The sequence below is a fragment of the Euleptes europaea genome, chromosome 9 (assembly GCF_029931775.1).
Source record: "Euleptes europaea isolate rEulEur1 chromosome 9, rEulEur1.hap1, whole genome shotgun sequence".
In the NCBI taxonomy this organism is placed as follows: Eukaryota; Metazoa; Chordata; class Lepidosauria; order Squamata; family Sphaerodactylidae; genus Euleptes; species Euleptes europaea.
Window position 1 is genome coordinate 31,985,681 of NC_079320.1, and position 121,896 is coordinate 32,107,576.

At 42.0% G+C, this 121,896-nt stretch overlaps 3 protein-coding genes across 3 annotated transcripts in view; all 3 read right to left on the reverse strand.

The window, feature by feature from the left end:
• CCNA2 (cyclin A2) overlaps positions 1–9,113 on the reverse strand; it is an 11,072-nt gene extending 1,959 nt beyond the window's left edge. Inside the window, exons 1-7 of the mRNA XM_056855419.1 lie at positions 8,955–9,113; positions 7,532–7,784; positions 5,766–5,878; positions 4,075–4,298; positions 3,382–3,586; positions 2,370–2,483; positions 1,121–1,254 (exon numbers count right to left, since the gene is read on the reverse strand). Coding sequence (XP_056711397.1) covers positions 1,121–1,254; positions 2,370–2,483; positions 3,382–3,586; positions 4,075–4,298; positions 5,766–5,878; positions 7,532–7,784; positions 8,955–9,113 — 1,202 coding nt within the window. The remainder of the gene's footprint in view (positions 1–1,120; positions 1,255–2,369; positions 2,484–3,381; positions 3,587–4,074; positions 4,299–5,765; positions 5,879–7,531; positions 7,785–8,954) is intronic.
• A 4,706-nt stretch (positions 9,114–13,819) lies between these two features.
• BBS7 (Bardet-Biedl syndrome 7) lies at positions 13,820–41,456 on the reverse strand. The gene is made up of 19 exons (XM_056855283.1): positions 41,416–41,456; positions 40,290–40,355; positions 38,882–38,944; positions 35,985–36,160; positions 35,211–35,397; positions 33,675–33,747; positions 32,436–32,552; positions 29,980–30,110; positions 28,257–28,341; positions 26,168–26,270; positions 24,439–24,631; positions 22,430–22,504; positions 20,299–20,364; positions 19,142–19,281; positions 17,181–17,345; positions 16,304–16,413; positions 16,106–16,209; positions 15,340–15,463; positions 13,820–13,974 (listed from the first exon to the last, which is right to left on the reverse strand). The coding sequence occupies exons 1-19, from the start codon at positions 41,449–41,451 to the stop codon at positions 13,838–13,840; spliced, it is 2,151 nt and encodes a 716-aa protein (XP_056711261.1). The 5' UTR covers positions 41,452–41,456; the 3' UTR covers positions 13,820–13,837.
• Positions 41,457–47,191: 5,735 nt separating this feature from the next.
• Positions 47,192–116,353, reverse strand: TRPC3 (transient receptor potential cation channel subfamily C member 3). The gene is made up of 12 exons (XM_056855199.1): positions 116,124–116,353; positions 105,489–106,260; positions 90,570–90,755; positions 81,835–81,999; positions 77,174–77,390; positions 73,910–74,143; positions 73,147–73,411; positions 69,104–69,299; positions 63,198–63,407; positions 62,076–62,159; positions 50,497–50,572; positions 47,192–47,628 (listed from the first exon to the last, which is right to left on the reverse strand). The coding sequence occupies exons 1-12, from the start codon at positions 116,351–116,353 to the stop codon at positions 47,486–47,488; spliced, it is 2,778 nt and encodes a 925-aa protein (XP_056711177.1). The 3' UTR covers positions 47,192–47,485.
• Between the last annotated feature and the right edge of the window lie 5,543 nt (positions 116,354–121,896).

Below are 121,896 nucleotides of genomic sequence, written 5' to 3' on the forward strand. Positions count from 1 at the left end.
AATACATTAGAAAGACAATTTATAATGAATAGGTGTTGGGAGACATGGAGGGTTTACAGAGAAACTTTTATAAAGTAGTGGATAATTGTTACTTATTGATCTAATCCATTTACTATTAATTAGATTTATTAACTTTTTTTGTGTTAGTATTAATTATTTTCTAGTGATTATATTCAATGCTATATCTTTAAAACTGTATGAGATTTAGTTTAATGAATGTAATTAAAAATATTAGGATTAGAACTGTTGATACCAAAGAGTATACAGGTTTATTAATGGATGAAGGAAGATGCAGGGGAAGTCCTGTTTATTTTTTGTTTTTACCTATATATTAGATATACTTTCAATAACAATTTTTGATGGTTTTTAATAAATGTTGAAATGTATATGTAAACTTGTTTCAGAAAAATAATAAAAATTATTTTTTAAAAAAATAATTTATAACTTGCTTTTCTTCCCAATGGTGACTCAAAGGAGCTTACAACATTGTTTTCCCCTCTTCTGTTCGCTCCCCGCAACCACCCTGTGAGACCTGCTAGGATGAGTCATAGAATCAGAGTTGGAAGGGACCACCAGGGTCCTCTAGTCCAACCCCCTGTCCAATTCAGGAATTTCACAACTACCTCCCCCACACACACCCAGTGACCCCTACTCCATGCCCAGAAGATGGCCAAGATGCCCTCCCTCTCATAAACTGCCTAAGGTCATAGAATCCGCATTGCTGACAGATGGCCATCTAACCTCTTCTTAAAAACCTCCAGGGAAGGAGTGTTCACCACCTCCCAAGGAAGCCTGTGTCACTGAGGAACCGCTGTGTTAGAAATTTCTTCCTAATGTCGAGATGGAAACTCTTGATTTAATTTCAACCCGTTGGTTCTGGTCCAACCTTCTGGGGCAACAGAAAACAATTCGGCACCCTCCTCTATATGACAGTCCTTCAAGTACTTGAAGATTGTTATCATGTCTCCTCTTCAGGCTAAACATACCCAACTGTCCCACGGTTACCCAGCACACACTACAGACATAGGAGTAATCAAGTTCACTACACTTGTGCAGAAGATATCCCGTGATATTCTAGTTTACCCAGACTGTAATTCCTCATTTATTGCAGGCAACTTACTTTAAGGCCTTGTATTTTTCTCTTACGGACTGTTGCGTATGCTGTGCTGCTCTGTGGTAGGTCTTGTGGAGGTCCATGAGACAAGGCTGAAGACTTTCTATTGTGTATCCTGTCACTTTAACAAGAGATTCCGGCTGCCAGGGAAAAACAATGTTAGTTATTCAATGACTGCCTTTGCGATAGGCTAGATCAAGTACTGGACTGTTCTTGTAACAGCATAAATAAAGCAGATGTTTGGTGGCATTCTACACCAACAGTAGCTTACCCTTTCCTGGGTAGGAAAGACTGATTACTATAAGGTTCTACTTTTCCTGCATGTGTAAACAGAGGAAGAGAAGAGAGAATCTAGACAGTGATTCAATGGTTGCTAGGAGTTTAGGCATGCTATGCTCTTCCACAGCGCCATTTTGCTTGTATGTTACAGAAAATTTAAAGTGTCACCCTAAACAACATTGCATCCTTCTAATCCCACTGACTTCAATGCAAGTGGAAGAGTGCAACGCTGTTTAAGATTATACACTATTGGTCTTGCAGCTGCCTTAGGAGTTTGTAACAGACTGTTATGACGAGATAAAAGGCTTGTAGAATTGCAGAGGCTGAGTTATATTTTAAAGGGAGATTGGAAAGAGAAACTGCTGAATTACAGTTGATATTCAAACTGAAGTCAATGCATTTACCTGGGCTGAATAAAGACCTTGCATTCATGGCCCATTACCAATGCTGATTTCTCCACATCCATCTCTCCCCTGGACATCACAGACTCTTCTGCATATCACACCTAATCCCATCAAGCCTGCTATTCACATTTACATACTGTTCCTCTACTTAAAGACCGATGGATTCACATTCTAGCTGTATCTGAAGAAGTGAGCTGTGGCTCACGAAAGCTCATACCCTACCAGAAAATATTTTTGTTAGTCTTTAAGGTGCTACTGGACTCTTGCCCTTTTTGACTGAGTTATAAAATTAGCCAATTCTTTAGCACCAAAAGAATTAAGCTCAGAGCACTTGAACTTTAGCACAAGAACACTTAGACTGTGGATCTATGCACTTTAATGGACCTTTCATCAAAGTAAATATGTACAGCATTTGCTTATGACTTGCCTTGTCAAGCATGAACCTATATATAACTAAGAATTTATCTACATGAAATAAGCATAAAGTTTCTCATATGAGAAAAACTGCTGTTTTTCTTAACAGTTTCAGGTATTATTGCATACATTTAAGGGCCATGGGCTTGTGTACGTACCCAAGTTCTTCCAGTAATTGTGTAGTTTGCTATGTGAAATGCTGCAGCAGCAATGACTGATGGCAAGTATTTCAGGAATGGGTCAGCATCGATTAGGCTTAGCTCTCCCAAATACTGTAGAGGGGAAAAAATAGGTTTGCTTTCCTTGTAATACCAAAACATCCCTGTAGGTTTGTAAAAGCTGCATAGTTCTATGCCTTTTTATCATGACTATTTTAGCCTTATGTATTTACGGCAGAACTACCCAGGCCTTCAAGAGATCACCTAGGAGTCTCCTTTGAACTATGCATTTGCATTTATTTATATCCCTGCTTTTCTTCCCAGTTGGGACTCAAGGTGGCTGAGAATTATCATTCTTCCCTCCTCCACTCTCACAAAAACATCCCTGTGAGATGGGTCAGGTTGAGAGTTTGTGACAGGCCCAAGGTCAGCCAGTGAGCTTCCATGGTAGAAGTGAGGATTCACACCCAGGTTTACCATGCTCTTAATCCAATACTCCATCCACTATGTTATGCCTTGTGCAAGTCCCTATTATAAAGGAAACCACATCCAGTATGGGTTTGCTAAAGAAGGGGCAATAGCTGTGCTCCCCTGCCCCTTTCCCTGTTTGCTCACTACGTGAAACAAGCATAGCCGGTTGTACCGCAGGCACTTCTGTTTATGCGCCTTGACACTCATGTAGCAATTTTTAACAGTGTGAAGGTCCCGCAATTCTTCTCATCAGCTGGCTTTCTGCTAGCAAATGTTTGGTTAGAGCTGTTAAATGATATATGCTACACAAAGCCCTTCCTGAAGACTTCTGGATCCTGCAGAAAGGGCATGCTGTATGCAGTTTGTTTGTTTTTAAAGCTCAGTATCAGAAACCATCTGCATTCAGCCTTCATGCGGAATTTAACGTAACTGAGTTACAAACCAGAAAGAAAAACGTTGTGCCTTTCAAGCCTTGTCTTTTTAGCATCCCCTGAACTCTTCCTCAAATTTAAGATCTTTCCCAAAGAATGAAGACACTCACCGTTGCCAGGTTTTCCACTTGGGAATTAGCTGGTTGGTGTAAGAAGTACTGAGAAAGGAATTGGTTTATAGTTGGCGCTGCCAAGTCAAATGACAGAACTTTTAGAACTAAGTGCTCCATCCTTAGGACTTGTTTCTTTGTGTAAGTGTCATCTGTGATGTAAACAAATTCTGTCACTTCAGGAGGGTAGATTTCTTCAAACTTCCTACAATAGAAAGAATGCAGTATTGTCTATACCTCATTTTACAGACACCTCCCCGCCCCATTCTTGTACTTTATATTAATGCATTACTATCATGAAGCAGAATGGCCAATTATTATGTTTGCTTGGAACTGACAAGAATTTGCAAAGTCGAATAAAAGCTTTCAGCTGCCAAGTACTGCTTGGGGAAATCTTGAAAGTGGCAAGGACACAATCCCTAGTACTAGATGCTCCCATTTATGTAGTAATGCATCAGAAAAGCACTATTTCATAGATGTAGCTATCTTGAGCTCAGTTTGGTATTTCATGTACCCTGGATTGGCATCAACGTAGAGTATACTTTGATTGTAATACTGGTAGAGTAGATGAGAGAATACCAGGTACTCGCAGTCTTTGAGTTAAAGATGCTCAGAATGCAAAAGCTTTGTTCTGTAGGACAGAAAACAGCATCCACTATGTTCAGCTTTCTGAAATGAGCTTGTTTTACTTACGATGCTAACAGCATGGCTGCAGTTCCTACAAGCTGAAGCTTCCCTCTTAGTACCGACATTGAAGAAAGAAACCTGTCAATGTAGTTTACAGCCAGGTGTAGAGTCTCATTTTGCAATCTGTATTCTTCACCAACTTCCACTAGCCAGTCCACAAGAATAGCTCGCATGTTATTTGTAATATCTGGCTGCTTCTTCATGTAACCCACTTTAGGCTTGCATTTCATCTGATGATATAAAAAAGAAACTATGAAGTGCTTTCTCTTCATCTGTCTGCCCCCTGCACAGTAAGTCAATTGGCAGCTAACTGTATTTTACATTGGAAGATTGCTATCAGATAGTAACAGCTGTCATCAGGGGTCATCAAGTCTTCACTATTTTGGCCTCAACTCTAGATTTTTTACAGAAAAGACTATCCGGAATACCGCAAGTAATGGGCAGCCATTTGTGTGGATATTAAACATAACTTGACTTTAGATAGTAGCTCTGAACCATTTGTAATATAGAGACAGCACTGAAGTTGTCCACTTGCTCCCTAATGGCTACTTATGACACAGGTTGTTAGACCACCAAAATGTAACATCCATTAACGCAAACCTAGATTTTCCTGATGTAGTCCAGTGGCAGCTTAAGCACTCTCACTTGTACTTACTGGACCAATTTTTTTCCTGTTTGCCTGCCCTTACCTTCTTCAACCCATCTTCTCCCACACTAGGAGAAGCAGCCAGAAGAGGCTTAATGTTAACCATCAAGTCACTTGCATGGCTGCTGTTCACCAGCCTGTCTCACTGGCTCTATTTAACCCAACCACCAATTCTATACAGAGGTTGTGTGAGCAGGCAAGTAATGCTTTAACAGCCAATACCAAAGCAGCTACTAATGACATTACTTATAAATTTGGTAATTATTCCCCACCCCAGCAACTTATGTTTCCTACCTAATAGGGTAGAAGGAATCCCCCTTTCCCAAATGTCATACAGATTGGATAATGCTCTCTTTCCATAAAGGAAGTAAAAATTAAAAGCAGCTAGAGGATACAGTACCCAGCTTGCTGTGGCTAAAGGGAAGATGACTGGGGAAGGCACTGGCAAACCACCCCGTAAACAAAGTCTGCCTAGTAAACGTCGGGATGTGACATCACCCCATGGGTCAGGAATGACCCGGTGCTTGCACAGGGGACCTTTACCTTTTCAGAGGATACAGGCCCCTCATTTCTCATGCTGAGACACCACCAGCATGTTTATTACATGCGGGCCTCGTCTATGTTTGCAACAAAATAAAGTGGCAAAATGCCAAGGAGGATAAAAAAGATTGTACTATTCCAAACTGCAAGTGAAGGATCACATTTTGGTAATCGTCCCTTTTAAAATTCCCTGCAATACAGAAAAACAGTAAAGCAGGCGAAGAAGGGGTCTAGAATCTTTCTCCATGCTATGTTTGTTTTTTCTCTACAGGGAATTTTTGTGAAGCAACAGTCAAAGCAATGTAGTCTATTCTAGCACCTTATTCTTGACTACCAGCCTTTGTTTTATACAAAACTCCCAATAGTGTTCCTTGGACAAGGCCAAAAGGTGATAAGAAAAAGGAATGGGCCTAATATTCTAGCAACAACAAAACAATATTTACAAGATTTGAGAAGCCTAAATAGGTAACAGCTCTCCCCCATGCCCACCCAAGGTTGTTGATTTTTTTACCTCCATTTCCCTGAGGTACTTAAAGATGTCTTCAATGTAGTCAGGTACATGGTTAACATTTATTATTTCTTCTACTTCTTGGACTATTGACATGTCCATAATACTTGGGGAACCTAAAGTACAAGAAACAGAAAGATAGTACAAGTTCTTAGTCTCATGAAGCCATATAAGTGGAAGACAAAGAACAAACGTAATGAGAGAGGTCATTGTGCTGGCTCCAATCTGAGCATCAATGTGTCTCAGCCAGCTCCATTAATCTACATTCCCCCTGTATGGGAAAGTGCCCCTCCCCACATACTATAAAAGCTACAGGTAGTCATGCTGGTCCAAAGCAAAATCTCATCACACACACAGAATACCAAGGAGAAGGGAAAAGAGCTGTTTCGAGGCCTGACCTTAAGATTTTTTTCTCATGTGTAATATCAAGAAAAGTGGAGTCAGTGAAGTCTTATTCCAGTCATGGAACTAATTAGATTGCAACCTTGGCCTTTGGGGAAAACATTTATATGCAGTCCTCTGTCGGAAGTCACCCACCAGATGGATGAAAAGTCACTCACACTTCCAGAAGTCCTAGGGATACTAAAGCCCTTTCCTCCCTCATGAAAATTGTATAATGGATAATTCTAATTTGTTTTCTGCCTAAAAGTGAATTCCTATGACACAAACTGGTAGGTTGCCAATTTAAGCAATCCAGAGGAGGATATGATAAGCAAGGAAGTGGGATTAGAGCAAGACAAGAGAGAGTTAAGGAGCAGCACTTCTAATCTTGAATGCATACTACAAGTTTGCACACTTTGCAGCCAGGTATACATACAAGATATACAGCATAGATAGGCACCCCAAAACACATATGCTAAACTGGCATGCCAGATTTTGCTTGGAATACAGGGCTAATTTTTCACTCCAGGTGCCTCCAAGGCACTAGCAGCAGTGCTTGGTCTCAGTATGTTTCTGCTGCATTTAGCCAAGTACAATTCTCATTCATACCCAAGTCAACACCTTCACAGGAAGATGTTGCACTTTTTTAATACTCAGGTCAAGGTTACCCACTCCTGATCTACATATATTACAAACTTATTACATATTACAATTAATTGTTGTTATGGTGAAAGTAGTATGAAGCAGAATAATTTTGAAGGTGCCCACTGACTATTCAGAGTATTTGAGGAATACAGCTATTGTTCCAGAAAGTTTGTTATGTCAATATAACCAACAATGTCTCCAAAAGCAATTAAAATCTTCTCAGCTGGAAAAGGGTACAAAGAAAACAGTTGCTCACAAGTCAAGCAGTTTGCACAGGGAAACACAACATCCTTGCTGTCTCCTCCTCACAAGGATGCCTCTTTAAAGGTTGCTCCTATAAGAGGGGGGACTCCCAAAAGTACCATGAAGGGGGAGAATTGGCAAAAATAACAGACCTTCTCCACGGGATGCAACTTATTTAATAGAACATGAACTAGGGATGCTCTTGTTTCTCAAATACTGAAGAGCATTTTCTTTTGGAACAAATTGACCATATTACACTACCTTCAAAATTCATCATCTATATTTTTCTGCCCAAACAGAAATCCTAGGAAGTAGATGATTACACAGGGCAATATTAAACTTTTGTTGATAACCCCCCCCACACACACACACACGTTAAACTCGTTGCCAGAAAGATAAGTGAAGGCCAGCAAAGCCGCAACAATTCAGGGCCACTGCTTGAAAAGGAGGTGGTGTTACTGTGCAAAGCCTGTTCCTACCAGACACAAAGTGATCCTCACCAGAGCCAAGATCCATTGGATTCTCTATAGGCGTCAGAGGTTTCCTGGTCCCCACTGAAACCACGGCCGCTTCCAAGCTCAGGTATTCCTCACTAGAGAAAGTCTTTTTGGATGCCCCATTTTTCTTCGGTCTCGTGCTCTCAGGCTCATCCATATGGATAGTAAAGGCAGGCTGCTTGTTTCCCATTTTGCCCACGGGGATGCTGACGTAGTTCTCATCATTGGTACTCCAGGGTACTTGGCAGAGAGAAACCTGCAACAGGAGTTCACCATTAGCAACTGCAAACCTGACATTTGCATACCGCCCCTTCACCCCAGTGCTGTTCTCCATATCTCATCTCACAGTCTGGTGACTGAGAACCTTCCTCCATATCACCAGCTCTTTAAGCAACAAGAAAACATATCAGCACCGACGGCAACAACAGGGTGGGTTGGTGCACTACTTGGCACAAGCCACAGGCGTCAAGATGCTGTTTGCCACCTAGCCCCCCCAATGGGGGGAAGGTTCCAAAATACGGTTGCCAACCTCCAGGTACTAGCTGGAGATCTCCTGCTATTACAGCTGATCTCCAGCCAATACAGTTGTTTCCCTGGAGAAAATGGCCGCTTTGGCAATTGGACTCTATGGCACTGAAGTCCCTCCCCAAACCCCACCCTCCTCAGGCTCCGCCGCCCCAAACCTCCCTACGGTGGCGAAGAGGGACCTGGTAACCAATGTGACAGTACCCCAGAGATCTCCCGGTAACAATTGGCTTCCAGACTGCCAGGGAAGGAATTTCTGCCTAGCTACAAGCCTACTCTGTGCACTGGGCTAAGAGGCATGGAGTGTCAGAGTGAACGAGAAACAATGATAGGAGAAACTGGATGAAACTGCAACTGTCCTGAGTCGCCTTTCTGTCTGTAATACAATCAGATATGCATAACTTGTGGATGTATCGTCATAACTTGAATTTGGATCAATATCTCTTCCCCAGTATAATCGGGACTCAGGGATGTCTGCCCATTAGGGCCTCCGGGTCAGCAGCTGCAAATAAACTTGTTTTCTTGATCACGATCTTGGGCCTCCCTCTCCCCCGCGGACCCCTGTTTTACCGCAGCACCCTATATTCCAAAAAGGCGAAAGGAGGGGAGGCCTCCCAGCACCCCACCCAACCCCCAGCGCCTCTTCCTCCTCGAACCAGCGCTCTTTTCCCTCCAGAATCTCAAAAGGCACGACGCGGACGTAAAGCAAGGAGTCCGCTCGGCAGCCCCAGGCCCTACTCCGAGGCAGAGGCTGGCGAGAGGGCCCCGCAGGAACACGCCCGGTTAAGATGGCGGGCGTGGGGGCAGGCCGAGGCCTCCCTCGTAGGAAAAGGACGGCAGGCCGCCAGCATTCCCCCACCCCCCAACCACCACCGCCGCCCCCCTTTCTCGCTCCCTATACCTGCGGCTGGGCCAAGCGATGCTGGTTGTCCCGCAGAAGCCCCAGGACCGTGCGGGTGCCCGGCGCGGCGGCCAGGTGGGGAGCGCCCTTCGTCCCCGGGGGCACATTCTCCTGGTTCTCTTGATCCGAAGCGGCGGCGGCAGCGGCGCTCGTCAACATGACGCGGGCGGCGTGCTCGGCGACGGGCTGGGACGGGAAGCGCCGGACCGCGTAACTGCCGGGACGCGCAGCAGCTGTTCGCTCTCCCAGGCCCGCTCCGCTTCTCGCCGTTCAAGTAGCCCGCGACTATTGAATCAGCCAATGGGAGCGCGGGCCGCTTGCGTCACCACCCCCGCCACGGCTACCGGGGAGGGTCTGAAAAGCTCGGGGGCGCGCGATTTTTAAAACGCGGCCGGAGGAGGGGGAGTCACGTGGGTGTGCGGGATGCGCCGCGATGGGCGGGCGCCGCCGTCCGGCTGCTGATGGAACCAGGCGGGAAGTGGCTTTGTTTTGCAGATGTCGCTCAAGGGCAGGTAAGGTCGGGTGGCAGATAAGGCGCTTGCAGGGTTTTGTTTTTGTCTTGACGCCTATTGATCAACGCACGTTTCAGATGAGCCAACTTTCTTCCTGTCAGCTCTCTTCTTTGTCCAACTTTCGCACCCGCTAATGGGGAACATTATGGCATGACTTAATTTGATCTGGACGCCAGCGACACCTCCTTACACTTAAGGCTCTTTTCTAGCTCCGTCATGGCTGCCCTTCCCAGTCTCCATCTCCTTTTGATTGCTTGGTTGCACTCTCCCTTTTGGTGGATGATGGAGCCAAGGAATAGAAAGCCTTTTAACAAATTCCCCAGTTGTCATTAATAAGACTAAGGGTGTTTTATTCCAGGATAAGCTTTTGTGGGCTACAGCCCCTTTCATAGTTGACGGGAAACTGAAAGGCTGGGCAGCAGTTTTTCAGGGTGATGACAATGCATTCTGTTAAGTACTCAGGAACACCCTTTATCTTAATCCCTTATAAACATAGGTTAAAATGATGAAATTAAGGCATTGATAGAAAATTGTAAGATTAGATAAGATATGTTAATTAAAATGTAATGGGGATTAGTATCAGCAATGGTATACACTATTTTAAGATAGAAGAGAGTGGGGGGAAGTCAATTTATTTTTTCTTTTTTGCTATAATTAATAATGTTACATGTTGTAATTGTTTTATATCAACTTAAATACTATCCGCTCATTTACATGTTACTATATTAAACGAAAACAATAAAAATTATTATTTAAAAAAAAGGAACACCCTTTATCATTCATTCACGTACTGTCTGAGTGAAGTGAAGGTCAGTCTACCCTGGCTCATATGTGCGGTCTTCGGCTTGTTTATTCTGAAGTAAGTCCCACTTTATTCAGTGGGACTTACTCCTAGGAAAGTGCAAATATTACAGCCCTCTGAGCACATTCAGACTTCCCTTCAACTCTCTTGTTCCGCTGCATTTGACAAAGGCTCCAGAGCTTCACCGAGATCACTTTCTTTAGGGCAATCCATTTGAGCTGAAGGTTAAGGCCAGAAAACAAAATTGGGAAGGTTCCCAATATAATAGGGTTGCCAGCTCTGGTTTGGGAAATAACTGGAGATTTTGGGTGGTGGAGCCTGAGGAGGGCGGGGTTTGGAGAGGGGAGGGACTTCAATGCCATAAAGTCCACCTTCCAAAGCAGCCATTTTCTCAAGGTGAACTGATCTTTATGGCCTGGAAATCAGTTGTAATAAAATTGTTGAGGACAGCAAGTTTCCATCAAAACTGGCCTCCTTGTTCCGCTTTCTGTGTAGTTAAGCCCAGTTCATCTTGCCCACCCACCCTGTCTCTCCTGACTGAGAGTTCATGCATGATTTTTATTTGTCGCTTCTGGATTTGACAATGTGCAATCTGGGGGTTTTATTTAGATTTTAATGGTAATTTATATATATTATTGTAATATTTAAATTGGCTTATATGTGGTTGTTATTCATATTGGAAGTAAGCCCCTCGAGCCCAACCTTGGGTGGGGAGGGGCAGGATACAAATTTAATTAATAATAATATAGGGAGATCGCCAGCCACCAGGAAGTTGGCAACCCTACCATTATAGGATTCATTTTCAACTCATCTGCATTATAAACAGTACAGTCCTAAGTAGAGTTACAATCTTTTAAGTACATTGATATCATCATGTAACTCTTTCAGAATGCGCTATTAAAGACTAACAAGATTTATTGTAACATAAGCTTTCATAAGCTAGAGTCCATTTAAGATGCCTGTAATGGATCCTTTGTAGAGATTGAGGGAGGAAATTATAAACTAACAAAATGCGATGAAATACAAGAAATATGGAGTGGGGGGAAATTATGTAAAATAAAAATTAATCAAGAAGATGTTATTTGCAATAGTAGTAATTGGTGAAAACAATTTCCCTAGTTTTGCTACACTGATTAAACACCAGCCGTGGAATGCCAGGCCCTTGTTACATGGTTTGGGAGATTGTATACAGCACCTTGATGGATTCCGATTTAGCATGTTTATACCAGAGCTTCTTTGAAATTCTTTTGTTTCATTTACACCCCCACCTTTCTCTGTAATGGAGACCCAAAGCAGCATACATTTAATCCTCAGAACAACCCTAGGGGGTAGGTGTGGCTGAGTAGGTGATAAGCCCAAGGTCACCCAGCAAGCATTCCTGGCGGAGTGGTGATTTGAACCTAGGTACCTCAACTCCTAGTCCAACACACTAACTGCTATGGCCACAATGGCTAGTATTTACTCTCTAGCCTATTTCCATATTTCCAAGTAGTGTTGTGTGTGTATTACAGGCCGTCAAGTTGCTTCCGACTCATGGCGACCCTATGGGGTCACCATGAGTCCAAGAAGTTAGCTATGACTAATTTAAAATTCTCATGGAAAAGATTAAGAACCCCTGCCGCTTAGTAGACACTACTAGGCTAGCTACAACAGGAGTCTGATTAAATTAGAAACATCATATTATCCTTCTGTTAGAACAAGAAAAGAGACTGAATCCTCCCAAAGGATTCCTGTCCTCAGATAGATTAAAAGCCAATCATGGTGGACTGCTGCTTTTAATTACTGGCAATTGCTTTAGGCTTTTTCCCTACTAGACTTTTAATCTCAAAAGTAAAATATGCTTTCTGTAATTAGGTTACGAAACCTAGCAATGAAGAGAAATAAGAATTGAGTACGAGACCTATAAGTCAAAAGCTACTTAACAGCATTTAACACACACACACACAAGGCCTAATTCCATAGCAAATGGGTACACAACCAGCTGTGCTGAACAGAACTTTTTCCTCAAGTACCAGGACTATCACAACTCTATTTGGGTTAGATCACACAACCATAACAGCATTTTAACTGTCTCAGGGTACTAGTTTTTTTTTCCTCAGAGTACTAGTTATAGTTGTATTTTGTGAGCCAGGGTGGTGTAGTGGTTAAGAGCGGTGGTTTGGAGCAGTGGAGTCACTCTTCCACATGAGTGGTGGAGGCTAATCTGGTGAACTGGATTTGTTTCCCCACTCCTACATATGAAGCCAGCTGGGTGACCTTGGGCAAGTTACAGCTCTGTTAGAGCTCTCTCAGCCCCCCCTACCTCACAGGGTGTCTATTGTGGGGAGGGGAAGGGAAGGTGATTGTAAGCCGGTTTGAGTCTTCCTTAAGTGGTAGAGAAAGTTGGCATATAAAAACCAACTCTTCTTCTAGTTCTTTTTGTATTAAAACAAAGCACAGATCACAGTGAAAGCTCAATGGTGAAAGCCTGCTTTTGCCATATTTATAGTGGCATAGTGAATAGAGCCTTGGTCAGCAACTAATTTGAAATAGGAGCCATATTGCCAAATGAGAAAGGACTGAAAGCAGGGAACTGCCCACTGAATTATTCCTACATCAACTGCAACAGAGACAAAGGGATTTTTAGCCCCTTTCCTTCTGTATGAACAGTAACACAGGCATTCCTTTAGATTAATTAGTACCCTTTTACTATGTTTTGGTTTATGTATGAGAGTGAAAAGCCAAGTTACATAATAAGGGATAAAATTTGAGTCCAGTAGCACCTTAAAGACCTTTTCAGGTTCTGTGCAATATGAATCCATTTTCACCCTTAATACAAACATATCTTTTTCTAGCAACATACTGTCCCACCTAAAATTCTTTCCAATTATTTCACTTGAAAGTGAATCAGCCACAGTTTCTACTAGGTTGGGCATTCCCCACCCATGGACAGCAGAAGCAATCCCCATCTCCTGCATGTTTTTGGCCACGTTATTTTACTTAATCATTTTGTTTAAATGCTCATAACAATATGTTTCACAGACCAACAAACATTTAAAATTTTATTTAACAGAGTCAAACATAACAATTAATAATAACTATTAATTTTTTTATTTCCTTTCTATATACATTATTGTCTATGATACATGGAAAATACAGTACTGTAACATTCAATATACAGAAAATATTGTACAAAATTTCATATGGCTATAGATTTGTCATCTGCAGACATGCTAATTTTCCCATTACATGGCTGAAAGGAACTATATTCGAAGAGTAGTTTCTTTAAATGGCCTAACAATAGGGAATATTTTCTAACATTTTCTTTAAATAAGTTTGAATAAAACTTTGGAGTAAGTGTACCTGATCCATCTGCAAATTTTGCTAATTTTTTCAACCATCATTCAAGTTAAAAAAAACTTATATCATTTCATATATGGTCCATTCTTGCCTATTTCATCAGCCAGTTTGCTAAACAAAGTCTAATATAGGAACATGAGACCCTCTTCTGCTAAGTTTAATTTATCAAAGTAACAGCATATTTAAATGAAGATCCAGTTGTCATGGTTTGCTGTTTAAATTCTTGTAGCTTAGGCAGCACTATCAAAAAAGGCAAGCAGATTGTTTTGATCATAGCTTCCCAAAATTTCCAAGAGGAGAGGAACTTTGGTTTTCACGTTCGTACCTTTGAATTTAAATTTATCTATAAATAGATCTGTAATCATACCTGAAAATTAAAAGATACACATTTATTACCAGGAAAACACATTTGGTAGGTACTTAGTTACAGCTGTTTAACAGATCTTTTGATCAATGACAAGAAGAATTAACTTTAGAATGGAAAATATGGAGGTGCATTAGTCAGAAATCTTAGCATACCCAAAAGTATGGAACTACTGAGATAAAAGAAAACTTGTTATTAACATTTGGGTAATATGCATTCCTGAAGGGGGATAGTTAGTCAATAGATGGAAGCGGCGCAGCTGCACCTCCTCCTCAGAGGCTTCCCAACTGGAAAATACACAAATGTATTAAAAAACCAGAAACCCTTGAAACTCTTTTCATGGGGCTGAAGCATAGAGGGGGGTCCCCAGGCTGAAAGGGGTTTGGGAGCTGATGAATGTTCCTGGGAATGTCCCAGGAACGCCTCCCTCCCCACAGGGCACTTGCTTCCGGGACTTCCCTGCCCATGCTGCAGTGCCAGCAGTTGAGGCCTGAGCTGCTGCATCGCTCCCCGGTGCCAGCCTAAGTGCCCCCTGGGCTGGTGTCTGTGCCACTTATCACAATCCAAAGTGGCACATATGCTGGTGGTGCGTGGTCACTCTAGCTCGTATGGTGCTTCCCCACCCCCAAGGATTGCACGGAATGCCTCATACCTTCAGGACCACATACTACAATACAAATCTACCTGCTGCCTTCTGCTTTCTGTAGGTATTTTAGCTCCCTTTTAATTGATTTTATGATGTATTTTATTATGCTGTTTTAATTCTTAACAGCTTTGGTGGCCCTGATAGGGAAGAAAGTCAGGATATAAATATACTCCCATATTGGTAAGTCTGCATTGGCATCACTTGTTGTGTTTCTTTTCATTATGCCCCTAATGTGCCAGTACTAATTCATTTACACTTCCCTTATATTTGAGCTTTCTTCTTGTGGCATAGCATATTTACATACTTATTATATGCTTCTGCACCTCTCTGGCACAGAGGTACTGGTAATGAGTCCACAGAAACTTAAGATTGTTCCTAAGCACTGAAGTTAATCTTCACACCTATTCAGAATGGGTGAGCATTTTAATATCTCCCTGGGCTTCTATATTCATTTCAACAGAAGGTAAAAGTTATGCATCAGTGGAATGTACCACACAGATCTGCTTCCTCTATTTAAGCGGAGGACAAAACTACTGGCTTTGAGAGAGACTGTGTACACATCAGAACTCCTGCCTCCATGATGCAGAGTGTTCATGAATGCTGCCCTGGGACTTGACATCTTACCCCTTAAGTGTAAACAGCAGGTAAAGGCAACAGGTGTTTCACATTTGTCTGTGGAGAAGCCACTACTACCCAAAAGAAAGAAAAGTTAATGAACCAACCGTAAAGTCGTTCAAGAGATGCAGGTTGTTTCTCATGTTCTTTGAGCAGCTGCTCGGCCTCTTCCACAATACTGCGGTATTCTGGAATCAGGAAGTCCATATTCCCTTCATGAGTCTGTAATTCCTTAAATGAATAAAACATTTAGAAGATTAACTCTCTAACCCTATGACAAACAACCTGTTTTTTGTTTGTTTGTTTGTTTTTTGAGATTGAAGTATGGCTTTAGTAGGAGGCGAGGAGTAGACAGAGAAGATCTCGATCTTTTAAACAAGTGACGTTCATAATACTTTGTCTCCATCTTTGACAATAGTCTGGATAAGATGCATTCCTGAGATTAACACACTTTCTTACATCCATAAAGGCAAAAGAACTTCTCACAATAAGTATATTGAAGATACTATCTGGGCAATGAAATATCATTGATATCTGTAGATTATGTAGTACAATTTGCAGTAATCATGTCTACAAAAATATTTTTATATTTTTAAAGCTACATACAGACAACATTTTAGTGCACATACTTACATATATTTACACCACACTTCCCTTCTAAATATTGAGGCAGTGTAATTATTATAACAACAACAATAAAAAGATAAAAGGATAAGAACAAACTGAAGCAATGTCACAGTCTGTTCCATACCAGTCTTAAAGTATTTCCAACAGCACAGATACAGTTTTGAAGCAATAAAAATCCATAACAAGCAAAATTATCCCACAGTCCCTCCACTGCACCTATAATTTTGAAGTACAACAGAGACTTACTTTTAAAGCATCTATCAATTCAACTTTCTTAGCCAACATCAGCTGATATTCTAATTTTGGGTGGATTAGCTTTAAAGTGTGACTCACAGATGCTTCATTTATATCTAGAGGAAAACCCAAAGAAAGCAATTTAACAATATGAATATGCATTTTATATAATAAAAAGATTACACAAAAATGGTCAAACCAAATCCTTACCACATGATATACTCAGGTTAATCTTCCTTTTGGTGGCTTCTTTAGAGAGCACATCTTTTAGAATGGATATCGTAGATATATTATCAGATTTGAAATGTCCCTCCCCTTTCCTATATAATGAATGTTAGAAATAACAATTTGAAAGAGCACTGTGCATACATTTTACTTGTATAAGGTTCAACCTCCAAGTCACATAAGATGTGCATCTACATCTCCCTCACTTACAACTCAGACAGAAACATTATGCCAGAGACATATTTGGAGGACTAACAAAGCAGCGTGAATAGCCCAGGCTAGCCTGAGCGCATTAGAGCTTGGAAGCTAAGCAGGGTTGGCCTTGATTAGTACTTGAATGGGAACCACTGAAAAAGATGAGAGCTGCTATGCAGAGGAAGGCAATGACAAACCATCTCTGCTCATCTCTTGCCTTGAAAACCCCATGAGGCGTCCGCATATGTTGGTTGAGCCTTGTCGGCACCGTATTGATCGATGTGTAACAAAAATGGAGCAATTATGAAACCATTTCTATAATACATGTTTTCAGAGTTATCAGGTAGTTTGCCTTTTACACAGGACTTTAATTCTCACCCTATTTGCAGGCCTGGCGTATTGGAGAAGTCTCCAAACATTCTAATCTCAACACACTTCAACTAAAGTTCTGTTAAAATCAATAGGACTTTCCCCAAGTAAATATGTTTAAGGTATACGTAAGCAGCAAGGCTTCAGAGGAACCATACCAATTTAAGTAAAAGGAAGAAACAAAGGTTTCTACAGTAAACCCCTTCCTGTCTTTAACTGGGATCTACATTTCAGCATTTTATTTACTACCTTGTAAAAAAAAAAATCAGCACGCTTCAGCAACTGTGGTTCATTTTACCGGTAAGTACATTCAAGCTGTGTATCCAAGAAGGTGTTTTGAAAGTAGAGGCTGATGCTCTCTCCCACTGGTGTCTTTTCAGGAACTTCAGGCAAACAAAACACAACCCAGGAATGAACTTCAGCAAAGCTAAACTGTCCTTTGAGAGTTAAGGTATTCATGGGTCTGAAAAGAAACATAGTAATGGTCACTAGGAAGTAAATGTCCTACTTGGCTAGGTAAAGTGGAATATAAAAACTGCTGTTCTGCTGGTGAAAATACATCTTTCCTGCTTCCCCCTGGAGGCTTGTGTGATCCCTAAAAAGGCACTGCTGGGAGAAGGTATAAGCAGTTGAACTCTGTTCCCCACAAAATGGATGCCCCCTCAGAGAGTTTTGGGATCTATCTTGTGTCAAGCCTGGGCAGGAAGGTGGTTGGCAGCTGTACTTTCCCCCTGGCTGCTTTCCCTGGACGTCTCTTAAAGACTGGTAACTCTCGATCATCCCTAACTTCCACCCAACTTCCACCTTTTTTCTCTTAGCCAGCTCTTGTATGAATCGTGTGTGTGTGTCCATTGCTTGAAAGTAGATTTCTTGGTTTTTTATTCTGTAATAAAACCCATTTAATTATACCATCACCTGCTCATTTGCGAGTTTCCCCCAGGACTATCCTGGTATACATATGTTATCAATCCCAGTTACCCCCTCTCGCTCTGTCTCCCCAGTTCAATTCCCCAACTTTCTGTTTATGGAACAAAGGGGGATCCGCATATATTAAAAGAGGGGGTTCAGTGCCGAGGGGAATCAGGCAATATCACCCTCTCTTCCATACATAAGAAGCAGTTCAATGGTACAGCTCATCAATACAAATTATGTCAATTTTTAAAAAACTCATTTACTTAAAAACTGCCAATCTTTAGGAGGCAAATACTAGTTAGCCTGTGTACAGTATGTTGAACACAAAAACCAGCAGTAATGTCAAGCATACAATAAATATAGTGGCCCGAGGAAGACTTTGGTTGAAACAGGGTGGTATCCGGACCCCTGTAGTCTGTGGCTTCGCCCTGTTCCACGGGCAGCTATCAGGGTTGGTAAAGGTTACTTAACCTGAGGAGAACCTTTTGGAAGGATCACTATACGGCTGTAGCTCAAACGTGTTGGATGCAGAAGAACGTTGGTCGCATCACATCGCTGCAATGACCTTCCCTGACTTGGAAACTGTGACGTATTATTTTTGATCACTCACAACATCTGTTCTCCGGAAAAACAGAACTTTTCAATTCAATTGTCACATTGGGATGACTGTATATTGTTTGGTGACTTAGTACTGTTTTGTGTATGATTTGATAATATAACACGTATTTATTGTATGCTTGGCATTACTGCTAATCTTTAGGAGGCAGCTTGAAAACACACTTGCAGTCAGGCACTATTAATATCCTCTCATATTAATCGCACCCTCTGATAAGCAGGACACAACAACAATTTTGGATTATGACTGAAAGGGGGTGTTTCAGGAAATTAATCTGACAGGATCTTCAGACAGGGTTAAAGATTAAAGTAGTGCCTTCCTTTTTGCCCCCCATACCAATGATAAGCGTACTTATGTGCCGTGAGTTCTACTGGAATCAATAATAGTTTTTTTGAGCCCAGTGAATCAAAGAAAGAAATAGGAAAGACGCCAAAGCCACAAAGAAAGACCAGTTCCACATACACATAGCAACCATCCTATTGAAGTACTACTCAGCTCAGAATTTCCATTGTTGAACTTTATTGAAGAGATATAATCCATCTTTAAAGGATGGTCGCACAAGCCAAACAAACACAATATCCAGCAACACTGATACAAATTGGCTTGCATTTTCATTACAGATACAGCTGCTGGTGAAATTGCCATCAATTCAGCACTGACGTGCAGGTACACTAGTTGTGTAAATAAATCCTAAACTTAAACTAAAATGTGCCCGTCGCTTGTGAAAATACCTGTCATGGTCAATACAATGGGTCCGCTGGTGAAGTGAGAGCGGCTTAATCTGATACTGCTGAACTTGACAGGTTTTTGGTTGAACTCTTGGAATTATGTACGCCTGCAACGTCCCATAACGACCTTCAATTGACAGAATCTGCATCAAGATCAGGACAGAGGAGAAAGAAGGTGAATACTGCAGATTGGCATCAAAGCCACAAATCAGGTCTAAATTGGACAGAAAAGTTTTCAAAGCAGGCAATGTTACATCACCACTGTAAGTCTGTAATTAAGAAGAAACTGAAGAGCTGTGATAACATCCTCAAGTAGTCACAGATTTTTACATAACAAATTGTTATTTAGTGCCATTGTAAAAAATGTTACAGAAGTTGGAAGGAGAGGATGAAAAACTCCTTTGAAAAGCTGGATTTAACACCTCCTTGTAAAGGTTAGCATGTACCTCAGGCTGTTGACTTAAACTAAAAGTTGGAAAATGGGTACAAAGAATGCCATGATAGCTACACTTTAGCAAGCACGCCTAGTGTATCTCTGTTATCTCATCAATAAATCCACAATTGCTATTCTCCTCCTCCAACATGTGATCAGTGAAAACGGCATGAAGTTTTGGGACTGTGCACCTCTGTGCAGAAAAGCTAGGTAAACTGAGACAGCCTATTTTGTAGCCACAGAACAGCCTTTAGCATAGGTAGTATGATGGCTCCCTGTGTGAATGTCTCCGTTTTCTTTCAGTGCACAGGCTGGCTTTTTATTATCATTTTCAGATATGAATCCAAATGTTTTGTAAATTCATATGTACAATGCTACAATTGCTCTTGGTAACTGGTTAAATTATGGACATCATATAGCACATAGCTTACAGCATTAACGGCATGGTAAACAACTATCTGTGCTGTAGCAATCTTTTGTTATTCCAGAATTAATACGTACAGAACCTTTAATGACAAAAATCTCTACCTATTACTATCTCCTGTTCTAGATATAAAAATAGTAATGTCAATCTACCCATGTGGGCTTTGCTTCCAAGGAACTTTACAGCCATTGCTGCTCTCCTCTGAATTAGTTGGAAGTTCAGAAGACAACAACAGATGCAAGGAGCATGTGAAAATTTTAAGCAATACACCTCAAAAGCCTACAAGCATCTCAGTAGTCTTACCTTAAGTTCCAGCCTTGTTGTGTTTGCTTGACACCGGTATGTAGCAAGAAGGAAATTGCCATTTGACTGTGGAATGGTGAGAATTAGAAACAATTTATTTAGAAACAGGAATGTAGGCCCCAAATTGATTTTGTTAACACACAAAGCAGTCTATAGCACAGGCAGGGCCGGTGCTACCATTAAGCGAACTAGGCGGTCGCCTAGGGCGCAGACCTCAGAGGGGGCGCAGAACTGGCCTCAGAGGTACAGTTTTAAAACAGATTAATTTCTTGGAAAAAATGCAACTGACCATTTATATATATTTTTTATTAAGATAAGTACCACAACAGTGATATGGAATATAATTAATTATAATGTCTTATGAAAAGTTTTGTTCTTTTATTTTTTCTACATGTTTTTGAAAATTGGTTAGCAGTGGGGGGCACAAGTAGTTAGACTGGCCTAGGGCACAAAACTGACTGGCACCGGCCCTGGGCACAGGTCAGAAGTAATGGCAAACCATGGTTTGCTACTACATGAATAAGCCACCAAGGAGCTTCGGGCTTGCTCGTGCAAACTCCCCCCCCCCTTTTTGCATAATGAGATATTATTTCCACTGTCACAGCAAACCACAGTATGCTTTTACACCTGAATCACCAGCAACGGCCTGATCCCAAGGAAAATTTCCATCAACAGAAGGGCAGGGGGGCAACTTTTACCAATTCCTCCCTCATACTGTTCCTGAGGGTCTCCTGTGTCCCAGGATCAGCATTTCAGGGCTGTGGCAGAAGGGGTGGGTGGTTAAGGAAGTCCTGTTCCACTGGGAAATCCTTTCTGTCAGCAGAGATTCATGTGGGATGGTTTGTGTTTTCCCTGCAAACCAGGATTCCAAGCAGGGGTGTGATCCTACTCTGAGATCCTTGTTCTTCAACAAAAATGCAAACCACAGTTTTCTAGTTTGGATGTAACAGCAAATTATGGCTTCACAGGAAAGAAGAAGTAACTATCTTGTAATGTGTGGAGGGGCAGGGTTTTGCATGAGACGGTCTGAAGCTCCCACAAGGCTCAGTCACATAGTAGCAAATCAAAGTTTGCCATTATTTCTGAACCCTGCCTATAGTGTTTTATTAGTATTGATTTTCTATAAAATTAAAAGGATGTCTCTGGAGCTCTTAATTAAAATCTTAAAGAAAACATGGAAATTTGTTCTGGAAATTTTACATGAAGAATTTACTGACTCCCTCCCTACTACAGGATTTCAGTGCAAAGAGGAAAGCCTCTAGTTCTATTAACTATGTGAAAAAGTTTAACAGCACATTTAAACAACACTGATACTAGCCAATCACTGATAATTAACTAAAAGGGCCAAGACCATGGTTCAGTGGCAGAGCATATGTTTGAAACAGAAGGTCCAAGGATCAATCCTCAGAATCTCCAGTTAAAAGCACCAGATAGTAGATTATGTGAAATACCTCTACCCCGAGACCCAGGAGATCTGTTTCCAGTCAGAGTAGACAACCATGACCTTGACAGAGCAATGGTCTGACTCAGTATAATGCAGCTCCATGTGTTACGCGTTCGTAACGAGGTAAGAAGTAAAATAACAAAGCTAAAATCTAAAATATGTAACATCCAAAATCTTATGATGCTGGCTATAGTGGGTGAGAGAGGTAAAGAGGTAAAGTACAACTTGGGAGACCCAGGCTCTGATGCCCAGTCAACCCCTGAATCACTGGGTAGACCATCTCAGCCTGGTCTGTCTTTTCAGCTTGGTACATATGGCTGATTTCATTACTAGAACCAATGGATGACCCCAGGTGTCCCATGATATGTCCTTTTTTGTGTGACCCATTGAAAGACTGCTCTGCAGTCCAAAAAGAGTCATTTCTAATCCATTTATTTTGCTGTTGATATGACTCTTTCTGGCAAAAAGGTGAACTCTGCCTTATTCCCATGTTTTCCCCAGTGAGACTCAAGCTCCTATCTGCTGTTTCCCGTCTGAGTTTTTCCCCGGGAGCTTGTAACTCTTCATAGAGTTTCCCTTTTCCTCCCTGAAAATGGTTCACTGGGATATAATCCATAGAATCCAAGTGTATTAAACTCATCTATAAACTGGGGTATGGGAGTGATGTGGGTCTGGGGTTTTACATACCTCAGATTCACAGTCAACAACACTCACAACGGCTGAATTTTTATCCACATCCTTGAGGTCTATTGGAACATCACACTAAGGAGACAAATAGTCCCAGATTAGAGGGGAAAATGGCCACAGATGTTTTTGAATATATGTAAATTATATTGCCTGAGACACCTTAAGGTAAAGTAGATATGATATCTGTACCTGTGCATCACCAGAAACACTTCACTTATTTACATAAAAAGAAAATAATTTACACAAATGTACACAAAACATATGAGAAGGAGCAGAAGGAATCAGTGTGGTACAGTGGTTAGAATGCTGGTCTAGGATCTGAGAGACCCAGGCTTTGAAAAAACCCCACACTCTGCCATGGAAGCTTGCTGGGTGACCTTGGGCCAGTCACAGACTCAAAGCCTAACCTTACTCACAGGTTATGACAGAAACCACTTTAGGTCCCCATTGGGGAGAAAGGCAAGGTATAAAATAAGTAAATAAGTGTCAAGAAAGAGATGAATGGTAATCAATACAAGCCCAAACCATATATATCCCTTTGATGGCAAACTGGCATCAAAACAGGGCCACCAGTGAGGGAAATTCTGTGTAGCTCGAGAAACCCCAGGTATGCAGAAAAATATAGAATTCCAGATTAAGCTACAACCAAGGGGAGAAATCTCCAAAAAAAGGACAGGAATAGGCTCGCCTCACACATTGCCCAGGCACAGAAAGGGCAGGATGTAGGCCTGTCTGCCTAGTAGTTCTTAAGATGAAGAATGCATACTAAAAAAGCATTAGGATGCCACTATTTTTTTAAAAAGTTTTTTTGCCATCAAGCCACATCTGACTTACAGCAACCCCTGGTGGGGTTTTCAAGACAAGAGACGTTCAGAGGTGGTTTGCTATTGCCTGCCTCCATGTCATGACCCTCATATTCCTTGGAGGTCTCCCAACCAAATACTTGCCAGGGTTGACCCTACTTAGCTTCTGAGATCTGACGAGATCAGGATGCCACTGACATCCCTTCTTTTACTTGGAGATGGATAGGGCGGAAATTGGGGTGGATCGGTGCAGTCAAATATATATCCCCTGATCCTTTCTACCACATACTACTACTAAGATCTTTTAAGGTGTTAAAGGAGTGGGGGCTGCTCCCTTTGCAATTCCTTCTGAACAATTGTTTAAGCTGTAAAGGGGAAGGCTCCCTTAACACTGAAGATCTAGGATGGTTTCATTCCCCACTCCCAATTTAGAACTCTTATACTGTTAAGTAAACTTTCCACTTTGCAGCTGAAGCACCATTTTGATTGGGAATGGAAGGATTTTCTGCAATCCAAAATGGTGTAATTTTGTCAAATATCAAAGCTGCAAAAGGGGTAGCCATACACCCCTTTATAGCTCAACAGATACAGGTAGAAATGGGAGTTGGGGATGTATGCATGAAGCTACCCCTCCCCTCGCCCCAATTTTCATATACTATAGTTGAAAAGCAAGAAGAAGAACAGAAAGAGAAGTGAGGATTTTCTCTCCTCCATGATTCCTCCCAACTCAACCGGTGGTTACTGACAAATCTTTAATACAAACTTAGATGCTCAAGTTCCAAAGTCAGAAATGGGACACAAGAATGTATTAGTGGACTAGAGCCCTATGGCACAACCCAAAGTAAGTTAGGTGCATTGAAGTCTCATTAAAATAGATTTCAAACATTTAACTGCATCCTCACTCATTTAAATGAGATCCAGTACTACTAAACTTTCTCTGGGTTGTGTCCATAGCCTCAGATCACTCCTTGAAGCCTTAACACCATTCTTGGTTTCCAGAAAATCAAAGGGAAAGTCACTCATCTCCCTCGGGAACTCTTTGCAATTTTATGGAAATTTAGATAAAAGTTTAAGTAATTTTTACTTGGAGAATTTGTACAATTTTAGGACAAATGAATTCTACAAGGCAAAACAAGTCAACCATATCATTGGATTGAAAAAAAGATTCCAAATGCAGAAAACTACCAAGCTACTGTAACTACTCACTTGTAGCAAAACTGTGTCAATAGCTGTCTGGACTTCCAAGACAAGGCTGTAGCTGGCATCATCTCTATTTAGGGTAAACTTGTCATTTATACTAAATGTTAGGACTGTTGAAATGGCAGTGCTGGACTGAGAGTTCTGCTGGTACTTCTCACGCTCCTGAAGAACTTTGACCTGCAGGTGTTCCAACTCATTCCTACAGCAAATGGCATGTAAACAATTAGAAGTTGTTCTAGCTTGTGTTTTTCTGCTTTTGCTCTATTCAAAAACAATTTGTATTTTTATTCCATCTATACTCAATAAAGGTGGAATACATAGGAGAAATAATTCTGTTGATACAGAACACATAAAGCTGCCTTATACTGAATCAGACCCTTGGTCCATCAAAGTCAGTATTGTCTACTCAGACCAGCGGCAGCTCTCCAGGGTCTCAGGCAGGGGTATTTTACATCACCTACTTGCCTAGTCCCTTTAACTGGAGGTGCCAGGGATTGAACCTGGGACCTTCTGTATACTAAGGAGATGTTCTACCATTGAGCCACAGCCCCTCCCCTATAAGATATATATTTCCTTTTGAAAAATTCGAGTTCTAAAGGACACACATTTAAATGAAAAGTGATTATAGATTTAAAATAGTAGGATTACATTTTCTATGCTATTTTTGGTATGGCCCATTCAAGCTTTCCTAATAACATACTAAGCTTTCGTTTATGAGCTATTCATTTGTAAAACTTGTACACTGCTTTCCCAAAGAGTATTCCAAGTGGGAACATGTTTGGGCAATATCAGCTTTAATGCAACAGCTTCTTGAAACTGTCTACCAAAGTTTTCAGTTTCGGGCTCCCCCCCACCCCCTATGTTCCTAGTTCAGTTCCATTAGTTGAAACGTTATATTGGGATTAAGAAGCCCAGCAACAGATGCTGTATCACAGGCCTGGCCCACTGGCTACCCAAATGTATGTTATGAAACAAACATGTACGTGATACATTAGAGTTATTTTGATTAAGAGAGCAATCCTAAGGGGGGGTTGTTGGGGTGGGCCCAGGGACAGTGCAGCTGCATCATCTCCTGAGTGGCAGGCTGCCTCAGCGCAGCAATCCAAACCCTGTGAAAGGGGAGGGGGAACCAAACCCTGTGAAACGGCTCCATTGAGTTTCACGGGGCTATGCCTCCCTTTTGCAGGCACAAGTTCACACCTGCAAACAAAGGCGTTCCCGGGGCAAAAGGGCTCAGGGAGCTGACTAAAGTCAGCCCGGCTGGGGACAGCGGGGTAGAAAGTTGAAATAACAACAACAACAATGTCCTTTTGGTGCTGGCAGGAGCCCTTGTGCAGGCGTTAGTGCCAGCTAAAGTGGCACTAATGCCAGCGCAGGGGCCACACCGGCTTCAAACCCCTTTTGCCCCCCCCTTCAGGATTGCTCTGCCCATCTTAAAGAGGGAGAAAATAATTGTCCTTCAATACAGTAGTACAGTGACAATTTAACATCTGAAAGACAAGAATTCCAGGGGAGTTTACACAACACCAAATGCTGCAATCAAATGCATACATTGAGCTCTGGCACAATTAGTGTACCAGGGAAACTCAATGTCAAAGATTTTCATGCCCCCCCCCCAATTATCGAACAACAAGATGTGACCTGGCTGATGAACTTAGATCCAGTCTACCAAAAGGTGAAATTAACAAGTGAGTTACAGTTTTCTTCCTTTGCACTAAGACAACAATTACGTTACCTTAAGGATAAAATCTTGTTCTGCATTTCATGACTCATCTTTATTTCATCTCCTAATCCACCTTCTCTATGGATAAGCTCTGTAGTCAGTCCTGACACCCACCCTAAAAAGCACATATGCCAAATTATGAAAATGTTTGATACAAGTTATTAATAAGAGTACCATTGTCAGGGACTCCTATATATATTGATCAGGTAACTTATTGGGCTGGATCCAACTAGCTTTTCTGCTGGTGAAAAAGGACGGATCTCCCATATATGTAGATCAGGGATCTTATAATGGGGCCTCCAGTAGAGAGCGACCCTGCAGTACATGTGCTCAGAGTCGTCTCAGATGTAGAAGGCGGACAGCATGTCCAAAATTAGCCCCTGTAACTGACAGGCATATGAAACCTTTGGACTGGCCAGGCCTCTGGATTGAGATTCTCGCCCAGGCTTAACAGTTCTGCAAGGCACTGAAATGAAGGAAAATTTGGAAGTTTGGCTGCATTTGGTCAGCACAAGCCACACCATATTCAACTCACTGTGATTGTGTTGTAAATGGGGCAAAACCACTAGCCAAGTAGAAGCAGTACAGTCAGCAACTCCTTTCTTTGGATGCTGCTTCCCATACTTCTAGCAAAAGGTGAGCACTGACGTGCAAACGCTCTTACATTTTTGCCAGACGGTGCTTTGGGAAGTCCAGCATTGCTAAGAAGCTGGCACAGGAAAAGGATCCAGGGGCCTTTTAAACATGCCAGCTACCCAGAGAATTAGCATTCATGATTGACCTAAATTGATTCTAGGTCAGCAATGAATGTGGAATTTAGGGTTGTTATCCAATTACTTTTTTTCAAAGAACAATTAACTAGCTTTTAAACTTTCAGACTGAAATTATGCCATTAATTATGCACTGGTGAGTCCTATAAAATTCAATGAAATTTGTTTGTAATATTGCAGCCTTAGGCTCAAGACAGAACAGTTCAAGCGAAAAGTTTAGATGTTTGATTTTAATGCTCAAGTTGAACAAAAGATCTTAAATATATTCAACAAAATAGGAAAGTAGAATAAATTACGAATGACTGCAAGTGAAAATATTTTCTTATAAATATTCTTTGTCTCTAGGTCTTTCCTTGGCCTCTATGCTGGTTATTGAGTTAGCACTGAATAGGGCAATTGGTTCATGCATAAGAAAACCAAGCTCTTATTCAGCCACCAAGCTCATAGGACGGCCTTGAGTAACTTATTGGGTTGGATCCAACCAGCTTTTCTGCTGATGAAAAAGGACGGATCGTGTTCTCTTTGACCACCCAAAAGGCTCTGCTGGGGATCGCAGGACCTGACCGAAATGTACAAAAGCCACATGGCAGCTGTAGCAATGAAGTAATTGAACCAAGGAAAGGTGGGATATACCGGTAAATGTTTTAATAAATAAAAGAGAACTGGGTGAGTATAATAGACCTGCTCGAGCCTAGTGAATCCTTGCCAGCAGGAAGTGCCATATACCTTCCCACAGGTCTCAGATTTAGATGGGAGAATGTTTCGGTCACCCTTGTCCTCCGCCTCCCTCTAGTTTCAGATGTGAGAGCTGGCATGTCCCCCTCAACAGATTTCCCTTTGTATTATGAAGGGCTTGGCCAGCCCCTCTGCTGGCTCCACTCCTCTGGAAATGAGATACAAGCAGTTCCTGTGGGAAGCTGCTGTTGCCATCACCGAAACTCAGCTGTGACATCCCATTCCCCCACCCCATCCTGATCTGCCTTCCAGCTGATTGTCAGGCAGTGGGCCAGCAGGTATTGCCTTAAAGGCACAGCTTTTGTTGCTAACTTGATGAGTGGACACCAAGGCTAACTCCTTGGTTCTCCTTGCAAGGGGGAGCCCTGGGGTGTGAAAACTGGCTAGATCCAACCCATCATCTTTCAGCCTAACAACCTAACCTCAAAAAGTTGTTAGGATTTAATAAAAGCTGTCCCACATAATCTCACAGAATGAAAATGTTTCATTCAACTTCCTCCTCATAAGTATCATAATTATTTTTTATCTTTATATACACTTAACACACATATACATATATGATAAGTCCATTTGTTCTGAAGCATTTATAAAGTAACCTGAATATGTTGATGTTATGATCTCATCATAGCCTTCCTTCCCAACACAGCCGCCTTGGACAGATGTGACACTCTCTGAAAAGGCCTGAAAAGAACACAAAACCCACTAGAGGCACAAACTTATTTTCCCATTTAAGGGATAAAACCCCTATAATTTCCCAGTTCGTCTGGGCTAGGACATTCCAGAACGTCACAGTGGCATTTTACATGATCTAAAACAGTACAGGAGGCCCATGAAACAATTCTGTAACAAACTATGTGTCAAATGGTGTACCAAAACTCCTCTCATCTTAATGACTTCTTTGACAGTTGCAGGGTTTGGGGTTCAAGAGGTTAGTTCATAAGTTTGAAACTTATGAAACTAGTTGGCAGTAGATTCAAGACAGACAAAAGGAAGTAGTACATCATACAATGCTCAGTTGACTAGAATTCACTGCTATGGCTTGTGGTGATGGCCACTCGCTTAGATGTTTTTAAACAAAAGGGAATGTGTGTGACAGATTTATGGAGGATAGGTTTATTGTGGCTGTTAGCATGATAGCTGAATAGGACCTCCAGGATGATTGTCAGATGCTGGGCATTAGTCAGTAAGTGAGGGCTGTGGCCTTCCCTACAGCAGCTCACTAGCCACTGTTGGAAACTGGTTGCTGGACTATGTAATCTGTTCTAACATGGCTACTCTGATGTTCTTAGCTGTCCAATACCAACTAGATACCCCTGGGGTATTTAAGCTTTGCTAGATCATAGGCTGAACCTTTGTCATTTAAGTGACATGGCATTTAGTTTCAAAAACTAACAGTGGTCAAAACGTGGAAATAAAATACACACATGTAGTTGTGCTCCAGCTTCTATGCCAACATTGGCATAGGGCCTTCTTAAGTGGTTATGGACTTGCTAGGCCATATCCCAGGGCCTGAGGAGAAAAAGCAAGCAGGGACTGTGTTTTAGCATCCAATGGCCAACTTGTGATTGCGCAGTTACTGGATGAGGCCTGCATCCTATCCACTATGTTATTTCCTAGTGAATCACCAGTGAGGAAATGCTTCTGGTTTCTGAGTGTTCCTCTTGTGCAGAGACAGTGTGGTTTGGCCAACAGAGGGTATGCTGGCACAGTATATTCCACTAGTAGGATATATGCCATCAAGTGCCTGCAATGCCCTTATGTTACTTACAATTGTCAGATTCTCTATTCACAAGAGACTAAGCGGACACAAATCAGACATAAACAATGGAAACACAAAACAGCAGGACAGAATTTTCAATCACCTTGGATATTCAATTACAAATCAGAAAACTGCATGCTTCTACTCAAAATACTTGAAAGGGACACGTCATTAGAGGTTTACTCAGCTTACTTTTCCTTTTCATCATCAGCTAAGAGAGCTCCACAGTCATGATAATGGAATGTACACAGTAATACGGCAAACTTACTTCTTGGATTGCTTGACCTTCTAATCTAAGTTTGTAGTAACATCTCCCCCCACCCTTCTTTTCGTTCATCTTATTTGTGTGAGTGGCAGTTTATGCATGCCCTCTCTCTCACACACACGACTCTTGAGGTCAACACAAGACTGTATGCCTATGATAAAGTGGGTGCTGGCTCACAAATATTTATTGTACAAAACATTTATTAATGTTGACGCAGTGCAACAAGCTTCTTTAGTATTAGGTGTGCAACAAACTAACATGGCTACTCCTCTGGAGATTGCCACAATAAACTTACGTATTCGTGTCTGAGAACAGGGCTGTTTGGATTTTCAAAGTTATAGATTTCTAAAATTCCATCATCTCTGCCAATAAGCAATTCCTTCACTCCATCTCCTAAAATGTCAAAGCTATCCATACATAAGATACCTGGAAAATAGAAAATGAACATCAAACCGAGTAATCGTTTCAGTTTTTAAACCCCAAAGGCAATTTGTAAAGTATTTTATCAAAAATAAATTGACTATCATCTGATCTAGAATGAAACCAATAAAATAAAATTTTGAAGTCTTTACTGCTATGAAAAGGAAGTATGCACAGGGTGGAACTGATGTCCCAAGGTTATAGCTTCATTCCAATAACAATAATGATGCACAGAAAAATCCACAAATAATTTCAAATTCAATATTATCACAAGGCATGGCTGGTTAGCATATGAGCCAATATACACCATTTGCCACGGTGATTTAGTTCCTTCTTCATAACAAACAACATATGAATCGCATGCTTTATATCTGCCATACAAAATGTCAGAACTCCACTTTTATAGAAATGCTTACATGTTATCTTAATGAATCTGACAGGTTAAATTTGCAATTGATGACTAGCTAGTTTTAACTGAAGGATTTTTAGAGTGTACAAAAAAAAATTATTTGCAGGGCACAATATTAAGGATGGGGGGGGGAGAAAGAAGGCACTAATCCCACATAAATGTCACCTAGTTCTCAAGTCAAATCTTTAGAGCAAGGATAAACAATCTTTTTTACCGACTGAAAACTGGCTTCTGTTTTCTTGCACTCTCACATGCAATTGCATACAGGAAATGTTTGCGTCACAAAAGAACATTTTTCTTTAGTGTAATTTCCATGTTGAAGGAATGTAAACCTGGGACATTGAGTCCTTTCATCAGAACTAATATACATGCAGTTAAACTGCTCTGCAGGAACCCCGTGGTGCAGAGTGTTAAGCTGCAGTACTGCAGTCAAAAGCTCTGCTCACAACCTGAGTTCGATCCCAATGGAAGTCAGTTCCAGGTAGCCGGCTCAAGGTTGACTCAGCCTTCCATCCTTCCGAGGTCGGTGAAATGAGTACCCAGCTTGCTGGGGGTAAAGGGAAGATGACTGGGGAAGGCACTGGCAAACCACCCCGCAAACAAAGTCTGCCTTGGAAACGTTGGGATGTGACGTCACCCCATGGGTCAGGAATGACCCAGTGCTTGCACAGGGGACCTTTACCTTTTTAAGCTGCTCTGCAACTGTTGTGCCATTCACTGGAATGACTGGATATTGTGTCTGGCTTTGATTGGCCTTTTGGATTTCCATCCTTTTTATTTATTTCTTGTTTACCCTCTCATGAGAGCTGCAATATGCACAATCAAGGAAAAGTCTGATTGCATGGTAAGAACTGCAATCAGACTTGCTTCATTTGTATTTTCTCATCAAATCTGAATCAAGGCAGAAAAAAAAAAACAGACAAAAATAGACTTGCTCCAAATCTATGCTTTTGAACTAGGGAAAATGGAGAAGGGCAAAGGGTAGGATGAGTCACAGAGGTTTTTTCCCAGCTCAGAAAATCAAATCAGCTAATTTGTTACTTCTATGTCAGAACTCTACTTATACACAGATTTTTCTATGTTGTCTGCATGGGTCTAACAGGTTACATTTACAACTGATGCCTTAAAACCAGTTTTTGTTACTAATTAAATGGGTTCTTTTGGAGCATCTGTATGACATTGTCTCCCAAATGTACATTTTAGGAGTTTTCCCCTGCTTTGCTACAATTTTTACCAAACCTGGGTCAGCCCAATCTTTTTGGAAAGATCACAATAAGGAAGCAGCTTTCCACACTGCATAGAAGATGAGCATTTTTTAAAACCCCACACACACTGGCACCATTTTCCTTATCTTGGTCCCTTGCTGCTGCTATCAATACTCAAAAATAACTGCATTTACAACCAATTCAGACATGCCATTTGGTTAAGATGGGTATAATCCTCAATTCTATGCACAGGTTTTTTCTGTACTATGGCTACTCTACATAGCAACGATGCTCCATTTAGCTCATTGCTGCTCGGAACCTAAAGGCATTTCCAGCAATGGAACAGCCACACAGTAGTTCTTCCTGCACTTTCCTTGCCTCAGCCCCAAGTGGCCATCATTTCCTCTCCCCACTGGGTGGGAGGAGGCTCTACAATAATTGGTAATCACTATAAGACAATAATGTTATAATGTTCTGTTGCCACAATCTACTAGCTCCTCTGATTTTCCTGCCTTCATTTTTTTTAAAAAGTCGTCTCCAGCCCTTTTTGTTGTGTAGATATAAGGGTTGCCACTTTCGCTTTATATCTCTGCAACAGAAAGGGTTAGAGACTTACAGCACTCTGGGGATGGCAATTATAAAGAAAACAATGAATTTTTCCTGCCTCCCCCATAATGGCGTGACAATGATTCTAGGGAGAAACACTGAGACATTTACCTCCTCTTTTTTTCTCATTTTCAATTTTCCACTTTTCAACTGGAGAACCTATGGAAATTTGTATCAGACCAATTTTACCATCAGATGTCCCAAAAAGAATTTCTTCACCAGAGTCACCTACGAACACAAAATAAAATGACATTGTGTATAGCATACGTAGCAGGATTCCGCATCCTGTGTTTCAGAACTTCTTAAGAATTTTTGTAATGATTTCTTATGGGAAAGTATCATAGCACAAGGAGCTGCTTGTTTGCTTCATTGCAGAGAATTTGGCTCTAGAATGGGTAGTCCTGCTAGTCCCAGGAAACCACCTGCCAACATGTCTCACTGACAGCCATTGTTACTGTCCTCAATATCCTTCAAATAAGAAAGGAGACAAGAGCGTTGGAAATTTCCAGAGGGATCCATGACAAAACAGCTATCTGATCCCATCCTACCAGCTGCAGAGACTATTTTCCTGTAGGTTCCTGAGAGGGTCAAAATGGGGCTTCTAGCAAGAAATTTACACTGAAAAAAGGGTCTTGGGGGGGGGGGGTTGAATCTTCCCTTGTTCAGTGCTAGAATCCCAATAAATCTCCCCCTTCCCAGTGACTGGTATTCTGTGAAGTTCGAAGAGACAAGAAATCCAGTCAAGGATCTCCAATGTCTAATTGGACCCAGGTCATTCCAGAATGTCAACTCATGACTCGTGGTCCATTAATTTAAAAATGCTTGGAAGAATAAGTCAGAGGGGGTATTTGTACCCTTTTACAGAAAACAAGCAGAGTCTCCTGGTGTTTTCTCCTGCACATAGGAACAGGCATTTGGACAACACCCTTCTGGCCAGAAATACCCGGAGTGATGTCAGGTCCCTTTGTTTCTAGAAACACAGATGTGTGAGAAATCTCTTGCCACCACACTGGAGTTATTCCATTTACAGATTACCTCAGGATAAGTTCTACCCCCTCTTCATGTTAGTTATAGTAAGATAAAGGTAGCAGGACAACAGAGTTTATACTGTAACTTCAAACTGCCATGGCCCAATCAATGCAGGTCTGGTTTTTAATACCACAATATTGCTTATAATTAAATTATTGTAATATATACAGAGTTAATTACCAGGAGCACTCTTAATACAGAGCTCTAACCCCATTTATATAGTTCAAGAACCTGGACAGTAGTACTAAAAATTTCAATTGCAACAAAGTTTATTTATATATTTAAAAATACCTTCATATTGCATCAGTAAGTTGTACTTACCACCATTTCCATCATTCAAAGCCAGAACAGATGGTGGACCAGGGACTTCCATTTCATACAGCAAATCTGATCCCTCAAGAAAAGGAAGTAGGGAACACTGTTAACAGAAATATACTTCTATTCTTGACTTCTTTCAGGTGGGAAAGAAATGAAGGACATTTATTGTGTTCCTCTCTTGATCCCAGGATGATACTTAGGCCAAATCCATCCAATTCAAACTAGAGTCATGATCTTATTCAAGCCTGTTTACAACAATGAAAAGGAGAGGGGTAAGGACAAAGGAAAGCTGAGCACAAGAAGAATGGAACATGGTTAAGGTATTGATCCCAATCTGGAGCAGAAAAAAATGGAGACATCTCAGCAAAAAAATGGAGACGCCTCAGCAAAACACATTTGTGCTCAGCACAGGGTGAAACAAACCGGCCAAGGGAACTAATTACAGGGATTGTGGAAGTGGGGAAGCTACAGACATAAAGATCTAGGCCATTAATCATGGTCAATCTGGAAGAAATAGGTGACTGGTCCAATTTCCAGGACTGTCAGAAAGAGGCTGTTTTCTCCCAGATTATCAAAAGTAATGGTCTGAAACTCAATCGAGCAACTTTGAACATACTAGTATTCAGGTGTTCCCACCATTAAGATCTTCAAATAAAAGGGAGAACCTTTGAGCCACACTTGCTCCTTTCATTTTACCTAATTAAAACCTTTGTGTATTAATAGATGCACTCTATTCAATTTATCATATTACTTCCCTTTCTTTTTGTAGTTTGTGAATCTCAAGACCTCCATAAGTATTAGCCCTATAGTTCTGAAAGAATTGAAAGTCTGAACTAATATTAACTAACACAGCATCAAGTGTTAAAGAGGACATCACTTAAAGATTACGGGTGAACACCATACATTTTGCTGTAATCTCAACTACAGCTAGTGTGATGCTTATTCTCTCTTTATATGTGTGGGTATGTGCAAATATACTAAAACAGATTATAACTTTCTCGATTTGAAATCTAATGATCCTTGTAATTAAACAGCTTCAACTTACTTTACAAAGATTTACTTGTTGAAAGCAACAAATCTCTACAGCTATGTGGCATATTAATTTATATTATATGAATGACAGCATAAGCACGGTTATTATTACAAAATAAAGTATTTGAGTGACATACATACATGTGAGATCTACATATAAATGGCTTACACTTTAAGATACATAACCATGGAATACTGTAATTTTGGATATGTACAATATTTGTTTTGTTAAAGCTTCAGACATAAAATTCTTACAGGTAAACAAAAAACTTTGTGTTACAACTGACTTGTTACATGTTTAGATGCACCATGAACCAAGGATCAGCTGCCGTTCCTGTCAAAGGTATGTGTGTTGATTGTAGCTTCCCTGAGGGCATTTTGGAGCAAAGAATAGGATGCAAAATCCCAAAATAAAACACATTTTCCATCTCATAACAATTTATTTGTTGGCTGTTTCCCTCTACTGCTATCAATATATGATAACGGCAACAAACAAATAAGGTTTACCTGCAAAACCCTAAGGACTCTGTCTTGACAGGCCAATACTGGTGTAATGCAAGATAGTTTCTCTACTGGAAGACAGAGAACATCATTGATTTTATCTCCTGATAGGTAGTAGTGCTGGTCCTTACAGTCACAGTAGTGGTTATAGATATAACTTGCACAAAGAAAGAGATCTGATCCAGATATATACCTAAAAATAACAATCATTATATTAAATACTGTCACAACATAATTGCCACCAAACATGATAATTCTTTGAAAATTATGAACAGAAGTTTCAGGATTATAACTTGTGAAGTCTCTCCAGGACACTTCAGGAATAATCCTAAACAGGTCTACTCAGAAGTTAGCTCTATGTTATTCAATGAGACTTACTCCCAGACAAGCATCCTTCAGATAACAGCTTTAGGTACAAACGACGCATGATACGTAAATTATGTATAGCAGTGGCCCCATTAAAAAGCCTTTGGGCCAATTCCAGAGGAAAAGAGACACACACATTTAACCCTGAGTTGACTAACAATAATAGTTTTGTTACTGGTTGCATTACCACATATATATAGTAACAGGAAAGTTCCATTCTGCCAATGGAAAATTTAGTCTGGATCCAACCCAATACTAAACACAGATACATAAAGCTAAAACTCAAGGCAAGAAACTGGAATACACTTTATTCATTTTTAAAGGACATTAAATTCTCTAATTTACTCATTAGAGGAATACCTAATGACAGCGACACTTCTAACTGCTATTCATGTGTTTTGTCAGCATACTTACATGGCTTTGATGTTCTCAGTGAGATTGGTATCAAATGAAAGAAACTGTTTCCCTCTCTTTGTAAAACCTCGAACTTCAGATCCTGAAGCCACAAAAATTTTCTCCTGGAGTGTATTCAGGGCACCTCCCAATTCTAGCCTCGCAATCTTTTCTCCTGGCAAAGTCTTGAACACTGGCTGAAAGAAGAAAAAAATAACACTCTATGCCATTACAAAACAAAGCGTAATAGCATTCTAAATTCAGAAAAAAGAGATGCAATCCTTTTGGTGTGTTTTTAATTATTTTACACAGTGTATATTTCAGAAAGTGGACCACACTTAAATACTCAGTGGCTTACAATTAAAATTTGTTAATGACCACAACATTAATTTACCATCAAATATACACAACTGCAATATTTAATGGTAAATTAATGTTGTAGTCATTAACAAATTGCATGTTTTCCTGAGTGGATACTTCATCAGATATTCCATAATCCCAAGAATCACAACTAAGAATGTTTAGTACCTCAAAAATCTAACGAAAGGGACAATTTAAATACACAGTTTTGCATGTGACAATGACAACTGTGTCTTCATTCTCATGCACTTTTGTTCCCTGTTACCTCATTTAAGTGCACACGTTTTCCTACAGTTTCTCACTTTGAACCTTCCCTTGCCTTATCATTCACGGCTAATCAGTACTTGGTGGTGGGGAAAGGATGTGACTGTTATGCACTCTGGTGATATTGCCCTTCTGGGGGGAGAAAATTCACAAATCAATGATTTATTTGTTTAGAAAAAAATTATGCCTCCTCTCCAGGAACTTGCCCAAGGTGGCTTACACCTCAACACAAAGCTGAAGGAATGGGCTTGGTAGTTACCAACTGGCAACAGAATTTGGTGATGGTCATGAAGCCTCCTCATACATTTGACAGAGGAGAGCTCCCACAGAAATCTTGAACAGAATCTATTCCAATATGTCCCTAAGGAGCCACTGGATTCCTGCTTTACAGGAGTTTGGGTTTATTTTGAACTGTTAACTGGGTTAAGAGTTCCTCTGCCAGAGGAATAAAGAGAGTGGTAAAGTTTTAAACTATTTCATCTAAGAATCTGTAAAAATTGCTGCCAAATCCAACAGGGAAACAATAATGAAAATGGTAATAAAGAGGGAATCATAGTCTCAATAAGACCTACAGTATATACCGTGTATAAGCCGACCCACGTATAAGCCGAGGTGCCTAATTTCCCCCCAAAAATGGGGGAAAATTAGGCACCCGCGTATAAGCCGAGGGTCGGCTTATAACCCCTCCCCCCCCGCAGGCTTACCTGGGCTCCCGGCGCAGGAGCAAGCGGCGCGGTCCTGGGGGCGGCGGCGGCACGACCGGGCGAGGGCCGGGGTAGCCTCCCTGGAGCTGCAGAAGGCCGCCCCAGGCCGCCCTCGGCCGGCAGAAGCGGCGGCGCGGCCGGGCGAGGGCCGGGGCCGCCGCCCCAGGCCGCCCTCGGCCGGCAGAAGCGGCAGCGCGGCCGGGCGAGGGCCGGGGCAGCCTCCCTGCAGCTGCAGGAGGCTGCCCCAGGCCGCTCTTGGCACCAGGAAGCGGCGTGGGCCCGGCGGCGGCGGCAGTAAGTTCCCCCTCCCTCCTCCCTCCTCCCCCCTCCCCTACCCTACCGTATTGACTCGCGTATAAGCCAAGTTCGGCTTTTTCAGCCCTTTTTGGGGGCTGAAAAACTCGGCTTATACGCGAGTATATACAGTATGTTCTACAAAGACTTCAAAGACACAAGATCCGATCACCACTTGCATGTCTTTTAATATGCAAGTACAACAAGTGATTGTCAGGGAAGTATAGCACTCCAGCAAGCTCTGATTTTGACTGAAACAAGTACCTGGAAGTGCTTTTATGCCCAACCTTTTCCCATGAGCTCACTTTCCATGTGAGGAATGCATGTTACTAAGTGAAGGCTCCGATTAAGTTTAGCCTGATCTCCACAACTGATCTTAAGAGAAGAAGGCAAACACATCAGGAGAGGCATTCAGGTACACATGACTCAAATGCACTGAGCTTGGTGTGCTTATACCAGCCCTGGAAGCTCATGGGGAATACTGTAGCTGCTGAAGTACAAGTTGAAGACTTTGCACCTCCTCATTTCTGTAATGTATAGGGGCATTTTGCACAACTGAAGCTTCTGAATGATCTTCAGAGGAAGCTCCACAGGCCACATGGTGGTACTCCACACTGCAAAATCCTTGTGTTGCAGGATAACAGTAACCAGCATGTTAGATGTAACTGGTGGGTGCCTCTATCTATTAAAATCTGACTCCTATGCTACCATGGTGGAAATTAGTGGAGGCTAGACTCCAACTGCTGGGTTTCAGGAGTAATGAGTTGGAGATATTGGGAAGATCAGCAGCATGCTCTGCAGTATAACTTGGAATTTATCAGCACTATGAAGAGAGCCCATAGTGTATGCTGCCCTTTACACTTAGTACTGTCTTACCCAAAGGCACCCTTACCATATTTAGATTTAGTAATTGTTCTTTGATACAAGAGAGTCTTTATGCTTGCAAGATTAAACTCTGTTCCTTCTCAAGTAATGCAAGGTAGAATGCAAAGGACTGCATACTCTGATAGACTTTGTGACTGTGCTTCTGGACCCATAGAAACTTTGGAGCATTGCTCACCAAATTACAAAGGCGTTTGAGTGAATGTTATATACATGCCTCTGGACCGCTCCCATTCCCTCTATTCTAGATGTCTCGAATAAAACCACAAACTTCTAAATTTCTCTTTTTTTATTTCTCCCAAGTCAGTATGTGGCCTAAATAACTTCATTAATGTATAGGCTTATTAAGGTTATCATTGAGGAATGTGAAGAATTACACAAGAACAATGAAAACAATTACAAGAAACTACTTACCACAGGTTCTCCTTTTTTGATCCCAAAACAGGTAACAACACCGTCCTGATCTCCAATGACAACCTAAAAGTAAAATAATATGAAGTCATGTTGACACTACTCTTTAAAGAATCTAAAGAAAAGTAATTTCTAAGCACTTCAGGAAGACAATAACTTCCCTGCTCCCTCCCAATCCTTCCAGTGAAGATCTACCAGCTCCCAAAATATCCAGAAGATTATCAGTGCTCTCAGCTTTGAATGACAGCACCTACTAACTCTAGGGCTGGTGCCTAAGTCTACAGCCCTTTCAATGAGTATAAAGGGACTAGGAATTTAGTATAACAATAGTTCAAGAAGGCACTTCTATAAAGGGAACAGGACTGTAGTCTGTGCCACTGTTTAAACTGCTTGTACTACATTGCTTTCTCCTTCTGTAAGTCCATTTTCTGCATTTTTGACATATCAATCATATTTGATTTTCTGCATTGTTTCTCATTTGTAATCCTATTGCACTGCTTATTGATGTCTCATGTTATTGGATCGCGCTGCTTTACATCATGTAATTCGTCTTGAGTCTTAGTGGGAAAGGCAGTCTAATAAATAAAAGGAAATACTCTATCAAAGCTGATCACCCCCGGATGCACTAATCTCCCACTTGAAGAAGGGGCCTAGACTCAATAGGGCAGTACTAAACTATCTGTCAGGTGGGTTTACAGGAACAGATTATCCTGTGTAATATAGTGCTAATGAATATGGGTAATATTTGGACTGGAAACAAGATCTAAGTTTTGGAACTCCACACAAAATAAAAGCTGGCCAAATCTACTCATATCAACAGAACAACAAACTACATTACTGTCTCTGATAATATTGGCCTGCCCTGGATCGACCAGGCTAACCCAATCTCATCACATCTTGTCTGCTAAGCAGGGCTGGCCCTGGTCAGTACTTGGATGTGGGACCACCAAGGAAATCCAGAGTTACCATGCAAAGCCAGCCAGTGGCAAACCACTTCTGTGTTTCTTGCCTAGTAAACCCTATGGGGTTGCAAACCACTTCTGTGTTTCTTGCCTAGTAAACCCTATGGGGTTGCCAGAAGTTGGCTGCAATTTACGGCAGTTTCCACCATCTGGTAATATACTATGTAACACTCCGAAATTCTGAATTTTGGCACTAAGATAACATGATCGATTTCTCAAGACACCATTTACCAAATGCTATCAAGACTGTGAATAATGAGCACTGTGAGACTGAAATATAAGCCTATTCTTTATAGATTTTTAAATTCTCCCTCAAATAAACTAGATATGAAAGCTCCTAAGAGCCAAGTCATTCATATTACAGATCAGCTAATCAGAGTACAATCTATATTTATAACACTCGTATCTGACAGAAATACTGCACATGATAAAGGAATAAACTTCTTTACCTTCTGTGTTGCCTTACGTCTTGATGTAGGGAGCAACTTCATTGTTTTCTGAGATGTCACTCCCACCTAATTGGGGAAAATAATCCAACCTTTATTATACAAAATTTCAAGTCTTTCAAAACTGATTGCCATTATTGTAATTTTTAAATCTATTTTATATGAGAAGACTCCAGCAGTGTTAAGATTCTGTCACAAGAGTATTTTTGGAATACCCTTTACCTTTTTTCATTAATTCAGATAGGAACACATCAGCAAGTATACCATCGCCAGCTGATATTATAGCATGCCCAAAGAAGCAGCATTTGTTGAAACATCCCATTCAACCCAACTATGGAGTCACAGGAACCCTATATCTCTTTTGCAATCTGTCAACACTAAGAGAGTTTTCTAGCAATATGTTGTTCAAGAAATATGAAAGAGGAGCATAAGACAAACAAAAACATGTATAATGGTAATAATAAATATTGGTGAAGGTGAAAAATAATAGGATAGAAAGTGAGCATTCAGGAAATGAAACTAACTACAGCTCACACAGTTATCCTCTTATGTAAGAGAGTCAACTTTAAGAGGATTTTGATGCTTAAAACCGACACTTAAAGAGTCTTGCACCAACTACACTATATTAAAAGTATCTAATAACTGAAGAAGTGAGCTGTGGCTCACGGAAGCTCATACCCTACCAGAAAACATTTTTGTGAGTCTTGAAGGTGCTACTGGACTCTTGCCCTTTTTGACTACTGCAAGCAGACTAACACGGCTACCCACTGTGATTTATTGAGTCCGTCCATCTCTTGTTGGGTCTTCCTCTTTTCCTAAAGGCTAAAATACTCAGGCAAAAATTCAAAAACCGCCTCTGTCCTCAAATCAAATGGCTATGCCATTAAAAAAAAAAAACAGCAATGGCATTTTCGCCTAGCAGGCTGCAACTGAAAGTATAAGATCACTAGGGGGGGGGGGGGGGCTGCAGCTGTACAGCCATCCCTTTCCCCACGTCGACAGCCGAGTAGGTAACGGCAAAAGGGGCGGCCGTTGGGGAAAAGCAGTCGCTCGTCCGCCTGAACACTATGAACGCTACGGAGTCATTGAAGGACACACGAGCACCCCTCCCCCCCTCAATTGGTTCTACCTGCAGATAATCCACCCGGGTCAGGCTCAGGTCCATGGCGGCCGCTTAAATCTCACGTACGGCTCCTCCTTTTCGGCCAACCGGATCCCCCGGGATCCCCAAAGTAGCTTTCGCCCGACGCCTCAGACGCGGCCTAAACTGTCGCCGGCCCTTCCGTAACTATGGCGACGCGGCGGCTTTACACAAGTTCAATCAAGCCCGGCTACCATTGGACGTCACCTGAAATAGGGAGGCGGGCTCGGCTTTGCGCTCCCCGTATGATTGGCCAAGGAGCTGTCACTCTTAAGCGAACGACATCCTCTGCTTAGGAGGTCGTTCTCGGCGCGAATCAAACCAGAAGCGAGATTTGCACAAACAGAGGATGGGTTGTACACAGTGGGTAGCCGTGTTAGTCTGTCTGCAGTAGTAGAAAAGGGCAAGAGTCCAGGAGCACCTTCAGGACTAACAAAAATATTTTCTGGTAGGGTATGAGCTTTCGTGAGCCACAGTTCTGAAGAAGTGAGCTGTGGCTCATGAAAGCTCATACCCTACCAAAAAATATTTTTGTTAGTCTTTAAGGTGCTACTGGACTCTTGCCCTTTTCTACTAGAGGATGGGTTGGGTAGTGTGGTTCTGGGAATCCTGGCGGCGAGGTGATGGGGATAGCTGATTCTGCAAGAAACTAAATGCCTCCTTGCCGCCTTTATCCTCTTTCAGGCCTGAATGGGGGCTTATTTTTGAGTTTTGAGAATTCGGATGGGGGGAAATGTACATCTAGAGAGCGGCAAATCCAAGGCAAAACCTCCCGTGCATAAATGGCCAGTTGATATTTAAAGGACTTTTTGCCCCCGGAGGGAGGCATAAATGCAAAAGCAGCTTTAAAGTGCACTAAACAAGTCTGTAACCAGACATTTTATGGCAACAGAATATACTAATCCGGGGGGTGGGGGGAGGTAGGACTGCCGGGTAGCTGTCTAAACTAACACAGTTGTGTGTGTGAAGTGCCGTCAAGTCGCTTCCAATTTATGGCTACCCCATGGGAATTATTTTGGTGAATCTAGTGATGTCATGGGGTGGAACCTTGTGATGTCACATTCAGTTGTAGCACTTGAACACATAGCAAGTAGCACTTACTATCACATGGAGATTTGGGAGTGGCGGGGAGGGACTTCAGTGGAGTTCCACAGAATCCACCCTCCAAAGCAGCTATTTTCTCCAGGGGAAGTGATCACTGTAGTCTAGAAACCATTTGTAATTCAGGAAGGCAACCCTATGACTAAACTGAGGCTATCGTATTTTGGTCACATTATGAGAAGACAAGAGTCACTGGAAAAGACAGTCATGCTAGGAAAAGTTGAGGGCAGCAGGAAAAGATCAAATGATCAAATGAAGCCTGAATGGACCCTAGAAGCTAAAATGACTAAACTGAGGCTGTCGTATTTTGGTCACATTATGAGAAGACAAGAGTCACTGGAAAAGACAATCATGCTAGGAAAAGTTGAGGGCAGCAGGAAAAGAGGAAGACCCAACAAGAGATGGATTGACTCAATAAAGGAAGCCACAGCCCTCAGTTTGCAAGATCTGAGCAAGGCTGTCAAAGATAGGAGGATATTTTGGAGGACATTGATTCATAGGGTCGCCATGAGTTGGAAGCGACTTGACAGCACTTAACACTCACAACCCTATGAATGTGTACAGTCTCAATCATGTTGTGGTGTATAGATGGGCTATTCATCACAATTAAAAATAACACGGAAATGTGTCAAGTACAATGTAATTGAGCTGTTTAGTGCCAGACTATTGCTTCCAATTTCCATTTTATATGTGCCGTAGTTTCCACAAGCAGGCATTCATGGGTGTCTTTGAAGACGCTATTACGTCAGGTGTAATAGGTAGGCCTGAGAGTTCAGCCTGCAACTCTGAGAATGAGCCCCCAAACCTCAGATTTCAACATACAAAGCTTCCCACCCTAGAACTGAATTTTTTTTATCAAAATGGGAAGATCTGTAAACACATATGAAATATATGAATATTTCTTAAATAAGATATATAATCTTAGCTATTAATTATCACACAAAAACACTGCAGAATAAAAACCAAGCAGAATAAAAGAGTCACTAAAGTATGAATATTTTATTGAACAAGTAAGCGTTGGAGGCATTATTTAGAACAATATAACAAAATATCAGCCCTGCATAGTATTTGAATTTTAAAAAATCATCTCCACTACATGAAAATGTACCTTTTGACAGTTCACTTTAGTTTGAAGTAAAAAAAAAACCTCCAAAAAACTGCTTCTGAAACTAAATATAATGCAAACTATATATGTCGGTCTTTGTATGTGAAATTGTATCACTAAAGGGTAAAGCCACATTTTTATCTCCACAGTTGAACATTCAGTTGGCCATACCATGGCTTATTCTTTAAGTAAGCAAATAACACAGGGGGCACAATCCAGTTAAAGATAAAGCTTCAGTCCTATGCACACATACCATAGAGCAAGTTCCAATGACCACAGTCAGTTTCCAAGTAAGCACGCGTAGAACCGGGCAGTGAATCCCACTGTTCTGCCTGTGATTTGACAGTACATTCTTATTGCAATTCTGCTATGGTAGTTGCAGAGCTGTAAGATAGCAATTAAGGTTGCAATCCTGAAGGGGGAGCAAAGCTCCTTAGGAGCCAGCGTGACCCCACACCAGCATCCATGGCACTTTACCATGGTGCAAAGTGGCACCTACGCTGGCGCTGGGGAGCCACGCCAGCAGGAATTCCTGGATGGGAAAGTCTGCGCTGGCGTGGGTAGGGGAGTGTTCCCAGGGCATTCCAAGAGGCAGAGCTGACTTTAGTCAGCTTCCAGACCCCTTTCAGCCCTGGAACGCCCCTTGTCGCTGCGGCATTGCTACGCCACCTTTTTTGGTGGTGCAGTCCCATTCTTTTCTATGGGGGATTTTTTTGGTTTTTCCATTCCACCCCCCTTTTTAATTTTTGTTTTGTGGCTGGGAAGCTTCTGAGGAGGCTGCACAACTCCCAGCCGGTGCGTATCCACCCCCCTCTCAGGAATGGGCTTCCCGTCTCTACACCAACACATTTTGAAGATAAGGTGACTTCAGTGAGTCAGTGCTGTGATACTACTACAGTGCGCACAACAGCAATGCTGGTTCAACTCTGCCCAAGTATGGGCTAGAAACAGGGCTCTGGGGTCTGGCAAAAAAGGATCAGGCTCTAACTGAAATTTTGAACTTTCAGTCCATAATCCTGCTCCCAATATTGGCATCAATATTTCACTTTACCATATCTTTTGGCCACAGAGTACAGACATATTTGTTGGTGAGCTTCAGTCACACTGTTCCAATCATTGCTCCTTCTTCTTAAACACTCCTTCGTAAACTCATGACCTCTTTTGCCTTGCTTGATCATAATTTGGCCAATTGAAGCAGCGCAAACAAAAAGTGCCGAGTTCTACTGTAACTGTCAATGGAGGATTGGTGAGTAGTGTCTCAGTGATGAGAACCTCAAAGTGTGGATATAAATTGAAGGAGCAGAATGGGATGAGACAAAGAAACTGGCACCACAAACTCATGGGCACATACTCTGCTGCTGCTGAGCATTAGAAGAAGAAGAGTTGGTTTTTATAAGCCAACTTTCTCTACCGCTTAAGGAAGAATCAAACCGGTTTACAATCACCTTCCCCTCCCCACAACAGACACCCTGTGAGGTAGGTGGGGCTGAGAGAGTGTTACAAGCTCAAGGTCACCCAGCTGGCTTCATGTGTAGGAGTGGGGAAACAAATCCAGTTCACCAGGTTAGCCTCCGTCACTCATGTGGAGGAGTGGGGAATCAAACCTGGTTCTCCAGATCAGAATCCACCACTCCAAACCACCGTTCTTAACCACTACACCACGCTGTACTCTGTACTGTCTCTGTATCTCTTGACTCTTTGGGCAATCTCCAACAAGTGGTGAGGCAAAGATGGTTCCCCGCTCCCAGGTGCTTTGTTGTGGGGTTGCAAACTTTTTAGCAGGGCTCCTGCACCTTTACAAGCCACTTATCAGACAGTTCTTTGACCTGTCATGGGCATGCAGAGGGAGGAAAAGTACAACCCATGAATCTTGCTGTGATGCAGCTTTCAAAGGCACTGGAAGTTACAATAACAGAGATGCCAGTGTGGTGTACTGGTTAGAGTGACGGACTCCCCATTCTGCTATTCAAATCTCCACTCTGCCATGGAAGCTTGCTAGGAGACCCTGGGCCATTCACACACTGTCAGCCTAACCTACCTCACAGGGCTGTTGTGAGGGTAAAATGGAGAATGATGTAAGCCATGTTGGTCCCCATTGAGGAGAAAGGTGGGGTATAAATGAAGTAAATAAATCTGTCATACTTGCACTCAGAACCTCATTGGTGCTGTTCTATAAAAGCTCAGACTGTTTCACAGCTGTGTCTCTGTGTAGATGGGATCCTTTCCTACCATAACTTTCAGGAAGGTTCTCTTACAGGGAATGGGCTGAAGGATTCTCCACTCTGACTCATTTTGCTCTGGGAAGAGCAGGTTTCTCAGGGTTCACAGTCCCCCAATCACTGTTGGTGCGTTAAACCATGCATTTAGGCTGCTTGACAGGATGGAAGATGGTGGCATAGGATGATAATCAGCAGACAGTGACAACAGCCTTATGAACATAACACGTGCATAGCTGGATGGGAAAATATTAAGTAAAATGAATGGCAGTCTGAGACAGCCAATAATAATATTCTCTCAGAAGTTGTGTGGGGACTTCTCCCAGCCGTCTCTATGGGTGACTTCTTGCAGGTTTTGAACTTGGGACCTCAGACATTCTTTATCTGTGCTGTTACAGAACTAGGGCTTTCTCTGCAGGCTTTTGAACCCTGATGTATATGTTGTCACCACATACCCCATGAAGTGTACTTTTCTGGTATGCCCCTTTGGCTGTGTCATTACAGAATGTCTTGCATTGTGTTAGGTGCAGCTTCAAGACCTACTTCCTTTTGTTTTGCTATTGTCACGGTTGTGGTTCACCAAAACTTATCTTAAACTTATCTTTTCCCCTGGCAAGACACAACCTCCCATTTTCTGTTTCCCTTCTCAGTACCATTTCCCAGTGAATTATTTGAGAGATGACAATATTATTTTTGGCAACATGTCTTCATTTGTTGCTTGTCATACTGGATCCTTTCTCCTTGCCTTGCAACTCCCCCCCCCCAAAAAAAACCTCTTTCTTCCAGAGATCTTGCTCTCCCAGTGGAATCTGGCCCCTTTTTCTAGGGAGGTTGCAGGTTCTTCCTGTGTGTTTCCTCTCAAGTGATATATAGGAATGCTCTTCCTTCCCTGAGTTTCCCTGTGTCCTTTCTTGTCAGAAGGGTAAGTAAGCTGTTTGCCTCAAACACCGATCTATGAGAATCCACATGTTGGCTATGGGGCATCATTCACAACTAGTGGCAGTGTCACCATGATCTCTGTCATTTAAAATGACTCTATTTTCTTTTCCTATTTCTTTACTGGAAGAAGAGAGTATATCAACAAAAACTATGCTGATGTTACACCAGCTCTAGCAGGCTGCCAGTGCACTGGGACCACAGGAGCGCTCTGTAAATCTTTCCCATTGATTCCAATGGGACTCAAAAGCACTTGACTTTGACTAGATTATGCGAAAAGTAATTTCAAGTAACCTTTCACTGAGCTGTCTGAACACTAGTAACTACATTCCACAGAATCCTGTTCACTAGCATGGTAGAGAACAGATTTATGTTGTTGTTTTTCTTTGTTCAGTGCAAAGAATATTCAAATTTTCTTAAAAAAACAATTAGCAATGCAAGATAGTTCATATACAATTGCATCTTAATAAATGCAAAGTATGGTTTATAATACACAATAAATAAAACAGAACTTTTTTTGCATTTAAATTCATAAAAGTTTCTAAGACTGTATTTCAAACAAAGCTGTACATAAAGTTATAGAGTGCTAAAAATCTACAATATAGTTTTCAAGTATAAGATAAGTTACTTAGAAATATTATTGCCAATACTTGTGCTGTGGTCAAAGTCCCAGGGTTAAGTTAGGTCACGTAATTCTAGGTCATTCACATCTCAATATATTTGGGCTGAGTTTCTCACTCAGTTTATGTATGAGAATTGCTAACTCCTCTGTTGCTTGAGACTTATCTTCCAGAAGTTCATAACGAAGACTTGAAATATCTTGTTTAATTTCCTTTAATTCACCTGTGGAAATAAGGAAAAGAAAGATTTAAGAGATAGCTGGTTAAAGATACTTTTAAGTACTTACATTCTGTTATGGTGCTTTCACCTAAAACAGCTGTTATTTGACATTCTCATTTTATGATGATGAATCATATACAGTGTTAGATTACAACTGTAGTCTTTAACAGATTAATTAGCATGTTTACAGAAATGTCTTACTGCATATTGCAGGTTTTTTCAGGGAATAATATTAGTGCCAGCAGCAAGCAATGGCCTTTTATGCACGGGTTGTTTCCGTGGCGATCACACACACACACACCCCGGACTACTTTGGGGCTTTATCTTCATTATGCACATCTTCTCCAACCTTTAGAAGTCACTTCGCTCTTTCCCCGCATTTTCCAGATGCTGCCACAAACAGCATTCAGAAAAGGCGGGGAGAGAGCGAAGTGACTAAAAGGCTAATGATGCCAGCGTACTAGAATGTTGAAGGTGTTGCTTCCTTGGACACAACACATACATGTTTTCCTTTTCCTGGAACCAAATTCCTTTCTTTTCATCTGTTTAAAGTAGAGCCAAATTTGATTGGGGAAGTAAATAGGGGAATGGCACACTCATTCCTTTTAGTTTATGTTATGTATGCAGCGGTGACTATGGCTTTCCCTTATACACACACACACAGACACCTAGGAACAACTGAAAGAGGTACTGTTCCTTTGAAACCACGCATGGTATTATACCCAGCTATTTTCATGCTGTAATACAGGAGTCCCCAATGTAGTGCCCATGGGTGCCATGGCACCTGCTGACACTTTTCCTGTAGCCCATCAAGTGTTTTTAGAAAGTGGGCAGGGCTACTTGGGGCTTTTGCTCAGCAGTAGTTCTGATTGACTGCACAGATTTTTTAAAACGTTGCTTTGGCAGCAGCTGCCACTATGGCACAAGGATCTTCACTGTGTGACTGAAGGTAAGCTGTGGTAGCCATTCTGTAGCTGTGCCTGCCACACTGTGTGAGAATTCCAAAGGTGCCCACAGGCTTAAAAAGGTTGGGGACCCCCTGCTGTAACAGGATGTTGTTTAATTGAACAACTTGATATTAACATTTGAAATGTGACATATAATAGTTGGATCCTTTTCCTGCAGCTTGAACAAAGAACAAAGTTAAGCATTTCACAGTGTAATCGTAATCCTAAACAGATATACTCAGATTCCTACTCAAGTCTACTCAATGCTCTCAGGAAAGTGCCTTTAGGATTGCTCTGTTAAAAAAAATCTAACATTTTAAATTGAAATCCAAGGGTATTGACAGGGCAATTTTAAAACAGAATTATATCATTCTAAGCCAATTGCTTTGGACTACACTGTTAAATGTACTTCACTTTCAATGGATTTACCAAAAGTAAGAATTATCAATTGGAACACTCTCAGTTATCTCAACAGTTTGTATGGGACTTGATGTCATTGATGTCAATGGACCTAGAAGGATGTAACTCTGATTAGGATGGCATTGTAAGCACCATAAGTAATGTAGCACTGAGCTATTTTATTCAAGTTTACTGAAGATAAACTCTGACTTTATTTAAATCAAATGCATATAATTAGAAAAAGTTAGAGGTCACGCAAATAATCAGCAGAAAAATCCTATTAAAATGTGTGAATGGGAAAAATTAATTTCAGTGTATTCAACTGATTTCAGCCTTGGTATTAATATTTTTAGCATCTTCAGCACTGAGATAGCAACATTTCAACAGCCCTAATTAATCCTGACATCAACACTTAGAAGTAAGTGTGACATGTCTGAAAGAAAGATGAAGAATTGTAAGAGTTGACAAAAGAAATAATTAGCATCAACATTCAAGTCTTCTTATTGCAGTTTTCAGCGCAGGGTATATAGCAATTAACTAACAATACAATTTGAAACTGGATTAAAACAAATATGTGCTGTTATGCCAGACACTCAAATGTCTCAGAGATGTTTGCTCTATTTCTTGAAGAAACACACCAGAAAGATCGTTTGAATGAGGACCAAATGAGATCTGTGACAAGATCTCCCAACCTTTTTGGGGGGATGCTTCAAAAAAGCCAAGATATATGTGCCTATGCACATGAGAATTGTATTAGGGTGCAGTTTAGGATTGGAGGAGGGTGATTTCCTCCATTAGTTCCCCCTGCTCCAAGACATTAGTCACAGTGAGTTAGAAATAAGATCTGTCTTTCCCCCACCCCAACTGTACAAACGGCAGCTTCAGGGGAACAATTTTAATGAAGGATTAAAAACCCGACCCTGCATCTATCTGATTTACTTCTCCTGGGGGCTGTTTTGAAATTTTAAATACATCCCATTGAGTGATCCAGTTATGAATCTTTTGCATAATGTGTATTCTGGCCTTCCCAAGCTCTCCGTAGTTCGAGGGAAAGCCTGTGCTGTGGTTAAGGATATTCTGTTCCAGGCAATGACTTTTTTAGAGAAGACCATGTAACAATCCTTGTTTTGTTCCACAGTGCCTATAACAGCCAGTGGACTCGATTGCCTCTCTTCCTGAATTGTAAAACATGAGTAATCATAGTTTCCTTTCTATGCAGTTTATTCTATCTATTTAAACATATTGACACAGCACTACCCAACACATTTTCAGAGGGCTAAAAGGACAGGTCTTCTGCAAAGAATATTTGATAAGATGCTGCTATTAGTTTATCAGAACAACAAAGGAAATTTTGTTGGCAGTGTTTTGTAGCTTGCTCTGAAACATCCAGCTGCAGTGCAATCTTAAACAGTTACACCCTTCTAAGCCCACTGAAGTTACTGCATTATAGTCTGACTACACTATAGACAATTAAAAAGGTCCTGCGATTGTAGAAGTAAATTATTAAGTCTGGAGTGCCTCTTACCTTCATTGACTTCATCATTTTCTTTATCCACTTGTGCTTTCAAAACATAACGTTTTATAAGTCTCTTCATGATTTGCTGTGTTGGGGGAAAAAAGAACAGTGCTCATCAGGTTCATAATATTATCAGTCTAGGGATGCAATATGATGCACTATTCTATTTTTATCTATCCTTCCTGCAAAGAACTAAGGATGGCACATATGATGTTTCTTCTCCTCTGTGGAAGTAATTCCCACTAATATTAGTGGAATGGGATTTAATTCTGAGTAATTATGGTTAGAATTCCAGAGGAGCAGTTGTGTGCAGGAGTGTAGTGGCACCTTAAAAATAATAAAATAAAAACTTTAAAAAATCTTATCCCAGTATAAGCTTTCATTGACTTGTTAGTGTTTAAGGTGCTAATAGGCTCATAGCCACCCTGAGCTCTAGTTTGGTGGGGGGAGGGGCAGGATAGGACTATAATTAAATAAATGGTTAGAATGTGGCTGTAAATCCAAAAACATGTCTCTTGCAGTCGAAACAATACATAGTATTACAATTCAATATTTTTGTCACAGTTCTTTTATAACCCTACCCTGACCAGACCCAGTTTAGATCATGACCCGCCCCTTAACTTTAAGCCTTAAACCTAAACAATATCTGCACAGATCTTAATTAATTAAAAAAACAGTCCATCCTAATTTTGTCACATTTTTTTAATAAATATTGTTATTGGTTTTCAGTATTAAATAAGGATACAGGGAAAAAGAAAAGGGAAAGGGAAGACCATCAGTTATACAATATTTGACATTTAAAAAAAATGCTAAGTCCTACCCCCTTATAAGGTTCAAAATTACAATCATTTATTAACGTAGTACATTTGATCGTTGATTTAACTTTCTTTTGACTCATAAGATTTTGTTGTTATTTTTTGATTTTAATATATTCATAGAAGGAATTCCATTTGTCTTTATTTGGTCTGAGTGTCTTTTTGTAATGTTTCTGTTAAGTGTGCCAATGTTATATATTCGTAAGCTTTATCAATCCAAGTTTCGATTTTTGCTATTTTATCTGTTTTCCACAGTGATGCTAACACTGTTCTTGCCGCTGTAATTAGTTATTTTAGTATGACCTGTTGGTCTTTACCGCTTTCGTCAGGTGTTTTGCTCAGGAGGAATAGTTTAGGATCATATGTTATAGGTTGACTGATGATAACTTCTATGTTCTTAGGAATTTTCCTCCAAAGTTTTTGGACTGATGTACATGTCCACCAACAGTGATAAAAGGTGCCTCTAGCTTTACGACATTTCCAACACAACCCCGATGTCGAACTGTTCATATTCTGGATATCGCTCGGCGTGATGTACCACCTATGTAACATTTTCAACCAATTTTTCTGAATCCCTTGGCAGAAGGTGAATTTAAGATTTCTACGAAATAGCTGTTCCCATTCGTCTGTTGTTATAATCTCATTAAGATTTTCCATCCATTTAATTTGACATGACTTTACTTGTTCGTCTTCTGTATCGTGTGTCAGCAATAGCTTACATATTTTACCTAGTAATTTTGTCACATTTTGTGATTTAGAGGAGGCACCAAAGGGTTAACTCTTTTTCAGTAACAGGATTTCTTTTGTATCTCCAAAGCTCTTGCCAAAGAGTCCAATCAACCACAAATTCCTTCTTCTTTGATCATTTGGTGGAACAGGATGCATAACTAGATGGTGTCAGCTCTTGACCCAAAGAACCAGAAATCACCACAGAGACAGTTAGAATCCAAGCAGATGGCTTTTACTGGTCAAATAGGCAATACAGTGCATATAGGATAAGATGACAGCTATGAGGGTCTTGCTCGTTAGTTGGCAATATAAAGCTTGAATAAGGCGGGAGATTACAGAACACACAAAGCATAAACAGAGCACACTTTCCCAGGGGTAGCTTTCCCAGGCTTTGGTATGTGAAGCTGTCCTTGAAGTCTGGACGGTTCAGCAAAGGAACAGAGGCAACAGAGAAACCGAGATAACAGCCTGACATCCTGCTCCCCTTAAGGCCCCCTCCCATCCTGCAAGGGGGCTGGTCTGTCTGGGTAGGCAATGTGAAAGGCGTTGACGAGCTTGGGGGCGGAGACATCTCGTGCGCGAACCCACTCGTCATAGGCAGGGGGGAAGTGTTTCCAGCGAACTAGGTATTGTAAAACTCCATGGTGAATACGGGAGTCCAGGACCTTGGAGACCTCGAAATGTTCTTCCCCCCCCACCATTATGGGCTGTTCGGGAGGCAGTTCTGGATGCCATTGCGGAGAAGCAATATGGGGTTTCAGGAGGCTGATGTGGAAAACGGGGTGCACACGTCTTAAGGTTTTGGGGAGAGATAGTTCCACCGTGACAGGATTTATGATGCGAGTGATGGGAAATGGGCCAATGTACTTAGCGTTGAGTTTATGGCATGGGCGGGTGGAACGCAGATTCTTGGTGGATAGGTATACCAGGTTACCTACTTGTGGGTCCCCACCGGGGGACCGATGCTTATCGGCTTGTGCTTTGTATAAGCGCTTGGCTCGGGCAAGATTGCTAATCAGCCAGGGCCATGTAGTGCGGAGGGTGTGTGCCCAAGAGGCAATGTCGGCATCCCCCTCCCCTTCCACAGCCTCTACAGGGGGGATAGGACCGAAGTCCTGTCCATATATTGCATAAAACGGGCTGAAACCAGTGGATTGATGTACAGCATTATTGTAAGCATATTCTGCAAAAGGTAACAGTTCTACCCAGTTATCTTGGTGGTAATTGACATAACAGCGCAAATAACATTCAAGTACAGCATTAACACGTTCGGTCTGGCCATCCGTTTGGGGATGGTATGCACTAGACAATCCTTGCTCCACCCCCACCAATTTGAGAAAAGCTTTCCAAAACTTTGCAACAAAGCTACTGCCGCGGTCGCAGATTATTTTGCGCGGAAACGAATGTAGTCTAAAGACATGTGACACGAAGACGCGGGCCAATTTCTGAGCGGAGGGGATCCCTGCGCATGGAACCAAATGTATTTGCTTAGAAAATAAGTCAGTGATAACCCACAGTACAGTTTTCCCCCCGCTGAGAGGGAGATCCGTCATAAAATCCATAGCAATCACTTCCCAGGGTTTGGAGGGTATTTCAAGCGGTTGCAGTAGTCCTGGGGGTTTGACTGTGGCGCAAATAGGACAGCTGCGAATAAAAGAGTCAATATCAGAACGCATTCCCCCCCACCAAAACTGTCTGCGCAACAGGTGAAGGGTCTTTAGAAACCCAAAGTGCCCTGCGGTTTTCATTCCATGGGCCAAGTGTAAGACGTCTTTTCGGAGCGCTTTGGGTACATACAATTTTGAGTCTTTGTACCAAGAGCCCCCTTGTTCAACAACACCAGGAGGCAGGGTGTGATCAGAATGTTCCATAAGGCAGTGTTCCCGCAGGGACTTTAAGAAAGAATCGGAGACGGGAACCCCCCCCCCTCGTTCAAAGTAGTAGTAGGAGTAGGTAGGGGGGTCGGCGAGGGGGAAACGCTTACGTGTTGCGGTGCATAGACTTCAGGTGGCTGGGCGGCCGGTTGAGTTGGAGGAGTCGGAGCTGGAGCCGGAGCCATCGCGGTGTTCCGTTGAGGAGGCAGGAGAGCAGCCGGTAGGGTTGGAGGGGTTTGCCCGCTGGTGACTGTGTGTTGTCGCTGGGGTAGCGTTTGGGATCGGGTTTGTACAGCCAATACGGGCAGGGCTTCTCTTTGTGCGGGCGTAAATAAAGAGTCTGTTGGCCGATCGAGTTTTGCCGGGTATTGAGGCAATCGGGAGAGAGCATCCGCGAGAACGTTTTGTTTTCCTGGGACATGCTTCAGGACAAAACGAAACTGAGCAAAGAATTCCGCCCAACGTTGTTGTTTTGCGGATAATTTATGGGTTCCTGTGAGGGCGGCCAGGTTCTTGTGATAGGTCCAAACTTCGAAGGGGACTTTGGACCCTTCTAGGAATTGTCGCCAAAGAGTAAGAGCATGGTGAACAGCTGAGGCTTCTTTCTCCCAAATAGGCCAGTTCAATTGGGAGTGCGCAAACTTCTTAGAGAAATAAGTGCAAGGATGAAGGAGACCATTAGGTCCTTTTTGCAGCAGGGCCCCCCCCCATAGCTACGTCGGAGGCATCGACTTGCACAATGAACATTTGATTAGGGTCTGGGTGCCGTAGCACCGGTTCTGATGTGAAAAGGCGTTTGAGAGCTACAAAGGCGGCTTGGCATTGAGTAGTCCACAGTATTTTAGCGGAGGGCAATGTGGCAGAGTTTTCTTTACCTTTGGTTTTTAGAAGGTCGGTGATGGGCAGTGCTATCTGGGCGAAGTTTGGAATAAATCCGCGGTAGAAATTAGCAAAGCCCAGGAATTGTTGTACTTGCTTGCGGTTGGAGGGAGGTGCCCATTCGAGGACGGAACGGACCTTGTCCGGGTCCATGCTAAGGCCATGGTGGGAGATTATGTATCCCAAGAAAGTTATTTTGCTCTGGTGAAATTCGCATTTAGCCAGCTTTGCGAAGAGTTGGTGGTTGCGTAGGCGGTGCAGAACTTCTCGGACCAATGTGACATGCTCGTCCATGGTTTTTGAATAAATGAGAATGTCGTCTAAATAAACCACCACCCCGCGGTATAGTAAATCATGAAGGATTTCATTGATGAGTTGCATGAAGACCCCCGGGGCCCCTTTTAACCCGAAGGGCATTACAAGGAATTCAAACATTCCAAAGCAGCTAGAGAAGGCAGTGAGGGGTTCGTCCCCCTCTCGGATGCGGACGCGGTAGTAGGCTTCTACCAGGTCCAATTTAGAAAAAATACGTCCTTCTTGTAGTTGTCCCAAGATATCTGAAATTAGTGGTATAGGATAGGCGTTGGTTTGAGTAACTGCATTGAGTTTTCGGAAGTCAATGCAGAGGCGTAGGTCGCCCTCCTTTATTCGGACAAAAAACGCGGGGGCTGAGTTGGGAGCATTCGATGGGCGAATGAACCCTCTGGCAAGGTTTTTGTCCAAAAAGTCCCGAAGCACAGTGCGCTCGGAAGTGCTCATTGGGTAGATTTTACTTTTGGTTAATGTGCAGTCCTTCACCACTTCAATTGCACAGTCAGTAGCCCGGTGAGGGGGTAAGGCATCACATTCTTTAATGTTAAAGACATCCGCGAAGTCTTGGTATATTTCAGGGAGGGCTGGTGTTGATGGGACCTCGGAGAGTAATGCCGAAGCGGGTGGAGACAGCACCGCAACTTGCTGTCGGTGCTGATCGCATTTAGGGTTGTCAAAGGAGATTGTGTTCGTGTCCCAATCGATACTGGGACAATGACCTTTAATCCAGTTAATTTTCAGGACCACCTCGAATCGAATAGGGGCTATGGTAAAGTCGATTTGTTCCCAGTGGGAGCCAATTCCCATCGCCACCCCTATAGTGCGATGATCAACTGGACCCCCTTTGAAATGGCTCCCATCCATTTGGGCAAATTGGACGGGGGCTGGTAAAGCCTCGGACTCGACTTTGAGTGCTGCGAATGTGGCTGCGCTTATGAGAGTGCGACTGCAACCAGAGTCAATAAGTGCTTTAACGGGTAGTTGGGGGCCACCTTCGTGATGTTGTAGAATGGCGTCTACATAAACGGTGGTTTCTACTTCCTTTACTTTGGTGGGAGCTGTCGGTTTAGCAGGAGAATCTGCAGAGGTCTGTGGAGACGCTCCACTCACCACAGACCGGAGCCGTTTTTTGACAAATCAAGGGGAGATTCCAGGTTTAAAGCCGGAGAAGTCCATGGGTTCTCTTCGTCCGAAGAGGGAAAGTTGTCCCACAATGGGGCACTTGTAATCCGAGACCCGGCTGGGTCAGTTGATGCAGGCAGGACAGATGAGTCTCCAGCGTGAAGTGAGGAGGGTGTGGGTCTTCCCGGCGCTGCGCTGCGGGTGGCCGCGGTGCCTCTGCGTTGCGGTCGTCCCCTAGCTCGAGTTGCCGTGCTGGGACGAAAGGGTTCAGGGCGGTACGGGCAGACCGCTGCAAAGTGGCCCTGTTCCCCACAAATGAGGCAGGCACCCCTTTGGAATCGGGTTTCGCGCTCCTGGGGTGGACGTGTCGGCTTCCGTATAGCGGGGGGTGGTGCCTTGGGCTGGGGCTTTTGGGCGCTTTTCTCCTTGTGTTTTTGGCGGACAAGGGAAATAAAGCGCCGGCGGCTTTCTACTTCTTCGGCTAATAGAATCCAATCCTCGAGAGTGTCGGGATCGCCCCGCATGTACGACCAGTTCAGGACGTCAGGGTTTAAGGCTTCCCTGAAATGGTGAATTAGGGTGGCCTCGGGCCAGCCCACAATTTTGCTCGCCAGTCTTTGGAATTCATCGGCAAACTCTCGGACTGGAGTAGAGCCCTGTCTTAGTTGTAGCAGCTCCGCTTTGGCCCGTTCCCCCAGAAAGGGGTCCTCAAACCTCCTACGTAAAGCAGTCATGAAATTGTTGAGGGAACGGATAGAGCGGGATCGGGTGTCGAATTGGAGGACCATCCAGTCGGCCGCTTTGCCTGTCAGAAGGGAAGCTACGTAGCGCACCCGGCTGTCCTCGGTAGGGAACAATTGTCCCTGTTCTCGCATATAACTGTCCACCTGATGCAAGAAACAGGGTAGGGCTTCAAGAGATCCATCATACGTAGTTTTCAACTTGAGTTGTTTCCAAGGACCGGGTATGGGTTGACCCGGTTGCACAGGTGCTCCGGGTGCAGGTAGAACGGGAGCTCCGGGAGGTGGAGGTGGTGCAGGAGGTTGGACTGGTCCCCCCTGACCCGGTATTGGGACGGGCTGTGCTTGGGCTATCAGGGCTTGCTGCAACTGCCTGTTGTCCTGCAGCATTTGTTCCATTAGCTCTTGGAGTTGATCGACGCGGTCGGACAACTCTCGATATTGGGCTCGTAACAGGTGAACATCCTCTCCTGGGCCGCCGGTACGATGAGGTTTACTTGTCCGGAAACTCGTGGCCCATTGAGAACTGTCCCCATATAGGTCCTCGTCAGCAGACTCTCCGGAGTCTTGGCGTCGGTCTGCAAGGCGGCGTGCGAGTTGGGTCGTGCGCGACGGGACAAACACCGGGGAAAAAGACAGACCTAACGGAGGGCCGCTCTTTACAGTGTCCTTAGGGCGACCGCCGGTCCGCGCACGATCCGCAGCCAATTGTAACTCCTTATCCTTTGCGGCTTGGGCTTCGGCCGCCGCCTTAGCCGCTTCAGCAGCTTCATCTGCGAGAACCTTTCGGGCTTCGAGTTTCAGAGCTTCAGTTGCGGTAACGTGCGGTAAAAGTTCTGTTTCCAGGAGTGAGAGTATGGGGTCGGGTTCCCCGCCCAGCAATGGTTGTATCCGAACCGCGATAGCGGGTACGTCGGCCCCAAACGTCGAGGCCAAACGTTGGGCCAAGGTGGCTACTGTAGTATCCTTTGTACAATCCGCAAAGAGGAGGGCCGTATGGACAGCGACCCGCTTGGCTTCAGCTTGACAACTAGCTGCATCGGGTATCAGGGAAAGACCTGAGGCTCCTGCCATGGTACCTTTTCCCAAGGTAGTAGGGGCCGTGAATGGGAGAGACTCACGGGCAATAAGTTCATCCAATAATCCGGTTAGTACCTGTAAGTCCTCAGTTGCCAGCCGGGCATCATCCAGCAACTGATCAAAATCCTGGAGATCTAAACGAGTATTAGTATCATCCGAGGTTAACATCCAGAGAACTTTCACTAGAGATTGCCACTGTGTCTGTACTAGTCCCTCCAAGCGGCAAGCCTCTAGAGTAGTCCTAAAAAGTTCAGCGACGATGTCCTGTAGAAGGGTAGGATCCCCACATGAGGACTCCAGGGTTCCAGGAAGTAGTAATCCCGGTTCACTCGGAGAGCGACCTCCTAGCTCCTATCCGAGTGGCAGGCGAACCCTCCAGGGCTCCAGCCTGACTAGGGGATCGTTGAAGAAGAATTGTAGTGATAGCTGTCATAATGTCAGCTCTTGACCCAAAGAACCAGAAATCACCACAGAGACAGTTAGAATCCAAGCAGATGGCTTTTACTGGTCAAATAGGCAATACAGTGCATATAGGATAAGATGACAGCTATGAGGGTCTTGCTCGTTAGTTGGCAATATAAAGCTTGAATAAGGCGGGAGATTACAGAACACACAAAGCATAAACAGAGCACACTTTCCCAGGGGTAGCGTTCCCAGGCTTTGGTATGTGAAGCTGTCCTTGAAGTCTGGACGGTTCAGCAAAGGAACAGAGGCAACAGAGAAACCGAGATAACAGCCTGACAGATGGACCATTTGTCTGACACAACATGGCTGGTCTCTAAATGTCACCTAGCGCTTACAAGGTCTTTCAGTTGCATCTGCTTAATATGTATAGCATAGGAACTAAATTAGAAACTAAATTAGACCATCAGTCAATCTAGATAAGTACTGTCTATTTTGGTTTGGCAGAGTTATAGAACATATTTTCTCATTAAATATATTCTTTGGGGTTTTTTAAGCACATACAGAATTTGCACTAAAAAGTGGACCCTACGAGACAGTCACATCTATTGGGCTGATTCACCACTGTATATAAACTGGCCAATAACTAGACAGGATCTGATCTATCTTTTGTACATGTCCACCTAACAGAGCTTTGTAGATGGCAGGGGACCCCCCCATAGTACTCAACAGCATCTTTTAGGTTTCCTCCCTTCTCCTCCAGTGGGCTCACAATGGAAAGCAAGTGAGCCTCTCCCATACACAGATCGCACAGACCTGCCTCACTTGGGATTTTGCACCCTGCAGGAGGCTAGATCATGTCAATACACAGAGAATAAATTGTTACAGTGTGCCACTATATCTTTGGAGTGACTTCTAAATATAGCATAACCACTCCTCCCAGTAACATTCCATGCCGAAAGATCAAGGTTGATTTGACATTTAAATAATCACACCAATCTTGCACTCAGATTGCCGCAAGCTCTTTTCACCACAAGGTGTCAGCAAAAAAATTTTTAAAATCCATTACACTGTTTCTGAGAAGTAAGGCTTTTCCCTCGTCCCCCCAACCCTTGGAATACTGCAAAATTATCATCCAAATTGAAGAAGACAACTGGCAAGGGTGACACGATGACAACTCAAGTTATTTACCCTAGTTATGATGAGTGATCAGGGAATTTGGGACGTTTTTGCTGTATGGAATGCATGGCTTGGCAAGCAAAATTAAGGTACCAAAAAAGTGCAGAAATAATGTGCCATCATGGAATTCTCTGCAAAGGAAGGCTCGCCTGTCTCCTGTTGCCATCTTCTGCCAGAAGACTTTTCTGTTTCCTCTGACATTCCTTCAGTGATCCCTCCTAACTGCCCTATGTTTTAAGTGCAGTTTTCATGGTTTTGTATGGGTATTTTAGCTTTGGTTTTAATTGTTTTAATGATGTGATTTTATTTATTTGTTTTATTTTATTTACTGTAGTTGCAGTCCACCTTTCGAACTGAGACTGAAAGAGGATTACACAGTGTTAATAAAAAACTGTCCTAGCTAGGATTCAGGTTCCATTCGTTCCCTCTGAGCCATTCAACCACAGAAGTCAAGCAGTGGCTCAAGACTTCAACTGCAGGGCCAGGAAGTTTGGATAGTAAAATATAGAGCCGGATGTCATCAGCATACTGATAATCCCCAGTTCCAAAGTTCCAAATGATTTTTCATAAGAGCTTTAAATAGAGATTGAATAGTAAGGGGAATAGGACTGTGCCCCGTAGAACCCCACAGGACAAGTCCCTCACTGATGACAATTGGTCTCTGATAGCAGCTCTTTGAGACCAATCTATAGGGAACAATTTAAACAAATTCAAAGCACATCCCCTGATACCTACTTCTGCCTCCAAACATTTCAATAAGATGGCGTGTTCCACTGTATCAAAGGATGCAGATAAATCTAGAAGGAGCAACAAAGAGGCATGGCCTTTGTCTACATTCAGCTGGATATCATCAACTAAGGCTACCAGTGCCATATTATGTATGTTTTAAATCTTGTTAGCTGTTTCAGGGACCCTGATGAGGGTAGAAAGGCAGGGTATAAATTTTGTAAATAAACAAACAAAATTGGTTAGCATCCAGGCATCACCTGGATGCTAAAAGCACTTTTCCATATGCCAGCCTCTAAGGTCTATGGAGCTAAAGAGGAACTGGAACCAGAAATACCTTGGATCCTGCCATACTTAACTACATAGGGCTTGTGGGCTTGGGAGGTGGTAACCTCTACTAAGCCTCTCCTAACACATCTTTGGATGTGAGGCTAGGAAGATCCAGGAGCAGTACTTCAAACTCCCTTGTTTCAATCATATCAGCAATTAAAGATCTATTGTGTGCATTTTTAATTCAGAAAATAAAAACCTCATGTAGCATAAGGCTCAAGCTCAGATCTCAGTCAACAATAAAAAAGAAGTGTATTGTAAAATATTTTATATCACTGTCTCTGAATAATATGCTTGTTTATTTATGCAGATTGCTATTTGAAATAAACGAATCACTTACATTTTATTCACTGATCTTTTTGAGATGGAATACTTTAGTTAGGCAATTTTTCTGCAATTCAACATGCTCCAAATGGAAAATGGTATCTAAGGTCCCTAATAATTATAACAATTCCATTCTTTCAGAATTTAAACTGTTACTTTTTATTTTGTTGTATTAAATGTTACATACAAAGAACTACAGAAGAACAAAATTTAATATAACTACTCATACACCAACCATATCTTAAGCAATAGCCAATACCTGTGGTCTATGTTTTCTAATATTCCCACTGTATTCCAATGAACAATTTTAATTGTTCCAACAGTGCCAAATAAATAACTGCTTTTTCCCAAACCTTGTATAATGTGGAATGTTAACAGTAGCCTAATATAGTTTTCTTAGCCACTGCTCAGTAGATGGGAGCTTGTGTATTCAGTATTTTGTTATTGATATTCATGTAGAAATTTCCCACTACTTTGTGTTTTTTCTTGCTGTTTTTAAGATAACCTAATTAAAATATCTTTGGCTTCAAAGGGGGACAATACCCAAAGATTTGTTTTATGACCACATCTACATTTCTTCCAAAAGCACTCCAGATTTTTGCTCTTTGAACTCAAGAGAGAACAAGACCAAAAGCACCCTGCAGCTGTTGTATTTTCACGTCTGTGAGTCAGCTGAATCATAAAATCTTCCAGGTGAATTAGTTTCATCATTCAATATCTCAATTGTCGTAGAAGATTTATAAGGTAGACTGTAAACATGTTTACTCAGAAGCAAGTTTTACTTATTTTAATTGCATGTTCATGATCAAGTACATTTGGGGGTGGGATCCCAAAATGTTCCTGTATTTGCGGGTATATTTTTCAGAACTTCTCTTCTAAGCAGGGGCTTCCACAGAACATCCAAACTCACCTGTTTAAAAAGTGGGGGGGGGGACACTAGGACAATGAATAACTTCCCTCTTACATGATCTGTGCTACACAATTCAAATCTGTAACAGCCCAATATGTCCGAAGAACGGAAACGTGTAGTTTATTCACATAAACATGTTTGTAAGAGTTGCAGGATAACTACTTACCTGATAGCGTGTGGGCTGATTGAGAATGCTATTAAAGCTGTGCGATTCGAAAACCCTCGAGTTGGATTGAGAAAAGAGGTTAAGCTAGGAAAGATAAAACTGAAATTAGAGTATGGTCAATGGAATTTACTGCAGTAACTTGGAATCATTTTGATATTGATTACAGAAATTATACAGAAAGTGTTCAGCATGAAACCAATTGAGCTTTGATTCTGCAAATTCCTTATATGGATATTTACTTCCAGCTTCAAGAATGTGCCAAAGAAGATGTATTTTAACTATTAAAATAGTTATTTTATTTTAATTATAAACTGTACTGGGATCATGAAGAATACTGTGGTTGGAAAACACTTTACTGTTCAGTAAATTTGCTTACACTAGCAAGCATCCCCTATGTGCTAAATCTGAGTACTAAATTAAGTGCTAAAGTGGGCTTTCAGCCTGCTAACGGGCATTCAATACGGCTCACAATGAGAGAAAATTAAATTTAAAAATGCTTTAAATTATGCTATTTGATAATTAAAATAACAATTTATTATTATTTTAATTCTTTTATTTAATTCTTTTGGTTATTTTATTTTATTATAATTTAACTGAGATTTCATTTTTTTAAAAACAAATATGACTATGATACTGAAAACAACCAAAATAGGTTATTAGTAGAGGACCCTGACATTTTTACTGTAAACCTTTATCCTCTCTGCCACTAGTAAAAAAAGGGTTTGACTGATAGTGAAAATATTGAGCCGTTGCCAAGTGGAAAATGGTTGCCACGAGTTCCTCATGGGCCAACAGGGGAGTATTACAAATGGGGGAAGATAGATGCACTACAAAAAGAGGACTCACACTGTGTTCCTTCAACCACAGGGGCTGAATTCAGTTTCCTCCCACCTTTTGTCATGGACTGCTCTGGTTTAGCACGGGAAGAGGAGCCCTCAGGGTCCTCCTTGGTTACTTTTCAAAGTCCCCCCACCCTTTATATTTCCACATTGTTTAAATTATAGACTGTACAACAAGGAATCCCTCATGAGTTCAAATAATTACTTAGGATTCAAGAAACAATAAAGGACTAAAAAAGAAGACAGTTCAATGAACCATAATTCAAGTCTTGTTGACACCTACCCTAGATTTTGAGTTGCCCATTCCCATTTCCATATCCTTCTGCAGACTTCTCCTCCTGCACGTAAGCAATTTAATGATCCTCAAGAAGAAATAAATAAAGGACTTTGGACTTGGTACAAGACTGAATGGCGGTGGCAGCGTTTTTCCATCATCAAAGTACGATAACCAGAGCTTAGAGCGAGCAAATTTCCACTCTACATCACTGTCATCCTATATCAGAAACAAAGAGGTGCCTGTTTTTAACATCTTGGCATATACTGTTTCTGTTTTCATGAAGAAATCAAGGAAAATGCTGCAGTCAAGGAAAATGCATTGGCCCTCGTTTCAGAGGACAGCCAGTTTTTATGCAAGACCATATCATTCTGTCAGCCCAATCCTTGAAAGAGTGTTTAGTTCCTCTTTGTGTACTATAAGAAAGCAGATTATGGATGCAACGAGATACTTTGGGAATGCCAAGCTTTGGGAATGCCAAGCAACGAGATACTTTGGGAATGCCAATCCATATCTTGCATATGGACAGCTCCATTGCGCAACTTTTGCTATTAGATAAAAGTTTGCTATTAGATACAGTGATTATTATTTTTCGTTGCACATTCTTTATTAGCTGGCTGATTTTCACAATGAAATGTTTCGCTGTCCCACTGAATCCAAAATATAAAAGCTTTCTGATAGATGAAATGTAGCTACCAATAAACTGAAGTTATACTAATCCAAGAAAAAGTTGTAGGCATTAATCCTTTCTGAAACTGTGCCACTCTGCTAACGTAAATGCAGCCATGCACATTTTCAGACAAAGGCCAGTGAGTTTCTAATGTGTCTCTAAGATTAAAATCAAACTTTTGGAAATGCTAAGCAGAAAAAGATGCTTACATGGCAAACTGAATAATTAATCTTGGAAAAGCAGTTTGCTCATCATAAGATTTTAACACTATGCATTTTCTTCTCATGTGTGTGTGTGTTAAGTGCCGTCAAGTCGCTTCTGACTCATGGCGACCCTACGAATGAAAGTCCTCCAAAATGTCCTATCTTTGACAGCCCTGCTCAGATCTTGCAAACTGAAGGCCGTGGCTTCCTTTATTGAGTCAATCCATCTCTTGTTGGGTCTTCCTCTTTTCCTGCTGCCCTCAACTTTTCCTAGCATGACTGTCTTTTCCAGTGACTCTTGTCGTCTCATGACGTGACCAAAATACGACAGCCTCAGTTTAGTCATTTTAGCTTCTAGGGTCAGTTCAGGCTTGATTTGATCTATAGCCCACTGATTTGTTTTTTTGGCAGTCCTTCTCATACAAGGTATAAAAGAAGTCAGTGTTGAGTTAGCAAACACTTCAGCATTCCTGTTTGAAAATTAACAGGAGTAGTCAAGTAAGCCACCGGCGGGGACAGGGACGGAGCAAACACAAAAGGTCGTGTTAAAGGGGCTCTTAATTAATGCGAAGCAGGTATGCGCCGGCTTTGCAGTAACTTCCTGAACGATGGTTCACCGTGGGAAAAAATATGCAGGGGAATTCAGCCTGGAATGCGCTGCTAATTACCAAGCATAGATGGCCTATATTTCATAGCCATTTGGGGGCATTTGCCATTGAGCTTCTCAGAGCCTCCTCTCCCAGCTCACCCTGTTCCTCCTCTTCCCTCCTGGCCTTGCAACATACCTAGGTGCTAGAGAGTCAAAGTTCACAGTTTGAGAACTACTGCCTTCAACAACATCCATCCCACCATCAACCTGAGTCTGGATCACTCCAGGCTGCAGGTTCACTTTCTGGGTGTCACTGGGCAACTATATGATGACCACATAACACTATTGTACACAAGAAACCCAGTAACCAGTACATATATATCCATACATAAATCTCCATGCTTTCAACTACCATGATCCAATGTTTAAGTCCTATGGTTCAATTCCATTTTTGTTCCAGTTCCTTGCACAACGAATCATATTTAAAGGATTTGTATCAGACATTCTTAGAGATGCAACACCAGGCAGTGAAATGAAGAAACAGATTGACAAGACCAGACTGGTACCCAAGAATAACCGCTATAGGACAGGTCCGGAAGAGAAAGTGATACAACACTAGTTTTAACTTACTGCTCTCATCAGTCAAGATATTCTACCTGTTACCAGCCCACCTTCTGAGAAGTCACTTAGGCCTGGGAAGGGAGGTGGCCACAATCCTACTCTTCCTTCCAAGTTGTTCCTGACCACTTAACAGAGATATAAGCCAAGAGAAAAGACCTTGCAACAAAGTCAGTGGTCATGTTTGTACCCACATCCACTCAGGCAACACTCAGATTATTAGAATCTAATGATATCATTAACCTGCTCATTATCCAACATGCTATGTACCATTATAGGCCAACAATATCCCTCTGCTTTCTACATAGACAAACAAATCAATTTCTATGCAAAAGAATGGACACAAATCTGACATTAAAATGGCATTATTTATAAATGGTCTGCAGTAGAGAAATATTTCAGTCCCTCAGGGATACTCAGCTGTTGATCTGACAGTCGCCCATTATTAAAAAAAAAAAAAAAAGCTACAATCTACAAAGAAGACCTCAGCATGAATTTACTGAACTAAAATTTATCAGTATTTCATTTGGTTTGTTTGGGACTTAACTGAGAAGGAACTTCTATACCATTACAGGTGTTCTAGTGTTGTGTCCTGGGGATATTGCATAATCATCAATTAGTGCTATCACCCAAGATCCTACCTAGCTCTACTTTATGGGATTCACCTTTGAAGTCTACAAAGGAGACAGCACATACGTATAATGCAACTCAGTGGGGTATTCTTCACGGTGGATTTTGCTTCGGTTTCGAACCGGAGCAAATAATAAACTGATTTAAATAGCTTCTTCATGGCAGTGCAGATTCTCCCCCCATCCCAATTTTTCACGGGAGAAACAGCGCACTTCTCTGCGCTGCTTACGTCTGCTGCCGCTCATGACTCACCGCTCCAAATCCGCCTAATCCCGCCCACTCTTCCCATGATCCTGTGTGTGTGTGTTGGGCGGGGGGGCATCCCAAGAGCAGCAAATCCAAGTGTGTGTGGGGGGGACCATGAGAGCAGCAAATCCAAGCCAAAACTCCCGTCACCCTTCTGAAGAGAGGCAGCCAGTCTGCTTTGGGTCTCCCTCCTGCCGGTGTGATCCTATGTGTGTGTGTGGGGGGGGACCATGAGAGCAGCAAATCCAAGCCAAAACTCCCGTCACCCTTCTGAAGAGAGGCAGCCAGTCTGCTTTGGGTCTCCCTCCTGCCGGTGTGATCCTATGTGTGTGTGTGGGGGGGGACCATGAGAGCAGCAAATCCAAGCCAAAACTCCCGTCACCCTTCTGAAGAGAGGCAGCCAGTCTGCTCTGGGTCTCCCTCCAGCCGGTGTGATCCTATGTGTGTGTGTGGGGGGGGGGGGGACCATGAGAGCAGCAAATCCAAGCCAAAACTCCCGTCACCCTTCTGAAGAGAGGCAGCCAGTCTGCTTTGGGTCTCCCTCCTGCCGGTGTGATCCTATGTGTGTGTGTGTGTTTGGGGGGGGGGACCATGAGAGCGGCAAACCCAAGCCAAAACTCCCGTCACCCTTCTGAAGAGGGGCAGCCAGTCTGCTTTGGGTCTCCCTCCTGCCGGTGCGATCCTATGTGTGTGTGTGTTGGGGAGGGGAATCCTGAGAGCGGCAAAACCCCCATCACCCTTCTGAAGAGGGGCAGCCAGTCTGCTCTGGGTCTCCCTCCTGCCGGTGCGATGCTGTTAGAGTGGCAACTCCCCCAGCCAATCACCGTTCTTGGGGGAGGAGAAAGGAGACGTCCCGGGGAGCGAAGCAAACATTTCTTCATGGGCATCCGAGCAAAAAAACGCTCTTTTACTGGAAAGTACGGCTCAGAAGTGGTTTGGATTGCCTCTCTTTTAAACCGGCTTATTTTGCTCAGTGAGTGAAAACACGGCTCTGCAGTGAATAACCAAAATTTGCCTCCGACGCAAAACAGCGTCGAAGCAGCAGCAAATATCCATGAAGAATACTCCAGTGTGTTATCTGTAGTGGCCAGTTAACTTCCACTTTCCGTGACTTGCAGTTCAATCCTATGCAGAGCTACTGCAGCCTCAACCCACTGATTTCAATTAGTTTAGACTGGAGTAACTCTGCACATAATTGCATTGTTGGCCACATAAGAGTGCCATAGCCATACATTATTCTTTTGATTATGTCTACAAAAAGGAGGGATTGGACTGACAGGGATTACATGGTTTCAGATTAGATACATTTAAAAGTCCTTAAAGTACAAGATTCAGATAACAAGAAGGTAAATAAATGCTGTCTTACATTTAGGTATGGTAATTTACAAAAGTATGCTTAAATACTAGGCTACAAATTTTTCTAACAATATCCTCCCAACTTGCTCCCATACAGATCAAAACTGTCCTAAAATTATGATATTTCATGGTCCAAAACTGGCTCTAAACGTCTATGAACCATTTTAATGAAAATATGTCTGAATATGTTTGAAATTTTTGGATAAGCCAGATCTAAATACGTTTCTCCCATGTTAAACAGCTTTTGCCAGAATCGTTGAATGCATATGAATGGAATACTGAAACCATTACTGAGAAATATAATGTTGATGAATACTGCATTCAGATGTCATGGCAAGCCCTCCGTTTGTTTAGGATGGACAAGAATAAAGCTCATGTGCTCTGTCCCTTCTGGTGATTCTGGTTTTGGAAGCCTTGAATCAATGCTTTGTTTGTTGAGACATTTGAATGCAAGCACCTATTCAAACTGGACTTCTTCCCATCAGGATTTTATATTGGGAGGATTAGAATCCCCATTTGTAGGGAGGACGCAAACTTCAGTTTGCCTACATGTCTATATTTGTATGTCACGGAAAACTGGAAATGATTAAAGTCTTTCCAAACTAGGGTTTTTTCCCTGCATGTGTTATTTCATCAGATGTGTGCCCATACTGCGTCTTTCCCCCCCTTTTCTGCACATGTTTTGCTCTCTCTAGTGGTTGCTTTGATCTTTCCTAGCTGTTTCTCCATTTTTAATAAGCATTTTTAAAGACTGAAGTGACCACTAAAAGGAACAAAAGACATGCAAAAAAGAAAAAAACTCGGACATGATAGGGGCACACAACTGACAGAAATACCATGTGCAGAAAAAAAATCCCAGAAAGCTTCCAATCACACTCTGCATGATAGTGGAAGAGGGAGGATAAGAAGGTGCATAAGTATGAACAAGCTATGTTTGTGCCTGTCATGAGCAAATGAATACTTGGATCCTGCCTAGATTTCCATGGAAGGGGGTGATTTTCATTGATTCCTCCTTCCCACAGCAGTTCAAAAAGCACCCCAAAATGCTGCTCCATAGGGGACTCCAATGAATAGCTTGGGGGGGGGGGGGGAATTGGACGTCTCCTACTGGAGGGAGGATTGGTAAAAACCAAACCCCCCCCCTTGTGCCCATGGAAGTCTAGGCAAAAAACAAGCCAAAGGTTTGTCATTATATAAATGAACTGGATCCAAACCCCATGAAAAGAAGGGCTTTGAAGAAGTGGATTTTACCCATCCTGTTGTCTATCAGCAGCCCCCTGTGCCCCTGCAAAGATGCTGTTAAGACTTAGGAGAGCTACCTGAACAATAAGCCAAGTGAAATGAAGCTGAATTCAGATAAAAGAGAGGGGCAGGGCTTTTTCCCCAGGTACCTTTCCTTGCTGCAGCTCCATGCTGCATAGAATATTGTTCAGAAGGGTTTCCTGATCCTCAGCTATGGCTTGGTGGGGCACAGGAGCTGCTCAGGGGTTTGGGTCCAACCCTTCAAAAACAATTTCTTATTCTGATAAGCTATACAGCAAGAGTGAATATGCTTTTTAAAGTAAGTTTTAATACAAAAATAAATAGAAAAGTTGAGATCTACCTCTATTTCTTGGTATGAGCTGTTGATCATGGCAATCAGCATGTTGAGTAAAACCACGACCATTGTCACATTATATATCCCATATAACACATAGCCGATATTCTCGATGAATTTATGATCATACTTGAGGACAACTGATGTGACCTCCGATAAGCCAAATATTGACCAAAATAAGGTCTTAAAGCTTTCTTCAACTCTGCAGGGAAGAAGAGAACATTACTGATTTTCTAAGACCAGTATTTCCTATTTGCTAATTAGATTTAAAGCAGTATTTATACTGCAAAGAACCCAGTGCAGACATTTAACCAAAACAAAATGCAGCAGCCATTACACTGAATTTGGTTTATCCATTTATCAGTAAGAATAAGGGGGGGCACACAAAACACTGGGTTGGATCTTACAGGCAGTCTGACACAGAGGCAGGTCTTTCTCTGCCCTCTGCTGGTGTAGCAACAAAAAGTCTGTGGTGGTAAGCCGCCCTGAGCCCGACACTGCCACGAAAGGGCAGGGTATAAATAGAAACAAACAAACAAACAAGATACAATTGTTTACAAAGAACATGATTTCTCTGTTTTTGTCCAGATAGCTAACGGAACAGTCTTATCCTGTTCATTTTTTAATATCCATGTACACTACAATGCTATCTGAGTCAGATTAGCTACATATGAAATAGAGGAAATGGCAACATATCAAAAGCTACCAGGAAAAGGGAAGCAAGATTTTGGCATGTTCAGATGTACGTGTGTGTATAAAATAAAATTATATATATATATATATATATATATATATATATATATATATATATATATATATATATATATATATATATATATATATATATATATATATATATATATATATATATATTTAAACTATTAAAACACAAATGATGTTTTAATGTCTTAGTGTTTGCCTCCTTGGGGACCCTGAGTTGGGTGGAAAGGCACATACAAACATTTTAAAGAAATACAGAATTTTTGTGGCTGAGGAGGGATTTTAATCTGTGTCTCCACACCCTTAGTTCTGCATTCTAACCATCACATCATAATGGGTACATGGTGAACCATGCTTCAGTGCTTTGGTTTCAGTGGGTTTAAGGGTACAGAATTATTTTGAATTATGGCCAGAGGCAGCACAAGATGCTGCCATCTGATGCCTCACTGCTGCTGCCCCTGCCCCAGAGCCAGAGGAGATAACCATCTTTACCTTTTTGCCTCCTCATTCTCTTTAAAAATAGCATGGAAACCTGCCCATGCCATACAGAACTTCCTGAATTCTCATGAGATTACTTCCCCTCATTAGAGTACAGTCACCATTTTTGTTCCCGTGGCAGGAAGTAAGCAGAAATGGTGGCTGAACATTTATGAGAAGGAATCTTGTGAGGCTTTTGGAACTTGCAAGCACAGCTTTTCAGCATTGCTTTATTTAAAGTAAGGTAGATTATCTTTTCTGGCTGATGGCTGACTGACAGTAGGTATGGATGGGAGGTTTTCAATCTCCAAAATCTGCCACCCGAGGCAATGCCTTAATTTGTGGTATTATAGAGCCAGGCCCAATTCTGGGCCTGTGTGTACAATTGTATTAATCTTCTCATTTTAAATTTGTACATACATCAAATATAACTCTTATATGTGAGAAGCAAATATGCCATCACTATTATTTTTATTATTTATTCCATAATTTCATAATTCTGTTTCAAAGAATAAAACAGACATGTAGAATGGCTTGTGATCTAAAATAATATTGCAACACAAATGGAAGAAAGGAGGGGGGGGAGGCAAAACTGACAATATACAAAGCTCACACTTCTCACATTACTGAAAAACAGAATAAAGGAGACACTTTTTTATGCCCCTACTCAGTCAGTCGGATAATGAACCTCTGCAGGAGGGAAGAGAGCAAGACGAGCCCTAGGTGGAAAGTTGGATGATGACTGTGAAAAATCTCTATGTGAAACTTGGCTCCCTTTCCCTGCTGGCCAACTGTTACTGCAGCAGGCTAGATGTCTGGCACAGGTGTGATCTCCTGTAGTTTAACAGGTGACATCTGTGATTATTAATTGTGGCTTGATTATGCTTTGCAAAATTGGGCAACGGTAGAAACAGAACAGCCATCTTCATGATGAGATAATATACAGAAACTGAATCTGATTCATATTAGCAAGCAAATACTAAAACAATTTTGGAAGCACAGAATTGGGGGGGTTTAAAAAAATATTAAAGGTGGCAGGGTCATGAGACAATGGTGGAATCCAAACCATGTGAACACAGCCCTAAGAGCAGAACAGGTGCTCAACATGATCTGATCCAGGCACGTGACACATCTCTAATGGAGCAGCCCTAGAACAAGTAGGCGCTCATCAGTACTGGACAAAAGCAAGTCAACCTGCAGTTCACAAAGAATCCACAAAGATAAAAAAAATTGCTGGACTCCTGAACTCTGTATAAACAAGACTCCTGAACTCTGTAAAAACACAGTTCAAACACATATATTCATCTCTCAAAGACTGAAGCATTGACTGATGAACTGCAACATGTGTGAAACAGTCAATACAGATGAGTACTACAGAGTGAACGTTTATACCAAATCTAAAACTAGAGTTGCCAGATCCAGGTTGGGAAATACCTGGAGATTTTTGGGATGGAGCCTGAGGAGGGCGGGGTTTGGGGAGGGACTTCAATGTCACAGAGTCCCATTGCCAAAGTGGCCATTTACTCCAGGTGAACTGATCTCTATCGGCTGGAGATCAGTTGTAATAATGGGAGATCTCCAGCTACTACCTGGAGGTTGGCAACCCTACCTAAAACACAATGCTTTTGGGAGTCACAGGAGAATTTCAGATGAGCATGGGCTCCGACTCACCTTGGAGCCCCTGTCTGCAGGCCTGCGCTGGGGACAGCTGGAGCCAGTGCGGGGGCTTGAAGATGCTCCGGGGTTGGCCAGCATGCCGCGGTAAAACTATCCCACCCTCCTCTCTGTTTGAATGGGCCAATCAGGCCTTGAGGCTCAGGGGGTGGGCCAGTGGACCTGGGTGTTTTCACTCAGGTCCACCTGTAGCAAATGTAAAGAGCCCCCGCCTGGCTCCAGCGGCATTCAGTAGCATGCTGTCCCACCCACCCTCTTTATAATTGGGCTGTTCTGTTATGTTCTGTCATGAGGTTATGTTAACTTGTTAAAACTTTGGAGGCTTGGCATAGGGCCGGATCCAATTTGGGGGGAAAGCCAGCCTGCATGCCCCCTTTTCCCCACTTTGAGGATCCCAATAAGGGATTTTGGGAGAGGCCTGGATTGGAACATGCCCAGCCCGGAGACTATCAAAATTCCCCCCCCACCAAGTGGCAGGGGACCACACAGCTGGCTTCCGTCCAAGTGGGTTCCACATACTGCCATCTCCGGCTATCCCCAGCAGGCGGTCTTGGGGTAAGAAATGCATTGGCAGGCAGACAGGTTGGCCAGTGCCTGGGATCCTGCCCCTATGCCATGCCAATGCCTGTTTGCTGTAACCAATAAAAATTGTGGCCATTTTCATCCTGCAAGTGTCTCTATGTGTTCAACTGCATGCCAAGATCGTCGGGGTAGAGCCCCTGGGTTGGATTGCACGCCACGGTGGTGAAGGAGGTCAATATTAGGTAACAATCTCCAGACACTCCCCCAATTAAGCACTAGGCCAGCAACTAGCAGCCACACCATATATCACATGAGGAAACAGTAATTTGTAGTTTCTGAGGATGTGACTGAACTCAGCATTACTAACCCTTTTCTTTCTTGGATTTCTCAGTAGCTGTGGAGGGGTTAATAACACAAAACTTAACCATATGACCAGAAGCTACTAGCAACTATCACTCCATACAGTGAAAGAGCCTTAAATAGCTTAAATAGCTCCTCATCAGTTATTATGTGATGGGTGCTAAACGGTTTCTGTATTAGCGATCAAGTGGTATGTATAAACCAGTTCTTACTGCAAATCTCAAATTGATTTTACCAAAAAATAAGAGCAAAATAGCACAGTCCTTATTTTATATAAACCTAATTTTTTTACTTACGTTGTAAAAGCTGGGTTTACTTTGGCTCCAAGATAGTAGGAGTACAGTATGAACATCCCAATCATAAAAGCAAGGAAAACCATAATAAAAAGGACCATAAACTTGAAAATGTCTTTTACAGTCCTTCCAAGTGAAATCTGCAATGGTCCAAAACTCTCATTTGCAGGCAAGATGTAAGCTATCCGAGAGAAACTAAGCACAACAGCTATTGCGTAAAGGCCTTCTGATATGATCTGTGGATCAGATGGAAGCCATTTATCTCGAGCTGGAAGTAATAATATAAATGAAAAACTCAGTTACTTTATCTTTTATTTGTTAAAAAAATAATCTAATATCTGACAGTTGTTTTACATATGTGTCTTTATAAAGATAAATATTTATGGAGCTATTTTTGTGTAATTGGAATTCACCTATATTGTGGGCAATATTTTCTATGCACTAGTCAAGCAACAGTTTATTAATCGCCTTCTTTATATGCTCAGGCACACTCATAAAATTGCTTTGTTGAAAATTTATTGCCCTGTTTTTAAAATAATCTTCCAGATGCTTTTTCTGCTGGCGCTGCCTTCTGTAAGTTAGAGTGGTACAACGAGCAACAGAAGTGCACCAGAAAGCTAACAAAGACAAGATAAACAAAACGTTGCACATTTGGGATTCTTATCTTATGTATTTATAGTTAAAGATTGGTAGTCATATTGCTATTTCTTTAAAATAATATCTGCCATTTTTGTAGACCTGAAAAAGGCAGTTTCTTTGGGCTCACCGTAAGTAAAATATTCTATGTTTGGAGGAAGTGTCACCACAGAGAGGTCTGGAGCATCAATGTTCTTGTCTACATATTGCTGGGCTTTTGTGGCCTGAAGAAATGCTAACAGCCTGGCCGTGAAAGCAGCAATGAAAATAGATAACATCCCAAAATCCAGGACATTCCAGAGCTGCAAAATATATTCCCTGGGTCCTTCTAACCACAGCTCCTTGCACTCAGACCACATCATACCTGAAACAACATGCAAAAGTAACATACTGAAAAGGTTACTGAAATCAATTTTGGCCTCCTTATATTACAGGAAACAGAGAGTACACCACTCCTATCACATAATTAACAGCTCTTTCAGACCTACTGCCTGGGTCAAAGCTCTCCAGAATCACTGTCTTAAACTTTGGAAGACATGTGGTGATAGGTGAGAAAGCGTTGATTTATTCATTCGTTTGTTAAAGTATTTATAACCCCACTTTCAAATAAAAATTTCTCCAACACAGATCAATCAGATACAACTCATAAATACAAGGACTGAAATCATCAGAAAACGAAAAAAATCCGACAAAACACAGATGAAATAAAGAGAATTCATAACAAAACCACAAAACACAAAAACATTGTAGACTGCAAAGTAAGCAAGGTGCCATGCTATTTTCTTCTAGGTTCTACATGGAATGAGGAGGAACAAGAGTGTGCCAGCTTAAGATCCAGTCTGACGTTATTGCATATGGAAAGTCATAGTGATAGGCTTTGTGACTTGCTCGAGAGTATCTGATCAACGAATGGCTAAATGGTTATGTGACTGTTAGGACAGGTTCACACATGCATGCTCATCACCTGATGACTGCAACATCAAGTGGTGCCTTGCATTTGTGAATAATCCACTACGCATAATGCACCACAGGCAAAACTAAACATAGCTTCAGATATTAGAAGTTACATAGCTGCCAGTGCCCATGGGCACATAGAATGCCATCAAAAGTTGCCATCGGTTCTTGTAGGTTATCCAGGCTGTGTGACAGTGGTCTTGGTATTTTCTTTCCTGACGTTTCGCCAGCAGCTGTGGCAGGCATCTTCAGAGGAGTAACACTGAGAGACACTGTCCTTCAGTGTTACTCCTCTGAAGATGCCTGCCACAGCTGCTGGTGAAACGTCAGGAAAGAAAATACCAAGACCATGGTCACACAGCCCGGATAACCTACAAGAACCGATGAACTCTGACCATGAAAGCCTTCGACAAAAGTTGCCATATTTGCTCAGTTTTTGTTCACATGCAGATGAGGCTACAAAACCCATTAGCAGAGAGGGCCTCCATCCCTGGAAGCCAAAGGGAGAGAAGGGACTTTCTGCGGGCTCCTCCTAAGCCCAGCCAGCTAGTTGCTCTCAGGCAGGAGAATCCTAAACCAGGGTTCCCTTGACAAACCTGCTTGCCTGACAAGCTCCCACATATATCCTTCTGGAGTGCTTGCTGAGCCCTTATTGCAATCCCAGTCTAGTCCCTGTTAGAGATGGGATATGATTTATTACTTGTGGTCTGGTACCCTGTCCTACTTCCATATCCCCCGTGCAGTAGAGACGGCAGCTTTGCATCTCCCTTTCCAACACTGTCTCTTGTGGCAGAATGGATGTAGCAGATGCTCTGCTTCCCCTCCCCCTCCACAGCAGTAATTGGGCCCCCAATTATCCATTAAGGCAGCTGTCTCATCTTAAACGTGAAGCTCCTGCAGCAGTTGCCTCTGCTGGTTCTGAGGAAGAAAGGTAGAAAAACAAGCGGGAAGGAAAGCCATGTTCAAAGTTTTAACTGTTGCTTTGTCAGCGGGAGCAAGGCCAGGAGGGAACTGATGCCACTGAGAAGTGAGCCAAAGATGTTTTTCTCAAGGGGACAGGCTTGTGTGGTTTCCAAGTTGCTGCAGCAGCTGCTGATACAGCTCATAGGTGTTGGGACTTCCATATGGCAGGTTTCCCTGTAATGTTGCTGCCCTAGTCCCAGACGGAAACACCTACTGGGTTTTTTCCAGTTTTGTTTTAAAAATCGGCAACTGAATATTGTTGTATAACAACCTGTATATCAGGTTCTCTGAATTCCCAGCATTCTTTTTTTTTAAAGCAAAGTGTCTAGCCCCTTTCATTGCAGAGATAACAATATTCAACTGCCAATTAAACCAAAAAAGCATCGCTGTGGCAGTGGGGTAGGGGAGGAATTGGCCACTGCAGGGCCAGGAAAAATGACTGCTATATGGGTGGGACTAAGAAAACCCAAACTTTCCCATCCACATGGCAGACATCCAGGCTTTGCTGTGATCTTTTCCGAAACTTTGCAGTCAAGCAGGTTTAGGAAAGATTGGAGAACAGCCGGGGAAACCCTGGGAGGTACACAAATGCACCATAATGTTGTCAGAAATCAGGAAAAACCCACTTACCAACAGTGTCAAACCCAGGGCAAATAACCATAAGGAAACAGCCCCAGACGTGCACCTCAATGAGCCTATTACAGCAGTACAGCAATAGGCATAGCAATGAGATTGTAAGTGTGTGGTGTGTGTGGGTGTTATGGGGAAAGAACGTACGGCAGAAGCTCTAATATAGGCCTCTTGCCTACATCCAATAAAAATCTAGAATCAGCCCTGGATGGAACTGTTATATAATGTCTTCAGCTGGGATCCAGTGAAGCACAAGCAGGAATGTAAACAGACTTAGTGCACTTCTGCTTGTGCAATATCTTGTGCAACACAAGCACTTTCCTCCCTATATATAGTAGCCCGAAACTGGTTGCATAGGATCTTGCACAAGTGGAAACACAAGTGGAGATACAGTATGTTTGACTTAGTGCAAGCAGCTACCTTGGTCTTTTTCTTGCTTTTCCGCTTGTACAAGAGCTGCAGCGTAAACCAAAATTTTTGTGCAGGAGCCAGCCCTTTGCTTCACAAATGGATGCACAAAGTCAGTAAGTGTTGAATAATCATATGCGTGTATTACTCAGCTCTTAGTCTCTAAAAGGCTGGAATGTGCATGTTATACTCTGAACTAAAATGGTATTTATTATTAGTTGTATATACATGAGAGTAACCCTAGGCAGATCTACTCAGACGTAAACCCCATATTATTCAATGGGGCTTACTCCTAGGAAAGTATTTTTAGGACTTCAGCCAGCTGGCCAGAGATTTAGTCTAGAAATCATATCGGTTTCTGAACATTGCTAGCAAAGTATACAAGCAGAAATTCTGAGGAAGCAATTTGGATGAAACTAAGATAAAGCAATATACATACCAAGTACCCATATCATGATCAGCATCTCAGTCCAGGAGAACTGAGTAGTCTTAACCCGAAAAATCTGTTTAGGGTAATCTGTAACAGTTATATTTGGTAATGTAGAGATGCCATCAAATCTGTCTGAAGCATTAAATACCAGCAGACCCAGGAAAATGATGAAGGAAGCTGCATGTGCCACAAACTTCATAAATGGACTTCGGAGAATTTTTCCTAGCTGGGGAGGCAAAGCAAAAGTGTTGTTGTTTTTTTAACAAACAAACAATGTGTGCTTTTATTTTTAACGAACATCCCTATGGTGAAAAATACAGGCATGTTATGCTAACCTTCAGTGGCTGGAAAGTCATACTTTATAATAATTTCTCCACACAAGTTTTGGAAACCACCTCTTCAGGCAATGCTATGCTCAGGGCTTCAAGTACACCACACCTGGTTTCTATACCAATTATCATGAAAATGGTCTCTAAATCTATTTATTTCTATTCCCAACTTTTTGATTTTTCAGCATAGCTCCCAACAAGAAAAGAAAAGAAAAATTGAACAAAATAAAACCTGCATAATAAACATCAAACCTATTTTTGTCACTAAGTTATTAATATTATGGGAAGGTATGTTTTTTTTTCAAGTTATAAAGCTCGTACACAGATAATTTTTTAAGAATTATTAGACGATACGAGAGTATTCACTAACTTTGTTAATTTTCCTTCTTGACGTTAGCATTGGCAATCAACCAGAAAAAAACAGCCTGGCCATTTTTGTTTGTCATATTTGTTTGGCAGGCAGTTGCCAGAAAAGGCTCCCTCTTTTTAAAAAGAAACTTTTAAAACATTTTATACCTTAGGTGAATACACAGCTTCTGTGCTGGATTCCACTCTTCGATACAAGAGAAGACAGTGAGTTCTACCTTGGGATACACCATTAGACCTGCTCTGTACTTAATAATATTTCCCCAGGCCCCACCCAGATGTCAGAATATTTTACTTCAAATCTGGCATCTCCATTTTAAGTTTACAAGGGGTGAAACAGGTTTTATTCCCTACATTTTCATTGCCTAAAACAGGGGTGGGGAACCTTTTTCCTGCCAAGGGCCATTTGCACATTTATGACATCATTCAGGGGCCATACCAGGTGTAGATCTCCCGGTGGGGGGGGAAGAGGCTAGGGTTGCCAGGTCTCCAGCCACCACCTGGAGGTTGGCAACCCCAGGGGAGGCCACACAGAGAAGGCCTGCAGGGTGCCCCCATTCCCCCCTCCCAGGCGGAAGGGCAGCCAGCAGTGGGCCCGAGCAAACGAGGTGCCAGGGGGGGCGCAGCCCACAGTCGATCGGCAAGGGAGGAAGGAAAACAGAGAAAGAGGAAAAGGGAGGGAGGGAGAAAGGGAGAAAGAAATGGAGAGAGAGGGAGAAAGAAAGAAAAGGACGAAGGGAGACAAAGAAAAGGACGGAGGGAGACAAAGAAAAGGATGGAGGGAGACAAAGAAAGAGACAGAAAAAGAGGGAGAAAGAGAGGGAGAGAAAGGAGAAAGAGTGACAGAAAAAGAGGAAGAAAAGAGAGAAAAGCCTCCCCCACACACACACACACACACCCGCGTATGCTGGCCCCGTGCGACCGGGCACCAGTCTCCATGCCCTCTCCTCCCCAGAGTCCGCAAAAGGGCCCCCCCCCCGAAGCCCGATCGGCTCCTGCATGCACGCTCTGCTGCCGGGAGCCGCCAGCCTCTTTCCCCCTCCCTCTCGCTGCTCAACAGCCAACAGTCAGCGAGAGGAGGTCCAAAGGGCGCCGCAGCGCCGCTGTAAGCCAGGAACACCCTCTGGGAGGGCCGCCCTGCGCCCCACCTCAGTAGCAGAGCTCCGGAGGGCCACAAAAAATGTCCTTGGGGGCCGCATACGGCCCCCGGGCCTGAGGTTCCCCACCCCTGGCCTAAAAGCTGCAAATAATAAATATACTATTTTAATAGTGCATTTACTTTTTGTCAACAGCAACCAGAGAGTTGATTAAAAATATCTTTAGAATAATAAGAAACAGTTATGACTCTAATTTGAACTGTCACTAGCAGTTTTCTTTGTGGGGGAATTACCCCGTTAAAATATACAGTTATACACTCGTCTTTGCTGTCCTTACCCAAACTGCTCAGAAATCTGCATTCCCAAGGATTCAGTCTCTTACACACTTACTAGAAAGACTGTCTCACTGCACAAGAAACACAGTCACTTGAAGCATGGCATTACCAAAAGGTGGAGGCAATGGGCATATGGCTTGTGCCTATCACTGCTGCACAGAACAGGTCCAAGGAGGCTTGAGAGTCCCTCTGCAGGTTCTCTTAGAGTGGAACAGGAGATACAGTTGCCACCTCTGGCTTGGGGAAATTCCTGGAGATTTAGGAGCAGAACCTGGTGAGGACAGAGTTTGGGGTAGGGAAGGGAGCTCAATGGATATGTGGTTCCATACAGCCTACCCTCCAAAGCTGCCATTTCCTCCAGAGGAACTGATCTATGTAGTCTGGAAATCAGTTGTAATTCTGGGTGATCCTCTGGCCACACCTGGAGGATGGCAAGCCTAACAGGAGGATGCACATGCTTCCTCTCCACTTGTGTCACTGCCGCCCAGCTCCAATAGGCTGCAGAGCCCCAATGAAGCCCACCATGCAGCTGGCAGAGCAAGCGTATGAGGAGGCATGCCCCTCCCATTTATGCCATTGTCACCCAGCTCCAAGACAAGCCATCTTGGAGGCTGGTGGTGGCAGCATAAGAGGGAGGAGGAATTGTCTCCATTCTCCCAATACTTGGGGCAGCAAAATGCAATGTCCCATTAAGCTTAGTGGTGGGTACTCATGATTAAACATGATTGAGATCGTGTTACACATTTTGATAAGACTGTAACAAGAAGAGCCCAGTTTAGCGGTATTATTGTAGTCATGAGGGAGCAAGGCTCAGACTTTCCTAAAAGCCCAGTTTTCTGGCATGCGTGGGGATGGTTGGGAGCTGGCACAAGGTTCAGGGGCTTGTCTTGTGGAGCAGGGACTCAGCTGGGCAGCCAGCATGCTGCCACAAAATGGCTGCTAGTGTGGAAGCTGGAGAAGGAGCCATAGCATCTCTTAACTCCAGCTGGAACTCTTCCTGCCCTGCTGCATACCTTCTTGGCCCGCCCTATATTTCAAATGGACCAATCAGGCCCTGGCTCAATAGGGATGGGGCCGGCAGGCAGGCTCAGACCTAAGCTTTTGCACTTGGCTCCTCCAGCTAGGTATTTAAGAAGCTGTCCCCCTTGCCCAGCTGAGTCTGCTTCCTAATTTGTCCTGCCCTCCTTCCCGATACTTGGGCTGTTTGGTTGTTATGTCAACTTAGTGTTAATTCGTCACAACTTTTGGCATGGGGCCGGATCCATTTTGGGGGGAAAGGCAGCCTGCGTCCCCCCTTTTCCCCATTATGGGGACCCCAAAAGGGGTTTTGGGGGAGGCCTGGAATAGGGACATGCACAGTTGGGGGTTGTCTGGATGGTGGCCTCCCACCATGTGGCAGGGGACCCACACAGCAGGCCTCCGCCCAAGTGGGTCCCACAGACTGCCATCTCAGGCTACTCCCAGCAGGCGGGCTGGGAGTAGGATGCATTGGTCGGCAGGCGGCCAGGCCGATGCCTTGGATCCAGCCCCTATGCAACGCCAATGCCTGATGCTGTAACCAATAAAGTTGTGGCCATTTCCATTCCAGCTACTGTCTCTGCGTCTTTAATTGTATGCTAAGGTCATCATAGTATAAGGATCATGGGGTGGTTATTGCATGCCAAGAATGGCCAGGGTTTGGGGCTGCAGTAAGTAGCCAGCTCCAAGACACTCCCCAATTCGGCGCTATGCCAGAAATCCACTGCCTACCTTGAGCACTGTGGGAGCAGGGTTTGACTCTAGCCCATTCTCTTCAGTATCAGTGAATAAATATTTTGTATGGGCAGGCCCAACTGCCTAATCATAGCTTATGAGTCACCAAGCCAAACACAGCCCACCTGCCATGGACTGTGCTTGTCTGGTGCTTGACTGTTTCTTCCCTGACTATACTTTCCTGGCAAGCAATAACTATAGGAGATGTATCAAGATAACAGTGGGGTTCATGAGATGGATAATATTCAACTTGATAGATCGTAACATTGTAAAAACCTGTCACGAGAGGAAAGCACACAAGCTGCAGGATATATTCTCCAGATCATCCAAGCAAAGTAACCTTAGTATACTTTCTTTTGGGAAATTTTAAATTGTTATTCTTTAGAACACAAGGATTGCAAAGCACTTTGTACCCTAGGGCTGCCAACCTCCAGGTGGTGGCTGGAGATCTCCTGGGAATACAAGTGATCTCCAGCCGACAGAGATCAGTCCATCTGGAAAAATGGCCACCTTGGAATGCGGACTGTATGGCATTATACCCCAAAATCCACCCTCCTCAGTTTCTGCCCCCAAAATCTCAAGGTATTACCCAACCCGGAGCTGGCAACTGTATTGTACCCAGAAGCATGCTATAGAAATGAAAAGTGATCACAAAGATGTTAGATATAATAATTTAGTTTAGTTCTCAGAAATATGGACATCAATATTATTTCTTGCTCATTTCAGAGAGGCACCCACATCAACACAAAACTTTAAAAATGAATCAATGTGCAAAACAAAAAACCTTGTACCCTGCTGCATGGTGCAATCCAGTAGCCAACAGCAAGAAATGGAAGGCCCAGGGCAACCACCAGCACAACCAGACACTTGATAGCTATGGCCTGTTCCCGTAATCCTGAGAGATTTTCATACCAGATAGTCAACAGCTGTTGCTGACAATTTGGATGTGCTACAAACTGCAGATAAAAAAGAAAGAAAACAAAGTTATATTGATGCTAAAGTACATTTAATTATTCTATTGTCTCTTGCAACGTATTTTTAGAGAATATGGTTAATAAGATAAAGCACTGAGCAAAATAAAAGGGATGTTTCAATTGTGAATACAAATTCTCAGTTTGGAACTTTCATAAAATCTTCATGGAACTGTGAATAAATTTTGTCACAACTATTAGAAATCCAAAACTGAGTATTAGCCCATTGCAAATATTGCTTTTCTCTAACAAAAGAGTTACTGATACAGGCACAAAAACAATTTGTACATGGAACAAGATCTCCTTCCAGTGTTATCACAATCCTCTCCTGCATGTCCTCCTAGGGTTAAGGCTGCAGCTGGCAACCTCAAGATAATTTAGGGGGTGGGGACTGGTGCACCAGCATCAAACCAGCACACTAATGTCACTTTCTGTGAAAACCAGAAATGATGTCCCAGGATGCACTGGGATTTTGCAAATCCAAGAGTGTTCCATGGCTTACTTTGGGTTTTCACCAGAAGTGACAGTGCACTGGCAAAATGCTGGCGTGTCCCCCTATCCCCCCCCATTTCCTGCCGGTGCTTTAGGCCCCACTAGGCAACAAATGCGGTTGCCATGAAGTCTCCCACTATAGCTATAGCAGGAGACCTGGCAACCTTGTGTCCTCGTCACACATACATTCTTTAACAAAAGTCAGTATTACTTTTAAATGGAATAAAGTGAGAGAGGGTAAAAGAGGACAAAATTGTTTGTTTCTTCCCATATGGTTACTGTCAGACTAGGATCTGGAAGAGAGGTTCAAATCCCCACACTGCTGTGATAGCTTGCTAAGTGACCTTGGATCATTTATACACTCTCAGCCTAACCTACCTCACAAGGTTGTTATGAAAATAAAATGGCGGAGGGAAGGAACAATGTTGTAAGCTGCTTCGTGTTTCCATTAGGGAGGAAAGCAAGGTATAAATATCTAAAATAACAAAAATATCTCATGCAGCTTCTAAGATACAACAGTAACATATACCTTCATGCTTGAAACTGAGTCATCCCTAAGGCTACTGTAGCCATTTCAGAAAAATAAACATTAGCTGAACAATCTTAGAAGAAATAAGAGTAGGAAACAATGGCCACAATCCAACACAGAGTTAGATGTACCTAAGCCTAATGCATAAATAAGCTGAAATATACCTTTCACTGTGTGGGATTCCAGAAGAGTAGCTGTCTCAAGCAACTCTTTGTGAAGTTCACCATTACAGATGGAAAGATGCAGAAACCACTACTAGGGCTACAGTCCAAAAAACCTATACCCAAAATCCTACTGGGAACAGTGGGATGTATTTCTGCATAATCAGGTATAGGATCGGTCTGAAAAAGCCCTAAGCCATATTAAATACTAAGACATTTCAACTTTGGGGGGCTAGAATTCACACTGGCAGATCAATGTATCAAAGAAAAGTCCAGACAAAACATTACAGCCTTTCCAAACAATGACAACAATGTGGACAGCAACTCCTTTTTATTTCCCTTTCTGTTTATACCTGTGATTTGGAAACATCTATACAGTATGAAAACTGTGAAGAGGGATCAAGCCATGGGGAAAATCTCATCAGGGACTTATTTATGGTAGCAAAGAACTCCTTCTGATTTTGATGTTGCCAACACAGCTCCACTAATGGTTTTATAAGATTCATTATCAGTTACTAAAATTACATATTAACAGTTGCCACTGTACTTAAAGCTAATACCCTTAGCTTGAAAGTAATATTAAATGACAAGCTTCCCAAAATGGCTTTTCCTCTTGGGCTATTTTAAGCTTCTAATGGTTCCTGAATGTACAGATTGTTATCACCATATAATTTTATGCTATTATTAGGCTTGTTTATTTGGAGTGTCATAGAGCTGCTAACATCACAGTAACACTTCCATAGCCTCAGATGAGATCCGAGGTGTATTTTCAGAAAATATAAATATTAAGTTTCTCTTTTTGTTACAAATGGGGATTTGATTTTAAACATATTCCATATGCGTGATTTACTCTTTTATATTTAAAAATGCAGTAGCACACAAAAGCATCCAACAACAAGGGCAGCCCTCTGTGCCAAAAAGCAATATGGCCAATAGTTCTTAAAGTGCCTGGTAGGAAGCTGAACTCCAGCTTTTGAGGGCTTAGGCGATTAGTCAGACGTCAGCCTATAATTAATGGAGGAATTCATAGTTAAGAATCATGTTCTTTCCCTGTGTACATTTTGGGAAGGATTTTCTCCCACGTGATAGAAAAGTGCATGACTCACAGTAAAATGCTATACAGGGTTATTCCAGTATAAGCCCATAGGAAATCTTTAACCCGTAATAGGTATCTTTTACAGTACAATTCTGTGCAGTTACTCCAATCTTAGTCCACTTATTTCATGGGTTTTATGAGTATTTTGGGTTCAAGATTTACTAATCCCCAACCCTGCTGCACCACATAATACCACAGGATCCTATATAGACACACACACCCCAACTCCACTCAGCCCTGAAAACCTTTGGCTTGCCTTGGGGACAGTCTGCAGCTGCTTTGCTTCTTTCAGCAATATTCCTGGGATACAGAAGACCGTAGTCCAGGGACAGAAGCCTAAGTTTTATTATGCTTATTCCCTGGCTGGAGTTGTTCCTAACAGGTTGCAACAACTCTGTTCAGTTGTTATTTTTGACCATATGTAGGGGAGAAATGTTCCACATGCTGTTCTCCCAGTTAACACAATTACAGTTTTTCCCCCCCGAAAAGGGCAATGTGCATATATTTCAGCATTGAAACACCTGTGCCAGTCTCCAGATTAATCTAAGATCTGATATGCACGTATTGAAGCAGAAAACCCACACATTGACCATTTCGGGGGGGGGGAACCTAGCAAAATAATATACAGCATAATTATAGAGCACCTGCCCCCAAAAGCAAACTATGATATAGTTCTGAAATGACAGATGAGTAGATATGTGATGTTACAATCTTTAGCACATGGATATCTTCTGTTCCAGGATATTTATATTTATTTAGCCTTTTAACAGTGCTCTCCTTGGTAAATAAGTGAACGTACTTCCTTCACCAGTTTTGTAATCAATGTAGAGCTTAATGTACTTTCTATTGACACTACTAGCTCACTGCTGCCAGCAAAATTCCACTTGGAATTTTAAATTGTTAATCACATCTTTATTTTTTTTTTAATGCACAAAATAGATTTGGCACCTTGAAAAAAAATCACACCAAGCAGCAGGCAATGAAGGCAGGAAACTTTCAGTTTCCCCAGCAAGAACAATTTTAATTTGTTGCCTGATTTTAAACAGGGATGAATTCTTCACCCTTTAATTCACTTTACGCAAGAATAATTTCTCTAAATATGCTGATGTGCATATAATCAGCTGACCAGATCACATTAAAGCACATTGGACCTGTAATAGATTGTAGATATAAAGGCAATAAGCTGTAACACGAATCAAAAAAGTAAGAAGCATAATGTACTAATTTTTACTCAAGGTTCTTACTACAGAGTTCTCTCCTTCCTGTGGTAGTTAATAACGCAATCCTAAACAGCATTGCAGCCTTGAAAATTCAAACAGTTTTTGAAGGATGTGATTCTGTTTGGATTGCACTGTAAGGCTACAATCCTATACACACATACCTGGAGTAGACCCCTTTAAACTGAGTGGGACTTAGTTCTGAGTAGACATGCATAGGATTGTGCAGTCAGACCCTTACAGTGCTATCTTAAACATCATTACACCAGTCTAGGCCTAACAAAAACAATAGATTTAGACTGGAGTAATTCTTCCTAGGATTGCAATATCAGGTTGGATCCAACCAGGTTTTCTGGCAGTGAAAGAGGAAAGAGAGATTAAGATAAGGCTGCATAAAGACCAAACAGGAACGCTTCATACAGAGCATGTGCAATATACAGTACAATGTTCTGCCCTCTTCTTCCATCACCGTCTATTGCCATTTAAAAATGAAATGGCCAACACTAAAGAAATGCAAGAAGAAAAGTATGAAGAGGATTATGAAGGCACCAGCCAGGAAGTTTCACCAACGTGCAGTGGGAAAAGCAATATGTGTGGCTGCTTGGAGAACATGAAAAGAGCCCTGCTAGATCAAATCAAAGAACCATCTAGTACACCATTCAATTTCCAACAATGGCTAGCCAAATGCTGTGGGATGCTCAAAAATACAGTATTATAAGAGTCATATCCAACTGCATGTCTTCAAGCATAAAAAAATGAGAAGTACTGTGACCATAGCCATTCCAGTTAGTTAACATTCCCTCTAACAGCAAATGTCTAGGTCGAGTGCCTATAGCTATGGCAGTGAAAAGCCCCACTTAGAGAAAACGGCAGAGTTTTCACATACTGAGGGTCTCCCAAACAATACAAAAAAATTTATTTCTATCTTTAAAAAAGTCAATTCCCCCCACCTACAAAGGCCTGATGAGGTGCATGCATATTGTCCTTGCAAAGTTGAGAACTACAGAGAGCTAGTTAAGGATGAGAGGGAAACTAAGGGAAATGGGGGAATCAGTCTGTTCAAGCTCCTAAAATCTTTTTGTATATCCTGAGAGGGAGGGAATTGGGTTAGAGGAGTTTCCAGTTGGTTCCCCTTTCCACATACACATTTTCTCATGGATCTCCAGCCTGTCATAGCTAATAGTTATTAATAAGCCTTTGTGATTAATCTAACACGTCACCTCTAAGGAATCTGGGGAATCCTGGAAACCTACCTAACAAATACAAACAAAAGGAATGGGAGCGTTTTAAATGATCTGTATTTTTCCATCTGTGCTTTTACAGATAGGGATGTTCAATGGAAGAACTCAGCAGAGAAGGCAAGAAAGAGATTTGACTACTGAATTACAAGCTGCCTTCTGGCAGCGGTTCACAAGGTACATTAAGCATGTTTTAAATATGACTCTACTAGTCCATAACCTACATTTTCTCTACAATTCATAATTCACCAAATCTATTTTTTTTATATCTTTTAAATAGTACCACTAGTGGTAACTCTTTTCCCTGTCTTCTTATTCTCCCAGAGATAACAACTTACACCATCTTCAAGCCACCACCTATTCCACTAGTAATTTCTGCTGAATTGTATCTCACATAGGCACCTTAGCTAGTAGTTGTTATCATTCACAATGCTCAATATGTTTACTTTGAGGCTTATACAACTTCTATTCAACTCAGAATATGCACAGGGATCAGTTCTATTGAACAAAACCAAATTGGGTTTTACATTGTCGGTTCTTGTAGGTTATCCGGGCTGCGTGACTGTGGTCTTGGTATTTTCTTTCCTGACATTTCGCCAGCAGCTGGGGCAGGCATCTTCAGAGGAGTAACACTGAAGGACAGTGTCTCTCAGTGTCAAGTGTGTAGGAAGAGTAATATATAGTCAGAAAGGGGTTGGGTTTGAGCTGAATCATTGTCCTGCAAAAAGTATCAAAGGTAATGTGCTAATCATTGTCCTGTAAGTATCAAGATAATGTGCTAATGAGGGTGTGGTGTGTTAATATGGAACAATTGTATCCTGAAGTGATCTGTTAATATGTGAAATCCAACGCTAATCCTCATTACACATATTAACATATTATTTCACATATTAACAGATCACTTCAAGATACAATAGTTCCATATTAACATACCACACCCTCATTAGCACATTATCTTGATACTTACAGGACAATGATTAGCACATTACCTTTGATACTTTTTGCAGGACAATGATTCAGCTCAAACCCAACCCCTTTCTGACTATATATTACTCTTCCTACACACTTGACACTGAGAGATAATGTCCTTCAGTGCTACTCCTCTGAAGATGCCTGCCACAGCTGCTGGCGAAACGTCAGGAAATAAAATACCAAGGCCACAGTCACACAGCCCAGATAACCTACAAGAACCAATGAACTCTGACCATGAAAGCCTTCGACAATATTTTACATTGTCACTTCTAAGAGACCACAACATTTTATAAACTGGTAACAAAAAACCAAATTCTCCTGCCAAAGGATTCAATTTTACTTGCGACTAAAAAATTCAGGTAAAACTGAAGATGGAAAGATGAAATAAACAAAAGAGGAATTTAAAGCAATAAATCTAGAAGGATAAAGCAGAGCATTAAAATTGTTTTCAGACTTAAGACTGAATATACATATTCACTATAGAGGCAGCAATGTCTAAAGAACCTAGTAAATAATTAATAGTACTTTCCATTCAGAGTGCCTCATGTAGATTACATGTTTACTATTTGGAGGCTTTAAAATGCTATAATGCACAGATGCACAGACTCTGGAGGTAAGAACAGCAGATAACAACAAAACTATAATATTGTTGGGTCCGTTTAGTGATTCATTTTCAACAGTAACATGTTTGTAAAGCAAAAAAAGAGTTTGGGTATTTTTGCAAAATGAAAAGCACCCTCGTATCTTTCCAAGTCATCTCAAAGAGCTTCTATATACTGCAGTCTTTGGGTTATGGCATACAGAACACTGTCTTTCTACATCTGAGAGCAAAACTAGTTATTACATTTTTTAATGAGTTGAGCCTAGGGGAACCTCAGGGGGTGCAAATGCCCCTGCTTCCCCCACACCTGCTTTCCTCACAGTCACACTGCAGCTATTGGGACCTGCTTTTTAAAAGAATACGGGCTCAGTTTGGCTCGGGACCACTGTGTAGAGTGGAGAAAGGGATCCTGAATTACTCCCCTGTGCCATTTTCCTGAGCTGAAAAGACGGGGGGGGAGTCAGTATTTGCTCTATTTTGCAGCTGCATGCACCGTATTCCACTTGGTAAAAAACTGACACAGAGTTAAGCCCTCAATGTGGCAACCTGCTGCACTATCAAGAAGTCCCTACAAAAGGCAGGTGTGTTTTCTCTAGGAAATACTACACTTGTATTGGGAAGCTAGTCATGCACACTGCAGAGCCAGCACTGGTCCCATAAGTAGACTTCCACATCAACCATGTAAACAAATAAAAGGACCAGAGTAAAATTAAGCTCCTGGAATGTGTGAATTCCAGGAATCAGATGCTTTTCCCAAGTAAAACTAGTTCCAAAATAAGCACCATTCAAGTGCACCATTAGAGCACTATGAGATCTCTTTTAATATACCATAACATAATATGCATTAACATAATATGCATACAATACATATTTCAAACATTAGGTAGGATTTTACTGATGGGGAAAGAAAGCTCAAAAAATACTGTAACACTATCCAGATCTTATAGTAGGATTATCAGAATTGATTTATGTGCAGCAGTGTAATTCAGTAAATTAGTTTAACAGATGGCACTCTATAACAAAATGTGATTTTAACAAAAACTGTGAAAAATCCTGCTGACTCTGAGAATAGGAACATGACCATTCTGATGTAAATAAATGTAGGTGTCACTGTACTTCCAGAATTCATCTACCATTAGAGTGTTTTATAAACCCTCTAAGGTAAATAGCCCAAGATGATCTTCTAGAATGTAGGTTTTACAGCTCTTGTTTGATAGAAAATGGGGAGTGGTTATAATTTTTATCAATGGAATCCATTGAAAATATATCTTATTGTGACTCACAACATGGTAAATACTTCAATACAGAGACTTGAGCCAGACATGTTTTAAGAGCCAAGACATGTCCATAATTAGTAATTAACCATAGCATTTCTATATGTGCATGATCTAGAATTTCTGATCTTCACAGTACAGTCTGCTGTAGTAACTGGCCATAACAGAATGAAGGGCCTTCCACAAATGAGCACTATTTTGGATGAACTCTAGGACACATCTAAACAGTGCAATCTCCAGTGTACATGGCAATGACTAGCATAGACATCACACAAACCAGACAAAGTCCTCTTGAAGTGGAAGACTTATACACATGCTTAGCTTTCCATTGAAATCAAAACACAAAAATGCTTCTCTTTGGCTGGATCATGCCCATTGTTTTAGGGTCAAGTGGAGTGTTAGTGCAGTCAGGAGCAGTTTAATCATATAATATCATTTTGGTTTACAGAAGCTTTTCCTTATAATCTTACTATGATGAAGTGAGAGTAAGACATATGTAATAACTTAATAAGTTAATTTGGCGTCATGTGCTGTTATAGATACAGATATACAACTGCAATAATTGGATATTTGCAAAGGAACCTGCATGGCCCAGGCTAACCTGATCCCATCAGTTCTCAGAATCTAAACAGGGTCACTCCTAGTTAGTATTTGGATGGGAGACCACTAAGGAAGTCCGAGGTTGCAATGGCAAAACACTGCTGCTCATCTCTTGCCTTGAAAAACCTATGGGATTGCCATAAATGGCTGTGACTTGACAGTACTTTCTACCACCAATGACACACATTATATTTTCATTTTAAAACGCCAGTTTCCAAGCTGTCTTACACTAATAATAATGTATTATTTTAGCAGAGGTCAGCACCTATAAAGATTTTTCTATACAGCTTATTATTGTAAGGTCATTAACACATGCAGTTAACATATGCAGCAATTAATCAAATATCATACTCTCTGAAAAGGCTAACTAGTTACCTTTTTCACTTCATATTTAATTGCCAGTTGGACACGAGTCAATGAAGCTCTGTGCCTTTGTGTTTCAGGTGGCTCAGCCTCCAAATCTCCATTCAGAATGGATTCTACCTCTTCGGAGTCTCGGCAGAGATCAAGGACACCAACCACAAAGTCCTTGCATTGCATAGACAGCTTGCGATAGTCATTCTAAAAAACAGAGATATACAGTTAATGGCCCTTGACTCAAATCAAACAGCTCAAGTAGATAACTAGAAATTTATAATACAGTAACGCACATATATTAAGGATCTGTACATTCTCTCAAAGCATCATTTTGGATGGATTGCATATTCATACATTGCTCTTTGCCCTCCTTCTCCATTTCACTACTGAAATGATCATAATAATGAATAACAACACAAAGAAATCCAACAACCAAGTTAAAATACTGAAATATTATTGACCTAAACTGGGATCAAAAACTCCAAAATTATTAAATTCATTTTGCCATACCACATACTATCTCCATGTTTGTTGCCTAGAGAACAAAATCAGTTTCAGTAAGAGAAAATAAAATAAATTAATTATCCTAATGGTCCTTGCTCCCTCCATCATAAGTTTCATCTTATTTCCTGTTTTATCATTCACTTCCATTTCTCCCCCAGATTTTGGAGTGATTCTAAAGCTGTGCTTCTATTGGCAGTTTTCCATTTACATAACATCTGAAATACCACCTTGGGGTCTTGCAAGGCAGGACTAAAAGCCTTGTCCTGTTAGGCAGGAACTTCCCACCAGTACCCAAGATGGCTAAAAATAACTGTAAATAAATGGAATAGTTTTAAAAAAACAGAGATTGGTCTAATATTGGTAGAACTGTAAGAAACTGGTCAAATGCTTAATCAAGAGGCTGTGGATCTTGACTCTGTATGCTCAACAAGTATGAATCCAAGAACAGGATTCAGGATACTTCTCTGGGTAAACTGCACGTCCTATCTATAGGTGAATACCAGGCGAATACTTCCGTTTTCTCCTGTCGTAGCCAGGACACTCTCAGATGGGATTTTAAAAAGCAGTACACTTCTGGATGAAAACAATTCCACTTCCCATTCCCAACTGGCGGCAGATGAGGCAATGTTTCTAAATGAATCATCAAAAACACCTTTGAGAATACATAAACTAGAAGGTGAAAGCTATATAGTGCTTGAACCAATAGAAAAGAGTAGCTAAGTAAACCTTTTTTCACCAAAGACGACGAAGGATTTATTCAGAACTCTATGTTGTCTCAGAGACTTACGGTGCTATCCGTGCCCTTCTAAGTCCATTTAAGTTAATAGGGTTAGAAGGAAACTCTGCATAGGATGACACTTCTAATGTGGTCTACACAATTTCTAAGGCATTCTATATATGTACTATTTATTTATTTAAAATATTTTATGCTATCTTTCTACCCAAATAGGGTCCCCAAGGTGGCAAACATTAAAGCAATAAAACAGAACTTAGAATAAAGAATCTATAAACAATTCATTTAAAAAACTTAAAAATGCACAAACACAAATAACAACACAGCCAGGGAGGAGGACCAATAACAGTTATTGGGGGTATGCCAAACAAAGCAAAAAAAGTCTTCACCCACTGGCATATAGAAGGGCAAGGACTGCTGGGCAAAACCCAATATGGCTTCTATAAGGGTAGGTCCTGTCTCACTAACCTATTAGAGTTTTTTGAAAGCGTCAATAAGCATGTGGACAGGAATGAGCCTGTGGATATTGTGTATTTGGATTTCCAAAAAGTTTTTGACAAAGTCCCACACCAAAGACTGCTAAGCAAAATTCATAGTCATGGGATAAGAGGACAAGTCCTCTTATGGATTGAGAGCTGGCTGAAAAATAGGAAGCAGAGAGTAGGAATAAATGGTCAGTTCTCACAATGGCGGGATGTGAGCAGTGGGGTGCCTCAGGGATCTGTGTTGGGACCGGTGCTTTTCAACCTGTTCATCAATGACCTGGAGTTGGGGTTAAACAGTGAAGTAGCCAAGTTTGCAGATGACACCAAATTATTTAGGGTGGTTAACACAAAATCGGACTGTGAAGAGCTCCAGAAGCATCTCTACATACTGGAAGAATGGGCATTAAAATGGCAAATGAGATTCAATGTAAGTGTAAAGTGATGCATATTGGGGCAAAAAATCCCAACTTCACATATACACTAATGGGATCTGTGCTGGCAGCGACAGACCAAAACAGGGATCTTGGGGTGGTAGTGGATAGCTCGATGAAGATGTCAACCCAGTGTGCAGCTGATGTAAAAAAGGCAAATTCCATGCTGGCCATAATTAGACGAGGAATAGAGAATAAAACTGCTGATATCATACTGCCCTTGTACAAATCTATGGTGAGACCACACTTGGAATACTGTGTACCGTTCTGGTCACCACACCTAAAAAAGGATATTACAGAGGTTGAGAAGGTGCAGAAAAGAGCAACCAAAATGATTAGGGGTCTAGAGCAACTGTCCAATGGGGAGCGGTTAAGAAGCTTAGGGCTGTTTAGCTTGGAAAGAAAGCGGCTGAGGGGAGACATGATAGAGGTCTATAAAATTATGCATGGCTTGGAGAGAGTGGACAGGAAGAAGTTTTTCTCCCTCTCCCATAATACTAGAACACGGGGTCATCTGCTAAAGCTGGAGGGTGAGAGATTCAAAACAGATAAAAGGAAGTATTTTTTCACACAACGCATAGTTAAATTGTGGAACGCCCTGCCCCAGGATGTGGTGACGGCTGCCAGCTTGGAGGACTTTAAGAGGGGAGTAGATATATTCATGGAGGAAAGGGGTATTCATGGCTATTAGTTAGAATGGATACTAGTCATGCTGCATACCTATTCTCTCTAGTATCAGAGGAGCATGCCTATTATTTTGGGTGGGGTGGAACACAGGCAGGATGGTGCTGCTGCAGTCGTCTTGTTTGTGGCTTCCTAGAGGCACCTGGTTGGCCACTGTGTGAACAGACTGCTGGACTTGATGGGCCTTGGTCTGATCCAGCAGGGCCTTTCTTATGTTCTTATGGCAGAAGACAACAATAGCGGGAGGGAGACAAATCTCCCTGGTGAGGGAGCTCCAAGGTTTTGGTGTCATGACCAAGAAGGCCCTTTCTTTGGTTGCCACCTGTCTAGCCTCAGCTGCCCCGTGAACCCAAAGCAGAGCCTCCAAAGATGACTGGAATGGACAGGTAGGTTTATATGGGAGAAGGCAGACCTTATGCTGGCCCATACATAGATTCTGTGGTCTACATAGATTCTCCACACATGTGTGTGGTCATGCCTTTCATATTCCATAGGAATAGAACTCCTAGACCACCAACTCAAGAATAGTCCTCCCCATCAAACTGTTCTTCCTCCTCATTAAAGACTACAGAGCGTGCAGCGGAAATGGATCATGACCTACTACGTAACCATAGTGTAACCCTACCAGAGACTGGTTAAATTTTAAAACCTCAGCATTTCTTAGTGGAGAGAGGCTTTTCTGTGTGGGATGAATTATTCTTTTAAAGAGAAGTACCTGGGTACTCCATGAGGAGAAGGGGTATGCGGGCCTGTAATGTGTTATCTAGGAGACCTTCCTATATGAGGGAGTCTGTGATAGAAATCTATCTGGCTCCATTACTCCTTTGAACCAGATCTATCCCTACAGGGAATCAAACCCTTTTAAAATCTTGCTGGGGTTCTTGGGAACAGGACAGGGAGATTGCTGGAGTAGCCAAGAAACCTTTCATCCATTTTGACAAAGTGTAAGGAAAAGTAAATAGGACAGCTGCTTCCCCCGGTGGGAGCATGGTGGTGAGAGAACAAACAGCTCTTCGACTTGGATCTGTCCACAGCTGCACCCACGTGCCTATCACATTTCCACTGACCTAGCATAAGGAGAGTGGGGCAAAAGGAGAGAGGAGACCTAAGAAAATTACTCACTGCCTGTGTTCTTTTTCATTTTTTAAATTCTTTTTTCTGTTTTTTTTTTTTTGCCAGAGCTTGTGAAGAACTGCTATCAAATCCTGCTTCTCTATCACAGACAGGAAGATAGAGTGGGGATGGGGTGGGGAATTCCCACTCAACTGGAAGAGTTAGTCTTGACTCCCTAGTCCCAGAGATATGGGGCATGATTCATCTAAGAATGTCCTATGTACAAGAGATAATTAATGGTTATTCAGAGGTGAGGGAAAGGCATTTTGCAACAGCTGTCCTTTGTTAATTTGTCACATGTCCCAGAAAGATGTTCTGGAACAGAAAACAGGTTTGGGAGGCATGCCCTAATTTATTTAATTATGTAAATAATTGATATACTGCCTCATAGTCATAAGGTTCTGATTAGCCCTGCTCAGATTTAAGAGCCCTGTTCAGACATTAGTCTGATGAGACTTTTTTTTTTTACAAAAATCATCATCTGAAAGTTATACTATATTTTTTAAAATGATTATTTCAAAACAATCTTATTTATGAAAAGTAGATAGTCCAAAAACTCAGGCATAGTGCATTTTTAGTTTGTAGTGTTTGGATTATGTAGATATTCAAAAGTATGCATAATCTAAAATTAGTGTATTGTTGCATATTATGTAAAATAGCATTAAATGTGTGGTTGCAGTTTTTTTCTCATAAATAATACTCTAACACATCTGTAGTACTCTGCCTTGCTCCAGGTAGACCAAAATATCCTTCTCCACTTTCACTGACTACTTAGCAAACATTTCCCTGGAACGTTTGAAACTGCTATTATTAACCACAAGATTTTATCACAAGTTTAACACAAGGTTATGTCTGGCGACATGCAGATCTTCTATAAACTAATTTATTCCTTTTTTACGTACCTGACCCTTTCAACAAAGACTCAGTGGGCCTAGCAATTAGTAAAATCATTTTGAAATGTTACAATATACAATTTTAAAAATATTGTTGAACACCCATGTATTGAAAAAGCTACTACTTCAAAAGTCATGATCTAGGTCCCTGTTCCTTCCCGGTTTGTCCTCCTGTCTTGGAGGACAGCTGTTCACAGTGGGCATAGCATCAGTAGATTTAAATCCTCATCTTCAGGGAATCCATAGATTAGGGAAATTACAGGGCTTTTTCTGGGTGCATCACATCACACAACTGAAGATGCTTTGTCGCATTTCAGCTTTCCATGTCCTGTTTTGTGTGTGTATGGAGAGACATAGTGACTTCAAGGAAGTGTGCTGTCATCGTTGATAGGCTCCCTGCATAAATTCAAGTCTGATTAATGGCCTTTGGTGGTATCACACTGATTCTGGTGGTGTTGATATACTCACTGCTTTTCCTTGCACTTCTCTGCTGGGAAACCATAGGATCTCAACACCAATATTACACAAGCATTAGCAGGCCACTAGGATATTGTTATTATAGGTTGGATTTGTAAGTCACCTTACTGCTGTCCTTAACCACAGTTCTATTCCATATGGCTGCTCAAATGTGCCAGCATCTTTCATGATTTTCTCAGTGTACCGTGTCTGCTTATCTTCACAGAATAGCTCTTACTGCATCTCAATTTGTCAAATTGACTTCTTTCTACAATTGGTCTCAAGGCTCTCTCTCTCAGCTTTTATTTGCTTATCACCCCCTGAAAGACTGGCTGTGTATGTATCGGAGTCCCAAAAATTCTGAGAACACATCTTTTAAAAGTATCACATTGATTTCTGAACATCATTCTTCTGCAGCACAATTACATGCTTTACTCTTATAGCCATATGACATTCCTACCCATTCTCCTAACACTTACGGTATATAGTTTACCTCTCTGACACTATATCTCCCGACATGTTTTTACAAAAAATCCTTTATTTCATAAATATAATATGCATAGTTCATTCTACATGGATTTCAGTAAAAGGCAAATTGTACTCTAGTTCCTGGATGGGAAGAAGAACAAGAAGAATAACAATAATCTGGAATATTGGCACTGATAGGAGACATTTTACACTAATGCTAAGACCCACTTCTATCCTCCATTCTGCTGTTTGAGTTTCTTTCACTATAGGACAACTATGCTGAGCGAAATGATTCATCAAGTGAAGAAAATATAATGGTTGGAAGGTGAGCCCACCAATGACCTCTCGCGGTTGATCCAAAGTGCTGGCAGAGCAGTTCTGACTCTTTAGCATAAGTGCAGCTTTGTAAAGAAGTCCACAGTAGTAAGGAGACAAATAGGTGCTTTAAAACAGCTGAAATGCCAAGCGGGTATAATCTGTTGAGCTTTGCCCACTTTTAGTACAGCATGCCATTTTACCTGCAGGAGCCTAAATCTCTGTTTGCATCAAAGCAGCTGAAGTAGCTCCGTATGATCATTCTGCCTAAGTCCATTATTAAAGTACAGTAAAGGTTTTTGAAAGTCAAGCATACATAACTACAGAAAGCATATTTCTTGCTATGTTTGACAATAAAACACAATATCAACTCTCAGCCAACCAATTATAGAAAGCTTTTTGGTAGTAGGAGTGGAAATTGTGAGATCTGTAAAGAGGCTAACACATTTCAAACTTATTTTGCAAATAATCACACAATTATGATGCAGCCTCCCAAGAGAGCTACTCTTTCCAAAAGGCCTGTTGAAACTAGAGCTGTTTGGTCCCATTGTTTAGTGACAATGCATTTTCCCCCTGTTGTTAGCATGCATCTGTAGCAATGCATCTTGAACCCTGTTTTCCTTTGCCTGGAGTGCTATCTGGAAGCAGCTGCTGCTCTTTTCCTAAACCCCTGCTACTGAGTTGCATCTATGCTAACTCAAATTTTTAACAGGTCCTTAGCTAACAAAAAGCCACCCACACCTTAGTCTTTGTACGGTCAATGGGAAAGCATGAGTCAACGAACACTACTGAAGCTGTGTGTACGGATTCTAGCAAGAGCAAAAGAACACAGAAAGACAATATGATGTTCTATCCACCACAGAGACGTCTACTTTTATTTTATTTTTTATTTTTTTTGGCAAAGGCTTCAGTTCCTGCTGGGAGATTTATTAGTGCTTTTAAAAATATTGAATATATAGATCCCCTCTTTGAGCAGGGTACAGTGCTAAAAAGGGTTTTTCAAACATCTGGATTGGTACAAGCCATGAGACAGTCACATTCCATTGATACCGCCTTTTAATCACCCAGGGTTTTCTCTGCCTTGCTCTTTTCCATTGAATCGCACAAAGCTTTTATAAAAGAAGCCCCTATTAATGCCAGCTATATTTCCTTGACAACAGATAACCTAATGAACACCAACTACTGTTCCATTAAAGTATTAGAAGATTTAAAATTTTAACAGCAGCAATAGCTTTAATAGAATTAGCATTTCCTCATCTTTGCCTGCAGTACAAACTGAAATTCTGAAATTCATTAGTTCCAAACTTGCACAGTTTTGAAGGCAAAAATTAGTTATGCTTGCTGTGCCTCAAACGGCAAGAAGTGGTTTCATGATTCAATATTCCAATACCATTCTAGAAGAGAAAATCCTCCTCTATCCCACTTCAGCCACCTGGGCTTTAGTGAGGAAAGCCTATCAAACAAGTCAACTCCATTCTCCTCCTATTGAAGCTAATCCTAGTTCTCTGACTTGGCAGGACCCACCAGTTCCCAGCACCTAAGAAAGCAATCACAAGCAGGTCTATTCAGAATATTACTCGAGTCTATTCAATAAGGCTTACTCCCATTAAAGTGTTTTTAGGATTTCACTGGTAGTCAGATAGAACCTCCTCGGAAGAAAAGGGGAACCCACAGCAGACCCCAGCTCATATCATGGCCAAAAGGATTCAGTATCCGTTAACAGAGATTCAAAAGCAACAGTAATGTATGACTCCTCAACACCGGACCCCTTCCAAATCCAGCCTGAGCTTCTCTTCTGCCATTGGACCTCTCACTATCGTCCCCTGGGCCTTAAAAATAATCATGTTAATGATCCTGAATAGAAGCTTACCCTTGGGAGGCACAGAGCTTAGAAGGCAGAATGGGGCCTTCTTCTTCAAGGTATGTTCCTGAAGAAGAGAATCTAACCAACATGCTTCAAGGATTAGGCCTTCCAGTTACATACCAGAAAGGATGAACTTGCCTGGCCTGCCATAAAAACTATTGGTTACAGTCTGGATGCTGCTGGTACAACAGATGCTGCTGGTACAACAGTTATGCTGTTTATCTCCTTTCTGTAAGTTTCTGTGTCGGCAGGAATGGGACATGACCCAGACTAATGGCACTATCTCACATGGTAACCAAGGGCAAACTGCAGCGCCATATTTTGCATGAAGTTTAGGCCACAGGACTCCATGTGTCACTGTCGATTTCGCATTCAGTCTGAGTCCACAATCTATATGCTGTGTGCCTTAGGTAGCTCCGCATCACCAGTCCTGTCTCTGGGTCTTAAAGGCACTATTAGTGCCATCTTAAGCAGTGTTATACCCTTCTAAGTCCATTGAAGTCAGTGGTCTTAGAAGGGTATAAGTCTGCTTAGGATGGCACTGTCAATCTGCCAACAATACATATTCCGGGCATACTGTACTAGAAAGGTCAGAAACTTTCTGACAAGAGCCTCCCAAAAACCTGTAAGAATATATATTGCATAGCCAGATCGATGGGTCTTCTGCAAATCAATACACCATCACAGAAGGATGTCACAAAGGGACAATCTAATAAAGAAGGCTAAAGTTTTTTTAAGAAGCTTCTTAATGACACTGTTGAAGCCTCTTGTTTGTAATTAGACTAATTTATAACATTTGGTTGCAACAGGGTATTTGGCAGTGACAGTGCTGCAGCACGGAGCTGACAGCTCAGCTCCGGTCAACTTCTGCCTGTGAGCTTGAGTCACTACAGGATCAAGGCTGACATCTACCTACTTCCGGTGGTGACGCTGGGCTGAGTGCTTCGTTCTCCCAGGGGCTCCTGGGGGGAATCCAAGTTTGCGTTTCTTTTGGGGTGTTTTACTGCACCCCAACCCAGCCCTTGCAAGTGGGCTGGGAAGCAGGAATTCCCTGCAGCCATCTATGCGGTTTGATCTCCTAAATACTCCGAGGGAGCTTCAATAAGTCCCCCGGAGATTTAGACGTTGATCCCGCGGGCACGAAGGGATTGGAATCGCCAGAGCGCAACTTTGGCATTTAGACTCTACCCTCCACCACCTTATAAACATCATAAGGACTACATTAAGATAAGAACCTCACCCCTAGACGCCCAAGTGAGTAGATAAGAATCTTTCGTTCATCATTGGCGTTATCGAATAACAGGGGGGTTGAAGAAGACATTCCTGGAAACCCTGTTCCTTCCTTAATTGAAACGGATGACTCTGCTGTATAAGACTTATCAAATAAAGTGGCAGGAGCCTTATCAAACTGATCAGCTTAAATCAAAACAACGAGCTTAAATGATTGACTTACGATTTGCCAATCCGATTCGCTCTTAAAGGAAGGGGAGGGAGATACCTTTGAGAACTTTTCCGGTGTAAAAAGAGTCCCCCAGCCACGTTTTGCAACAAAGAGGATATCTCAGACCGGAAGACTCTGCGTTCCATCTATTATCCCTCTCTATTGCTCGGCATCCAAATCAGCAGGAAGTAAGTTATAGGACCGGAAAAACGTCTCACTCGTGCTACATTGAAATTGTTCCTGAAGGAAACAACCATCGAGAAGAGACGATAGAAGGTTCGTGACGAGGCAACTTCCGGAATACTTCCTGGTTAAGCCGACCTAGAGCGTCCGGTAAAACTCGTTGGTATTGTCAACTTTAAAAAGCGACTTTAAGGGTAAATGTTAACTTTTTCAATTCGAAAAAGTACTCAAGCTGGTCAATGAAATATCCTTCATCAATTACATGTAAAGGACTCCTGCCAGATGACCAACAATTTTGCAGCTTAACTACTCAAGTAAATATCTGGAACTCGTCCCTGTTCTGGTTTATTACATAGCCCTGCCTTTAAAAATTTAAAGGAAACTTTACAGAACTTAACCATGGAGAAAAAAGTGCAGGATATGTTAGTTAATCAGTCTGAGGTGACAGCTAAACATCTAGAACAGATATCAATACAAATGGCTCAACTGATCTCAATGGTGACTACTCTTGACAAATCATCACAAATCATTAATCAGAAGCTGGATCTGGTTACAGAAGACATAAAGGATGTTAAGGTTCAAATGATGATCAACACAGACAAGCAAGCAATGGATTCTTCGGTCAAATTAGTCTTGGAACAACATAAGGATATAAAGAAGAAGATAGAAGACCAAGAATGTAACCTGCCTGTGACAATGAAAACAGACATGCAAGAAATGGACATTCCAGTTAACAAAATTATGGAAGAATTCAAGGAAACAAAGAAGGAGCTAGAAGGTCAAGAAAAACAAATTGAAGCAACACAAGTAAAAATTAAGGAGTTAGCCATGATGAAGATGCAGGTCAGAGAAAATTATCTTGGTGTGTGTAACCTGCCAGACGAGTTGAGAGAGAACAAAGAGACCCTGTTCCTGCTTCTAACTGACCTATTTCAAATGCAGAAGGAAATATTAGATCATGGCTAAAAGACTTGTTCAAATATGATTATTGGATTTGGATGGCTTTGACAGTATAAATGGGTGGCATGGCTATTTACGGTATAATGTTAAAAGGATATTTTTGAATTTATCTTATAATGGCTACAAGATTATTATCTGCAGCCAAATAGAAAGAGGCGGAAGTTCCAGGGAAAAAAAGAAATTGGAATTTTAAGATTTTAGAGCTGGTGGAGATGGAGAAATTAATATGTTAAATTAAATTAAATAGGTAATGAATATCTATGGGAAAATGGGAGGATTGAATTAATTTTTAGAATTTATAAGATTTGGGAAAAATGAAAGGTTACCTTTTATCCTGATCCGGAATGTAATATTCTATATGCTATGAGATTAATATTAGGATCAGAATATATTAACGATGGATTATATTATTTTATCAAGTGGCAGACCGGGGTGGTGGGGAAGTCAAATTGTTTATTTTATAACTATTTGTAATTAAGACAACAATTGTTACAATCGTGCTCTGACATTATCTTTAAAATTGTTGTTAAAATTATGAAGAATTTATAGTTTTTTAAAAAACCAATAAAAATTTATTAAAAAAAAAAAAGGCTGACATCTACCTAGGCTGCTCCACCATTGATGAGTCATTCCTGACCCTGGATGAATCTGCAGGTTAATGAGTTGTACCTGTTCCTGAATGACTCAGCAGGGTTTTCCTGATAAAAGCAGCCAGGAAAGGGAGAACCAGTGTGGAAGCAACTTGTCCACATTCTTTGTGTGCCTGCCATTAGGCCTTTTTCTTGGTCTAGACCTCAGTGTGTTTGACTTTCTGGACCGTGATCTGGCTTGTGCTCTTCAGATCTGCCTTGCTGGTTTTGACACTTGGACTTCTGAATACTTGTGCTTTGACCCCTTGGACTATGTGTTTTGACTATGACTGCTGTCTCTTGCCTCAGGTGCCTATCCCTGGACAGATATGAACAGCTTTTTCCTCCACTATTGTATTGGGATGGGGAAAGATGCAACAGAAGGATTTCCCTGCCTGCAACAAAGTTTCAGCATGCGATCTTGGGCTGCATCAACAGATCATGTGAAGTGATGGTATCGCTTTACTCTGCTCTTTTTAGACCCCACCTAGAGTATTGTGTTCAGTTTGGGGCACCACAATTTCAGACAAGCTGGAAAGTGTCTGGAGGAGGGCAACAAAGATGGTGAGGGTTCTGGAGACCAAGTCCGATGAGGAAAGGTTGAAGGAGCTGGGTGTGTTTAGCCTGATGAGGAGAAGACTAAGAGGGGATATAATAACCATCTTCAAGTACTTGAAGGGCTGTCATATAGAGGAGGGTGCCGAGTTGTTTTCTGTTGCCCAAGAAGGTCAGACCAGAACCAACGGGTTGAAATTAAATCAAAAGAGTTTTCATCTAGACATTAGAAAGAATTTTCTAACAGTTGGAGCGGTTCCTCAGTGGAACAGGCTTCCTCGGGGGGTGGTAGGTGCTCCTTCCCTGGAGGTTTTTGAGCGGAGGCTGAATGGCCATCTGTCAGCAATGCTGATTCTATTACCTTAGGCAGTTCATGAGAGGGAAGGCATCTTGGCCATCTTCTGGGCATGGAGTAGGGTGTCACTGGGGGTGTGGGGGGAGGTAGTTGTGAATTTCCTGCCTTGTGCAGGAGGTTGGACTAGATGACCCTGGTGGTCCCTTCCAACTCTGTGATTCTACGATTCTAAAGGCACATGACTTAAATGAATTGGCAGCTAGCAACCCTAGTTAATACTGAAATGGGTTTTTTAAAATAAAGTAACAATGATGACTTCAGAGCATTTCTCTAGGAATTAGCACTCTTGGAGTAAAGGAAAAAAACAGCCCAGCACAATAACATTAACACAACAAGACATTACCTGAAAAGAAGAACCAGTCTTTTCCACACATGCACTAGTGACTTAGAAAGTAGGTCTTGTACCGGGGAATCGCATATTGCAGATCTCTATCCTTTCACAAATATACCAATTACTTAAGATTTCTTCAGTTAAAGATAGCATATTTCTAACTCTGTTGTTGACTGGGTATTTGTGTTTTAAATCAACAGCACAACATCCAAAGGGGTTGTCCAATTAATGCAAAGTGAATCCGTTAGAAAAAAATGATCTGCATTTATCAGTATGTTATTTTCTTTAGTGTCTAAAAGTCTTTCCCCACACTAAAGTATTATAAAAAGAACATTCAGTCATGATCTTATTTTGTTACTATATGAGTTTGGATCCAGGGAATTTGGAATATATTTACTAGGCATTATTTATTATATTAAGATGTTCAAGGCAGGCATGGAATACAAGGGCAAAAAAGTAGATTTTATTATGGTGTATCACAAGAGACAGTTTATGATGACTAATTCTATAGCCTTTCATTAAATAATATTTCAGTAAAAGCTAGATTTTCTGAGTGCCGACCAAAAATGACATTAGTTGTAAGTGACGTCACTGCTTTCTTTGGACTACATCTCTTCCTGGCAATTATTACCATAATTGTTTGTTCTGTTAATAGTACGTGTTCAATTATGTTTGGCAAATTACATTATGATGTTTCTGTCAATCACAAAAGGAATGTCTTCAATATTACAAGGAAAGATACCAGAGCTTGGCCTTGAAAAAGACTACACTTGTAATAACGGAGTCCTGGGTTTCCTATTTCTAACTGTAATAAATCTAATCAGAATTATGAAATCTAAACATACATATGGAATAACCAGTGAAGAAGAAAGGTTATTCCCAAGGCAGAACATAACAAAACAGCAAGAAATCACCATAATACTATGTATAAAACATTAAACCAAAGCTGTAAGGAGCTAAATCACTGTCTAGAAGGCCACATTATATCAAAAGGGCTAGGCACATTGTTACCTGTGTATAGGAACATGTACAAATCATTAAGGAATTAAATATCACTCAATGAGGAATAAAATATAGCGCTAAGCAGACAAAATGTTCAACTTGTAATAACGTTATTTAAATGTTCATCTTAACTGAACTTAACAATGGAAGTGACATTTAAGTATTTATTTACTTATACCCCACTTTTTCCCCAATGGGGACCCAAAACAGCTTGCAACATCATTCTCCCTTCCTCTTATTTTCCCACAACAGCCTTCACAATAATGAGGTAGGTTAGGCATAGGGAGTGTGACTGACCCAAATTCATCCAGTGAGCTTCCATGACAAAATTGGGATTTGATTCCAGGTCTCTTAGGTGCCCAGGATTCTAAACTGTACATTATATATGACTCTTGTAATGATCCCTTGTTAGTGCGTTAAAAAACACAAAACCATATGCCATCACCACCATCCTGTGCTCCACATACACACATAAACACATTTGTCTTCCTTCACAGCTCTCCAATGTGTTTATTATACATTCAAGCTTAGAGAAAGCTACAAAGATTAATGTTTGCTTCCTTACAATAATTTAGGAAAAAGGTTAATTAAAAAGCAGAATCCAAAAGTGACCTAAAAGGACCCCATTAAAACATTTGTTACAGCTGTATAACAGAGCCATTTTTATAACTCTGTTTTGTTTGCAATATGTGTCATCTAACCCAGTTTCTTTTAAATAGACAGATTTTCCCCAGGACATGGCAAATCTATGTAATTGTATTTTATAAACAACTTATAAGATCTTGACTAGCATAAAAGACAGCACTGAGTAATATTTATCAATGTAATAGTACAATCCTAAACAGAGTTGCACCCTTCTAAATGCAGTGAAGTAAATGAGCTTAGGGTTAACTCTGTTTAGGATTGCACTGTTAATAACCTATAATCTACAAAAAATTAATCTGCAACATTCTCATGACTATAAATGAAAAAATAGAATGAAAGGTAGGATATCTGATTTTAACAGATGAGTCTTAGAACAATAGTAATTTCTGGGATATTAATGAGTATTGTGTTGTCCTAAGAGGGAAATGAGAAATGCATATTTATTTATTTTATTATACTTTTACCCTGTCCTCCCCAGCCCAAAAGCCAGGCTTTCATAACTTGTAAACAACCTCATTCAAAATGTGTGGATAGAAACAAGAACATCCATTTAGTATCCAGGGACAAAAAATTGGGTTTTTTTTATGTTGTTAAGATTACATTATTTCAAGTGAATGAACTTTATTAAAACCAATTATTTTCCGTTATGGTGAACAAATTTTGTTTTGTTTCATTCTATGCAGAACAATAAATACATTTTTCATATTATACATATTAAGTTTTGAAAAACATTCCTTTAAAGTAAACTTGCATTTTTAAAAGATCCAGGTGTCAAAGAGCCATAAGAACAACATCAAGAAGAGGTAAAATGCTAGAAAATAATTTCAAATAACTGAAGCCACTGAATTCAACACAATAGACACAGACGGTATCAATGGAAAAAGTCTTACCTTGAATTCTTTCTCAATATTGGCAAGTTTAGCAAGTTCATTGCTGAGTTCTAAAGCAGTAAGAACTGGATCTTCACTAGATAGGGACAGGTAAGCTGGACTTGCCAGTCCCTTGTAAGCATTTATCCTTGACCTGGAATGGCTAAAAGAATCATGCTTTTGTTTCTCAGTACAGTCATTACATTTGCAGAAATAATCATGAGGTCTCTCTATCCTCGCTCCTTTCATTAACAACATGTGCACCACCTCATACTTCTGACAATGGGCAGCCAAAATTATAGGGGTGATGTCTGGGGAGAAGCGGGTGCCATCTTCATCGTAAGAATAAAAGTCATCGTCTTGGAGTTCCTGCTCACTGGGGCTCAAAGTCAGTCGCTTGCTAGCTGCAAACCCAGGATGATTCAAGATTGCTTCCACTATTCGGACATACCCCTTACTGATTGCGAGCAGCAGTGCATCTCCAATCCGTGCCAGATTCTCCTTCTTTAACAGAAGTTCTGTCACTTCCAAATGTTCATTTCCCACAGCGAGCTGCAGGGCATTTTGGCCCATATAGTCAACGCAGTTGACATTTAATGTTTTTGACTCTTCCAACATTTTGCGCACCACAGGGATGTTCCCGTACTCTGCTGCATCCAGAAAGCGCTCTTCCTCAGCAGTGAGGCTTGTACCCCTCTCATTGAACATAAAGGCTGGACCTCTAATGGCTTGCCGCCTTCCCTTCTCCCTCATCACAGTCATACGCCTCAATGAAGGACTTCCATCAACGGTCCTAATCAACAGAAACAATTATTGGGGGATAGTTTACAGAAGACATTTCCTTAGCAATGTGAATTCAGAATTTAGACTCTTATGGTACCATGTCTGTATGGAGTTATTCACCCATCTATCTGCCTATGCCAGCTTCCCACCTTCTTGGTCCATATGCTCAGGGATGCATTAACTTGGGGGGGGGGGAGGTGGAGATAATCTGATGCAAATAAAGTGTTCAAATCCTATTCTGCCAAACTAAACAAAAGTCTTCACCTGCTGGTGTGTGAGACCCCTGCCCTCCCCACCTGATGAGACCCCCAAGCTGATCCCCAATCCCCTCTTAGTCATTTTGAAGGGCACCCCCTTAAAAGCCTAAATGCAGTGGAGATCCCTAGGATGAGTCTCAGAAAGCCCACCTGGTCTGCCATGACCAAGGCATATCCTGTCATGGAAGCAGGATGTCCGTGATATTCATAAAGCATATACCTAGCCCAGGGGTCTGCAAACTGCGGCTCCCGAGCCACATGCGGCTCTTTGGCCTGTTGAGTGCGGTTCTCCGAACTTGGTTCGGAGCCCCTGCTCTCGTGCCCACTCGCACCGGCAGCCGGGCTGCAGAGGCGGCGCGCCTGAGAGAGAGAGAGCGAGAGAGAGCAGGCGAGTGGGCGCGCTGTCTCTCCCCTCCCCCGCCGTGGAGAATGGCCAGGTCCCCCTTTCTCTTGCCCTCAATGGTTGGGAGGCTAAAGCCTCCCCTCCCCTCTAGCCGCGAGATTGCTGGGCGGGTGGCTCGGCGGTTCCTGCCCCCCCGCCCGCCTATCAGCTGTTGGGCGGGGCGGGCTTCCTTTGGTAGACCTGGCCTCCAGCTGAGTCCCATTGGAAGGCCATGTCTACCCACTGGCTTTCTTGGCGGTAGACCTGGACTCCAAGGAGGGGAAAAAGTCCCTCTTCAGAGGCCAGGCCTACCAATTGGCTCCTATGGGCCTCCGGAGGCCAGGTCTACCAATAGGCTTTTATGGCGGTAGACCAGGCCTCCAGACGAGGACTCCAGACGGGAAGGGGGAAATGGCAGGGACTTACAATTTAATTTTTATCAATAAATAAGATCACTATTAAGTATGATATCAAGTTTTATTCAGTGTACCTATAGTTTAATTAAGACTTAAAACTTTAATTAAAGTTTATTAAGTTAATAAACAGTGTACCTACCTATATAGTTTAAGTTTAAGAAATTTGGCTCTCAAAAGAAATCTCAATCGTTGTACTGTTGATATTTGGCTCTTTTGACTAATGAGTTTGCCGACCCCTGACCTAGCCCCAGCAACAAGGCATGCATTATACAATGCTTCATCAAAGTGATAGGAACCATTTCCAGTTAATGGGCAACCCTTAAGTCATTGATCAAAGCAGCCTGACATCCGATCCTGTTATGGGCACCTGACAGCCCTAGGTTACCTGGTACACCAGGCGAAGTGTACAGGACTGGAGCAAGCACACAGGGATGAAACATTGCTGTGCACCCAGAGACAAAATGGGGTCTCCTGGCATCCATCTTGTGTGTCAAGCTCCAGACCCAATCAGGCAAGTTCAGGCTTGTCTGCCTGTCTCTCCTCAGGCGGATACCAGGTCCAACCTGGAAACAAATGGACAAAAACAAGCCTTCTTCAGCATTTGTTTAGCCATCTCCTGCAGCCGATAAGACAAACCCCAGCAATCTCATCAGAGACTGAACCCCATTCAGGGAACCTGGAAAACAGTCTGATAGACACAAATAAACCCATCAAGTTTCTACAGAGCCAGGAACCAAAAGCCCTCTGACTCGCCCCATCCTTCCCCTGACAGTTTCCCAGACCTCACCCTTGTCTTGAAATTTATAGCTGATACTTAGGAATACTTAACCCAAGTACCCAGGCATTATTTCTGATCTGTCTCACCTCCTATCCTTTTCTTACTCAAACTTCTAAACTCATCAAGAGCAATCACCCCTTTGTCCACCGGTAATGTTTGGCTTTCAATGACTTCACACTGCCCTAGGACACTTTTCAGGTCTTAATATCTTCCCTCTCACAATGGCAAGGGGTGTGTTGAACCTCCCACGCACCCCCACTTGCTTGCTTGTGAGCCCCCTTCTCTTTCCCCTCCTGCAGCTGCCATTTTGGACCGCACCTCTGACCTAGGTAAATATACTTTCCCCTGGAAACCTCATATCCATGTGTCCACCACCTCCTACCTTTTATTTCCTAGTTCTTGAGTGTATCAGGTTTTGTGTGTGCTTTGCTGCATGTGTGTTTAAAAAGTTATTTTTACAATAAAACCAATTAATTCTTAAAACAAATCTCCTCTTTATTAAGTTTTCCACAGGGATTTGATTTCTGTATAAAAAGGGGAAAGATTTTGGTTACCCCCTTCTCTTGCAAGATATAGTGTCCCCAGCTAATTCCCCATCAAAAAGAGAGACTATCTAATTTGGGTAACAATCCACCCAAGATGAGCCACCAAGGAGACAGTTTTACCATCGGTTCACACCAGATTCATTAGTATGCTAAACTCAGTCATTGATCACCCCACCTGGGACTGCTCATCAAAATCCTGAAAAGAATAAGCTAACAAATATGGGGAAAAAATCAATGGCCCACAGACCAGAAATTGTCAATTTACATCCCAATTCCCAAAAAAAGATGCCAAAGTCTACAGCAATGATCAGACCATTGCATTAATTTCTCATGTGAGTAAAGTGATGTTGAAAATCTTACCATTGGTTCACACCAGATGTTAGTATGCTAAACTCAGTCATTGATCACCCCACCTGGGACTGTTCATCAAAATCTTGAAAAGAATAAGCTAACAAATATGGAAAACAAATCAATGGCCCACAGACCAGAAATGGTCAATTTACATCCCAATTCCCCCCAAAAATATGCCAAAGACTACAGCAACGATCAGACCATCGCATTAATTTCTCATGTGAGTAAAGTGATGTTGAAAATCTTACAACAAAGACTGTACAGTCAATACCAGAAGCAAATTGGAAGAAAGAGTGAGATGGTCCCTGTGATGCATTCCAGTCAACATTCTGGCCACAGCATTCTGTACCAAACATAGTTTCCTAGCAGTCTTCAAGTGCAACCCCCCCCCCCCACAAAGCGCACTGCAGTTGTTACCAGGGCATACACAACAGTGACAAGATCATTCTTACCTAAGAAGGGCCAGAGCTGGTGGAAGTCACCCCTGGCCACCACTACCACCTATTTATCCAACATGAGTCCCAGGTCCAAGCTATGAACCTGCTCCTTTAGGGGTTGTGCAACCCCATCCATTCCTGAGTTGAGATACCCCACCACCATTAGCACCTCCATTTTGTCAGGATTAAATGTCAGCCTACTAGTCCTCATCCATTCCAAAACTGGCCCAGGCACCTGTTCATTGGGATCTGCTGGAAGTGTAAGAGAGCTGAGTGTCATCTGCATATGGTATCATCGGCATTTTGGTGGCAACTCAGCCCAAATCTCCAGATGACCTCTTGCTATTGCCCATTTGTTTAACGCATACCACCTTCCTACTCTTCCCCAGCCCAGTTTACTCTTCACTTGATTCACTCATGAAAAAAATTCAACAGTTCAGTGCTCTGTCTCCACATCTCCCACTGATTGACTGTTCGAGAGTGTAATATGGAAACCATTTCTGCCCATTTGCATACACTCACACCCATTTTCTTGGATTATCAATGGTGAAGGTTTTTGTGTAAGATGACCATGTGAGTCAGTCTGCAATTCTGAGCATATGATTCTTATAATAAAATATGTATTAGAAGAAGAGTTGGTTTCTATAGGTCGACTTTATCTTTTTTAAGGAGAATCAGACCAGCTTATAATCTCCCTCCCTTCCTCTCCCCACAACAGACACCTTGTGAAGTAGATGAGGCTGAGAGTTCAGAGAGAATAGTGACTAGCCCAAGGTCATGTGTAGGAGTGGGGAAATCAACCAGGTTCACCCAATTAGAGTCTGCTGCTCATGTGGAAGAGTGAGGAATGAAACCCGGTTCTCCAGATTAGAGTCCACAGCTCCTAACCACTACACCATGCAAGTACCTAAATTTACTAGGCAACGCACAATGTACAGTAGGATCTACTTCCACATAAACATGGTTAGGCTCAAGCGGTTAGTTTCAAGTGAATTCCCTTATAAAATAATTGCAAAATGTCATATGATGAGAACTGTTCCTATGAATTTGTACTTAATTAAATTCAAACTGGTGGGGGGGTTTTCTTGACAAGGCAATTTACAATAAAACCTCTGATCCAGTTGAAACTGGTTCAATTCCTGAGCTAGTTTTATATTTGGGATTTGAGAGTACAAACCTGAGTTTAAGTAACTGCCTTTTTAGAAACATTTTATTTGATAACAAGGAGCTCGTAACAGAAGGTATTAATTAGAAAGTTAAGAATTAAATTGGAAATTGTAGCATACTTTGGTAAATGCTGGTGACTAATATATTGACATGTAAAAGCAGGCAGTAGTACACCATAAAGAGACAGAATAATTCCAAATCATCCATTTTCTTTTGCTCTCGTTCTCTGTAGGAAAAATTTCCTCTCTTTATCTCAAGATTTTATTGCTGTTGGAAACTAGTGGTAAAAAAATTATTATCTCCATCCACAAATAGATAAAAATAAATGTATTTCTGACACAGACATCCATATAATCAAAATCTTTATCTCCTCTAAATGTGAGATGGGATGGAATAGGAAACAGTTAAAACAGATAAAAAAGCATTGTGAAAAGAAGCAAGGCCATCAAGGATTGGAATGAGCTCGAATGGAAGTGTGTACGTAGAAAGTATTATACCGATCTTATACTACTCAGAATTAAAAACTGATTCCTTTCGGTCTTTCCTGTGCCTTTTCTTTTTGTCCTCCCATGTCTTATTTATAATAGCTTATTTAGCTTATTTATAGTTTATTTCGCTATAAAGAATAGAACTGTTTTTAAATCCCTCTGTCAATATCAGTTTAACCAAACACAGGAACAGATAAAAATTAGCTTTCTGAGACTTAAAAGAGCTATGCTTTTCTGGATTTAACAGGCAGGCCATGTGAACTTTCTCTGTGATGCTACTGAGACTGATTTTCCAGGCTCTCATAGCACTACAGCTTGCATCTGAAAAAAAACAAACACCACTTTCACAGCTTATTATGGGTGGATTCTATCAGCACTAGAAGATTGTATATTGTGACCATAAAAGATCTTCCTCCTAAGCTATTACTTTTTTTAAGAGTGTGGTTGTGCACAGCAAATGAATCCCAAATCTACATTTGGGACTACAGTGTACAAGCAACATAAGCAGTGACACACAGCAGTTTTTGTACTCCCACATACACACACAGAGATAGATAGATAGATAAGTAGATATAGCTATAGACATAAATGTCAGTTACAAGCTTCTGTCTCTTGTTTAAGCTCCAGCATGATCAAGAAAAGAGGGAATCAATGTTTCTGTGAGTGTAAAGCACACACTGAAGCACTGGCCATCTCTCTAGTTGGGGTACCCAACCCTAGTTGTAGATGGAGAGAAAACAGCATTATTTAAAGAGATCATATGCAAAGGGTTTAGATTTTGAGCCCTCTGGGGATAACATGACCCTTTGGTTAGGGTACATGAACATTTAGCAACTCTTCTGTCTATCACCATGTTTGGTGAAAGTGATATATAGGCACTTAAAATAGCACTATTACAGATAGGTGAATTTCACAAAGTAAAATCCTTTTTAAAGTACATTCTCTCTCTTCTTTATCAATGTGACTATATTTCCTTTGATCTTTCAGAACATAAAATTTGGAGAAAACATCTTTTTTTAAAAGGCTGCTGAACAAAATTATTTCACCACTTCCCAAGACGTCAACAGACACAGGAACTGGAGCTTCACGGCAACTATTCTAGAGGTCTGCGAAAAACACCCCTGACTCATCTGTGACTATTAAATAAATGCCTTCAATGACAACTCAGTATATTCAGCAGGATATTAAAACATGCTAGACTGAGAAACTGTCTCACATTTACAAAAAAAAAATACCAACACTGAATGAGAGGAAGGAAAATCTTCTTGCACACATTTTAAAGGTGCTTTTAATGATGATTTTATCATATTTATTTAGACAAGTATGTGTAAAACAGGATGAATAAAATCAGAGGAAGAAAAATGTTCCTATTAGGTTGTATAAATCGTTGATTCACTGTAAGCTCTTGGTTAATAACAGAAAGTTCCTGAAATTCTCTCAATTCTATGACATAGCTTTTCGGAAATTAAAAAATAGGCAGGAAAGTGATTAGCTTAATTGCAGGGAGTGTGTACTGTGAGATTACGAAGGACAGGCACCAGGGGGTGCTACAGAGTTACTCAGCCTACATTCCTAGATTCAGAACAGTTTTACAATTCTGTCTTGTGCCTCCTACTTGGGATATCGTGATCAAGGAAAAAGAGCAAGGAACTCCTACAAACTTAGTTCACCATCTAAAATATTAACAGTGCAATCTTAAGCAGATCCAAAGCATTGGAGTCAATGGCCTTAGAAGCCTGTTACACTGCCTAGCGTTGTCCTGTAAGAAAAGAAGGAAGTATGCAATTATCAAAGGCTAATTTCTGAAGCCTCTTATGTAGAAACTACTTCCTCCGGCTTGAAATCCAAGATGAGTGGAATCTGGCTGTGGTTTTCCTCAGCAGTGAGGGCACATTGTCAGTTATTACTTTAACGATACTGTTCATACAGCCAATTTGGCTCTGAACTATGTCACACTAAAACTAAAATAGTATATATAGATATAGATATATATGCATAAACAATCAAGAATTAATCATTTTTAATCATCAACGGGGGGGGGGGGACTTAGCAACGGCCAATGCAATATTAAAATCTACCCCTGCTAAAAGAAACCTCAAATTATCCAATTCACACCTAGGGTGATTGTCAGTTATTGAGGGTCTGTCAGTTATGTTATACAGGTTCTATGGATGAGTGAATTGACTCAAATTAAGCTTGACATCTGTGCTTACTAGACGGCCATCTTTGACCTCACTTTTTTTTCCCAAGTCCATATTACCTGTCATGAAATAGAAACACATTTTTCACGCCAGACAGAGAGATCTACTAATCTCTCATTCCAACTTTCAGGAAAGATAAGGATTATTTTTGACCTTGTTAACCGTTATTCTGCCTCCTGTTCTGTCTGAACAGTTCTCAGATACATCTTTTACTCTCCCAAATCCTGATAGCTACATTCCATGAGGTTATGTCCAGACCAGTGTTGTTGTTTTTAAATATGCCCTGTCAAGTACATGAAATCGCACATAGAGACCAGTCTGCACCATATTGTCCCATCTATCCGGTTCAGTACTCTTTTTGTTGCTTACACCTCATTCAAGAGGTACATAACTGTGCTCTGGCTGGTCCAACAGTATTTCTAGATACACCCATTTGTGAACGATCCATATTCTGAACCAGTCAGACAGGGACATAAAGGTACTATGATTTCTCTGCAGAACTTTCCTAGTACAGACCAGACTAGGAGGGGGAATGGGGGTGTCACTGACCATGGTGCTTAATCAGCCACCATATTTACAACTATCTAGACACACAAGCAACTCTTTTAAAAGGTTTGTTCCATTAATTTCTGTCTTGGTGCTCTGCTGGCCAGTCACTTTGGAAAAGCCATCTGGAAACACCCCAGGTCTTGCATTGAGCTTATTTCTGGCAGTTGTCTCGCATCTTCTGCTGCATTATTGGAATCTCAATATTGCTACCATTCACATACACACTTTGCTAATCTCACCTTTCATCTGTTAGCAGAAGCTAAACCCAACTAGTTCAGGACTAGTCTCAAGATTTACACACAAACTCCCCCTCCAGCAAACTGCAGAAAATGTAATGGAGGGAGAGCATATATAATATACTGAATTATGCAACTCCACTGTTAGTGAAGAAATATCTGAACATGGAGCCAGCAATTCTGTAAGGAAGCAGTGTGTGCCTTATAGGCAATGCAAAAACATTAGTTTTAGGACAGCAAGGAACCAGAGATAGTTGGAACAAGCGGGTTGATGCAGACACACCCAATCAAAACTGATATTCTTGCCAATGGCCAAGTTCCCACTGGCAACAGTGGATCAGGATTGTTTAACAATTAAAAAACCCCAATAGGAGGAGGAGTAGCCCCTCTTAGGGGAGGGGCTGTGGCTCAGAGCATCTGCTTGGCGTGCAGAAGGTCCCAGGTTCAATCCCCGGCATCTCCAGTTAAAGGGACTAGGCAGGTAGGTGATGTGAAAGACCCCGGCCTGAGACCCTAGAGAGCCGCTGCCGGTCAGAGTAGACAATACTGACTCAAATGGACCAAGGGTCTGATTCAGTATAAGGCAGCATCATGTGTTCGATACGCACGAGCAGGCAATTATGAAACTTTCTCACGAATGCTTGAAAATTTCTTCCCCCCCCCACACACACACTTTCCCTAAACAGTTAGATTTCTTTTAAAAAAATATTTAATTTTTCAGGGTACAGAAAGGGGGAAAAAGGGAAAAGAAAATATATAATTCCCTCTTCCCCCTCCTCTGGCGCACACGCAACTCTCATCCCTTTCTTGGTTTAAACGCTAATTTCTTTGTCGAAGGCTTTCACAGTCAGAGTTCATTGGTTCTTGTAGGTTATCCGGGCTGTGTGACCATGGTCTTGGTATTTTCTTTCCTGACGTTTTGCCAGCAGCTGTCCTTCAGTGTTACTCCTCTGAACATGCCTGTCACAGCTGCTGGCGAAATGTCAGGAAAGAAAATACCAAAACCCCGGTCACACAGCCCGGATAACCTACAAGAACCTTTCTTTCCTTAAATATAGCATTCATCCGTTATTTCGCTAGTGTTACCACTTTTGTTGCCATTTTTGGTCCTTTTAACTTCTATTTCCTACAGTGCATTCCCTAGGAGAGTTACTCCAGCCTGTGCGTGTGTGTGTTTAAGTGCCGTCAAGTCACTTCCAACTCACGGCGACCCTATGAATGAAAGTCCTCCAAAATGTCCTATCTTTGACAGCCTTATTGGCAGGAAAGAAAATACCAAGACCACGGTCACACAGCCCGGATAACCCACAAGAACCAATTTGACAGCCTTGCTCAGATCTTGCAAGTTGAGGGCTGTGGCTTCCTTCATTGAGTCCATCCATCTCTTGTCGGGTCTTCCTCTTTTCCTGCTGCCCTCAACTTTTCCTAGCCTGACTGTCTTTTCCAGTGGCTCTTGTCGTCTCATGACGTGACCAAAATACAATAGCCTCAGTTTAGTCATTTTAGCTTCTAGGGTCCGTTCAAGCAAAATGGAACCTCCTTATTCAGAAGTATTATACTTTAGATAACAAATTGCTGAGGGGGACCACAAGAAAGTCGGCTTCCTTCATTGAGTCCCTCCATCTCTTGTTGGGTCTTCCTCTTTTCCTGCTGCCCTCCACTTTTCCTAGCACGACTGTCTTTTCCAGTGGCTCTTGCCTTCTCATGACGTGACCAAAATACGACCGCCTCAGTTTAGTCATTTTAGTTTATGGGGTCCGTTCAGGCTCACTCGCTCTGAGACCACTCCCAGACCGCCTCGGCCTTCCCCTTGGGCTCCTTTCCTCGACGGAGCCCCGCCGGACGGGCCCTCCCCCGCGGACGGCACCCACAGCTCCCGCCAGAGCCGCCCCCCTCCCGGGGCGAGAGGCTCCCCAGGTCGGCTGGCTCGCCCGAGAGGGGAAGGAAGGGCGGAAGAAGGGCGGAAGGAAGGGCCACCTGCCGGGGCGCCTCTGCACAGGGCCCCTTCCCGCCCGAATGGCGGCGCCACCCATTTCCCGCCCAGCTCGCCCGCCCGCCATACTCACATGCTGCCCAGCATGGGCGAGGGCGGGTAGCAGCCGTAGGTTTCCCGCTGGGTTTTCACCGCCTCCTGCTGCTGCTCCTCCTGAGGGGGCTCCAGCCCGCCATTGACCCCCCTCCAGCCCCGCCGCCGCCGCCGCTGCTCTTCGTCCTCTTCGGCGGCCGCCTCGTCCTCGTCCTGCTGAGGGAAGGTCACTCTCGCCGGCTCCTGGCTCTTCTTGCCCTTGCCGGACATGCTGAGGCGCCTCCGAGCCTTCTGGCCGCGGCGGGGCGAAGCGGGAGGGGGCCGAAAGCCTCCTCAACGGTCACGGGGAGAGAGAGAGGGAGAGAGAGGGAGAGCGAGCGCGGTTGTCTCCAGGCAGTTGCTGCTGCTGCTGCTGCTGCGGCTACGCGGAGCCCGGCCGAACCAGCAGGAGCCCGAGGAGAGCGGCGCTGCTGCTCTGCCGCCTTCGCCCCTCGCTCCTGTTCATCGTCTCGTGCTAGGACGGCCTCATCGCTCAGCCGGCAGGAAACAGCAGACCGTTGGTAAGCGGAGGGGGGAGGAGGAGGAGGGGCTGCCCCTCTTTGCAGGCACAGGAGCAGAGGGAATGGGAGACTCTCGCGCGCACAACACACACACACACCCCCCCGCGCGCGCCACACAGAGAACTCCACGGTGCGGCTTGGCTTGGCTGCAGGGAGCGCCCTTCACCGCCTCGCGCTTGGGGGCTTTGGAGAAGCCCACGCGTTCCCGGAAAGGCTTCGCCTGCATTGCCTTTCAACAAGCATGTGCGGATAGGAAGAAAGTAGATTCCTTGGTTCTTGTAGGTTATCCGGGCTGTGTAACCGTGGTCTTGGAATTTTCTTTCCTGACGTTTCGCCAGCAACTGTGGCAGGCATCTTCAGAGTAGTAACACTGAAGGACACTGTCCTTCCAAGACCACGGTTACACAGCCCGGATAACCTACAAGAACCAATGAACTCTGACCGTGAAAGCCTTCGACAAAGTAGATTCCCTTCGAAATGGGGCGGGGTTGGAGGAGAGCGTTATGGGTACCAAAAAATTCAAAATTCAAAAAACCTTTATTGGCATAACAAATTGTACAAGGTATTCCAGAATTTGGCAAATGATAAAACATCAATATCGCAATCTGTAGCAATAGATATGAATAAAATGAGGTATGCCGGAGTACAGTGGATGTAAGGTATATATAGAAAACTAGTTTCTACAAGTAACCGGAATAGCAGCTATTATATTTTTTGTTTGATTTTTATCATAAGAGTTATGGGTACCGTGGACTGCCCCCCCCCCAAAAAAAAACCAAATCAGTGGGTTGTAGATCAAATCAAGCCTGAACGGACCCTAGAAGCGAAAATGACTAGACCGAGGCTGTCGCGTTTTGGTGACATTTGTGAGATGACAAGAGTCACTGGAAAAGACAATAATGCTAGGAAAAGGGCAAGAGTCCAGTAGCACCTTAAAGACTAACAAAAGTATTTTCTGGTAGGGTATGAGCTTGCGTGAGCCACAGCTCATACCTGCTCCGTTGCATCTCAGGAATAATAAACTTCACTCCAGGCAGTTTGCAGAGAGTTTGAAAACTTTATTCAGAATGCAGCTAGTACAGAAGCCTAGGGACTTAAAGGTTAGAATGAGATGATACACTTAGAGGTCAGTTTTATAGGATGCACGCACTAGAAATATTTACACGTAAAAGCTTTGAAATGCAAAACATCAGAGGTCTCTCAACATCAAGAGATAGAGGGTTCCGGTGAAATCGCACCTTGAGATCAGAGCGGAATTACAATAGGGAAGTTACTTTGAAATGGGGATCTATATGGCCTCTGGCTATCGCACCAAACTGAAGGGGCTTTCCCACGGGAAGAAAAGATGGAGGGGAAATCACTGATCCTGCTATCCAGGGTTCGACTGCATGCCCTCGCTGGCAATACCCTACCAGAAAATATTTTTGTTAGTCTTTAAGGTGCTACTGGACTCTTGCCCTTTTCCTAGCATTGTCTTTTCGTGAGCTGTGGCTCATGAAAGCTCATACCCTACCAGAAAATATTTTTGTTAGTCTTTAAAGTGCTACTGGACTCTTGCCCTTTTCTACTACTGCAGACAGACTAACTCGGCTACCCACTGTGAATTATGCTAGGAAAAGTTGAGGGCAGTGGGAAAAGAGGAAGACCCAACAAGAGATGGATGGACTCAATAAAGGAAGCCACAGCCCTCAGCCTGCAAGACCTGAGCAAGGCTGTCAAAGATAGGACATTGTGGAGGACGTTGATTCATAGGGTCGCCATGAGTCGGAAGCAACTTGACGGCACTTAACACACACACGCTGTTCGTGCTTAAGAGGTGTATTGTAGAATGACTAAGGCTTCCGGGGTGTAATGGCTAATCCCACAGGTGGTCATTAGAAAAAGATGACGAATTGATTCTCAGGTTGAGGGGGGGTGTCTAAGGGTGTTTTTTACATTGCTAAAAGCGCAAGCTCTTCAGATGCTGGGTGTGTACATGTGAACACCCAACATCCAAAAAGCCATGCCAAGACAAACAGTAGAAGAGAGAGTTGGTTTTAAACCAGAGCTACCCAACATAAGTTTAAAGTCAAATTACAGATACTCTTTTCAAAAGGAAATCGGTTAAAGCAGAATCTTTAGTCATCACAAATCTGTATGCATGTACAAAATGCACTGAATTTTAAAAGGGCAATTAGCCCATTGCCTAATGTTGCAATAAATAATCTTGTTTTTTAACTATATATTTATTGGCTTGCCTTTGACAAAATTGCAGCCAAAATGTAGACTTCCAGACTTAGGAAAATATGAGTGGTAAAAAGCTGAAAACAGTAATAATACTGTATTCATTCGTGTCTCATTTGAAAATGAATCTCATTATGCTGCATTGTACGAGGACTGAAAGCAAAGATTCTTGCAATTGCGAGCACATAATGTTTACATATGTCTTTGTTCAAAGTGCCATTATACTTTTAGTTAAAATGTATTTGAATTCTCACTAGTGCAATCCTGTTAAAGGCAATAGAGATTTTATTAAGAATGAAACAAGGGCTCATTAATCCCGTTAAAATAAAATGTGTTGTATACACTCCTAGGTTGTACGTGATCCCAGGATACGTTATAAATGCACTTGCAGCATATTGGTTGACTACTACAAATGGCTGCAGAGTCAGACTGCTGATGGTCTTACCATGCTACTTGCTGACTGATCTACAACAAACCTTTGTCATTCCTTGCATCAGTAGGTAGGAGGTACAAACTCATATGAGAGAGATTTGGGGTTTGTTATTTTATTTTGGTTTTAACTAGAAATGTTCCATATTTTTTGTTCAGATGTAGTGGTGCCAGGCCTTTTTTCTAGGTATACCCATCACAGCTCACAGGCCTTTGTTTTCACTCAGGAAGCTCAAGGTGCTGATATTAGACTTGGAAATGCATATACTCTCCAAGATTTGACAAAGCAAAATGGGTTAATAACTTTTAGAACTCAAAATAAAATAATGAGCGTGCCAACTGACAATCCCATCCTAAGCAGTTTATACCTTTCTCAGTCCATTTAAGTCAAGGGGGTCACTTGGGGTTGCAATGTGATCGAGGTAATGACAACATACCTCAGAAACATTGTTTAGAAGAAGTAACTTAATTTCTTATACCTCACAAAGTATATAGGATATAATTTTCATAAATTCTCTTTAGAATGTCAAAATTCAGTACACACTAGCAAGCTTGTGCGATCAGATGGTATGCCAGGTAAAACACAGATGTTTGGTACATTCCAGTACTTAGTTATTACTTTGTGTGTATAAAGTCTGTCAATTTGCAGCCAACTTATGGCAACCCAGTAGGGTTTTCAAGGCAGGAGACAAACAGGTGGTTTGCCGTTGCCTTCCTCTGAATAGTGACCCTGGTATTCCTTGGTGGTCTCCCATCCAAGTACTAATCTGGGCCGACCCTGCTGAGCTACTAAGATCTGACGAGATCAGGCTAGCCTTGGCCATCCAGGTCAGGGCAGATATTACTTTAGTACACAATACAGTTGTACAATTATGAGAAGGTAGGCCTTGTATAATATGCTAACCATGTACTGTTGGACAGGCTATATATATGTAGTTTCTCTTTTGCCTTGGAAGAAGAAAATCTTAGCCCTGTTTCCCAGGATGTTAAGCTGGAATCCATTACAGAGAAAGTAAATGTCAAAGCTTACTTTACTGATACTGCCATATGCTTACAAAAATGGTACCTAGCAGACATGAGCCCAACATATAGATGATTCTGTGTCGCTGGCACCTTAGAAACTTACTGGTTTATTGAGATACGAGCCTTCATAGGCAAGAGCCTACTTTTTCAGATACATAAAGCTTTTCTAGATGTTGTTTTATTTATTTAAAACATCCATATGATGCCTTCCAACCCAACTAGCCAACAAGGCAGAAAATGTCAAAGACTAAAATAACATTTTAAATGTATATATAAAAGTTTAACACTACAGTAAAGACATATAAACATACAGAAACACACAGGCAGGGAGAACAGCCAGTAAGGATTTTACTGTGAGCATTTTGCCTGCAGAAAAACGAAATTGTTGCAGACCGTTCAGAATTCTTCCCCAACATGCATTTCCATTGCAGGCGAATTATATTTTTGCAGCCTTAAAAATGCTAAAACATGGGGGGAATGGTATAATGGAAGCTATAAGGAAAGATGCTGGAATTTGACCCAGCGTTAAACAAGGTATTTTTATTATTGTATTGTATCTTTTTACTCTATAGAAGAAGAGTTGGTTTTTATACCCTGCTTTTCTCTGCCTGCACTAAAGGTCATTCAAAGTGCAATCCTAAACTATTTGATCCACATTTCATTATTATAATCATTTACTGCCTGAATTTTCCTGCCCAGACAAGTGCAATATCCAATTACATGTGGATCTGACCTAAATTAAGTGCCCTTTACTGTGCCATATTTTTTGCAAACTGTTTGCTGTCCTGAACATTGATTTTCTTATCGTGTGTATTTTGTTTCAATGTAATTAACTACAGAAATATGTTATTAAAAGAAGAAGAAAAGTTGGTTTTTATATCCTGCTTCTCTCTACCATAAGGAGTCTCAAAGTGGCTTACAATTGCCTCCCCCACACACACATACACATACACAACAGGCACCTTGTGAGGTAAGTGGGGTTTAGAGAGTTCTGAGACAACTGTGACTAGCCCAAGGTCACCCAGCAGGCTTCATGTGGAGGAGTGGTGAAACCAACCTGGTTCTCCAGATTAGAGTCAACTGCTCTTAACCACTACACCATGCTGTGTAGTATATTTGTAAAGGATTTCCCCAAGCCCCTTTATTTTTTTAAGACTGTGGAGAGTTGAATATAGTTTGTTACGTTGCACCTTGGTTTTAATGGGGTTTCCAAACCTGGACCTGAACCCTAAACTAGACTGAGTTGGTTATCATGAAGAATCCTGGGGGCAGTTCACATGGTAGTCACCACAAAGTGCTAGTGATAGTCACCACATGGTCACCACAACGACTTTGCATTAGACATGCACCTGTGGTACTGTGCTAGGAATTAAGTTCCAAAGCACAGGGGCCCAATTCAGATCAGGACTGCAGTATGCAAGAAGGAACTTCAGCCTCCCCTCTAGCACTGTTTTCTGACCTGAACCAGTTCCAGGGATCAGCTATTTCCCCCATTAAGCAAACATATGTAGCCATCAGCACATGTAAATTTCTCCAACAGGCCAATAGCAGCCCAATGGGGCCGTTTCAGATCAGGAA

Coding starts and splice junctions, on each gene's coding strand:
- TRPC3 (XM_056855199.1), bottom strand. CDS start 116,353: ATGTCCGGCAAGGGCAAGAAGAGCCAGGAGCCGGCGAGAGTGACCTTC. Junction 106,261..116,123: donor TCGCCCATGCTGGGCAGCAT/GTGAGTATGGCG, acceptor TCTGTTGATTAG/GACCGTTGATGGAAGTCCTT. Junction 63,408..69,103: donor GCTCATACCAAGAAATAGAG/GTAGATCTCAAC, acceptor TTTCTGATATAG/GATGACAGTGATGTAGAGTG.
- BBS7 (XM_056855283.1), bottom strand. CDS start 41,451: ATGGACCTGAGCCTGACCCGGGTGGATTATCTGCAG. Junction 33,748..35,210: donor GAGTCCTTAGGGTTTTGCAG/GTAAACCTTATT, acceptor CCTTTTCTTGAG/GGATCAGATTTGCTGTATGA. Junction 28,342..29,979: donor CTGTTCTCAGACACGAATAC/GTAAGTTTATTG, acceptor TGTTCTTTTCAG/GCCTTTTCAGAGAGTGTCAC.